Source organism: Lolium perenne, chromosome 4, assembly GCF_019359855.2.
Source record: "Lolium perenne isolate Kyuss_39 chromosome 4, Kyuss_2.0, whole genome shotgun sequence".
Classification (NCBI taxonomy): Eukaryota; Viridiplantae; Streptophyta; class Magnoliopsida; order Poales; family Poaceae; genus Lolium; species Lolium perenne.
In genome coordinates, this window is record NC_067247.2 from 317,237,883 (window position 1) to 317,356,366 (window position 118,484).

Genomic DNA, 118,484 nt, shown 5'->3' on the forward strand with positions numbered 1-118,484 from the left:
ACAAATATTAAATAATGAAATTTTTATTAAAAATAAAAATTTCATTTTATATTTTTATTGGATAGAGTTTTCTTTTCTAAGAATTTTCATTACTCATTTATATTTTTCTGACTTAATTTGGATTTTCTAAATTTATGTGAAGTTGCGATAATTCTTTGGATTTAAATTTAAAATGAAGATAACTAAAATTACCGGTCAATCTACCCACACAGTCCACGATCGGGTGGGGCTAGACCACGTCCACCGCCACGGTGGCGACTACGTGGCACAGCTCACGGTGGCCGGCGGGGCGATCGACAGCGCACGCTGCGTTCCCGGGCTTGCGCGGACGGGGTACACATACCAATCGATTCAGCGCGCCAAGACGAAGCTATTGGTACCCGCGCCGCTCCTAAGTGGTCGCCGGAGCTCGCCTGCCGGCGAGGCCGAACGGCGACGGACACGGGCACACGCGGCTAGGAGGCCATAGGCGATGGTTTGATGCAATAAGAGGCTCAGTAGACGCGTGAGCTCACCGTGAGCACGACGGGTATGCCAGTGAGGTCGATGGAGGACGGAGAAGACGCGGCGGTCGCCATTTCCCTCGCGGTACCGCGGAAGGAAACGGCCAAATTCTCCCTTCTCCGAGCTTCCCTTGACGTGTAGCTGTACGGATGATCGAGGACGACGAGGCGCTCCTCCTGAGCTCAACGGCGGCCTCAGGGGTGGTCAGAATCGCCGGGGCGAGATAGTTGCCGGCGAGCTAGGGTTTCGGGGATTTGGCGGTTTGAGACGAAAGGAGGAAAAATTAAAGCTTCCGCGGCGCTTTATAGGGTCGACGGCGTGTGCTGGCGGTCAGCAACGGCGGCGACGACCGCGGGACGTGGCTCTGGCCATCGCGGTGGCGAGCTCCCGCGCGCCCTGTGGAGGAGACGAAGACGAGTTCGTCGTCTTCGCTCTTATCCAAGCGAAACGGTAAGTGGGCTGTATGGTTGGTGGCTTGGGCTGCGTGGGGCTGAGGCATTTGGGCTGCTGGTGGGCTGCCACGGCCAGGTAAGGTCCTTTTCCCTTTTTCTTTTATTTCTGTTTTCATTTCTTGTTTTGAATTCTGTTTTTAATTCAATTTTGAATGCCTTACTATTTTGCAGGTATTTCTTATTTGAATAATACAAGGATTAGTTCAAGATTCCTCAGTCACTTTGGTGATGTATTAGAAATTAATATGGGTATGATAACATTGGTTTAGTTATTATAATTGGAACTTGAATTTAATTACCCATATGAACATGAATTTGAATATTATCTATGTAAATATTCAAATTGTTTTCCAGTGATAATTTTCTTACTTAATGATGTATAAGGTTTTATTTGGTTTCATCTTGCAAGAAATAATCTCAAGGTAATACTTATTTATGGATTTCAAATAAGAAAGTGATATAGTGACATGATTTTATGTGCTAAATATCTCTAAGGATTTGACCTCCTGTTTGATAGTGTTGTCACTTGATTGTTATTTTATGTGCAGAACTATGTGCTACTGAATTGGAAACTCTACTTAAACTCCTCCCAAGTTTAGTATTAATATTGTGGTTTAGTAATACCTTAGAATACCTAGAGTAGGTACTACTCTCATCATGGTTTGGTTTTGGTTATCAAGATAAGTAATTGATCACCACCATGGTTTTAATCATATAGTTTAGCTAGTGAGGAATTCTAGGATTCTAATTATATTTACTTCTTGGCAAATGGTTTGGAACTCAATTAAGAATTAGGTTTATAGTAGTGATCACCAAGGTGATGCCTAACTAATGTTGGGATATAGATTAGGGTTTTACTTGTGATCACCAAGTAATTCACAAGTTAACTTGAGACATGGATATAGGTTCTATGTGGGTTTCAACTCCATCTTACCTTGGCTAGGATTGCTCTTCCTCCCAATTAACTTTTATTGCTATTCTCAATTTTTATCATTAAAGTAACTATATTAGTTATAGTTCTTTTTTTTATAGTTAACTTTGGTCATATGGGCTAATGATTTCTCACCATATAAAGTATGGAGTTTTACTCTAAAGTTTTCTTAGGTCCTTTTATTGAGGAATAAATGGATTATAGATGTGCTATAGTCCTACTTATGATCACCTAGTGATCCACAAGTTGGGATTGAGATATAAGTCTGGATTTGCTTACTAGTGACCCCCCTATGATTTCATGTGGTGAATAAGATCTACTAGTCATATAAGTGTTAGCATTTGGATTATTTTCCTATTTCTCCAAAGTATGGTCATGGATTAGGCTTGATCCACTTGTTCTTAATATCCTTATCTCAAGTTCTTAGGGTTTATGATCATTACTCAATTTATAATGATCAAGGTTTGGCTTCTAAGTTATCTCTCATTAAATAGGTTTCTCACTTCCATGATCAAGCATTTTCTTGATCAACTAGGGTATAATACTTCTAATTTACCTTCTGGAATGGGACTACTATGGTTGCCTCTAAAGTTTATATCCCAGGAGAATGTCTGAGATATTATGTTAAGGTTCTACTTAATCAATGATGATATAATCATCAAGTGTATGGATAGTTATCTCCCTCATATTCAATTGTTTCCTTAACTACTTAAGTTTAACACCATAGCTTGGGCTTTCTTATAAAGGAATGGTTTATCCTAGAGTTTATGGTGTACTCACAATATCTCAATAGATAGTAAGGGTTAAGTCTCCACCTAGATGCTTAGTTGGATTAGTTGCTACTTTACTTCATCATTTCATAGATATGATCTTACTCCATTTGGCATTGGCTATCTCACCACTCCCAAATGATATGGTTTAACTCCTAATGCTTTAGTTCAATGGTTGTCACTTATTCTTAAATAAGTAAAGCTATGATTAGTATGAATGGTCTCTCTCATTTGGGAAGGACTTCAATATTAAGCTGAGGTTAGGCTCTATAGTGATTGATGTGATCATCAATGTCTATGTTAAATATAAATGGTTTATCTCTCGAGGAATGGTCTTGGATAATATCCTAGGGTTTCTCTTAGAGATGATGATTTGAATACCTGGATGTATATCCAAGGTTTAGCTCAAAGCTTGTCATTGCTTCTCTAAGGATTAACATAGAACTCTCACCACTCTAGGTTTATATAATAATATGTAATAGAGAAGAATATTTATTTCCTAGTTGGAACTCCTTGTCTTGCTTCCAAGATTAGAGTAAAATGAATACCATGAGGTTCATGGTAGGATCATGGATTAGTTTAAGACATGGAAAAGATAAGTGAAGAATGGTTTCTCCATTTTATTGTTACTTGGTTTGCAATTGAATTGGTGTTCCCATGTTATGGCTAGGAATATCATGTTGTGATATTTAATAAGATCAGGTAGTTGATCATTGGGTAAAATGTTGTTGTGTTGATTATTAGTTCCATTTGATCTAACCCCTTAGATCAAATTATCTATACCCAAACAAAGTTTTAACTAAGTCACATTGAGGTTTATAGCGCTTGACTTGATGAGCTACTTCAATTCCACCAAGGTCAAGTGAAACTTGATTCTTGGACTGTTTTACTTTAAAGCGCGAAAATTCCCCAGATTTTCTATGCATGAATGCAATGCACACATCTGTTTTCCTCTAATTTTGTAACCCCATTACCTGGGATATTACAGTCTCTACCCCTTAAACTAAACTTCGTCCTCGAAGTTTGATATCTCTCACGTTTCGGAGTGTGGATCTGACTTGTGCAGACTACATCCTTTCCCAAACTCTTTGGTGATCTCCCTGGATATAATGGAATATATCCATGTCTAGATTCTTCCTGGAATCCATTTGGGTTTGCCTTTGAGCATTAGTTTCTTACTCCAGTTCTATGATTTTACTCTGGAATCTAATAATACCTGTCTCTGAACCATGGCTCTTTACTTCAATTCCATGATTTCTTTCAATATTATAATCTCGTTTCCTTTCTCATTGAGGATTCAATGATCGGGACTTCTTCTTGTCCTGGCAGTCTTAATTGAAGACTAATTGGATAACATTATCCTATTTGATAAAATAGGTCTTTGTTTTCCCTTACTACCAAAACTGCAATAATGGTACTTGGTAAGGTACTAAACATGGAATGGTCGTGATGGTTTATTTTCCTAAGAATGGATTAGACTAATTTAGTCCATCCAATCATGGTTTATAGTTGATACCTATAACTATTTTGGATTACTTAGGTTCCATGAAAGGAATCATTCAAATGGACTTAAGTTTTGGTATAGTCAATCTCTTTTGGTCTTTGGCCTTCTAGGGCTGTATTTGGTCTACGATATTTCCTTCGTTTAACTATATTAACCTTAGTTTACTTGAGCTTCCGTACTTCTGAGTAACTATTACTCACTTTCTCAAGTTATAGTCCACTTCTTACTTCCTCGAGGTATGAACCTCGGCTTCTGGTCTGACTTCCTTCTGAAAGTAGTGTTCAATAATCTTATGAAAATAAGATCGAACTTCCTCTCAGTTCAGACCTTTTGCTTCAATCAAGCTTAAAGTATTGAGTTATTGTATATCTAACTCAATGTTTTCTCTACCCCTTAGAGTTTTCTTATGGTCTTCGACTCCTTTTTTTTCCAACCATTGGATTGATGGTTAGAATATTGATTTAGGTGTAGTTCATGGTCCATATTCTTATAAGTTCTCGCGAAGAATATATGTGGTGTATCCACTCAATTGTGGACATCCAATATGAATCCTTCGACTAAATGATTATAGGTCATTTTTATTTGGCTAACAAAATTTTATTTGTTCACAACTTCTTGGTACAATTAATTAAATCGTGGATTATTTGTAATACCAATTGATACCAGCTGTGGTTATTATCCCAACTGTGGCTATTTGATATCTAAAAATGGATTCTATTATAAGTTTTGATTAATTGGACGAGACATCTTCTACTCTATCTTCCAGTATTGATCCTATACCAATTGTGGTCTTCTGATATCGACTATGGTCTGCTTATATTTGCTATGGTTTCATATATCATCTTCCTTCTGTCAGGGTTTATTTTGCAAGAAAACCACTAGCTGACACTATGATTATAGTATCCTAAGTGATTTCCCATGCATTCCCTCTTCTATACTAACTATGGATCTGCTTGAGCTTCACCATAATCATCATATTTCTCACCTTCATGCTTCTTTCGTACTAAAGTACTCCTCTATTGAGGTAAGCATGAGTTTCTGATTGTACTTCCTTCAGAGTATTGTGGTTACTTCCCACAACTTTGCTTCCTTTTTCTGATGAACCTTCATCTTGTCTTCAGAATTCGTCACTTCCTCACACGAATACCATTACCCTCTAGATCTATAGCATCAAGTAAGAACTTGATATTGCAACATGCATTTGCATATCGAAGTCAAACTTCATGTATGGATCTAGTCAGACAATGAAAATCCAATAAAATCCAAGAAGATTCAGCTTTGTGCTTATAATACACACCATCATAAGCCTGAATATAATAGTTGAGTAAGACATCTCTAAACATCAGGCTCTGATGTGTAGTATATAACACCACATAAGATAGGTTTATATCGTGATACTTAGCACGAATATTTGGTATTCTACTATTTGTCTCAACATTTACCTTAATTGCACAATTGCAATGAGATAAACTTGACACAAAGTGGTTTGGGATGGTTAAGGTTAACCTAATTTTCTTTGGAAGTACTGCTTAACTTTCATTTTATTGGAGACTATCTCACATGATATGTTTAGGTTCTAACATTGCTATACTAAACACATAACTATGGAAATATAGCTCATATACTTCCATATTTTCTTACCATATAACTAGGATTCTGATGTACTTGACACAGTTACCATGGTTTTGGAACACAAATCTTGCACTATTGTTTTGCACTTGGCTTCTTATTGTACTCCTCTGAATCAATTATAAGGTTCTATTCCATCACATAACGATTCTCAGGTGAATCATATATGATTAGCAACTCTACCATGTAAGTAGACAAATTTTATTCTTACCTCCCATGATTAACTCATCATGGTCTATACTACCTCATATAAATTATATTTATCACATGCTACTAGTTGTTTTCACAAGTTGGGTGAATTTTACCTTCCTATTACTTGTCTTGGTATACCAATTCTAGTATGCTATCTTCCTACTTTACTTATCTTTATTACTTGATATCACTCCTAATTCAAGTCTGGATAATTCTTACTTAACCATAACATGTGTTGGTACACATCTTCCAATAGGATATCTTCCTTATGGTTGTATCCTCTCTTTGGACTACCATGTATTGTATACCAACTGGGGTCTACTCATCTATTGTTTAAGGGCTTCATGGTGTACTACATATTTGGGATTATCTAACTAACTTTATTTTATCTTGGTAAGTTAGGTAAGAAATGTTGACTCAAGTGTATCAGGATTATTCTCAAGTGAATATCCATCTCAAGTCATAACAAGTATTTGGTTTACCTAGGACAACTTCCTATAGACACTACCAATACTATAGGTCTCCTTTAAAGGGTTTCAATCCTAGGGTCAAAGCATTTGCTCTGATACCAACTGTGGTGACCCGGCATACCACTGCATGGTGTAGTATGCAAGTCTGATATAACACCAATGAAACACCGTTCCACTCGTATTATATCGCTCAGAGTGGTACAACAGAAACATATGCGGGTCCAAGGCATGTCTATAGAATTACAATAGACTCTGTTACATAAGATCAAAGACAAACCTCCTAATTTACAATGAGGTAAATCTGCAAATAAACTCCAGAAGAACGACTCGTAGTCTAGTCTTATCACGGACTCTATTTGGAGAGTATTTAACTAGCTAAAGAGGCTAAGAATAGATTCTAGCTAAGTAGGAGCTAGGTTTAGGAAACTAGTTCCCTTCTATGGGTAAACTAGGTTTTCTCCTTGTTGGATGTGGTATCTGCCTCCCCTGACAGGGTCCTGTCTCTTGAAGTAGTTGTTGACTCCTCGGCCTTCGAGTTGCACTGTAGATCCTCCTTTAATGCCTCCATATCTAAGCAGGGGATTTAAGAGTGGGATGAGTACGAGCGTACTCAACAAGTTCATTATAGGAAAGAGGTGTTTAATGCACTAGCTACGGCATTAGACCAGAAAGTCTAATACCAATGCAAGTTTTCATAACCATTTCTTCAAAAGGTTGCTTTTATTCAGAAGAACTATGTCCGTCAGCCTTCACCGGTTTACTAGAACTTCATGGAGCTCCTTTCCGGCCGCGTTCGCAGTTCCATATCCCGGAACAGGGAGTGACAGGTCACGGTTCTTTACACTCTGCAGAGGTGTGTTGCTTTACCCATAAGAGATCTTAACCTTGGTGCCAACCGGGCATATTCCCCGTCCACACTTCCTATGGTGTGAGGCCTGGTATAAGGTCTAGCCAATCATGTTCCTCCGCTACCTCGAACACCCACCCGTTGTTGCATGCGCCGACCCTGGGTCCACGTCGGTCCCATTATTCCTGTAGATTTCAAGGTGGACCCCGACCACGACAACGATCGGGCTCTACCATACACTCCTACGCCGGTGGCTGCAACCCATCATAGACCGCAATACCGTGGGGACTTAAGGCTTCCCCAGCCTACCGCTTGTTCTTCGAACGACAAGTGTCTACGGACTGTGCCGTGGGGACTTAAGGCTTCCCCAGCCTACCGCTTGCCGCCGACAGATACAAGTGTCTACGGTAAAGCGCATCCGTTGATGAACGAGAGGTGGAAACACTTTTGACTACTCCGTCCCACTCCGGATCTTATGGTTAACACGGGTATTACGGCACAAGAATCACTGGCGACATTTGTTGTTTAATCCTAGATGGATATAAACCCGTGCAATGGAACCTCCACCATATCAACACAATCCATGGTTCCATTGCCCACCACTTAGTCATATTCATCGTTATGAAAGTAGTGGTTTTGATTTTTATGCAATAGTGATAACCATAATACTTTGCAAGTAATTTGATAGAAATACTCAAATGACATGAGCAAGTGATGAACTTGCCTTTCTTGACTGCAAGATTATGCAGTCAAGGTCTTCGTTACGCAATAACTCCAAATTCTGAAATAGCATCATCGTCCGGTAAGGACGATGTTTAAAAGATTGGCAAGGATGCAATAATGCATAAGTATGAGATGCAATCTCTCTAAGCGTGATCTAACCCCGATGATTTAGGATTAGTGAGTTGTAATGATTAGTTCAGGGTGTGTTGCACTTTTAGAGTGATTCAAAGATTCACAAATAAGGTTTTTATTAAGAATTGGTTGCTTGTTATCATAAACAGGTGCTGTAATAAATAATAATAACTAGAATAACACATAGCATTAACAATTGGTATAATCTTAACATGTAGTGAATAGTGGTTTGTTTTAGCACTATATGGTATGGTTAATGATTAATTATCATATATTTCAAAAGAATAACTTTTGAAGAACATATTCTTTAATAAAGAACAAGTATGATAATTAGATTGAGGGGGTTCTATGGTTGACTATGGTTTCAGTTAATTTTGGGAGTAAGTATTAGATGGATCACAACCTAGTTGGATTCATCAGCTACTAGTCTTGTATTGTTGAATTAAGCCTAAACATCTTAATTATAAATAGTTGCTATCAAGGTGGCATACCTTGTTGGTGATAGTTGGCTAGGGTTTATAGGTCCTTATAAGCAGGGTTGATGATGATTCTTTATTTACTTCAAAAGAATAACTTTTGAAGAACATACTTCTTAGATAATAAGAAGTATAACAATTAAGGTTGTGGTTGTCCTGTTTTAGCTATTGGATTTCTGAGTAAGGAATGATTGGCTCCAAAATAGGATGGTTCATAATTATGAAGTATTTGTAGGGTTCAGTGGACTATGGTTATGTAATGATAAATATTGGGCCTAGATGCTATTGGGGTTCATCACAATGGTGTGATGCTCAGCATGGATGAATAAGGATGATGGTTTTGATAGTAGAAGCTAGGGTTTACATTTGGTTGATCCTACTTGATCAACTAGGTTTAGTGATATGCATATATGGAATACTAAATTGCTAGTGATAGGGTTCTACATTTTATGTGGACATGGGTATGTCTTTTAGTTGCTAATGGTGGCTCTATGATTTGAATTAAAGTACTAGGATCACCTGCTCTAACCTTGGGTTTAGGTTAGAAGCAAATTAGGGTTCACATGTAATAATTGAACTAGGGTTCCTAATTAATTTAGGGTTTTAGGAGTCACATGAAATGATAAGGTTATAATATCATTCCATGTGGAATTTAGGGTTTGCTATTTAGAATTTAATTCTATGATTAATAACTTCATGTTAAAGTTGAAGTTATTAATAACTTTGAAATAAAATTAATATTGGATTTGACATTTTATTATTTTTAAGACAATAAATAATTAGGTAATTATTAAACAGGGTTTTAAATCCTATCAATAAAGATTAAATAAGTTCCTAAATAAAGAAAAGTAGTTTTAATGTTTTCTATATTTATTTTACTGGTTTTTTATTTATTTTATACCTTTTTTCCTAATTATTGAATTTTAATTGAATTTAGAATTAAAATTAAAGGCTTAATTAACAAATATTAAATAATGAAATTTTTATTAAAAATAAAAATTTCATTTTATATTTTTATTGGATAGAGTTTTCTTTTCTAAGAATTTTCATTACTCATTTATATTTTTCTGACTTAATTTGGATTTTCTAAATTTATGTGAAGTTGCAGTAATTTACTGGATTTAAATTTAAAATGAAGATAACTAAAATTACCCGGTCAATCTACCCACACAGTCCCTGACTGGTGGGGCTAGACCACGTCAGCTGCCACGGTGGCGACTACGTGGCACAGCTCACGGTGGCCGGCGGGGCAGTCGACGACGGCGCCGCCGTTCCCGGGCTTGCGCGGACGGGGTACACATACCAATCGATTCAGCGCGCCAAGACGAAGCTATTGGTACCCGCGCCGCTCCTAAGTGGTCGCTGGAGCTCGCCTGCCGGCGAGGCCGAACGGCGACGGACACGGGCACACGCGGCTAGGAGGCCATAGGCGACGGTTTGATGCAATAAGAGGCTCAGTAGACGCGTGAGCTCACCGTGAGCACGACGGGTATGCCAGTGAGGTCGATGGAGGACGGAGAAGACGCGGCGGTCACCATTTCCCTCGCGGTACCGCGGAAGGAAACGGCCAAATTCTCCCTTCTCCGAGCTTCCCTTGACGTGTAGCTGTACCAGATGATCGAGGACGACGAGGCGCTCCTCCTGAGCTCAACGGCGGCCTCAGGGGTGGTCAGAATCGCCGGGGCGAGATAGTTGCCGGCGAGCTAGGGTTTCGGGGATTTGGCGGTTTGAGACGAAAGGAGGAAAAATTAAAGCTTCCGCGGCGCTTTATAGGGTCGACGGCGTGTGCTGGCGGTCAGCAACGGCGGCGACGACCGCGGGACGTGGCTCTGGCCATCGCGGTGGCGAGCTCCCGCGCGCCCTGTGGAGGAGACGAAGACGAGTTCGTCGTCTTCGCTCTTATCCAAGCGAAACGGTAAGTGGGCTGTATGGTTGGTGGCTTGGGCTGCGTGGGGCTGAGGCATTTGGGCTGCTGGTGGGCTGCCACGGCCAGGTAAGGTCCTTTTCCCTTTTTCTTTTATTTCTGTTTTCATTTCTTGTTTTGAATTCTGTTTTTAATTCAATTTTGAATGCCTTACTATTTTGCAGGTATTTCTTATTTGAATAATACAAGGATTAGTTCAAGATTCCTCAGTCACTTTGGTGATGTATTAGAAATTAATATGGGTATGATAACATTGGTTTAGTTATTATAATTGGAACTTGAATTTAATTACCCATATGAACATGAATTTGAATATTATCTATGTAAATATTCAAATTGTTTTCCAGTGATAATTTTCTTACTTAATGATGTATAAGGTTTTATTTGGTTTCATCTTGCAAGAAATAATCTCAAGGTAATACTTATTTATGGATTTCAAATAAGAAAGTGATATAGTGACATGATTTTATGTGCTAAATATCTCTAAGGATTTGACCTCCTGTTTGATAGTGTTGTCACTTGATTGTTATTTTATGTGCAGAACTATGTGCTACTGAATTGGAAACTCTACTTAAACTCCTCCCAAGTTTAGTATTAATATTGTGGTTTAGTAATACCTTAGAATACCTAGAGTAGGTACTACTCTCATCATGGTTTGGTTTTGGTTATCAAGATAAGTAATTGATCACCACCATGGTTTTAATCATATAGTTTAGCTAGTGAGGAATTCTAGGATTCTAATTATATTTACTTACTGGCAAATGGTTTGGAACTCAATTAAGAATTAGGTTTATAGTAGTGATCACCAAGGTGATGCCTAACTAATGTTGGGATATAGATTAGGGTTTTACTTGTGATCACCAAGTAATTCACAAGTTAACTTGAGACATGGATATAGGTTCTATGTGGGTTTCAACTCCATCTTACCTTGGCTAGGATTGCTCTTCCTCCCAATTAACTTTTATTGCTATTCTCAATTTTTATCATTAAAGTAACTATATTAGTTATAGTTCTTTTTTTTATAGTTAACTTTGGTCATATGGGCTAATGATTTCTCACCATATAAAGTATGGAGTTTTACTCTAAAGTTTTCTTAGGTCCTTTTATTGAGGAATAAATGGATTATAGATGTGCTATAGTCCTACTTATGATCACCTAGTGATCCACAAGTTGGGATTGAGATATAAGTCTGGATTTGCTTACTAGTGATCCCCCTATGATTTCATGTGGTGAATAAGATCTACTAGTCATATAAGTGTTAGCATTTGGATTATTTTCCTATTTCTCCAAAGTATGGTCATGGATTAGGCTTGATCCACTTGTTCTTAATATCCTTATCTCAAGTTCTTAGGGTTTATGATCATTACTCAATTTATAATGATCAAGGTTTGGCTTCTAAGTTATCTCTCATTAAATAGGTTTCTCACTTCCATGATCAAGCATTTTCTTGATCAACTAGGGTATAATACTTCTAATTTACCTTCGGAATGGGACTACTATGGTTGCCTCTAAAGTTTATATCCCAGGAGAATGTCTGAGATATTATGTTAAGGTTCTACTTAATCAATGATGATATAATCATCAAGTGTATGGATAGTTATCTCCCTCATATTCAATTGTTTCCTTAACTACTTAAGTTTAACACCATAGCTTGGGCTTTCTTATAAAGGAATGGTTTATCCTAGAGTTTATGGTGTACTCACAATATCTCAATAGATAGTAAGGGTTAAGTCTCCACCTAGATGCTTAGTTGGATTAGTTGCTACTTTACTTCATCATTTCATAGATATGATCTTACTCCATTTGGCATTGGCTATCTCACCACTCCCAAATGATATGGTTTAACTCCTAATGCTTTAGTTCAATGGTTGTCACTTATTCTTAAATAAGTAAAGCTATGATTAGTATGAATGGTCTCTCTCATTTGGGAAGGACTTCAATATTAAGCTGAGGTTAGGCTCTATAGTGATTGATGTGATCATCAATGTCTATGTTAAATATAAATGGTTTATCTCTCGAGGAATGGTCTTGGATAATATCCTAGGGTTTCTCTTAGAGATGATGATTTGAATACCTGGATGTATATCCAAGGTTTAGCTCAAAGCTTGTCATTGCTTCTCTAAGGATTAACATAGAACTCTCACCACTCTAGGTTTATATAATAATATGTAATAGAGAAGAATATTTATTTCCTAGTTGGAACTCCTTGTCTTGCTTCCAAGATTAGAGTAAAATGAATACCATGAGGTTCATGGTAGGATCATGGATTAGTTTAAGACATGGAAAAGATAAGTGAAGAATGGTTTCTCCATTTTATTGTTACTTGGTTTGCAATTGAATTGGTGTTCCCATGTTATGGCTAGGAATATCATGTTGTGATATTTAATAAGATCAGGTAGTTGATCATTGGGTAAAATGTTGTTGTGTTGATTATTAGTTCCATTTGATCTAACCCCTTAGATCAAATTATCTATACCCAAACAAAGTTTTAACTAAGTCACATTGAGGTTTATAGCGCTTGACTTGATGAGCTACTTCAATTCCACCAAGGTCAAGTGAAACTTCAGTTACTGTGACTGTTTTACTTTAAAGCGCGAAAATTCCCCAGATTTTCTATGCATGAATGCAATGCACACATCTGTTTTCCTCTAATTTTGTAACCCCATTACCTGGGATATTACAACCCTTGACCTGAAGGCTAACAGAGTCACAACTGGCCAGAGTTTCACCTGCAGTGTCACCGGGAGATGGGGCTGAATGTCTTAAAGAATGCCCTTTACCTCCTCGGGGTTTTCAATCAATGTCTCAATTGAAGAGGAGAGCAAAGCCCTGAGACGCTGGAGTTGTCCATGGGTAGTGCTGGGTCCTGGCTCTTCCCTGGCCCTGGAAGTAGCTGGTTCGATGGACTCAGGGTCGAACGTCAGCAAGCTTGAGAGGTCATAACCCTGACAGACAAACAAGAACAGCGTCAGTATGCAGCAAAAGAAAAGGGTAGAGCCAAGGGAATGGAGTGTACCTCTCCTAAGACCGGAGGGACAGCCGATGTTGTGGTGATCGGCTTTTCTGTGGGCTTGGCTAGGTTGGTCACCTTGTCAGCCGCGCTCTTTGAAGTTGCTAGATCCAGGGTGGCGGATGGCATCAGTACCTCCTCGACGTCCCCACTAGAGGTGTCATCAGTCTACAAGGGAAGTGGTCAGCCGATGCGAGTAACGATGGGTTGGTATGAAATATGAGCCAGGGGGAATAATTACATTTGAAACCTCCTGGCTTGGTGAAGAAGCTTGCGGTTCTTTGCGAGCTCTCTTGACGCATCGGCTCTTGGTGCGCAGCCCTGTTCTGATGGGAGCTTGGGAGGAAGCAGGTTCAGGGGCTGACCTTTTCTTGGAAGCCGACGATGGCAAGTCTGGCTGGCTCTACGTGGTGGTTTTCCCAGAGTTGCCCGAGCTGGAATTCTCTCGACTGGACTGTGTCTCCTCGCTAGAGTTTTCTTCAGTAGAGGCCTGTGAAAGAAATACAAGCATGTTGCAAAAACCTGGGAAGATAGATGAAATTAACCAAGGCATGGATCAGCTTACGTGCAAACTTTCTTGAGCGGGAATAGGGTTTTGGCGCTTCGAGGTTTTCCTGGCAGCTACTTTCCTTACTGCTTTCCTCGCCTTGATTGAGGCTCGGGGGGGCAGCTGGCCCAGAAGATGTTGTGCTCTTAGGAGCCGATTTTGGCGGAATCGGCTGACTCTGCATCACAACCTTCTTCAAGGGTGGTGAGCTCTTGCAGAAGAGAACCACTGGAGCCGGGGGAAGGAACTTGAAGGAGGAGCCATCCTCATGTACAGGTTCTAGACCATCTTGTTGCTGCAAGGAAACAGAGTCAGGTTACAAGCAATCATTATGAGCCACTGCAAGAAATTTGTGAGTAGTGGTACCTGTTCTGCAGGGATATCATATTCAGCATCAAGTTGTTTCAGCAACGGTCCTAGAGCTCTCCTGAAGGCGTGGGTCTTCCACATTGACCACCAGGTCTCAAAGCCATCGGTTGACGAGATGAAATGGAGGTTGTGAGGGATTGGAATTGCTAGAGCATCAAAGAAGGAGTAACACCTTTGGCCGGTGAGGATATCAGGCAACTCGGCTCTACTTTCTGTCAAGTGGTGAAGGAAGAAGTGTGGAGACACCTGCCCAAGACCAAACTGTCGGGCTACTACGACCGGCTGGTAAGACTCATAACCAGGTTTGATGATCCTATTGGAGGTGCTCATGCCAACTGGAAGGAAGCAGGGACGGATCATAATGGAATATAAGTGCCGAGTGCTAGGGTCATCGGCAAAGTTGTCTAGCCTGAAGGAGACTGGATTTTCAAAATCTCCAGATTCGGTATAAGGAAAGAACAGGGGATTGTCCAGGCCTTGGAAGAAAATCCTGAACCACTCTGATGCTTCCTTAGGGATCAGTTTGCTACCTGGAAGGCTATATAGAGCTTGGCCGTAGCTAGTGCATCGGATCTGCTTCCCATTAGCATCTGGGAAGGTGCAAGTGGCCAAGGGTGGAGAGTTTGGGATCTGGTTTTGGAAGTACAGCTGAGCCCATAGCTGAATAAACCACCAGGGGCCTCCTGTTTTAACTGTCTTTTGGGAGAACAGTTTGACAGACATCAGTTGGAGAGATCGATAGACCTCTCCAAGGAATAGTTTGCCGATGCCAAGCTGAGTGCCTTTGGCAAGCTCGTAGGCCAGGGAAAGGTAATTCTTGGTTGGGGCGAGTGAAGGGCCACAGAATATGAAGTGTTCCAACCAGAAGTTCAGGAAGGCCGTTTGTTCTTTCTCTGTCACAGGGCCTTTGGTTTTCATGTAACGTCTAAGGTAGGCACCCCAGCTTGTACACTCTGTTTTGGAGGAGAGGGTGAAAGGAACCTTTGGCAGCATAAAAGCAGAAGGGCTTGGGGATGCAATGTCTAGACCTGTGATCATGGCCACGTCTAGCAGAGTTGGTGTCATGGGGCCATGGCCAAACATGAAGCAATTCATGTAAGGATTCGTAGCATAGAAAACAAAAAAATTCCTACCGCGAACACGCAATCCAAGCCAAGATGCAATCTAGAAGACGGTAGCAACGAGGGGTTTATCGAGTCTCACCCTTGAAGAGATTCCAAAGCCTACAGGAGTAGGCTCTTATTGCTGCGGTAGACGTTCACTTGCCGCTTGCAAAAGCGCGTAGAAGATCTTGATCACGATCGCTTCCGGCGCCACGAACGGGCAGCACCTCCGTACTCGGTCACACGTTCGGTTTGTTGATGAAGACGACGTCCACCTCCCCGTTCCAGCGGGCAGCGGAAGTAGTAGCTCCTCTTGAATCCGACAGCACGACGGCGTGGTGTCGGTGGTGGTGGAGAAATCCGGCGGAGCTTCGCTTAAGCGTGCGGGATGTGGTGGAGGAGAGAGACCGCTAGGGTTTGGGGAGAGAGGGGGGTTGGGCGCCGGCCCTCTAAGGGGTGCGGCCAAGGCTGAGGCTTGAAGTGGTCAGCCCCCTCTCCTATGCCCCTCATTATATAGGTGGAAGCCCCAAGAGTTCTAGTCCAAGTCTTCGAATAAGACCCCAACACTAAAACCTCCCATATGTGGGAAACCTACTCAAGGAGGGAGTCCTACCCAAGGTGGGACTCCCACCTTTCCTTGAGGTGGGTTGGCCGGCCACCCTAGGGGAGTCCACCTTGGACTCCTCCCCTTTAGGGTTGGCTGGTCATGCAAGGTGGAGTCCCTCCGGGACTCTACTTTCCATGGTGATTTCTTCCGGACTTTTCTAGAACCTTCTAGAACCTGCCATAAATGCACCGGATCATTTCCAAACTTGGAATATGACTTCCTATATATGAATCTTATTCTCCGGACCATTCCGGAACTCCTCGTGATGTCCGGGATCTCATCTGGGACTCCGAACAAATATTCGAACTCCATTCCATATTCAAGTTCTACCATTTCAACATCAAACCTTAAGTGTGTCACCCTACGGTTCGCGAACTATGCGGACATGGTTGAGTACTCACTCCGACCAATAACCAATAGCGGGATCTGGAGATCCATAATGGCTCCCACATATTCAACGATGACTTCAGTGATCGAATGAACCATTCACATACGATACCCATTCCCTTTGTCACGCGATATTTTACTTGTCCGAGGTTTGATCATCGGTATCACTCTATACCTTGTTCAACCTCGTCTCCTGACAAGTACTCTTTACTCGTACCGTGGTATGTGGTCTCTTATGAACTTATTCATATGCTTGCAAGACATTAGACGACATTCCACCGAGAGGGCCCAGAGTATATCTATCCGTCATCGGGATGGACAAATCCCACTGTTGATCCATATGTCTCAACTCATACTTTCCGGATACTTAATCCCACCTTTATAACCACCCATTTACGCAGTGGCGTTTGGTGTAATCAAAGTACCTTTCCGGCATAAGTGATTTACATGATCTCATGGTCATAAGGACTAGGTAACTATGTATCGAAAGCTTATAGCAAATAACTTAATGACGTGATCTTATGCTATGCTTAATTGGGTGTGTCCATTACATCATTCATACAATGAAATAACCTTGTTATTAATAACATCCAATGTTCATGATTATGAAACTAATCATCCATTAAGCAACAAGCTAGTTAAGAGGCATACTAGGGACTCTTTGTTGTCTACATATCACACATGTACTAATGTTTCGGTTAATACAATTATAGCATGATATATAAACATTTATCATAAACATAAAGATATATAATAACCACTTTTATTATTGCCTCTTGGGTATATCTCCTTCAATTCAGTGCATCAGACCAAAAGTAGCCGATGGTTTTCAGAAGGTTCTCGTTCTTCTCAAGGGGAGACAATGATAATGACAAAGCATCGGCTATCCCTATAGTTTCCCATGTGGCATAGTGAGTTTTGGATATTCTACTGTACCTTGCCACCCAACCCTCAGGAGGATTAGGCCAGGCTCGTAGGCAGTCGGCCCAAGAAGTCAGATCTAAATTCTGGTTTACGAAGGGAATTCTATTGGCCTCGCATGAAATTAAATGGGCAGGACTCTCGGAAGAACGGGGACCAAGACAAAGAGAATTTGGGAGAGAAGGATGCGGCAGCAGAATGTCTGAAACCTAATATTAATAACGAAATAGGACATTAATTCAGGTGTTTGCTGTTAATCCTAGCACTTACTCGGATGGCGAGGAGCAGTTAAGGATTACCTTCAGACCGGCGACCGTAGCGTTGGCGTTGGATGATTCCGCCATTGGATTCGCTGCGGAGTTGATTTGGCGCGGTTGCGATCTGAGATTCGTGTGGCCGTGAGTTGGATCTGTTCGAGCGGCGATTTGGGGATCTGAGTTTACTCTCTCAGACGAAGGGTGCAGGTTACCGTTTGAATAGGCAACTGATTTGGCCTTACTTGCGTTTTTATGGTAAAGACCGATGCGATGCCATCGGCTCTTTGAGAGTTGACTGACTTTGACTATCGGCAAGATCAATTGGAAACACTTCTTCATTAATAAAGGGGATTTTTTACAACGAAGAGCCGATTGCTCAAGGAAGGAAGAGCAAAAGAAGAGCCGATTGCTCAAGAACTACTACTAGTCCTATACTAGTAATTCCTATTCTAAGGGCCGTCGCTGGCCTCGTCATCGCCGTCGTAGCTGCCGTCGGCGCTGCTTCCGGCGAGCTCCGCGTCGCTGCTGCCGTAGCCTTCGGCCGGGGCTTCTTCCTCCTCATCATCATCGTCGTCGTCGTCCTCCGACCAAGCGCGGAAGCGCTTGGCCGGCGGGTACTCGTCGGAGGAGGAGTCATCCTCCTCCTCTTCCTCCTCCTCGTCGTAGGAGGTAAAGCTGGCCCAGGAGTAGAGGTCGTCCTCGCTCTCTCCCTCCAATTCCTCGTCGACAAGGAACCGGAGGTCTGCCTCCCCGGCGGTCAGGGACAGGTCGTCATCTGACTCGACGACGGCCAGGGGTAGGTCGTCGTTCACCCTGACGGTGAAGTCCCACTCTTCATCGTCCCAGTGCTCGGGAGCTTCCTTCTCGTATTGCGTCATCAGGTCGTGTTCTGGTATCGGCTCGCTGGAAGAGGAGGACTGGAAAGAGAGACCCGACGAGGCGGAGGAGGAGGAAGAGGAAGACATTGCTACAGAGGAAGGGGGTTTTTTGCCGATGGCTAGTACAGAGCAAGGGGATGAAGAGGCGAACTATTCGGCGCGGTTAAATAAAGGGGATATAGTGGAGATTTAATGCTACAGCGGTTTCCGAGGAAGTGGTGCCAAAAAACTGTCAAATCATGCAATTCCAGAATCTGCTCCGAGGCAGTTTCCCGAGCTTCTGAGGTGAAACTCGAATCGGTATAGGGATATGCCCCCCTTTTCAGTTCTAATTGTTATCACCAGATTTTAACCAAGTCAGGAGGTGGGCCGTGATTGAGATGGGCTTGGAGAATATGCACGGGAAATATTCATGAATCGGCCTCGTGCAGGAATTTGGGCTAGATTGCCCGTGTATCTGTAATTTATAGTAGGTTACATGTCGGTTAGGATTAAAAGATAGAGTTTAGCTCGTACACGGTTGGGATTATTCCCAAGTTAGAGAGTCTACGGACTATAAATATGTATCTAGGGTTATTGAGAAAGGAGAACGATCACGTTCACAACAAACCAATCTAGGCGCATCGCCACCCCTTGTTTCGAGGGTTTCTTCCGGTAGCAAGCGCTATCTTTGCCTAGATCGCATCGTGCGATCTAGGCAGTATCTTGTTTATTCGTTGTTCATGTGTTGCTCGTACTGAAGCCTTTTTGATGGCGAGCAACACCATTATCATAGATATGTTAGGGTTTGCATCGATAGTTACTTGATGTATTCGCTTAGCTTTGCTATCCCTAGATATCTAGCTGTCCTTACACCTATCTTAGGTGTAAGGACAGCACCTTGCTTAGTCTTTATTCAGTAGATTCGATCTGTTACGGTTGTTCCTTGTTCTTCAAGGATTAGTTTAATATCCATATGGTTAGGCCTTGCAAACGGGTTGAAGGATCCAGTAGGGCGTGAGGTATGGTTTGCTGATCCTAGAAGGGATGTTCCGATGATCAACTTCATGTTGGTTTTTAGGCCTTTTCTAGGGTTGATTTCCCGTCATCTTTCGTACCTGCCAGGCTCAATTACGTGTAAGATGTTCCGGTTGTGTGGTGAAAACCCTCGTCGTAGATCGTTTTAGCTTAGTATTGATCAAGCAGGACCACCATGTTATCGTAGATCCAATACGAATCATGGGTGGATCGGCTCCATGAGCCGATTCACAGGATAACCTGAGAGCCGATCGAGACTCGTATTTAATGTTTACGTGTATGCCATGCAGGAAACTAGTCGAAGCAATCCATCACCTTCCTGACCAGGTATAGGTCAGGTGGCACGCCCTTGCACCAGCATCGGACGTGCGTGCCGGAGCATTGCGGGCCGTCGCCCGAGGGACCAGGGCCCACCAGCAGTCCTGGGAGGCTCCCGGCTCTACGTGTTGCCCGTCGCTGCTCGCCGGTGGGTTTTGGTGGTCAATACTAATTACAACATACTGCCACTCCCTAAAGAAAACGGTTGGGCGTCTAAAAAAAAGAAGAAAACCGATGCACCAGAACACATCTTGGCAGGTCAAAAAAAAAAAGAACGCATCTCGTCGAATCAGCCCGACTCGTTCGAGGACATCGAGTGGTAGGGTTCCTCCTACCGCCGCCGCCGCCAGTACCCCACCCCGCAGCAGCTCCTCCGCCGTCGCCACTCCCCTCCGCCCTCCCCTCCCCGCTACCGCTCCTCCGTCGCTCAGCCACAGCCGCTGCCGCTCCTCCGCTGCCTCCCTCGCAGGCGACGTCAAGCTCGACTGTGGTCGTCGATCCATTCCACCGCTCGATCTCGCCGAGCACCTCCGCATGGTCGACGACCAGTTCATGGACTTGGTCAAGCTATCGGAAAACTACAGGTAGGAGACAGGGCTCGGCTGCTGCGGTCACCTACAAGGCCATCCCCAACAGGATCGTCATCGTAGTGCTATGTGCTACGAGTAGATACAGAAGTTTGGTTACAGTTTTGAGCTTATCATTCAGTTTTCAGTTTGGTTACATTATATTGACAACTTTAACTGAACTGAATTGGAAGCCTGTAGTATCTTTCTTGTCTAGGGATTATATCAAATCAGGGGCATTAGGGATATTACACAACTTAACAACCCAAACTTCATAAGCCCAAAAGAAGTGTAATATCAGTTTCTGGGAGCTTTTCTCCACCGGTGCTTATCTCCACCGAAATGCATAAGCTGGCTTCTGCATAAGCAGCAGCCCAAAAGAAGTGGCCCTAATTAGGTGATGGGAGGATAAATGGCGAGGCAATATCACTCTTCGAGAACCACCTTACGAGAACAATATTCGACTAAGTATAATATTACCTGCCACAAGAGTGATATGATCGATCACTACGATTCAAATCCTTTCCACCAAATGTGGCTTTCAGGCCAGATTTACTCGGATTTTGGGTTGCAGCATGGACTCTCTTCTAGATTGTTTGCAATGGTCCAATTGACACAAGGGAAGACTGAATTCCGCTGAATCTTCATGTATGTAAAAGTTCTCGGTGGATCCCATCAGTGGCGGAGCGTGGCCAAAGTAGAGGGGGGGCCAAAAAAAAATCTAACCGCCAAATAAACTCTTTACGCGAATATTTTTAACGGGTTCACACTAATTTTTCTGAAATTTTGTTTGTAACACCAAGTCATGATTTTCAAGCTTGAAAATGCACCTAATTTCTTGATTAACTAAGGAATTTACATATCAAGCAAGAGATGAAAAATAATATTATTTGGCCAAGATCCACCAATGTAAGCAGTGATTTCTTGATTTCCTACGGAATTGGCATACTAAGACTTGTGTTTCTATTTGTAATAGTAGAGGAGCTAACCTGAAGAACTACCGATGGCCAGTAAGAAAAAAACATGAAGGATAAGGTGATGGCCCAAGCCCGCAGGTTAATAAAAAAACATCCTACTGCTATTAAATTGGGCACTGCCCATCAGACCCATCGCGTCACACACCTGCTATTAAATTGCAGAGTTAAATCCATTAGCGGTAACTGAACTTATCACGCAAAGTCAATTTAGTCACTGTACTCAGGAAATACCTAAATACGGTAATTGAATACGTGAAGGAGAGTCACAGATGGTCACTAGCCCAGGCGAGCCTTTGTATGGGGATGTGCCAGACCTAATGTCAGTGTCGCATGAGCCCATACTTCAAAAAAAAAAAGTGTCGCATGAGCCCATGGACGATTAGTATTGAGCGATTGTTAGCGTTTAGACCCTCAAACATCCCAGCATTAAGTGCCCAGGTGTTTCACCGGTATAACCCAACCCTACCGATCGTTCCCAGGTGAAGGTGTCGGGAGGCAGTAACCGCCGCGGCGCCATCACGATCATTGCTGCCCTCGCTAGCGGATTTCATCGACAGCAAGGTGGAGAGCGATTCAGCCGCACGTCCTATCTGCGTGGTCCAAGGCGGCGATGTCACCTCGTCGGCGTCCAGAAGGAGCTCCCGCTCCCGTGTATGGTAAGCTCACATTCGCTGTTAATCTCATCCATGGTTTTTTCTGTAGATCGATTTCGGATACTGTAGCGGGAGGTATTCAGTATGATTTGAGCAGGGGATTTGGGTAGGGTTTGGGAGCGGTTTATGGGTAAGGTTTAACTGAAACAGAGATCTTTTGAAGTGAAATTGTTCACAGAGATCAAATACTGATGATGTTTACAGTGATTTGCAATTGGCTATCATTTACTCAAGATTGCAGTAGGTAAAAGACAGTATTGACTGAACTGTACTTGTTCATGGATTCAGGATCCAGTACTTATATTATGAAATTTGAATTCGCAGGTTGATGTAGTTCATATTTCACAATTGAAATCAATCATGGTGGATTTTTTGAGGGCAATGGTTGCAAGAGGGCTTATGTTGATGGTCACATTATCTACTATGATCTAGGAATTATCAACACCAATTGCTATTGCTGCTGTAGAAGTAGAAGATACTAATTCTTGGAAATGGTTTCTAGAGACCTTAAAGGGAGATCTAGGAATTATCAACACCACCCCTTGGACTATTATGTCAGACAAGCAGAAGGTATAAATGATAATATTTGCTTCATTGTCAATGATGAAAAATTGCTCATTTCTCAGTAACTAATGTATTTTTCTTATATTGCAGGGCCTCATTAATGCCGTCAAAGATGTATTTCCAGAGTCAGAACACAGGATCTGTGTGAGACATATGTGGCAGAATTTCCAACAATTGTTCAAGGGAGATGTCTTGAAGAATCAACTATGGAAGATTGCTAGAAGCAACACAGTTGCACTTTTTGACACGCACATGGAGGAGATGAGAATACTAAATGTTGATGCTCATGCATGGCTGGACAATTTGGATCCCAAAACTTGGGTCAAAGCTTTTCAGAGTGACCTGCCAAAGTGTGACATCCTCCTCAACAACAATTGTGAGGTTTTTAACAAGTATGTCCTTAAATCTAGCACATTTTGTATTTTCTACAATTAGCATGGTGAAAATATTTTGATGTTAACTATGAACTCTGGTTTATGTTGGGCAGATACATCCTAGAAGCTAGAGAACTACCTTTGCTCTCCATGTTTGAAAGGGTTAAATCACAAATAATGACCAGAAACTACACCAAACTGAAAGATGCAGAAAATTGGTGTGGTCCTATCTGTCCAAAGATAAGAAAAAAGGTGGAGAAGAACATTGAGCTATCAAATAATGTGTATGCTGATCCAGCTGGAGATGGACTGTTTGCCGTCGGAGAACTGGTTTCATCTCATCCAGTGTAATATGTAGTTGATTTGGAGCAGAAAACATGTTCTTGCATGAGGTGGCAGAAGACAGGGATCCCTTGTGCACATGTCATATCATGCTTAAGGCATGATGACATTGATCCCATAACACTAGTTGACAACTGCTATTCAGTGGAGATGCACAAAAAGGCTTATGGAAACATAGTGTCCCCATGCTTAGATAGGATCATTCTTCCCATTTTTTACTTCTCTATGTTGGAACTACCGTACCTATCCATATTTATGAACTAAACCTGCAAATAACTCTAATATCACTTGTAGGACCAAACACCTATTTGTAACACTAGTACTGACACCCAACCAGACCTACTTGTCAACCAGTTGATTGACCAGGTTAGTAAAAGATCCTTTTTTATGTCAATCATAATCTATGCTAGTTCTAATTCAATGCATTATTCACTGCATTTGTTGTCAGTCATAATCTTTTAATTTGTACAATGCAATTGCAGAGGCCAGTGCATAGGAACATTGAAGTGAGGCCTACTCCTAATTCATCTTTCATATCAGCTGCACAAAACTTGCTCGACCAAAGAGCACCTACACAGTCTACTAGTACCACAATTAGGCAAGGAGAGCTGGCTCAGATGCTTCTACAAATGCAACAAGAAAAAGCCAAGGCAAATGAAGATAGAAAAATAGCTATACTTGAAGCAAAGTATGCAGCAGAGGTAAAGAAAGCAGAGGAGGCTGCTGAGAAGAAACTGGAGCAGGAAAAAAGAAAGGCAGAACAAGTTCATGCCAAAGCTAGAGAGGCTGCAGAGAAAAGGGAGAAGAGAAGGCAAGATGCTGAGCTGACCAAGAAGGCTAGAGAAGAGACTAGGAAGTTTACAGCAGAAGTAAGAAAAGAATTAGCTGAGAAAAAAAAAAGTTGTGGAGAAAAAAATGGAAGCAAAGAAGCTTGCAGCTCAACAAAAGGAGGCCTAGAGACAAACACATAGAACTGCTGAAATATATTTCCATAGAGCACAGAGAGATATTCATGTTCCAGATGATCAGGTTACATTTGTCCCTCGGCAAGCCAAAAAGGTCAACATGTTTGATGAGTTCAGAGCTCCCACGAAAAATGTGTAGTGTTAAGCTTCATGGAAGACTATGTAATGCGGGGTCAAAAGAGTGGATTTTAGTTTGACATCATTTGTTCTTATTTATCACAGTGGAATTTAGATTGAGTTGTCTGTATTTTGCACTTGTAACATGTGCCAGCGGGGAAGCTCAATCTATTGTAAATGACTGCTTTGCCCTAAGTATTTTGCAATGATAACGCTTCTGAAGTCTCTGTAATTTCAAGCAATGCTCCAGTTTACTGTTTGACCTGATTGTGAGTTATTCATGTGATTGGCCTGACTTAGTTTTTTCATGTGATTGAACTGACTGTGAGTTGTTCATGTGATGCCAAACAAGCTCAGTTTTACATCTATTCCTAGCCAAACAAGCTTAATTTTTTCAAATTAAATACACACATCCATTTCACAAACAACACAGGTGTGATCAAATAGCGAAACAAGCTTAATCTTTACATCCATCCAACCACTACATTAGCTAACAGCACACTACTTTGATCAAAGAGTTAAATCCATCATCAACGTCAGTTCACTTCTTCACACACAGCACAACACTTGTAGCAGAACTATTACAGTCTTCAGTACAAGCAACACTTGTGTCGCATCCAACAGCAGCATCTGCTCATGCCCTTGGAATTTGTTGCCGCTTATGCCCACGCGCTGAACGCAATCTGGTACGCCGCCGGCCTGGGCGAGGACCTGCCGCTTCCGTTCAGTGGCGTGTCATGGGTGGATCAGTGCGACATTGCCGTCGAGATGAAGCCGACGTCGGAGAGGCTGCTGTCTCTGGAGTGGTGCGGCGACGCGAGCTGCACGACGCCGGAGACCTTCCTGGGAGGGCTCGGGCTGTGGAGTGGCATGATCAGCAGTGCGCCAGCGCCGCCCACCATCACCATGGGTCCTCGGCCGCCATCTGAACGGACCATCATGTTGAGTACACGCAATCGGGGCGGCGAATACGCCGAAACGGACGGGCCGCCGGTGGAGCTTGCTCTGGACATGGTGGTGAAACGGCGCCGCTCCTTTTGGCAGCTCGCGACCTGTGGTGGAGCTCGTGCAGTAAGGTCGTCGAACTAGGGTCGAGCAGGGGATTGGAGGGGAGGGGAAATCTCAGTCAACGATCTGGTGGCTCGGCCCTGGTCAAGTAGCCGACGAATCTTTTGCACATAACCCCCTACCACATCCAGTTGTTTCTCCAACTTTGTTAAGTTACCTGACACTGGGACCCATATACGGCCATGTCAGCAAATACAATGCCCTATTTTGAGCGGTGACCTCCTGTGACACCCCAACACGTATTCGATGACCATAAACTGGTATTCTCTAAGTACGGTGACTGAATTGATTTTGCATGACAAGTTTAGTTACTAATGATGGATTTAACTCTTAAATTGCACCCTCCGTATTGAGTGGCTGTTCTCTTTCTCCTTCTGCCCTGTGCTTGATTGCAGCCGTAACAAATAAAAGCTTGTCGAGGAAACAAAACAACCGATGCAGATTAAGCCTAGTTGCGTTTATTGGGGGGGGGGGGGCGCGGGGCTGTAGCCCACTTTCGCCTCCAAGGCGCTCCGCCCATGGATCCCATGTATATAGCACTTGTACATTAAGAAGTGCCACTTGATAACAACCAAAAAAAAAGTAATGCGTGGTACCTTTGCAAATGTGTCATCCTTATCGAGGCCAACCTTGCGAAATCGCAACTGGCATGGAGACTTATTGTTTTTTTCTCATCGTGGCGAGACTTTATATGGCCAATTAGCAAAGTGGCTTCTAACTTGTATCTACGATGTAGAGTTGCAAACATATTTTCCAACTAGTTGCGCTAGATCACAAGTGTAAATTTTTGATTAGGGTGGGTGCGGTTTTTGTAATATGATCTCAATAGCTATGTAGAAATTTTTGATTGTGGTCATCTCTGAAGCATTTGGAGGACCAAGACCTATTTACAAAGGTCTGTACACTAATGGAGAAGGTGGCGATCAAGGGATATTTTTATTTCACGTAGATGGCAACATAGCCAAGTGCCTTAGGTGTTCTACAAGTTTATGTACTCGCATCGTGCTGCATATTTTTTTTTTTGCTTTCTTCCTGTTATGCAACTATGTGATCCTAGCTATGAAAATTTTGGGTGCAAACTCTTGTGGCTCATATCGTTTTGAACATAACTTTAATAAAGCTTAACATTATCAGAAAAAATAATATATGGCCATCATGTTTTAAATCTTGACTTCATGAATGAAGTACAAGTTGCACTTTGTCTTTCTAATCCTTGATATTTGAAACATGATCTCTAAAATCCCAAACAGCCACGATCTCTCGGATAAGTCAATATTCAAAGATAATGAGTCTTTTGATTCTATTCCGAGACACGATAGTTAGCTAAGATTAGTTAATACTACCTCCATCCCAAGGCTTAAGGCCTATATTTTTCAGAAAGTCAAACTATGTTAAGTTTGACTAAGTTTTTATCAAAAAAATATTAACATGAAAAGTACAAAATCAATATAATTAGATACATAATGAAATATATTTCATATGGTATCTACAAAATATCATATTTATTCATAAATTCTTATAAAAATTTGGTCAAACTTTACTTCGTTTAACTTTGCAAAAAAATATAGGCCTTAAGCCTTGGGATGGAGGTAGTATTCCGAAGAGATTTTCCGCTGGAATTTCTAATAAAAGATCATAATTGTCACTTTCCAATCCATATGTAGACTTTCCTATCCCACCTATCTTTTAGAAGAAAAAATTCTTCTTACCTCGACTCTTCCAATGAGGCGAGGACGACGCGATTTATTTTTTTACTTTTTGTTTTCTAGTTGGTGTTTTCATTCTCTCTCTCTCTCTCTCTTCTATTTTTCTATTTTTGTATTTATTTTTATTCTTTATCTTTATCTTTATCTTTCTTTTATTTTGTTTTTTATACTTTTCATTTTTTAACTTTGTTTCTTTGAAAATAATCTTCATGGTTTTCAAAAAAAATCGTTGACCAAACGGAATGCTCGTAGCGTTCAGAAAAATGCTCACAGGGTTTGAGAAAATTATCACGAGTTCGACATGCATGGGATGTTCCATACCGCAACCCTGAAAATATCATATATTCAATAAGCTTAGAAAACAAAAAAAAAACTTAAAAAACTGAATGTATTTGAAAGCTCAAAAAAAACAAGGGAAACCTTCATAAAGGGAACTTTGGCGCACTCTCCTCACGACAAGTGTCACGTCCTACTTCCCAGTCCGTCGTGGCTTTGCTCAGTCTCGATTTCTCCTTCATCGGTCTCTGATGTGAGTCTACATGCTCGCCAAGTGTTGCAATGAAAAAGAAAGTGGGATTAGAATGCGAGAGAGGGGGCGTGGGCCCATGAGGGGTGGGAGTGGGAGGTCCAATTTTCCCTTTTATTTTTGGATTCAAAATTTCAGAATAAAATATCTTGAGAACCGCTTTTCCAAATTACGAATCGTTGCTTTTTTGTGCTTTTCATCACCTCTTTTCGAGATCTTCCAAACTACATCTCATGTTGATAGAATTCACGATACTTTTTTTTTTGTAATTTGAAAACTACTACGTACAAATGTACTTGTGATTAGTATGTAAGTATACTCGCGTTTTCAGTGAGGTGTACTTTGGTTTTAGTGTATTATGTGGGAATGAAGATGAGGAAGAGTGACACGGGAGGGTGGAAGATGCAGTTTTCCCTTTATTTTTCAATCACAATTTCCAAAATAAAATATCTTGAGAATTATTCATCGAAATTATAAACCGTTTTTACTTTTTAGCTACTCACATCAAGATCTTCAAAACTACATCTTATGTTGATAGGTTTCTAGAAAAAATTCTACTTCCATAACTATTACGGATTTTCATTAAGGTGTAATTTAGTTTTGTACCTCGGTTTCTATGTTTTTGTACTTGTGAGTTTGCTAGTTGATGTTGTACTTTAGACTTCCATTTTAGCCTACTTTGTACCCTTTTTTTACTTTATACTTGAAGTACACTCGTACGTTGTACCTTGATTAGTGTTTTGTGTATTGTACTTCCTAAAAGAGTCGTACTTCCATACTTCGGTATTATACTTTGAAATTTTGGTAGTATTATTTGTACATTATTTTTCATTAAACTTATTACTCCTTTTCGTAGTTCATATTGTGTAGTTTTATTTTTAATTTATACTACTAACGAAGGGAAAACAGAGAAAACAGAGAACATACACACACATCAAAGTATCTATTTCGCTCATTGTGTTGGCCCACTCGCTCTCAAATATGCTAACTATGATTCCTCGTTGGCCGCCCGCTCTCAAAATGCTAGGTACGCTTGCTCGCGGGCTGGCTATGTGTAGTACGGAGCGGGAAGCTTGTTGCGTGCATGACCTTCTGGGAGGTTGGTTTGGCGCGAGTGGCACCTGAATATATTGAATATATTGAAAAGAGTGAATTTTCTCTACTACTTAAAAAGATTAAACATATTTCTTATTCTGCCAATATGTCAAACTCCTTCGTCGTTCTCTTTTGTCGCATTTCCTCGCGCGTTGTCGCGGCCGAATGGGCCAAGCCCAACAAATCCTCCATCTTCTTTCCTCTCACAAACCACGGAACCAGCGCCACCGCCGCTTCCTAGGGTTAGGCTCTGCCGCCGTCGCCGCCCATCCACCGTCGCCGCCATGCCAGCCAGGCAGCCAGCCGAGCCGTAGCAGTAGACTGGACCAAGTCGACTCCACTATAGCCAAAGCGCCCTCCGCCCTCGTCTGCCTCCCTCACATCCCATCTCGCGCCCCCCCACCCGCGAGCCTACTGCTCCGCCGGTGACGCTATGCCTCTAGCGCCCTCCACCTCCTCCTCTAGGTCGGCGGGATGTCTACTCCCCTCCTCCAAGCAGGCTGCCTGTCCCGCTTATCGCCTCTCCGCCCAGGCGCCCGAGTCCCAGATCGAGGTCGACCTCGTCTCCGCCGTCCGTTCGCCACGCCTCAGCCCTCAAGTATTCCCTAACCGTTTTATTCTCCTTCACGTGTATGTGCTACTGGTGTGCTGATGTGTCCTGTGTGTATGTGCGACTGTGCGTTGGTGTGGTGCTACCTGCAGACTGTTGTAGATGAATCAATCTATTAGGATTTGGGCTGCTGCTTGCTAGCCCCGCTCGTGTATGTGCTACTAGGTTGCTGGTGCTAAGGTTGTAGTAACTACTGACGTGCTAGGCTAATGAACATTGATCCATTAGTTGATTTGCTAGGTTGCTAGGTTGCTAGGTTGCTGCTGGTACTGATTAATTAATGAAGTTAGCTTAGTTGATTTGCTAAACCTAATATTTGATTGCAATTTGTAGATATTGTCAATAAATGGACATTGATCCAGCTGGTATTCTTGCAATTGTAGCAAAATTATAACATATTATATAGTTTGTTCTCTGTTTGTACGCTTACCAGCTCCCGTTTTTACAATTTTACCCTACACGCTTAAGCGACGCTTAAGCTCGCCTAAGCTGTAGTTCCTCTAGGCTGAGCCTCACCGCTCGCTTAGGCGCTCCGCGCTTTTTTGAACCTTGTTCATGTATAAGGTGTGGAATAGTTCTGACTTGGTGCAGTGATTAATTCTTCGTGTGCAGGAACTTGGAGAGATGATACCGGTGGACTCTACCTGCAAGGTGAGTGGCTTGATCCTTGATTAATCATCTTCTTAAATTTATATGGTTATCAAATGTTTGTCCTATATTAATTGGTGATTTGTGTAGTTGGTGAAGTAGAAGACTTTGTTGTCGGTAAAACAACTTAACCAAATGTAGCTGAGTCAGGCTGGAGTAGACATGTTTTAAGAAAATATATTTCTTGTAAAAAAATTGTCACAATATATCTATTTTATTGTAATTTCACATCCCAATTATGCCATTAATTATAAAAAAATGCTATTAGTAGTTATATCGTTGTGCCTTACGGCAGTATGGATGTTCTACGATTATTTTGTAGTAGATGTCTACACTTACACCGTTTAGCTAATTACTGTTCTATTCCGTTTCAAGCAGAAACAAGTTGCTCTATTATTTCAGTGTCAGCTAGCTGTTTTTTCCTTTCAATTCCTGCTATTCTTGCTTAACTAACAACCCTAAACTGCAGGTACCTATATTCTTCAGACGACTTGATACGGTTTATGAAAAATGACCCTCTCGAAGCGCAACTATGTGCTCAGTTGATCGCCGTCATGCTCGATAGTGCATTCTCTGTTAAAGGTAGGCCAGCAAACAAGATTGTAGTTGTGTTCATTTACCTGAATTTTTACAGTATGTGGGAAGCTGCCACCGTATTCCCACTTTATTCATCATCTATGGCCACATGTCTGCTTATACTATGAATAGTTTCATAATCATAGATATGCTTCTCATAAAAAAATCTTCATGGATGTTCCTTCCATTTTTTAAGTATAAGTAATTTGAAAAGGATATTCCTTCCTACTATAGAAGTTATTTCTATGTGCCACTGATACATTTGTACCACAGCTAATCTATGAAGATCAATTAGTAGCGAAGCTGAATCTTGTTTGGATGCACCGGATTACTGCAGTTCAGTTTTGTCATGCATCAACTAGCCAAAACAGCGTTTCAGGTACTCACACCATCTTGGTGTGCTCAATCATGTAGTTCAGTTCAGTTTAGGAAAGCTCAATTTTATCACTACACAGGAGCAGTATCAGCTTAAGTTATTTAGGTGTATACATGGTAGGTTTGCTTGTTTTCCTTTTACAAAATCAACTTAATTGAGGCTAGGATTGTCCATGACCAGATGTGTGCAATGCTCGAGAAGTAACCAATAGACTAAAATCATTTTCATGGGATTTTGCAGTTTTACGAAAGCATGGTGTATAGAAATACCAAACTACATTTACTTAATACTTTAATAGCATGTTTATGTTTCTCTTAAACTGAGAAGCTGACATATATGTGAGCAGTGGACACCACTCTATGCCCAAGTAACTATTTCTTCTCGTCAGGTGTCACATGTTCGATGAAATGCCCAATAGCAGTGGTATATATTCATGAAGTTGCATATGATGGCATCAAACATGCATGGGACTAACTTCTTTCACCCGGTTAGGACAAACTAATACCTAGGCACACTTAAGTCATGAATTGAGTTAGTTTTGGCAGAGTGTATGTGCTCCTGAGTCTCGACAGAATTATACAGATACTTAGATCAACAAGGACATTCACGATCTGCCTGTCTCACCACGATGACATGATGTGGTCTCCATGGTGAGTACTGATAATATGTTACTTCGATTAGAAAAGGGGCTCAATCTTTATTTACAAAAAATTAGTGGTTGTACTAACATTTGTATAATAGATGGTGCCACTAGGAATATACCATTCTAAAAAATTATCCTTTTTCTTTGCGGTTAATTTTCTAAGAACATTCGACCGCGGTTGTAAAGTAATTTGATCTGGGTGGGAGCCAAAAGATATTTCCTTCGATGATTGACAGTTTGATGTGAACAAGGATAATTAAGTTGAAATATCACAGCGTCTCGAACCTGTTAATTTATATTATATTCCAAAGTGATTTTAATCTCCGACTGCACTAACTGATATTAGAAGGGTCTTTGATGTCGAGCTAAAAGCGTTGTGGTGATTATATGAGTGTTTTTTTCCGGTTAGCATGCGTGGCATATTCTTCTTCTATTTTCAGTACTTATTACCATCAGGGGATTTTCCGTGTGTGTTTTATATATTATATTTACTTATTTCTATACATGTGAGTAAATTGTATGCAGAAGGCGTGGGGGGAGTAGAACTAGGACCTCCGTCCAGCGGCGACGAGGAGTGCAGCTTGCCGGCGAAGCGCTCACAGCTGGACATCCACAGCGCTGCCCAGGCTGCGGCAACCGCGATTAAAGTTGAGGTGAGTTTTATTACCTTGTCCTTTTCCCCATTCTTTGCGGTTTTCATGGCACTATCGTCTTGCTTTTGGATTCCATGGGGCTCATGCGATTGTGGTGTGTGCATTATTTTTCTTGGGTCTTTGTTGTTGCTGGATGGTGGCGATCAGTTAAAAGGTGGACGTGAGCTCCTGCTTCCTTTCTTGATGGTTATTCACTCAGGTAGGTTCTATCCTTAATTCTCTTCAAATATATTTCTTCTTGGCAGTGAGTCGTTTCAATTCACAGTATTGCGCAACAGACTATTGGAACTTATTTTCTTTTGCCTTCCACTCTGGTTACTCTGACTGGGGCATCATAAGTTCCTGATATTTTTCATCAATCTACACCGCACCTCTCAGTTTTTATCTTCACTTTAAGATACTATTTCCTATAGAGTATACAGTGCAGTTCTATCGCTTAATTTAACTATGTTTTCTAAATGGTTTACCATTTCGACACTCAAGTACATGGTTCACATTTTCTCTGAAGACCATTTGATTTTGGAGAATCATGTCTTTGCTGCATCATACTATTGAGTTCTAAATTATGTATGCGCTGTTTTTTTGCCAGATTTTATAATGTGGATGAATAAACGACCTGAGATGAATACTTTTTTTGGTTGACTTAGCTTTTGTGAACTCCTTTTATTTCTTACATTGCTAGGTGAATATGTTTTTTGTTTCTCAATAATGCTTTGCTATACTGATATATTCTTGATCAACAGTAAAAGTGATACTCGGATAAACATCCAGATTATTCAGTTTGGTCATTCTGGTCATAGATTTTTGGTATTTGCATGATCTGAATGTTCAAACTTGCTACACCTGGAAATGTTAGCATTAATATGTAATTAATTCGAGCTTTTGTTCTACCTCTCAATTTTATAATTTGGTATCCATTTTCAACTACGAGCTGTAAAACCAATAACTTATTAGCAAATTTGGACTGCTCCTTGATAATTATTTACAACAAAGAAAGAAAATTATCATGTGTGTACTTAAATTTATTACAGTCAAATAAGAGAAGGTTAGCAATGATTTTTTAGACAACAAATCACCAAAGATTTAAATTTGTTCATTCATACAAGTTATAGCAATGTATTTGCATTCCCTCTGTAGAACAAGGTTCTACTGGAAATGCTTTAGATATAGGTAGTCAATGCAAACTGGAGTATGATGGTGACTAGCTAGAATACCCAAGAACACTTCATCAACATCAGTGTGCATTTGATTAACTCATATGCATAAGACCATATAAACATATCCATATGAGAGTGAGTCTGAACTCACAGAAGCTTAGCAACTCTCCTTCTATGCTTAGCAACTCACATATTATTACATTAAAGCGGTTACTACCTTCTGCTGCTCTTGGTTTTCAAAATATTTGCAATGATACTTCCCTCTTTTATGATTCATTCATTTCGATCAAGTGATTAGGTTTTAAGTTGCGTGATGTGGTTGATGTGGATGCATGATTAAATGAAACTCTCAGGCTGCCCAAAAAAAAGAGAAGGGTCTCCTCCATTTTTGAGAGGTAAATAATGGATCTTAATTAATTTTTTGGTATCGTTATTCTAATTTGTTGTTGTGAAATTCTGTTATTTTCATGACAGATTCCATCTGAGGCTATGATGGCGTCATCCATCAGGCGTCAAACCGCAACTTTTTCTTGCCCGAGAAAATGCAGAGCCACTGGTGTAAAATCGAGGGATGGTGTTGGTGCATGCCGAGGACGCTGGTGTCGCCTCTGTTTTTCTGGCATATGCTTGTGTCAATGTGAAGCATCTCATATTTCTATTCTTCTTATTTCTAATATGATACGGAGTAGAATCATTTTAGGGTATGAGAGGCAGACATTGCTCGGACTTGGTAGGGCAAACATCTTCTAGATGTACTCCTAGATCTTTTCTCCAAGTGATGTACAACTTTATTATTATTTTCCTTAAACAAATGATAGTAATCATGTGGGGTACTCCCTTTTAATTCATCCCTATATTGTTTTATTTTCATGAGTGATCACTTGTGGCTCATATTTATTTTGTTTATATGACTAATGTAATAGTCCTTTTGGGTGTGAGATCTAATTCATGTTCTTGCACAATGAAACACCACCAAATTATTGTCTTATGTACAACAGTAAACAAAAATACACCATTCTGACATGCCGACCTTGGATGTCGTCGTTTGCTTCTGAATAATTTGCTTTTTTACACAAAATTTGATTTTGAATATGGTGTAAAATTCCCTAGAGAACGCCATCTAGAAAATTCTGGTTGGATGCATGTAGAGAAAAGGAAGATATGGGTAGTCTACACATTGCAAGACCATATATTGGTCAAGAATGCCTGCATGGACTTACTTTCAATTTCAGGGTTCCTCAAGTACCGCTTCTGTAGTCATCCACTATAGCTACATAATAAGCTAATTTTTTTACCATGGTACTCTATCAGTTTTTGTTGGTCTGAAGAATACATATAAAACATAAAAGTTTTCTTATAATTATTATTTCTTTCCCAATTTTTGTCAGAAAGAGACACAAAAGACAGTGAAACTCCAAAAGGGGTCAAAGCAAGCAAAGAATGAAAAAGATGGCACAGTGCAATACCTTTTTTCACACATCCTCACTCCCGAGTCTATCCATTGTCCGAGCATAGGAAGTTTAGCAGCAGGAATAGCAAAGCTAGAGAGCATAAGTGTTGTTTCAAGTGGTACATAAAATATCATTATATTGTCGTAGCCACAGTTCTAAAAATCGTCCGAGATGCCGATTTATCGGCCGATTTATCGTGAATCGGGTGGTAACCGATAAGATTTTGACATATCGGCCAGTTTATCGCTCCACCGATATTTCGGCCGATTTTCTGTATGAGTGCCGATATTTCGCCCGATTTTCGCTCTCATGGCCGATATTTCAGCTGATTGTCAGAGAAATTTCAATGACATTTGGTATGGCAGCCGATATTTTCATCCAATGGTTTTGTAGAATTGTGCATTAGCTCAAATTTTCCATTATTATTGATTCAAATGCAAGGAATCAAGGTAGTACTTATGTGCAATGCTTAAATATTTTTTTGCATAGCATATTATAGAAAATTTAGTGTCAAAAATTAGGATTTACAAAAAAATAAGCCGATAAATGGCCGACCGATAAAATCGATTAATCGGCCGATAAACGATTAATCTTCATTTTAAGGACGACCGATAAGTTAAGATTAACGATTTCTTGAACATTGGTCGTAGCCAAGATTATCATCATCATGTATTTGAGTATTCTAAGATACCCTTCACAAGTTCACATGCCTTTCTTATAATATTACAAAGAGTAACATCAGTCGGATTCATGCGTGAAAGGTAAATTTAATTCTTCCTCTCATCATCATAATAAATACTCTCCACCTCTTATGAGGATACATCGCTGCCTAAAAAAATTAGCACACGCACCATCGGCTTGCCGACGGTGTTTTTACACTAGAAAATATTGTAGATTTTCTAAGCCCCTTTTTATATTTTTGACATAGAAGGCTTTTCAGGATTGTCTTTAGATATTTATGAATATAAAAGTGTTGTTTGGACTAATTAGAAAAGACGTATTCCTTCAGTTATACATGTGTTTGCAGCATCCATGTTTGTGAGACAATAATACATCCAAATGGAGAAGTTGTTGAATTGAAAGTTATGATGGCCAAGAACACAAGACTTACTGCGGAAGAGTAACAAGAAGACCTAGAACTTAGAATCAACGTAGATGCACAACAATGTTGTCTTACTATTACTTTCGGTATTATCATGATGTAGTATACTATGATATTCTTGATTTGATTTGAATTTTCTAGCAAGTTACGAATTATATATGTGGATTGAGAAATAAAATTTGAGTACCCGTGGCAAAGCACGGACATTTGTACTATTTGTTAAAAAGATAAAACAACCTGTTATTGGACTGGACTAGTGCAACCCGCCAAGAATTAAATGTAGACATATTGGGAGCATCCCGGTTCGTCCTCACTACCCACCGCACGGACGCAAACGATCCTCAAATTAAACGGACCGCGAAGGTTTGTTCTACCCTGAAACCCCAAACATCGCTGGGTGCAGCAATAACTCACACAAATGGATTGAGCGAGTTGGCCCAGCCTAGTTGCACACGCTACTGACAGGTTTTATGGGTTTCGTTGGTTTTTCATGTATTCATTTTTTTGACCGATTTTGCGTGGTTTTCGGTGGTTTATGCGATTCTGCTTCTTTTTCTGGTTCCGAAATTTGTTCATATTTGATGTTTTTCTGATTTAAAAAAAATAATTAAAAATTGTTCCTATTAAAAATGTTAAAATTCGAAAATTATTTGTATTTAAAAATTATTCAAATTCGAATATTGTTAAAAAAAACTGTACATGTTATTGGGCTACAATTTAGAGCGGCCCATAAACGAAAGCATGTGTGATAGGAGCCTGGAAGAAGGAGTTCAAGTCGGAAACCCTTCTCCGTTCTCGCCCTGCCCTGCTTCCCTTTTGAGCCGACACGCCCCCGCTCGCCCCTCGGAACCGACCCCAAACCAAACCCTACGGAGCGAGCAGCGGCGCAGCAATGGCGCCCGGCACCGCCAACCTGGTGCTGAAGCCGGCGTGCGACGCCTGCGGCAAGGCCTCCGACCTCTACGGCACGGCCTGCCGCCACGCCACCGTCTGCAGCTCCTGCGGCAAGGCCATGGCGCAGGCCCGCACGCGCTGCGCCGTCTGCGCCGCCCCCGTCACCAACCTCATCCGGGTACTGCCTGCCTGCCCCTCCCGCGGCGCCCCCTATCTACTTAGGTTCTTAGTTCCGTGACCAATGCCGCCGCCGCCGCCGCCACCTCGTTTGGCAGTTTTCGGTTCGTTTCCCCGTGATTGATTTCTTGTTTCGGCGGCGCGCGCAGGAGTACAATGTTCGGGTGGATACCACCTCGGAGAAGGCCCTCTCGATAGGCAAGTTCACCACCGGCGTGCCGCCCTTCTCGAAGAAGAAGATTGCGGGGAACCACTGGTCTCTTCGTAAGGACGGCCCTGAAGGACGACATCTTACTGCTACTATGCGGGTACTAGTTCCTGACCATGGATGCGTGATCAATCATTACTTTCTACGGTCCAACCTCATATGCTGCCACGATGTAAAACCCTTTTGTTTGGTGCTAATCCAACACGCAACAAGGAAGCTGTGTCGAAATTTCTGGAATACTCTGTTGCGAGCAAACTTCCCCAATATAACTGTACCTGTTGGCAATCATACATTTGCAGTCTGCTACTAGTAAATAAATACCTATATGAAACAAGTGGAGTTCATTTTGTTCATCTAATGGCAAATGTATACCTGCTAGACAGACCCTTCCTTCGATCCTGATAACTTGGCTATCATCTTGTTCCTGTTCCTGTAATCCTGTTAACCCCTGTGTCGCACATGTTTGACGAAACAGGAGAAATACAACAACAGGAAGCCATGGATATTGGAAGATGAAACAGGGGAACACCAGTACCAAAGCCAGCTCGAGGCATCACAGTCTGCAACCTCTACATACTATTTGCTCATGATGCACGGCAAGGAGTTCCATGCTGTTCCTGCTGGTTCCTGGTACTCACAGTTTGCTTCTCTCCTTCTTTCCCCCCGTTTCATATCTACAATAATCACCACAAAAACGTTAGTTACCTGCAAGAGTAAGAGGTATTTCCCTACCAAGGGATACCTGCTTGCAAGTTTCAAAATTCTGTATTAATAATTATGTGCTTCAAGGCCTCCAGTAGAAACTGATCTCTTTGTTACAATCTCCTGTGTCTTCTCAGGTATAACTTTAGTAAAATCGCACAGTACAAACAGCTGACTTTGGAAGAAGCTGAAGAGAAGATGAAGAAAAGGAGAAGCAGCGCAACTGGGTATGAACGATGGATGATGAAGTCAGCTACACATGGACCTGCTGCCTTTGGTTCCGATTTCAAGAACCTTGATGAAGCAAATGACAAGGTCGAATCCAAGAAAGAAAATACGAACAAGGATGGGAATCACCCTGATAAAGGCGAGGAGGAGAGAGAAGAGAGGGCTCCAAGGAGAAATGCCCATGGGCTTACCACTAAGGGCGTGGATGATGATGATGAGGAAGGTGGAATAGAAGACTTTGATTTTGATGCTGAAATTGAGATAGGTATGCTGATCAATTACTATTGATATCTGCTAACATTTGACAATTCTTAAATCTGCCCCCCTTTATGCAATAATATAGGACATGCTGATTATTATTGGTATTCACCCCACAGCGGATTGTGTTCAACTAGTTACCACTGCACCCTGTTATTCCAAAACCAATTTCCAAGCTCCAAAAAAAATGTGAAAGCATTCATGGATGTAAAATTCATGGTATGTCATGTGCATGATACTTTTAAAGATGTTACATAATTCATAAAGTGCTTTTTGAACATGGAGTGCAGCGTCAACAAGTTGCACATACTTTCCGTGCTCATTCATAGTTAAACACGGCAAAGAAATATACTTACTTACACATATGCACAGTCCTCAATAGTCTTTGCTGGAACCTGCTCTTTATCAGGTGATGATTGGGAGCATGAAGAGGCCTTCAGTGATGATGATGAGACTCCTTATGTTGACCCAGAGGAAAGACCTGATTTAGCCGATACTGAAAACCCTGCTCCACCAGAAATTAAGCAGGTAGAAAGAAGTGCACATGCTTGTGCTCACATTATCAGTTAAATGCTAGGCCTGCTGCAAAATGCTGCAAGTATACTATTTACTAAATCTACAGACGGTACTGCCTTCACCAGAATTGTTGATAAATACATTTCTGATTGCAATGCTCTGTAGGATGATGACGAGGATGAACAAGGAGTGGGTAGCCTGAGCAAGTCCGGCAAGGAACTAAAAAAGCTGCTCCGTCGTGCGGATGGACAAAGTGAATCCGATGATGATGACCAAGAAGATACTGATGTAATGATCACCACTCCTCTTAAAACTTGTGTATGATTTAAAGTTCATGAGTTGCAGGTGCACAAGCAGTTTTGTTGACTTGCTTTCATGTTTACTCTTATTCAGCAGGAAGATGAGCCACCATCTCCAGTACTTGCTCCAAAACTGAAAGATGAATGCAAATGTGAACCACAGGAAAACAACCCAGCTAAACTAACAGCAACTGGACTTGCTATTTGCACTCCACATGCACCTAGCTCCAATCAGAAAAGGAGATCAGGGGGTGATGATTCAAAAACATCTAATGGCCCAGCGCTGAAGAAGCCAAAGAAAGAACTTGTATGTCATGTGAAATTTAATATTTAATCATATAATTGTAACATTGCATGAAATTCTTTCTCTGATCGTCCTAAATGTGCTACAGGAAACTAAGACATTGGCTGTCAAGGAGGAGCCACTCTCTTCATTGCAACCTATTTCAAAGGCATTTGCTTCAGCAGGAAGTGTGACCAACACATCTACAGTAACAGAGGAGGAAGTCAGGAGAGTACTTATTGCGACTGCTCCTGTGGCACTACAAGATTTTGCCTCCAGATTTAAGCCTAGACTCAGAACTCCAGAGGTAAAGCATGCTGGCTTTGTGATGCATTTTCCTCTGAAATATTGTGTTCTAAATAACTGTATGGTTTTTTGCTTTTCATACTATTACTTCATACCATGGATTCATCTTAGTACCGACTTGTATGTCTTTCAGTGCAAAACACTTTGAGGATATATTGTTATATGTGCCCTATCAATGCATGCACGTTATCTTAATGTCTTGTTATCCTCGTACTGCAGGACAAGAAGCATTTTTTTGAAATTGTGAAGAAAATTACCAAAGTGGATAAGACTAAAGGCAGCAGCTACATTTACCTCCGGGAGGAGTACAAATAAACAGACAGTTAACACACCTGTATATGCCAATATACCCTTCTAGCATTGCATGCGTTACTTGTGAAAACTGATGTAGAATACGCTCGGTGTAACTGGTTGCCCTTACTTGCCTGCTTATTCTTTTCATGCCCAGCTTGTAACCCCAAAAGAGATTCGTGCTGGTTGACTTGGTCTTGAAATTTCAATTTTGACCATTCATAGCTTACATATGGTCTGTAACTACAATTTTGTGATGATAGTAGCATTCCTTTTATTACGAGATATATAATATTTGACGAATTGTCCAAGGAGGATACTGTTGAATCTTGAAGTTCTATTAGATATGAATGTGCAGCCACGATTTATCATGAAAGATATATTGTTGGACTATATATATTGGTCGATCAGTCTGAATGCATTGCGATAAAAAAAGAGTTACTTCTACAGTCCTGCATTGGATAGTGGTAGCGTACAAGATATAGTTCATGATCATGTTTTTCTCCAGTATTATTACAAATATCGATTATATTATTGTAGTACATCATTTTTTATACTGGATTGAGCGAGTGCCCCTGGGTCAGAATAATGAACCGATGGAAAGAGCTCATAGGCTAGATGATGAATTTGTGATTTAAACGCAAAGGCGATATTTGGAGAACTCATGGTGAACCAAAATGCAAATTCTTTGCTTGACTTGTCGCACGTCGCAAGATCCGCACGTTGGCCAATCTTGCTCTTCAGGTATGGCCGCATGACCCCATTTGCAAGCTTTGCCATATCCACCCCAAGACGGTACACCATGTTTGCCATGATTGTTCCTTCACCACGCGTGTGAGGGATTTAGTCCTTGCAGACTGCGACCTCCTAGTTATCAGACCCTATGAGACCGGGTCTATTTGCGTGGCAAGATAGACCCTATTTATCAGTTGACACATGTCGACTCGGATCTTAAAGCGCAACTGTCTTCTTCTTCCCCAAACCATTTTTCCTTTCGGGATCTCATCTCCCCAGACAGATCGACCGCATAGGCCTGCGCAAAAAAAGACGGGAGGGCCAGAGATATCAAGCTTGATGCCTCCCGCACTTAATGGATTTTAGAAAAGGTGTTGCCAATGGGGACAAAAGTTGCAGACCTGCAGCGGCTGAGGATTGCCAATGGAATAAGCTCATAGTGGCTTTGAATCGACCCGATTTTGTCTAAATTTTTCGTAGGGACAATGGTTCCTGATGCCATGCTTTGGTTCCAGGAGAAGAACATTCGTGGGAGTTGATGTAGCAACAGCAGGAAAGCCAAGGACAGCACAGTGGCATCAATCGAGTGAATCAGTAGCCCACACGGATGTGTCGTTGATCTGAGGAGCTTGCCGATGACATGGTTCGAAACTGTAGGCCACGGGGAAGAAGAAGACAACTGCGCTTTGAGATCTGTGTCGATGCGTGTTAACTGATAAACAGGGTCTATCTTCACAGGCAAATAGACCCGGTCTCATAGGATTTTTGGACGACAGACAGAGATCCTCATCAAGGGCGAGATCGAGCAGAGGGCTCTTTCATTCACATATGACCATGGAGGCCAGGGTCCAGGGGTAGTGCCTTGTGGACTTTTCTTTTTGGGTGAGCTTCGGCTGCACCTTTTTCTTGTTTTCTAACCTCACAAGAGATAATAAGTGAGCCTACCTCATTTAATTAGGGAAGTGGACGTGCGAAGTAGTAAGACTACTCATAGTGGGAGTAACTTCACTAGTAACTAAGTGTCCAACTCATCAAATTTGCTTATGTGGCAGTGAGTTAATAAGGAGAGAGGAGGATGGAGTAACATAGCTAGTTACTGTAACATCACACTTCTCAAGATACAATGAGTCTATAAGCTAATTAATGAAGACATATATGATACTACTTTGATGTTACTAACCACTATGAAGGTAGTAACATAGAGTAGTAACATGTGCATGTTACTACTCTATGTTACTTCCCACTATGACTAGCCTAACATAGTAGGAACAATGTCATCGAAAATTGAATTCGGCTCCCCAGTGAACAGAAATCTAATTGTTATAAAATTATAAGAAAATTTTGGCATATACATCTCGACAATCTATATACATTCGTACAGTTTCACGAAAACTATTGTAAAAAAGCTAAAAAAATGTTTCAAAAAAGCATTATTCTTACCACCAAATTTTGCCTTTTTACACAGTCAAACGGTAAGTCCATTTTGAATAGAAATACTTTGTATAGCACTTAAAGATGTCCATGTGAATTTTTTGTTTGATATTTTTTCAATATTTTAAAATATATCAAAAATGCGTATTATAAAATAAAGGGACCCAAGAGCCAAAATGTCACTCCCCAATGTCATCTTGTCAACTACAAATCAATGTCAGTTAGAGCATCTTGAATCGCATCACCCGATCCGTCTTCGAAAAGAATTTGGGGCGCACTAGACGTTTGACCTCCCCCAGCCGCGTACCCCCAAAGTCCTTTTCTATCTAGTGCAGCCTAATAAGGTGGCCGGCACCCTGAACGCGTCCCCGCTACACAAGGGACGCTGCGGGGACACCGGGAAGAAGGAAACCCGCGCCGCGAGTGGCGGGCCTGATTCGTCAGCGACACAGAGGCATGCAGCGCTGCAGCTTTGCCTTAATGGCAACTGTTTCCAAAGCGGTGCAGGCGAGACGTCCCTTCGATGCTGCGCCATCTCCACACATCGCCTCCGTTCGCATTCCAGCGCTTGTTCGCGCGCCTTATCCACCACTTCCTGCGCTTTCTCCCCATCTCTTCCCGCCCCACCACCGGCTATAAACGGCCGCCCCCTCTCTCCATCGCTACCACACATTCACAACCCTAGTCGCCATCCTACTTTCTCTACACGTGTTCCATGGCGGGTTCTTCAACTGGCTGAGGCCTCGGTCGAGGATGCCACTTGTTGTCGCCGGAAGAAGAGGACTTCTCCAGCAATAAAAACTTTGAGTTCGTTCTCTTCATCAACGACGAACCTTTTGGCAAGAAGAAGCTCACGGACGCGTTCGCCGAATTTCTCGATGGCTGGGAGCCGGCCTCGGTGAACCTGCGGGAAGGAGGCTGCAACTTCTGCCGGTGGACGGTGGAGGTCTTATTCGATGGGAATGCAAGATCTACCTCCACACCGGCTGGAAGAAGTTCACCCGCGGCCATGACATCGAGGTCAGCTGCATGGTAAACTTCTTCTACGAAGACGATGACAAGATGAGCCTCAAGGTGTTTGACAAAGAGTCTTAATGTATCCACTACCACGGCGACTCATCAGGCGATGATACCGACGACGATGGTGAAGAAGAAGACTGGGACCACCCTCTAGTCTAGGTTTTATATCCTACCTTGGTGTTTTCTAAGGTTTTTTTTATGTTCTTCTTCGTCCGTTTCAAAGTTTTTTTCATGTAAAAGCGACGAATCATATTAGTTGGATGTCGAGTTTAGAGAACGCGATTGGAGAGGGACGTTCCTAAGCACGGCACCAAAGTGCGGCGTCCCCTAGACACTCGATTCAACGCTTAATCTGGACATACTTTAGAGGACTTGAGTGGAGACATCACAAAAGTACAAAGGTGCTTCAGAATGCAACGCCGTTCCTGAACTCAAATGCTGACGGACCACAAACGGCTGCTCAGCCTTCCTCCCCTCCGAACCGCCCCAAATCAAACCCTACGTAGCGAGCAGCGGCGCAGCAATGGCTCCGGCCGGCACCGCCAACCTGGTGCTGAGGCCGGCGTGCGACGCCTGCGGCACGGCGTCCGGTCTCTACGGCACGGCCTGCCGCCACGCCACCGTCTGCAGCTCCTGCGGCAAGGCCATGGCGCGCGCCCGCACGCTCTGCGCCGTCTGCGCCGCCCCCGTCACCAACCTCATCCGGGTAACTACAGCCTGCCCCTCCCGCGACGGCCCCCTAGGTTTTCAGTTGCCGCCGCCGCCGCCGCAGCCAGCGCGCGCGCTCGGCGGTTTTGGGTTTCGTTGCCCGTGGCTGATTTGTTGTTCCGACGGCACACGCAGGAGTACAATGTGCGGGTGGATACCACCGCGGAGAAGGCCGTCTCGATAGGCAAGTTCACCACCGGCTTACCGCCCTTCTCGGAGAAGAAGATTGCGGGGAACCACTGGTCTCTTCGTAAGGATGGCCCCGAAGGACGTCGACAGCTTACTGCCAGTACGCGGGTACTGGTTCCAAATCATGAATGTGATCATCATTACTGTTTATGGTCCAACCTGATATGCTGTCGAATTTTGGGTGCTAATCCAACACGCAATAAGGAAGCTGTGTCGAAATTTCTGCAATACTTGCTGTTGTGAGCTAACTTCCCCAATATAGCTGTAGCAGTTGGCGACCAACTGATCATATACATTAGAACTGAGCTACAAGATACCTATATCGCGCAAGTGGAGTTTATTTTGCTCATCTGATGGCAAATGTACCTGCAAGGAGAGCCTTCTGCCGTTAATTGTTACTTTAGCCCTACAATGCTCTGTTCGTGTAATCCTGTTAATCGTCTGTCGCACATGTTCAACAAAGCAGGAGAAATGCTACAGCAGAAAGCCATGGATATTGGAAGATGGAACGGGGGAACATCGGTACCAAAGCCAACTAGAGGCATCACAGTCTGCTACCCCTACATATTATTTGCTGATGATGCACGGCAAGGAGTTCCATGCTGTTCCTGTTGGTTCCTGGTACTCAAGAGTTTGCTTCTCTCCTTATTTTCCCCCATTTCATATCAACAATAGTCACCACGAAAACGTAGATACCTGCAAGAGATAAGTTTCAAGAGGTATTTCCCTGCCAAGAGATTCGCTTGCAAGTTTCGAAAATCGGTATTAGTAATTATGTGCTTGAAGGCCTCAAGAAAGTGATCTCTTAGTTACAGTCTCTTTTGTCTTCTCAGGTATAACTTCAGTAAAATCGCACAGTACAAACAGCTGACTTTGGAAGAAGCTGAAGAGAAGATGAAAAGAAGGAGAGGCAGCACAACTGGGTATGGACCATGGATGATGAAGTTGGCTACACATGGACCTGGTGCCTTTGGTTCCGATTTCAAGAACCTTGATGAAGCAAATGACAAGGTCCAATCCAAGAAAGAAAATACGAACAAGGATGGGTATCACCCTGACAAAGGGGAGGAGGACGAAGAAGCCAGAGCTCCAAGGAGAAATGCCCATGGGCTTTCTACTAAGGGCGTGGATGATGAGGAGGAGGAAGATGAGATAGAAGACTTTGATTTTGATGCTGAAATTGAGATAGGTATGCTGATCAAATACAATCGATATCTGTTAACATTTGAGAATTCTTAAATATAGGACATGCTGATTATTATTGTTGGTATTCGAAAGAGCTGTTCGTTCATCCCACAGCGGATTGTGACCAACTAGTTACCAGTGCACCCTGTTATCCGGAAACCAATTTCCAAGCTCCAAAAAAATGTGAAAGTATTCATGAATATAAAAGTCGTGGTATATCATGTGCATGATACTTTAAAAAATGCTATAGAATTCGTGAAGTGCTTTTTGAACATGGAATGCAGTGTCAACAAGTTGCACATACTTTCCGTTCTCATTCCTAGTTAATCACGGCAAAGAAATATACTTGCTTATACATATGCACACTCCTCAATAGTCTTAGCTGGAACCTGCTCTTTATCAGGTGATGATTGGGAGCATGAAGAGGCCTTCAGTGATGATGATGAGACTCCTTATGTTGACCCAGAGGTAATACCTGATTTATCTGATACTGAAAACCCTGCTCCACAAGAAATTAAGCAGGTAGAAAGAAGTGCACATGCTTGTGCTCACATTATCAGTTAATATGCTAGGCCTGCTGCAAAATGCTGCAAGTATACTTACTAAATCTACAGGTGGTGTTACCTTCATCAGAATTGTTGATAAATACATCTTTGATTGCAATGCTCTGCTCTGTAGGATGATGACGAGGATGAACAAGGAGTGGGTGGCCTGAGCAAGTCCGGTAATGAACTTATAAAACTTCTCCGTCGTGCTGATGGACAAAGTGAATCTGATGACGATGACCAAGAAGACACTAATGTAGTGAACACCACTCCTCTTAAAACTTGTGTATGATTTAAAGTTCATGAGTTGCAGGTGCACAAGAAGTTTCGTTGATTTGCTTTCATGTTTACTGTTATTCAGCAGGAAGATGAGTCGCCATCTCCAGTACTTGCTCCAAAACTGAAAGATGAATGCAAATGTGAACCACAGGAAAACAACCCTGCTAAACTAACAACAACTGGACTTGCTATTTACACTCCAGATGCACCTAGCTCCAATCGGAAAAGGGGATCAGTGGGTGATGATTCAAAAACATCTAATGGTGCAGCGCTGAAGAAGCCAAAGATTGAATGTCACATCCCGAAATTTTTTAAATTTTGGAATGTAAAATAAAAATAAATTTAATGCTTGATTGTTTGAACTTGATTGAAAATTCACAAAGAATAAAAACTTTTTAAAGTTATTTACTAATTAATTTCAAAATAGTGTTTTCAAAAAAAACTTTGGTTTCAAAGTATTCAAAATCAAATATATCTTTGTTTCAAGGTTTTCAAAATCCTTAATGCATTCTTATTTGAGAAAACAAAACGTTAGAAAACTCTATTTGCAAAATATTGCCAAAGTTGCCATTTAGGCCAAGTGCAAATAATTATTATTTTATTTTTCACAAATAGATTTTAAACAGGTTCCTTGTTGTCCTAAAACACTATTTTTACTTTTACAAATTTTTATAAACATGTTTGGTATGTGTATGTTGAAACTATTCACATATAGGCATAATGGCATAGTAGTAATTAAATGATATAAAATAAAAATTTATAAAATTTAAATTCTTTTATTATCCTATACTGAGCAATATAATTTTACAAACTCGTAGAATTTCGTTTCACTCAAATCGGAATTACGAAACTCATTTTATAAAAGAAACAAGTAATAGAGAAAAGAAAAAGAAAAAGAAAAAAAAAACAAAACGGGCCGGCCACCCGGCCGACCGGCCAGCCAGGCCCAGCCGGACCGACCCCCAGCCACCATCGATCAGATCGATCGATCTGATGCCGTAATATGTAAAACTTACCTTCACTTAAACTCTAATATCTCTATCTATACAACTCCGATTTCAGATCCATTTGTTTCTACGCGTTTCTAACTTCGAGACCCACCTTTTTCCACCGACCTATGATCTATATAAACTCTTCACCAGACCGCAGTTTCGTTTTCCCTTTCCTCTTCTCGAAATCCTACATCAACGAAATCTTAACTCGTTGATTTGATCACCAAAACTACCTCGAATCACCTTGGGCTCTACACGAAAGTTGTAGATCTCGTCGAGATCTTTCGATCCCGACCAATGTCATCTCTTTTCATCCACCATACACGGATAATTTCGCATCGCAAGGTGTCAGACCTGACAAAGGGAATCTTCAATTAGTTCGTGCTCGTTCCACGAAATCCAAATTCCTTTGGTGAGTATGTAGATCTGATCATCCTCTACAACTTTCATGTTGAAAGTTTTTCGATTGACGTACCGATTTATCGCTCATCTACAGATCTATTTCGAGTCAACCGGAGCCAAATCGAGTTTCAAAACGATCTCGAATCGTCATGACCTCAACACGGAAGTTGTTCCTCTCGTCAAGATCTTTCAATTGCCGCAAGTTTCACCTTGTTTCGTTTACCGAGCAAGAAGAAAATCGTGTTGCAAGATTCAGATCTTATAAGGTATAACCCAGATCTTGTCAAACACATTAATCCGTTGTGAAAAGTAATTTGTGCGTTATATAGATCTATTAATTCTATACAACTTTGATGTAGAAAGTTTTTCCATCTGAGCAAATTTTTCTGTCAACTTTATGACATCAGCATAGTCAACTCAGTCTGGTCAAAGTCAAACTACAGTCAGCAGTACGGTCAGCGGTACGGTCAGCAGTACAGTCAGCGGTACAGTCAGTAGTACAGTCAGCAGTCAACTGTACAGTCAGCAGTCAACTATACAGTACAGTCAGCGTCTCAGTCAAACTCGGTCAAACTAATTTTAAATGTAAATTTTAAATATCAGATTATGTGTCTAACTTAGAAATTCATTATAAAATCATCCAGAGGTCCAAAATTTACAAACTTTATATCGTTGGAAAGCTTATAACATGTAGAATCCAAATATGCAAGAATACTGTATATGTTATTTATTAGTTTTCGAATCATAATTCAAATGATTTAATCAATCCTTTTCACTATAAAAATTATATCAAATAATCTACTAGTCCAAATTTAACAAATTTGTACTTTCTGGAATCCTCAGATCATGTACTTCAACTTGGTATAGGAGTTGTACAACTTTGACACGTGCACAAACTTGCTTTAGTAAAATCTATACAAATCAGTAATTTGACGATAATTCAAATTCTATAAATTATTTTTGAATAATTCCAATTGGTCTAATCTTGTACTACTGTAACCTATCCAGAGAAGTCAAGTTCATATTTTTACAACCCATAATGCTTGCTGTAGCTAATTAATATGGTTGTATATGTAAAGTAAATACTCGATTAATGGTTTTCTAAATCAAATTAAATGTCCAGAATACTTTATTAACATTGCACATATCAGAGAGCACCTAATACAACATATACACACTACCTCTCTTGTGAAATAAATTGGTGCATAGCATGCATGCATGTCTATGATTGTTCATATCGAATGTTGTTTGATTTTGTTGTTGTTGTTGTTGTTGAATGGTGTGTTTATGTTGTGCTATATTTTATATTATAGTTCGTACGGAGAGGCACGTATTTTGATTAAGAGAAGTGAACGCGCTACGACTACCAAAAAGGCAAGTGACACTCAAATCCTACTTATTTTAATTATGCATTAGTGTTTTGAAACTAGCATGCATGGTAGGATTTTGTTTTCAAAGTAAAGTATTATGCTATGCTTAGCAAACCCTAGTAGTGTGTAGCCACTCCTGAACCTATTGCTAGGATACTGTATTTCTGCTCTGCAACATCAAATGCCAAATGTTGTTTCATTGTTTCGATTGTGATGGTTTGAAAAGTGAAAATTAACAACCCTTAATGAATCACCTGGGTGGATTGTTTGAGTGGTGGGCGGCTGCTCAGGGCTCCGATCCCTGGGGATGGACCAGTGGACGGGTGGGTGCCTGAGAGTGCGCGGTTGAATAGGGATTGCCACCCAGGATTAAAGAGATTATTATGTCGCCCTTGTTTTAGATAGCTTCCAGTGCAACCACAATACATTATGGGCTCTGTCTTAGCTAAGTACTTAGTGGGAAACCTCGCCTAGGGTACCGCCAGTGGGTGGAGTTTCAGGGTACGGGCGTATCCGGTAGGTAGAGGGGCTACTAAAGAAAGGCTTCGTGGTGACCTTGTTCTGGCCTTAATGAAGATGAAGAATTTTGGCAAAAAGGCTTGGTTGCGAATTGTGGGTAAAGAGCGCAACCTCTCGAGAGTTAAACCTAAGATCTTAGCCGTGTCCTCGGTTATGGACAATTTGAGCTTCTAGGCAGGGAATGTACGGAGGAATCTCATCATCTTTTATGAATGTATTTAAAATTTTGTATCAACCTTTGAAAACTCATGGGAGATGTAACCATGTGATTATTCTAAAACCCATGGAGGATTTATCCATGGTGTGATTTCATAATGTCATTCAGAGATTTTCAAAATGTTTTGTTTTAAATAAAATGTAGGATAAAATTGGCTTTATGCAAATTTGCCTAAACTCCACTTGCCAAATATCATGTAGATAGTCATGCCCAAAACATCCACCATATAAGTGTCATTTGCCAGTACATCATTGTACTGACCTCCATTCGTGGGGCTGCATATTCAAACGTGCAGGATTTTCTGAGAAGAAGTACGTGGTAGGATCTCGAGTCTACATTCCAACATGACTGCCTGTGGCACATGAAGAAGATGAAGGCTCATTGATGATTTACTTTCCGCTGTGTTTATTCTGAGCTAGTCCATGTGACTATGCAATTTGTAAGGTTTTACTTTACCCTCTGGATCAACGATGTAGTAATTTGATACTATTGCAATGATTACTATATTTTGTAATGTGTGTGCTATCAGTGATCCCGGGAATAGCACTATACACAGGTATCTTGCCTTTATTAAAAAGGTAGGGTGCTACATTGAACCTGTATGTCTTCTCTTCTATTTTCATGCTGAACATGTGAAGTTTAAGGTTTATAATCCTATAACTGTATCATCACATTAAATTCTTTCTCGGATTTTCTAAATGTGGTACAGGAATATAAGACATTGGGTATCAAGGAGCAGCCTGTTTTAAACATATTTCCTCTAGATGGATTTGACACAAACACATCTACAGTAACAGAGGAGGAAATCACAAGAGTACTTATTGCGTTTGCTCCTGTGGCAATGCAAGATTTTGTCTCCAGATTTAGGCCTAGACTCAGAACTCCAGAGGTAAAGCATACTGGCTTTGCAATGCGTTTTGCTCTGAAATATTGTGTTCTTAATAACTGTATTTTTTTTTTTTTTTTTTTGCTTTTCATACTAGTTCATAGTATGGAGTCATCTTAGTACCGACTTGTATGTCTTTCAGTGCATGCACTTTGCCGACATATTGTTATATGTGCCCTGTCAATGCATGCACATAATTTTGATATCTTGTTATCCTCGTACTGCAGGACAAGAAACATTTTTCTGAAATCGTGACGAAAATAACAAGAGTGGGTAAGACCAATGGCAGCAGCTACATTTACCTTCGAGAGGCATTTGCTACAGCAGGAAGTGACACAAACACATCTACAGTAACAGAGGAGGAAATCAGGAGAGTACTTCTTGTGATTGCTCCTGTGGCACTGCAAGATTTTGCCTCCAGATTTAATCTCAGACTCAGAACTCCAGAGGTAAAGCATACTAGCTTTATGATTCGTTTTGCTCTGAGATATCGTGTTCTTAATAACTGCATTTTTTTTTTTTGCTTTTCATACTACATACCTTTGGATTCATCTTATTACCAGACTTGTATGTCTTTCAGTGCATGCACAGGATTTTGATGTCTTGTTATCCATGTACTGCAGGACAGGCAACATTTTTCTGAAATTGTGAAGAAAATTGCAAAAGTGGATAAGATCAAAGGCAGCAGTTATATTTGCCTTCGAGAGGCATTTGCTTCGGCAGGAAGTGACACTAACACATCCACAGTAACAGAGGAGGAAATCAGGAGAGTACTTATTGAGACTGCTCCTGTGGCAATACATGATTTTGTCTCCAGATTTAGGCCTAGACTCAGAACTCCAGAGGTAAAGCATACTGGCTTTGTGATGCGTTTTGCTCTGAAATATTGTGTTCTTAATAACTGCATGGTCTTTTGCTTTTCATACTACTTCATACCTTGGATTCATCTTATTACCGACTTGTATCTCTTTCAGTGCATGCACCCTGCCGTATGTGCCCTATGCATGCACATGATTTTGATGCCTTGTTTTGTTATCCATGTACTGCAGGACAAGCAACATTTTTTAAAAATTGTGAAGAAATTTGCCAAAATGCTGCAAGTATACTATTTACTAAATCTACAGACAGTACTGCCTTCACCAGAATCGTTGATAAATACATTTCTGATTGCAATGCTCTGTAGGATGATGATGAGGATGAACAAGGAGTGGGTAGCCTGAGCAAGTCCGGTAAGGAACTAAAAAAGCTGCTCCGTCCTGCGGATGGACAAAGTGAATCCGATGACGATGACCAAGAAGATACTGATGTAATGATCACCATTCCTCTTAAAACTTGTGTATGATTTAAAGTTCATGAGTTGCAGGTGCACAAGCAGTTTTGTTGACTTGCTTTCATGTCTACTCTTATTCAGCAGGAAGATGAGGCACCATCTCCAGTACTTGCTCCAAAACTGAAAGATGAATGCAAATGTGAACCACAGGAAAACAACCCTGCTAAACTAACAGCAACTGGACTTGCTATTTGCACTCCACATGTACCTAGCTCCAATCAGAAAAGAAGATCAGGGGGTGATGATTCAAAAACATCTAATTGCCCAGCGCTGAAGAATCCAAAGAAAGAACTTGTATGTCATGTGAAATTTAATATTTAATCATATAATTGTAACATTGCATGAAATTCATTTTCTGATCGTCCTAAATGTGCTACAGGAAACTAAGACATTGGGTGTCAAGGAGGAGCCACTCTCTTCATTGCAACCTATTTCAAAAGCATTTGCTTCAGCAGGAAGTGTGACCAACACATCTACAGTAACAGAGGAGGAAGTGAGGAGAGTACTTTGCGACTGCTCCTGTGGCACTACAAGATTTTGCCTCAAGATTTAAGCCTAGAGTCAGAACTCCAGAGGTAAAGCCTACTGGCTTTGTGATGCGTTTTGCTCTGAAATATTGTGTTCTTAATAACTGCATGGTCTTTTGCTTTTCATACTACTTCACACCTTGGATTCATCTTATTACCGACTTGTATCTCTTTCAGTGCATGCACCCTGCCGTATGTGCCCTATGCATGCACATGATTTTGATGTCTTGTTTTGTTATCCATGTACTGCAGGACAAGCAACATTTTTTTAAAATTGTGAAGAAATTTGCCAAACTGGATAAGACCAAAGGCATCAGTTACATTTGCCTTCGAGAGGCATTTGCTTCGGCAGGAAGTGACACTAACACATCTACAATAACAGAGGAGGAAATCAGGAGAGTACTTATTGCGATTGCTCCTGTAGCACCGCGAGATTTTGTCTCCAGATTTAGGCCTAGACTCAGAACTCCAGAGGTAAAGCATACTGGCTTCATACCTTGGATTCATCTTATTGCCGACTTGTATGTCTTTCAGTGCATCCGCCCTGCTGTATATTGTTATATCTGCCCTATGCATGCACAGGATTTTGATGTCTTGTTATCCATGTACTGCAGGAGAAGCAACATTTTACTGAAATTTTGAAGAAAATTGCCAAAGTGGATAGGACCAAAGGCAGCAGTTACATTTGCCTTCGAGAGGAGTACAAATAAACAGACAGTTAACGTACCTGTATATGCCATTATATACCCTTCTAAACTTGACTGCATTACTTGTGAAAACTGATGTAGAGTACGTCGGTGTAACTGGTTGCCTATTCTTTTCATGCCAGCTTCTAATAACCACAAAGGAGTTTCGTTCTGGACTGCTGGTTGATCTGGTCTTGAAAATTGAATTTTGACCATTCAAAGCTTATATATGATTCGTAACTACAATTTGATGACATTAACATTCCTTTATCACGAAGATATAATGTTTGACAAATTGGTCAAGGACTCTTGAAGTTCTTTTAGATATGAATATGAAGCAACGGTTTATCACGGAAGATATATTGTTGGACTGTATATTTTTCGATCAGTCTTAAATGCATGATGATAAGAAAACATTTCTACACTAGTTCATGATTATGTCATTCTCCAGCATTATTACAAATTTTTTTGAAGCAAGGAGTATTATTACAAATATGGATACATTATAGCCGTACATTATTTTTATACTGGATGGAGCGAGAGCCCTAGCGGCCCAGCCCATAGACCAGATGATGAATTGTGATGATAAACGCAAAGGCGATATTACTAAGTATCGTTACGTAGAGACCGACCTTCCCAGAGGGAAGTCGGCTCACGTTCGTTTGACACGTGGCATCTGCTGCGCGGTCCCGCGCCGCCGCGCGTACAGCGATTCCCTCCGTAGGTACAGCCACGAATGCCTCCCCACGATGTGCGTCTCGTGTACACGCATGCACGAGAATCAAACAAAAACGAAATATGGCTGGCCCTTGCATGTATCGATCAGTACTTGCCCCGTGTACTGGTTCAGTTCTACCAACTATGCATGCATCTACACAGGTTCAGTTCTACCAACGGGCAGGTATAGTCGTCTTGACACGAGTAAATCTGATCATGACACGAACGAAGTACAAGTCTGATCGCGCACATATAGGTAGGTCTGATCGCGTACATGGGTAGATCTGATCGTGCACACGGGCAGGTCTGATCAGATGGCGCACGAACGAGTACAAGTACAATCGCGCACACGGACAAGTACAGTCGCGCACACGAGTAAGTACAGTGGCGCACATGAACTAGTACACGTACAGTCATGCACACGGGTAAATCTGATCGCATACACGGGTATGTCTGATCGCACACACGAGTAAATCTGATACGCACATAATCTGATCTGATCGCGAACACGAACGAGTACATGTACAGTCGTCCACATAAGACATGTACAGTCGCTCACACGAACGAGTACAGATACACTCACACGAGTAAAGGAAAAAATGCACCAAAAATATTCAAAATAGAAGTACTTATCGGTTCATGCACGGGTACAGTTAGATACACAACACGAGTACAAACATAATAGTATAGGAAGTACGAAAAAAAAAGTATCTCAAAACCTATCAACATGAAATCTAGTTTAAAGATCTCGACGAGAGGATCTCAAAAGTTGAAACGGTTCGTCATTTGAACTTACCTCGAGATATTTCATTTTGAAAAAACGAATCTATGAAAAAAAAGGAAAATCTGACGCAACCCAGCTCTTCTCTCTCCTCCTTCATCCCCACCTTGCTTCCCCTTGCAACACGTGGCGAGCAGGGAGACTACTTCCCAGAGATTTTCTGGCACCACATCGCGCCACTTGTCGCATGCGGAGCAAGTTCTATTCCCTTCGCGAAGGTCGGCATTTTTTTAACGATTTCGGATATTACTGCATGTAACCTTTTTATTTTGAGGGTAATGCATGTAACCCTGTTCATAAGCACGTACAGATTGACTCTTATATTTTTGTACCCTGCCTTCAGTGGCGGAGCTTGAAAGAAATAGTTGAGCGGGCCAACTAAAAGAGATCACATTTTTTTTACTACCTAAGAATTTTGGGGGAAAATAGTGTGAAAACTATCAAATAGCTAAGGCTGGTGCCAACGCGGGCGGGAGCGCGGGCGCTAGCGGCGGCGACGGGGCGAGAGAGGGGCGAGAGGCAAGCGGCAGGCGACGGCGCGGGCACCCGGCGGTAGCGCCCGCTACCGCCCGGCTACCGCCTGCGTTGGGGCGAGAGTGAGGCGAGAGAGTGGCGGTAGCGAGGCGGCAGCGTTGGCGGCGCGGGGCGAGAGAGGGGCGGGTGAGAGGGCGGGCGAGAGCGGGCGGTAGGCGGGCGAGATGCGGGCGAGAGGCGGGCGAGAGAGGGGCGGTAGTGTGTAACGGCTAGCTGAGGTGGCGCAATCTGATTCGTCCACCTCAGCTAGCCGTTGGGGTTCAAAAAATCCTGAAAAAATACCAAAACCCCCTATAAATACCCTCATATGGTTTCACTCATTCCACACCTCACTTCATCAGCTCCACTCTCCATTTCCACTCCTCTCAACGCCATGTCTTCGTCTAGCAGTGGTTCGAGCGACGGAATGGGGGGTGATATGATCGAGCAGTTCCAGGAGGAGTACGAGGAGGAGATGCTCAACGAGGAGGTGGTGCCAAGACGTCGACGCCGCCAAGAGTTCATCAGGCGTGATCGTCTGGGTGCCCGGCTCTTCGAGGACTACTTCGCCGACGACTGCAACTATCCTCCGAGCTACTTTCGGCGAAGGTATCGGATGAGGCGATCCCTTTTTCTGCGCATTGTGGATAGATTGGGTGAATACTCTCCGTATTTCACCCAAAGAGTTGATGCTCTCAACCGTGCTGGTTTTTCTCCCCTACAAAAGTGTACTGCGGCTTTGCGTCTGTTAGCTTATGGAGCCGCTGCAGATACGATAGATGAGTGGCTTAAGTTAGCTAGACAAACTTCATCAGATTGTCTAGATAGATTCTGTGAAGGCATCATTGACTGTTACGGGGAGACGTTTTGCCGTCGCCCAACTGTGGAGGATACTCAGCGTATGTTAGCGAAAGCCGAGGAGCGTGGCTTTCCGGGCATGTTAGGGAGCATCGATTGCATGCAATGGCAGTGGAGGAACTGCCCAGTGGCTCATGCTGGTCAATTCACAAGGGGAGACATCAAACATCCTACCATAATCTTAGAAGCCGTGGCGTCGTATGATCGTTGGATCTGGCATGCCTTTTTTGGAGTGGCCGGGTCCAACAACGACATCAATGTACTCAACAAGTCGCCGTTGTTTACTGATGTGCTTAGGGGAGAAGCACCCGTAGTGAACTTCACGGTGAATGGACACGAGTACCACTATGGTTACTACCTTGCCGACGGCTTCTACCCCTCCTGGCCGGTGTTCATGAAAGGTGTTACTCTTCCACAAAGTGAAAAGCATCGAGTGTTCACTGCTGCTCAATCAGCTTGGCGCAAAGATGTCGAGTGTGCCTTTGGAGTGCTGAAGGCTAGGTTCAACATTCTAGCAGTTCCGGGACGCTCCTACTCGAGGCGTACTCTTGGGTTGATCATGCGTGCATGTGTCATTTTGCACAACATGATCATCGACGATGAGCGTGGTACAAATTTGGACAACATCTATGAGACAGTTGCTTCAAATGTCGACCCTGCAATACACCACCATGCACCACCAAGCCTAGCAGCCAGGATTCAGATGGACACCGAAATGAGTGAGTCACCGATGTATACACAGCTCCAGCATGATTTGATTGAGCATGTGTGGGCTAATTCCTAGATTATGTAATTTTTTCAAATTTTTATGTAATCTTTTCAAATTTTTATGTAATTTTTTCTATGATGTAATCGGTAACAATTTTAGTTCAATAAAATAATTTTCTTGCATTATTTATGTTGTTGTAATCTGAAAAAGAAATGCTGATGTCCAGGAGAGATAAAAGCTGACGTGGAGGAAAGAGAAGTAAAGCTGGCACTATAGCCTGTGCATTGGCACCGTGGGGTGAGAGTGGAGTGAGAGTGAGGGAAAAAGCTGAGGTGGCGGGTGAGAGTGTAGTGGTGCATTGGCACCAGCCTAAGAATTTGGATAAATAAATAAAATTATACGTATAACCAACATACATGATATTTTAAACTGACTAACAAATTTTCTTAGATGGAACTGGCTAACAAGAAAGCTGCCTAGCTAGCAACGACATTTATCTGAGAAAAATCAACGAAGATCCAGTATTTCAGAAAGAAAATCCAAGAAACAGTTGGAGCAACGTGCTGTGTCAAGCTATTTTTTATTGGGCTTTTCTATTGCTCTTTCTTCCTACTCACAAGAGCTGTTGGTGCTCGCTGCGAGGCTTCTAGCCTGCTTCATCCCCAGCTGGCTTTGCCGGTCGATTGGGCCACCGATGCTCTGTATACATAATTTTTACATAAACCCTGGGCGGGCCACTGCCAAGTTCGGCCCCTAAGTAGCTCCGCCAGTGCCTGCCTTTGTCTGCACTTGTCCTGGATGATTTGAATCAGGGAAATCAATATCCAACGACAGGGAGCCCAATAGCACCCTCAATAGCAATTTGGAGGCCTGGCGGCAAAATTTGGCTCATACCGGGGCACCCGATAAAGCGATGGCGCTGTTTCGAGTCCAATAAAATCGCCGGCAACCCTGTGTTGGTCCCTTCGCGCGGGGTGCCGATCGGGCGCGCCGGCGCCTCGCGCCATGTAGGAAACCGCCCACGGGCCCACCCATTAGTGAGGCAAGGCGCCGATTGCGGTTTTAAAGATGCGTAATGGCAATTGTCACCGGAAACTGAGGCAGCGAGGAGGATAGACGCCTTACGAATGCCCACTCGACGGCGGCCCAACTCCCCGCGTGGCATATGCGGGCCGGTGCATCTACTTTAAACCCCCCGTCGGCACCACCATCTCTGCCCAACCCTAGCCACCGCCGTCTCCGCCCAACCCTAGCCACTGCCGCTCGAGTCCATTACCGGCAGAACAAACACACCGCTCGAATCCATGGTGCACAACTACGAGGCCGGCGGAAGCAACGCTGGTGGCGAGCGCTCCCACCAGTTCACACTCGATGAGGCACTGCTCTACCGGCACCACATCCCGGTGCCGATGGAGTACCGCCTGCCGCACGACTGGCAACTGTCCACTGGCGGCTACACGGTGCCGCTGGCTCCTCCGGATGGACCATAGTTGTGCTCGCTCATCAAGGAGTGGAGAGCGTAGATGATGCCAGAGCAGCGACGCTCCCGGAGTGGGCACCGACGAGCCCAGAGTGGCGCCGCGTGTTCCAGCAGGAGTGCGACGTCGAGGTCGCCAGGTCCACTGGCCCTGACACCGGGCGGTTCAACCGCACAGGCCGCCGGAGCTGGTAGTTCGGTCACGACGTCCACAGAACGCTCACGTCGTACGACTACCGCCAGTAGAGGCACGGAAACCTACCTCGCTGGCCGCTGTACTTCCCGCAAGCACAGCGCATGGCGGCACCGCCTGCGCGCGCACCGACACGGGCACGCGGGCGCCTCGAACTACGCCGCCCCAAGGAGGAAGACATGCACCCGTCGTCGCCGTCAGCGAAAAAGTGGTGGGAAATGGAGCTATAGGCGTAGGTACCATGGCCCCGACGACCTGGAGGACGCGCTGGGTAGCACAAGCTCGTTAGACGCTCCATCGACTAGGACTACCGGCATGTGCGGGAGGCGAAGCTCTGGTCCGCCAAGGACTCCGGCAACTTCGCTTACCTCGCCGCAGCAACTCCTTCTCCACCACCGGCACCAAAAGAGGGGGATGACTAGGAGTTCTCTGACGATGACAGCGGCGGCGACAGTGCAGAAAGCGGCGACAACAACGCCTTCAGCTGCCGTTAGTTCAATTTTTGTATTCGCCGAAATATGCCGTCATTTGTTTTTTTCGAATTTCACTTCTGTTAGGGTCTCTATTTGAGGTGCGGCGGTGTAGGAAACCTTCCCTAAATAGAGGAAGGCGTGCCTGCGGCCCCGGTAGGGCACTGCCGGTGCCTACATGGGGCCGTCGGTGAAGATGCTCTTAGCCAACAATTCGGTTGGCATTGAAAATTTGTAATATGGAAATCAGCACATCAAATTCTGAATTCAACTCCATTCTGCTGCTGTGATTTTCTACATAGAAACAAAGAAATAATACGTGGGCAAAATAAATGAATTCAGCCACATTAATACTGTTTACACCACAAAATAACTTCCTAGACTGTTCACTCTCTTGACTCTCGAGTCTCGACTCTCGAGCATGGTTGACCACTTGACCTAAACCGGGCAAGGAGAAGCACCCAATTCTGAAAATCCTAGTTGCATCGAAGCATAATAAGATATATATAGTATCTATAAGGTTTATCCCCACTAAATACATTTAATGTTTGCAAGCTGAAGTTTGGTGCAACCACATCACCTCGATTGTTCTCATCCATCGGATTTCAAATGTGTGGTCTCTGTTAGCCTCTATTGCTAAAAGATGCAACCCACGCTATCTCCTTTGTGTTAAGACCACGTCATCTCTATATTAGCAGACAATTTGCTCAAGCCGGTGTGTATTCAGTAACCAACCCACTGAAGATTTACTTAACCACGCGTCGAGGTTCCCTTCATATTCATCCCATCTACTTAACCGAGATCAGGGCCGAGCATCAGCTGCTGCGCTAGATCTTTTTCCCATTCCACGCTCTCCTCCAGCACCTATATGCGTCTGCGCACGCTCCCTGTCCCACGGGTGAGTGTGGTCTACCAGCTAGCATATGAGGGCGCTGATCGTCAGAAGGATTGCTATGGCCGTGTATAGCGGCTAAGCAAGTTCCGTGGCCTTCACCCAGTCTTGGTGTTGTTGCCGCCGTACGCCAGCCTGAACCCATGCAGGAGCAGAGGAGCTGCGACATGAAGCCCAGGTGGTGACAGCCTCAAGATCGAAGGGAGAAGAATACATGCCAAAGGGAGAAGGTGAAGGCACAGCAACTGAGATGAATATAACTCCATGAACCAGTGTCGCGGCGACTATCAATCTGGTGAGAGGTCCGATCCCTCGGCCCCTGTCATTTGCTTAACTTGCATCAATCTCCCCATCCTCTGCGATTTTAGTAAAAGAAAAAGATAGTCTGTCAATGAATCGTGACTAAAAGTGCTAGATTGGGAGTGTCGCAACACATAGCTGCATGATCAGAACATTATTTATTTATTTTTATTCCATATGGAATGCCAACATAAAGTTTGCCAAAATGGCAGGCTAGCTTACTTTCCCAAGAACAGCCAATAAGTAGCATGCTTCTGAAAATAGATTGTAATAGTTTCTCTAATCGCGGTTGTTATTTCCCATTTGCAGATTAGTGGGGAAAAGTTTGAAACGCGAAAATAGTAACGTGATGTGATTCATTAAAAAGTTGTGGAATGAAAGTGACAAGAAGCAGATCAAATCAAGAGCTTTGAGTATCGGACTTTTGCCTTCCTCACGTACTGTTCTGTAAAAAAAATACTACGGATATATGTGACTGGGAAAAGGTTAGGCAAAATGTATGCCACAGATAGTTTTCCAATCATACTTCAAGGTGTGGATCCCATTCTATAATCATGTGAATCACTTCAAATAGATAACCGCTGGAGTGAGTCAAAATTATTCGTAGCGATGATATATTTGCATGACTGTGTATCTGTAGAATATAGTGCTACCACTTTCCGCCGCAACGCACGGGGAGTAGTTATAATATAACATGTTATTACAACCATTCTACTTCTCTATTGGTTGTAGTAACATCTTTTTTTTCCAAACGATCTATTGGATCGGATTTCATTACCCAAGGATAACAAAAATAGAGGTTTAAAACATGCCTCGGCATGTTTCACAGCACCACAACACCACTACTGAAACTATTACAGAAAAAACCGCCGCGTAATGCTAGCGAAGTTCAGAAAGAGGAGTTTCATATCACAGGGCCAAACAAAACAACACAAACAACCGACATAGGTAAAAGCTTTATCTTAAAGTGACATGAACTGACAAGGACCACCATGAAACATCTTGATATCTTGCCAGCATCCACTGGGAGGAAGGGGAGGAGAACGGAGGAAATCATTCCTGTTCTTCCAGCTCCATATCATTAGCTGCAACCTCCACATTGGTATCCCTGATCTGAAGAGGACGCTGTGTTTGTCCAGAGCCACCAGGAGCAGTAGGAGAACCCAGATTTGTTGCACTAGCAAGCCGCAGCGCCCGCGTGTAAGTCCTCAGCATCCTTCTCTCCATGTAGACCTACCCAGTATTTCATAAAGACAGTAGAGTAGCTGATTAGCTCCAAAGGACTATTGATCAACTTATGCTCAAAGCAGGCACGATTTCTAAGTTTCCAAATGGCCCAGTAAATTGCAGCCAACCCCGCAATCTGCGTGTTTCCAGGTAAGAATTGGGGGAACCACCAGAAAAATTGAGTGAAGGATCCAGTTCTGGATTGAGCACCAATCATTCTACCCACAATGCTCCAAACAAATTTGGCAGCTGGACAGGAAAAGAACAGACGAGGAACAGATTCAACACCATTACAAAATTGACAAGTGGCACTCCCTTGCCAATTCCTCTTTAACAGATTATCTTTTGTACCAATGGCATTGTACGAGATCATCCACAGCCAAATTTTGATTTCTAAAGGAATTTACTTTTCTAGAGATGTTTAAAGGTTCTGCCCAAACCTGCACCACAAAGATGATTATAAGCAGATTTGACTGTGGACTTCCCTCCTTTTGTCATTTCTAGACAGGTTTATCCTGTTCAGCTGCGAGGACAGTTTGAGACATTATTTGGTGTAGACCATGGATTTGACAAGCAAGGTCAAGAGTCATCCATCTTCTGAAGGAAAAATTCCAATGCATATCAGCAGCCTCAGCCACAGACACATTTTGCTCAATACATATATCATATATCCCTGGGAATCTATCTTTCAAAGGAATCTGGTCACACCAAGAATCACACCAAAAGCTTGTGTCTCTTCCATCCCCCACCTTCATCCTTCTGCCACACAAATAAATCATTTTAACATGTAACATATCAGTCCACAGGTGAATCCCCAGGTTTCTTTTTTGTATAAAACACTCCACCATGTCTCATATACTTTTGCCTCATAAAATTCTGCAAGGGCCTGTACCGTTCTCCAATTTCTACCACCACTTACACATCAAACTGACATTGAATTTGTGCAAATTCTTAATACCCAGACCATCCTTTTTCTTGGATTTACAAATCCAATTCCATCTCACAAAATGATACTTCCTCTTATCAGCACTCCCAGACCAAAAGAAAGATCTGATGGGCTTATCCATTTGTTCTATATTAGATTTATGAAGCAATCTCATAGACATCTGGTACACAGCAACACTTGACAGGCAAGCATTAATCTTAACCACCCTCCCACCAATAGACATAGTATTTCCCATCCAGCCACCCATTTTTTTCTTTGTTTTCTCCCCTAGAAAGCTCATTTCAGTAGTATTTCTTGCACATACTGGAGTGCCTAGATATTTAATAGGCCAACTCCCTTGCTGACAATTAAACAAGGAGGCAAAATTATGTGCTTTAGCATCATCCTCTAGAATCATCATAACCTCACTCTTCTCAAAATTAATTTTCAACCCAGATATGGACTAAAAAATATACAGAATTAGTTTCAAGTTCAAAACTTGTTCCTCACTATCTTGAATGAGGAGGATAGTGTCATCAGCATACTGGAGTATAGCAATACCATTTTCCACTAAGTTACTAGCCAAACCCGTGATTAAACCATTTTTCTGTGCCAAAGACACCATCTTGGAGAGGCTATTTGCAGCCATATTTAAAAGGAAAGGGGCAAAGGGGTCACCTTGCCTGACACCCTTGTAACTAGCAAAGTAAGGGCCAATTTTATCATTCACTTTCACACTCAGAGTGCCAGTAGTCACTACATTCTTCATCCAAATCAGCCAGCTGGCACTGAAACCCTTCTAGGAGCAACAATCAAACAGGAAGTTCCAATTAACTTTATCATATGTTTTTTCAAAGTCATTTTTTAACACCACACCCTGCTGTTTCCAAAATTTACTCTCTCTTAGGACTTCGTGGAGCAGCATAACTCCATCTGTAATGTATCTCCCTTTGATGAAAGCAGTTTGACACTGAGCCAACAATTTTTCCATAACTGGAGCAGCCCTGACAGTGAGTGTTTTGGTGAAGATTTTAAACAGAACTTGCAGCAAATAGATGGGTCTAAACTTTTGAATTCTGTTAGCATCATTCCCTTTTGGAATCAGAATAATAATCCCATAATTAATTCTAGCCAGGTCAATCTTATGTTCATACAAATCATCAAACACAACCATTATATCAAACTTGACTAACTCCCAGCATGCTTGGTAGAATTTAATGGGAATCCCATCAGGACCAGCTGCCTTATTTTTTTCCATCTGGTCTACAACATTTTTGACTTCTTCCATTGCAAATCTTCTGCCTAGATTTTCTCTATGAGAGTCATTCAACTTCTCATCAATGCTCCAAACATTTTCATCTAATCTAACACCTCTGTTCTCCACAGGGCCAAAAAGGTTTCTGTAAAAATCTGTAGTATGATGTAGCAAATCTTCATCACCTTGTATCAGAGACTCTTCATTTTTCAGAGAGAAAATAGTTGATTTTCTTTTACAACCATTAGCTAGTCAAATAAGCTGTATTGCAGTCCCCTTGCAGCAAGCAATTATCTCTTGCTCTTTGTCTCCAGAACTTTTCCTCTTTGTCAAGAATATCAAGTAATTCTTGTTGTAATTCTTGCTATAACAGAAGCAGAGGAGACTGCTCCTCCATACTTTCCAGCTCAGCCAAAATTTTCGAAATATCACCTTTTCTCTTTTTATTTTTCCCTCTCAAGTTACAGCCCCAGCCTTTCAAACTGTTCTTCACATTCTTCAATTTTTTCTGCAATCTATCAAGACTGGTATTTGCCCTAACCCTCTGATGCCAAGCCCTATCAACCCTAGCAAGGAAATCTTCTTCTTTTATCCAACTTTTTTCAAATCTGAAAACATTTTTCTTCTTGGGTTTGTAGTAACATCTTATATAATGAGATGGAGAGAGTATAAGATAAGAACAATGTCATCTTGTCCAAACTCCAAATCAATGACAGTTAGCACAGAGACATCACAGAAATGCTTCAGAATGAAACGATCATTTCTGAACATCAACATTAGGAACAAAATAGCTACAGCATCATATACTTGAGTAACAACATAGGATATAACCTGCTAAGATTTATCACCGCTCTCAGTAAATTGGCATGCTTCAAAATGGAATGGTCATTCCAGAACATCAATATTGAAAATTTGCAATATGGAACATCATATTCTTGAGTAACAACGGCGGATATAACCTTCTAGTGAGCCCGCTATAAGAGTTTATTTAGCTGCTTCCACCAAGATTAATCACCGCTTTCACTAAATTGGCAAACCTTATTCATGGACCATGTTTTCCGTAAGACACATCAACGTTTAGGACATGAGATCTTCAAAACTGTTTAATGGTTTGGTTTCCTAGTCTAATTCAAGTATTCAACTTACGGCACCAGCCATCAGCAGACTGAAAAAAGAGTTTCTATGATTTTACGTCAGATTTGAATTCAAGCAAAAAGAGTTTTTACATCCACAAGAGGCATAACATGTCTTCTAAAAGTGCTGACCAAGTCTGACTTTTCATAGTGTTCCTAACCAAGTAAATACAATCTTCAGTGGAAATCACAAAGTTCTGGCAGCTCAACTCATATCGTTGCATGCACCTAAGTCACAAATTATTGCTCTGATGTTCCAAACTATGCCCACACCAGAGAGACCGCAAAGGAATGCGCTTTTTAGATAGCACAGTGGCTTACATGTGTCTTGTGTTCTAAACTGCTTGCACCAACCCAGCAACTATCTACTGCGGAATATATTGGATGGAAAAAAGTGATGGTCGCCATCTCAGTACAAAAAGAAATGAAAGGGATCTGCGAACATGGAAAGCTTAAAGTCACCACAAAAGTGGGGCACGCCTGTTTAGGAGGAAATGGTCATCAATCATCAAACATTAGAAGAAAGCAGACAGCTCTCACAAGCCTAGCAGAACGCTACATGGAAAGCATGTCCAAAAGCAAGATGCTTCCCAATCTACCAGCACAAAAAGAGCTTCTCATTCCACAATATTCAGTGGTCTTGCAAGTATCATGTGTTATATTCCTAGTCATATCACTTACGAAACTATGACTCGTGTATGCGATGAATGGAGATGGTTCTTCTTAAACTTGAATAGAAGGTGCAACTGCTTTATCCATCAAGATTTTGAATACAACATAAGAGTAAATGGTTAGGCTGGGAATTTCTGTACATGAAGTGACCAGACTAGGATTATGATCAATGCGGTGCTGTTATCAAATATGAACTGAAACTGGCACAGTTTCCTACCAATATCTCAATGAATTGAATAGATAGATCAGGGTGGTGTACAAGAAGAAACAGGCAAAGGAATAGAGAACTACCTATGTTTTTCATCTAACCAACAAACTAAACTCACCGGCCTTTTTTGCGGGATCTCAAAGGGAAACCCCCAGGAGGCGATGGCGAGAACTCAACTGGGAGATGTGGTGGTTCACCCTCACCAGAGAGCATTTCAAGCACCTCCTCGCTTGATGGGCGCCGAGCTGGCGACCTCTGGATACAGAGGAGTGCAACAGTAATGCATAGCAGCGCCTGGTCACGGTTAACATCCAGGAGCGCAGAGTCCACAAGATCAAGCAAGCGGCCAACGTGAGCAAGATGTCTTGCCCACGAAATGAGGCTCGCCTTCTCAAACTCTGACATGGGTGAGGCTGTCACCTGGAGCGGGCGGCGTCCAGAGATCAGAACTAGCAACAGAACACCGAAGCTGTAAATGTCGCACTTCTCCGATAGCGGCCCGCCGCCGCCGTACTCAGGAGCCACATAGCAGACGGTGCCGCGCATGCTCGGTGTGCTGCTCACAGCTCCGCCACTCTTGGGCACAAATTCTGTACTAGCCCAATCCCTGCTACTCCTCCTCACACCGTCAATCCACCAATCAATGCCGCCACTGCCATTGCCATTGCCATTGTTGCTCCTCCGGCTCCAGCTTTTCATCATCCTCCACCTCGACTGCCCCTTCTCCTCAGCATCGCAATCCCTCTCCCACCACTGCATGCCAGCGATCGCACCAGCATCGCTCTTCGACTTAGCGAGCGCCCGCCGCTTCTGCTTCTTGGTGAGCTCCTCGGCGTACTCCTCGCGCCACCACTCCCGCGCCCTGCGCTTCGGCTTCCTCTTCTCCGCTGAGGCTGTTGTATTGGTGGTTGTGGAAGCTCCCGCAATCCAATCAGTCTTGGGTCTCTCCTTCTTGATCTCGGACCTTATCCATTCCATCACATAGTCCTTCACACCACTGCCGCTGCCGCTGCCGTTATCCTGACGCCACCACCAGTCACTAGTCCTAGCTGCTCCGGACGCTGCAGCACCTCCAGCATTGCAGCTTCGTCCAGTAAACCCACTGCCAACGCTAGTCTTGTCACACCCGGAAGCCGACGCGGCCTCTGCAAGCGAGGCCGTGGCGAGCCCCTCATCATCCTCGGCCGACTTGGTGGCACCATCATTCACTGCAACGGTAGTGGTGCTCTCGGCAGCGACTGATACATCATCGTGGCCTGGAATTCCAATGACGACCCCACTGTCCCCAAGCGCACCCCCGCTATGTAGCTCACCGTTTTCTTCTTCTTCAGACTTGATCCGCGCGAGCCCGAAATCGGAGAGGCGAGCGCGGAGGTGGGCATCGAGCAGCACGTTGCTGGGCTTGACGTCGCCGTGGACGACCGGCGGGTGCGCGACGAAATGGAGGTAGTGGAGCGCGGCGGCGACGTCCCGGGCGACGGCGAGGCGGCGCGGCCAGCGGGCGACGAGGTCGGGGCAGGTCCTCGCCCCCAGCAGCGCGTCCTGCAGGGAGCCGTTGGGCATGAGGTGGTAGACGAGCATCATCCGGCGGCGGCGGGGGTGGGCCGAGGCGGAGAGGGAGTAGGCGAAGGGGAGGAGGATGTGGGGCGTGGCGACGGAGAGGTGGGAGGCGAGGGCGAGCTCGTTGTGGAACTCGCGCTCGCCCTGGAGCGACCCCGCGGCGTCCATGGCCTTGACGGCCACGGGCTGGCCCGAAATGGGTAGCGCGCCGCGGAAGACCGGGCCGAACCCGCCCTGCCCCAGCTTGCTCCCCGCCGCGAAGTTGCTTGTGGCGCGCCGCAGCTGCTGGTAGGAGAGCCTACGTAGGGCCGGCGCGGGGTGCGTGGTTGGGGCCGCCGGGGCACGCTTCCGGCCCCGCCGCAGCCAGACGAAGAGCGCGAAGGCGACCAGGATAAGCGCCGCCGCGCCGGCCGAGGCCGTGGCGGAGGCTACCGCGGAGGGCGGGAGGTGGTGGCGGGCGTGGGATGGGAGGTGGGAGAAGACGGCGGATGCCGGAGGCGGGGAGGCATCGGGCGGCGGGGGCTGGCGCGAGGGCATGAGCGGAGGACAAGCGCGGCAGTGGAGTGGAGGGGAGGGGAGTGAGCCGAAAAGTGAGTTGGCTTTTCGCCATTTCTGAGATGCGAGCGTGTATGTATCATCTATCAACTCTAATCTAATCTGCGGCAGTTGCAGTGAGGAAGGAGGATCCAATGCCGCTGGCATGTGGGGCCAAGAGAAGGCACGTGCCGATCTGGAGATATGGAAGGCGTGGGCAGTTGTGACTTGTGAGATTATGGAGGGGAGAAAGGGTAGGGGTCAAACTGCCCTACGTCAAAGGGTCAACGTAGGCCTGGCCACACGATGTGGTCAAGAGCGATCAAGATTTGCTGCGGCGGTTAGATTAGGGCATCTCCAACTAGAGCACGTAAACACTAACCACTTAACCACATTGTGACCTTGTTATCACCAGAATTTGACCGAGTCAGAGGTGGGCCGTGATCAAGATGAAGTTAAAGAATTTATACATGGAAGAAATACGTGAATCGGCCTTATGTACCAAGTTGGGCGAATTGCCCGTGTATCTGTAACATATTAGGATACGTGTCGGTTAGTTAGAGTTTTACCCGTGCACGGTTAGGTGCACGCCTAAATTAGAAAGTCCCCTGGACTATAAATATGTATCTAGGGTTTATGGAAGAAACAACAACCAACGTTCAACCAACAAATCAATCTCGGCGCATCGCCAACTCGTTCGTCTCGAGGGTTTCTACCGGTAAGCAACATGCTGCCTAGATCGCATCTTGCGATCTAGGCAGCACAAGCTCCACGTTGTTCATGCGCTGCTCGTACTGAAGCCTTGTTGATGGCGAGCAGTGTAGTTGTCATAGATGTGTTAGGGTTAGCATAGTTCTTCGCGTAACATGCTATCGTAGTGCAACCCTTGCATGTCTAGCCGCCCTCACACCTATCTTAGGTGTGGGGGCGGCACCCCGCTTGATCGTTATTTAGTAGATCTGATCCGTTGCGATTGCTCCTTGTTCTACAAGGATTAGTTTAATATCTGCAATAGTTAGGCCTTACAAAGGGGTGGAGGATCCAGCGGCACGTAGGGTGTCGTTCGCTGGCCCTAAACAGGATGTTCCGGGGATCAACCTTGTGTTGGTTTTTAGGCCTTGTTTAGGATCGGCTTACGATCACCGTGCGTGGCCGCGAGGCCCAACCGTGAGTAGGATGATCCGATTATGCGGTGAAAACCCTAAATCGTCGTAGATCTTATTAGCTTTATCTTGATCAAGCAGGACCACCATATATTCGTGCACCTCGTACGAATCATGGGTGGATCGGCTCCCTGAGCCGATTCACAGGATAACCTGAGAGCCGATCGAGGCTCGTATTTAATGTTTACGTGTATGCCATGCAGGAAACTAAGCGAGGCATCTCCATCACCTCCACGACCAGGTATAGGTCGGGTGGCACGCCTGCATCGGCATCGGACGTGTGACCGGAACGCTTTGCGGGCCGTCGCTCGGAGGGACCTCGGCCCGGCCGCGGCTCTAGGTTGTTCCGGCTCTACGGTGTTGCCCGTCGCTGCCCGCCGGTGGGTTTACGACGACAACACATTACGGCACGCCCGGTGGGACAAGCTTCTACATCAACCACATCGCCATCTACATCCGAGATGGCGGACGGCACGCCGCGATCACGTACGAGGATCGACGGACGAGCTCAAGAAGAAGTATGACGAGATCAAAGTCATCCTCGAAGCCGACCTCATCGGCTCTTTCCACGAACCCGTTCACATGGCATCGAGGTGGAAGGGGTTCTCGCCTAATGGTGCCTTTGGATGGGATAGACCTCTCTGCCCCGTCGGAAGAACGCACCGGGTCCTGCGGCGGAGATCAACTACTTGGTGGCTCACTCGCTACACCGCCACTGCGAGAACCTGGTCAACACGTTGGAGCGTGTCGCTCTTCGTGTGATCCAGAGATCATGAGGCACCAGTACTCGCCGTCGGGACCAGCTCTCGGGACGCATCAAGGAGAGTTGCCACTCCAGTCCCGTCCACCGCTGCCATATGCGTTGGCGGCACCAGAGTGTCGGCTACACCGGCATTCGTCGTCTACAAGATCGGTGGTGACCCTAGTGACTACCAGCTCTTGCCCGAGGCGCCTAAGGAGATCCCTCACGGGTACACGTGCACGTATGTGCCGGATTGTGGTAATCGGGCACTCACAAACCAGGCCACCGCATCGGGGACTTCGGGAAAACGGGGAGGGACGTCGGCGACGAGCTTGAGAAGCGAGACGTGGCTAACTAAGTACGCCACCCCGACGAACCTCGAGGAGCTCAGCTCCTGCAGTTGGCTCGAGAGCTGGAAAAGCAAACATGGCTGGCTAAGTACGCCACCGGCGAATCTTGAGAACTCGACTCTGCGGCCAAGACGGTGGATCGGATCAGTACCATGCGAGAGACCGGTTCGGCATGGTGCCGAAAGAAGGGCCATCGGCTATTCCAAGCCGTACCCCGACGACTACGAGATGATCCCGCTACCACCTAAATATCGGCTCCCGACTTCTCCAAATTCGGTGGATCGGATGGTTCCAGCTCCATCGAGCACGTGGGCCGATATTTGGCGCAACTAGGACCGGCCGGTGTCGGATCAACTACGCGTGAGGCTCTTCTCACGGTCCCTCACGGGATCGGCTTTCGGATGGTACACCTCTTTGCCACCGAGACTCCATCCGGACTTGGAAGCGATTGGAAGAGCAGTTCCATATGCGGTACCATTCGGAGGCTTCCGAGTGCGGCATTGCCGATCTAGCACAACTACGTCGAAGCGCGGAGAAGCTGTGACGAGAATACATCCAGCGCTTCAGGAATCTTAGGAACCGATGTTAGTCGGTTCGTATAACTGAAAAGAAGCGATCGAGTTGGCGTAGCAGGCCTTGCAACACAGCTCAAGGACATGGCCTCCCAAGCAGATTATCCCTCACCGGCGCACATGGTTCAGAAACTATCGGCATATGAACAGCGCCACCCGGACTGTACCAAGACAAGTTCAAGCGTGCGGTAGTCTGGTCGATGCGAGAGGAAGACGAAGTTCTGCGGGAGACCAAGAGGTAGCGATGGTGAATGGACTCGGGGAGGAACCCCCGTATCCTGCAAATGGGTAAAGCCACCAGGCCCGCCCAGGGGATTTGATTTTGACGTGACCAACACTGAGCAAATCTTCGACCTCCTGCTCAAGGAGAAACAGTTGACGATTCCGGAAGGTCTCAAATTCCCCACGGTGCAAGAGCTGAACGGAAAGCCATACTGCAAATGGCACAACTTGCTCTCCCATGCCACCAACGACTGCAGGGTATGGCGTCAGCACATCCAAGCGGCGATAGAAAAAGGGCGTCTAATTTTCAACCAATACGCCATGAAGGTCGACACCCAGCCCTTCCCCACCGTTAACATGGTAGAGTGCACTTACCCTGAATGTTGCCAGCCAGGATCCTCGTTCAGCATCAACATGGTAGGACCTGGGAACCACTCTGGCAAAGATGGAGACGAGGGCAGCTGCTCTCATAGCAAGGACACAGAAGAGGCCGCTCCACGCGATCGGCTCCGTCATGATGGCAAGCGCTACGTCACAGAGGGAGAAGTGAAGAACATGAGATATCAAAGACCCCTCTCTGATCACCTCCTCAACAAGTATGTGAGTCAGTATGACCAACGCCGACGATCCAGCGATGATGATGAGAGAGATCGTCTGGCTAGAGAAGCCGAGAAGACATCGTCGGCACGATCACGATGAGGAGGAGCACGAGCGCTGTGCCACGGAAAAATCAAGGGAGCAAGACGACAACGACAGAGCTTGGGACTGCCCCTTCTTGAGACAACTTTCTGGGATTCAGGAATGAGCCGATTGCCCACAATCGGCAATTGCCCAGAATGCAACAAGAAGAAGAAGGAGGCAGCCAACGTGTCTGTGTTCAAGCGCTTAGGGCCTCTCCCGCCACAAAGCAAACGCGCTGAGTCCCCTCGCTGGGCAGATCTCGAGGATTCAGAAGACGAGGGACAAGAAGAGGAAGAAGACAGGTACCACCGGCCAAGGTGGTGGCCTGATGGACTCAGCCGTTCACAAAAGCGCAGGGTTCAGCGATTGCGCGGCCTGGAGGAAGCCGAAAGGTTATACTTGCATACGTTAAGAAAGGCACGACCTGATCTGGCTGCGAAAGTTCAGCGAACCCTGGACGAAGGGGGTCGTCCACGGAAAATGGAGTGGCGCCCCAAGCAAAGGAAAGCCGATGATGAAACATCGGCTGGCACAAACATGGTGTTCATCCTCCCTTCGGAGTTCAGTGCTCCAGGATTAGACGAGGCACCTGTTGCACAACTTGACTGCGGCCCGAGGCCGGTTATCTTTGAGAAGCCACGAGAAAGAAGCTACAGACATCTGAAGGCCTTGTATTTGCGAGGTTATATCGATGGGAGGCCTGTAAATAAGATGCTGGTGGACACCGGAGCGGCAGTCAACATCATGCCGTACTCTATGCTACGTCGGCTGGGACGCTCTAGCTCAGATCTAATCAAGACCAACGTGACATTGAGCGATTTCAACGGCTGGCATGAATGCATGGGAAGCAGCAGGCCAAGAACCCCTCTCAGGTATCAATTTGGACGACTGCGAGCGCATCGACGTGACGAAGGGGAGGGTTAAGCTGGTTTTATCCACTGGCCTGACCATGTAGCTGAAGCAACGCAATGAGCAAACGCGGCGAGGCTGATCCTTGTGATCGGCCCCAAAAATTGTGAAGGAGCATTACAGAACCTTCAGCCAGCGCTCCAATCAATATGGAGGCCGATTCCAGCAATCGGCCAAAATTATCCTAATCACATGTTCTGCCTGTATGCAACGTCAATCTACTGGGCAGCGGCCACATCGGCAGATGAAAGTCAGCACGAATCCTCGCGGAGCCGACGTGCAAGTGCAATGCCCTAGCTAACCATAAAAGCCGATATCTGCAGTCACCTGGCAGATTCGGCTCGGGGGGCATATAGTCAGATAGACATGCATGTGAAGCAAACATGTGTACAATGAAACATTAGGGGCCGATTAGAGAGAAATCGGCCAGTAAATTTTTTTTTTTCGATTTTCACCAAGGGGATCTCCACCAAGTCTAGCTCAGCTATCGAGGATTTCCAACCTTTGATACTAGTTTAGCCGTGTTGACAGAAGGGATATATCGGCTTTCTAAAGGAGAAAGGTGATCGGCTTTGGCGCATCTTCTCTGACATTCTCGCCTCGAGTAAGGCTCGGGGGGCAGCAGGCCTGGTGGATACTCTGTTTAAGAGCCGATGGGGGTACCATCGGCTGGTCTTTCATCGCCACCTTCTTCACAAATGATGAGTATTAAAGAAGACCATTAGGTTTGGTTGGAAGAATTCAAAGACCTCCCTGAAGGATCTATATTGTCCACCAGATTTCAGGATCATCGGTTGAAGAATGGAAGGGCGAATTTTTAAAGGACTGATGCATTGCTATCGGCTCATTACGCATTGGCAAAGGGGACAAATCGGCAAGGTCAGTAGAAGAGGAAATCGGCTAAATTGAACTCAAAGGAAATCGGCAAGATCAAATTGGGGAAAATTTCTTCATTGATAGATTTCTTACATAAAGAGCTGATTGCTCTCAAAAGGAGGTACTAGGGGATACATTGCCCCATCTACTACTACTGGTCCTATGCTAGAGGTCCTATCTACGGGCCGTCGCTGCCCTCGTCGTCGCCGTCGTCGCCGCTGTCGGCGCTGCTCCCGGCGGGCTCGTCGTCGCTCCAATGGCCGCCGACCGGGCCTTCATCGTCCTCGTCCTCTTCGTCAGCGTCGTCGTCGTCACTGTCGAAGTCGCTGAGGTTCCCCGGCTGACAAGGGATTAACTTGTCAATGCCTATGGATTGTAGGCTAGGGTTTAGTTAGAAGTAGAGGGTAAGTAGATCTCGAAGGTTTCAGCCGAAAAGTACTCGACGATTGTGAAAACTAGGGTTTGCAGACAATGATTCGGTTGATTCTTTGTCCCTCGACTCCCCCTTATATATGAGGTGAAGCCGAGGGATTCGTGCCATACAAGTTTACAGAGTCCGGGACGGTTTCTAACTCATCCCGCCAGATTACAAACAACACTTCCTATTACAACTCTATCTTTCCTTAGTAAATCTTGGACTCCCGAATCTTCTTATTCTTCGGGTATTGGGCCTCCAGTAAACCCCGGGTACCATCTTCGGCAGGCCCATTTGGGATGCCTATGTCAGTAGCCCCCGAGATTTTGCTTGAATCGTAGAGTCAGGGAAAATCTCCATTGTTTATTTTTACTCGAAAGCTTTAACCTTTTATATTTCTTCACATAAAATTCTATATTGTACAGGGATATCGGTAATTGGGGCTAGTTCATACGACGGATCAGGTACTAGTTAACTGCTCTAGTGGCAATCCGCAAAAACCTACTTCAAAATCACGTCCCCGGACATGATCTCGGGATACTGGTGTAAACGTCGACAGGTGCCGCTTAAGGTCTTACCATTCTGTCGAGTCCCAGTCAAATTTATCGGGTACCTAACGCGTCCGTTAGGATTTTTCTTCGTATCTGGTGATACGGATAAAAGTGTAGCGCAGTCTTTGGCGATGCCACGCCCAGCAGAACGGATCTGGGGTCTTACCTTCGCAAATTTGCGGCATTCAGAAATTGATCGCAACTTCGGCGTTACGAGAATATATTGTCGAGTGCTTTTCCGCTGTTGGAATGGCACATTTTATCGAGTCATATATGACTTATATTGTTCTCCCGATGGGAGTATATGTAGAGTTAATTATAACTCGAAATATACTCTCTTGTTTTTCTATTTTTGTTAATTTCATCGGGCACGCGAACAGCGTTCCCGATGGGAGTAGCCCCCGAGGCTACAACCAAGAACTTGTGCTTGGTTGTAGGCTCAACATTTTAGTCCACCTTGTCGCTATATTTTCATTACTTCCCAATATGATCTCTTTCTTCTTCTCTCTTTTTTTTATCTCTCGGGTGCGCGAACAGCGTTCTCGATGGGAGTAGCCCCCGAGGCTACAGCCAAGGACTTGTGCTTGGTTGTAGGCTCCCGCAATTTCTATATTTATCATACTCGAAAATTTACTTTTTTCTGAAGTAGCCCCCGAGCATTTGGGCAAAAACTTGTATTTGACCAAAGGTTCCCGAGGTATTGAATAATTCTTTCTGTCGCCATTTTTCTTGTCGACATACTTCCCTTAATCAAATTTACTTCATCCTCCTCGAATAGTCGTGATTTTTCTGCCCTGTGGGTCCATTGCTTCGACTACGTTGACACGTCGTGCAAGTAGTGGACACACGTCCTCCGCTTTTCCTGGCGCACGTACGGTAACGCCTATTTCAGTAAAAATACTCTTTTGCCCTTGTGTCTAGAAGATCCATCCTCACCACACGATTTCTTCATCCAACGGCACACTGCTTCACCCGAATCTTATATAAACCCTTCTTCAACCTTCGTTCATCCCCTCGCTTGCGCCGCTCACCTGTTCCTCTTCGCAAAACTTCCCCTGCGCCCAACTCTCTCCAATCTTCCGTACGCACATACATTGCTCTGCCCACTGCCGTTGATGCCACCGCGCACGCGTCTGACTCGCCACAGCACGCCGGAATCCAAGATGGCCGCCGAGGATCTTGAGTGGGAGAGATCCAAAATCTCCAATCAAGACATCAACACGCTGAAGAGGCTCGGCCTCATGACGAAGGAGAACGCCATCCGCTTTCCTAGCGAAGAAAGCTACCCCAAGCCTCCAATGGAGTATCGGGTTAGTTTTGTTGATCATCTGATCCGCGGCCTTTCAACCCCAATCCACGATTTCCTCCGCGGCCTTCTTTTTGTTTATGGGATTCAACTGCACCAGTTGACTCCCAATTCCATCCTTCACATTTCTATTTTTATCACACTTTGCGAATGCTTCCTCGGAATCACTCCCAATTGGGCTACGTGGAAGCGCATTTTCTGCCTCCGCCGTAATGGCTCCCACAACGTCACTTATAACATAGGTGGCGTTGTTATCTGTGTTCGGACTGATGTCGATTATTTCGACGTCAAGTTTCCTGATTCTGTCCAAGGATGGCGCAAAAAGTGGCTCTACATCCACGAAGAAAGCGCCAATTCTGTGGAGCACAACATAGTTCCTTTCGACGGAAGTGCCAAGATTCAGCGTCGCCGTTCCTGGGATGCCGAAGCTTCTGAAGAAGAGAAAAAAGCGACGAGGCGCTCATGGCTCGTATCCGTCATCTTCAAAACACTCGAGGCAAAGAGCTATCTGGTGTTCAAATTACGCCTACTTCCTTAGGATTAGAGTGCAGCCTCTTCGGGCTCGCAAAAATCCCCTTTGGACGTATTCGGTGAAAATGACGCCAACAGAATCTCCGGTGATCTTTACGTAAAGGACTTGGAAAAATTGGTTCGAAGAATTTCTCGATTAGGCAAGAAGGATCCTATTCCCTCCTCTGTCGAGTGGAACCATACGGTGCTTCCAATCCTCTTCCCGAGGTATTTTGTCTTCTCGAAGTTTTATCTTGTTTTGAACTGTTCCTCGTATCTTATTTGCGGTGGTATCTCACTTATTCTCTTTTGTCACTATTTCTTTGTAGAATCATCCTACTATGGCCTCCCTTCCTCCTCTTCCTGAGGATGGAGAGGTCGAAGAAAGAGCCGTTGTCGATGATGTCAACCAGGAGACCCCCTCTTTTGTGAATGAACCCATGATTCTCGAAAATCTGCGGGATCTACTGAGAAGGATGCTGCCTCTGAAGATACAACATCAGCGCAATCTCCTCCTCCTGCTGTTTCTCCGAAGAGCAAAAGGAAAAGGAGCAATGCCGAAGATTCCGGGACCTCGAAACCCGAAGAAACTGCTCCTGCACCTCAAAAAGCAACTTATGATCCATACATCGAGAGTATCATCAGCTCGTAGGTTCCTTGCTCTTTTCCTTTTCTATTTGAAGAATTTTATTTTGCCTTGCTTTTTATGCTGCCACTATTTTGTCGCAGTGATGATGAAGAAACACCAACTTTAGATGTGGCTGCTCGAACGAGCACGTCACATACTTTAGTTATTTCAGAAAAACCAGTTGAAGGGGAGGAATCGTCGCCTCCTCAACAAAATGTTAATACATCTACTCCTCCTTCGAGCCCCGTGCCCCTTCACCAAAAAGGGCACGGGTTGAAAAGATTGTTGATCCTGCCCCTCGGTTGGGCGGTTCGTCGACTCTGCTCTTAGATGATGTAAGTTTGTCGGCATCTATATTTTCCTTATTTTGTTTTTTCACACCTTTTCTCTTTTTCATGCCGATGTTTCTTTTGATGTACTTACCTTTGAACAGCCAATGATCAAAGAGCTTCTTCGGATCGGGTCCCAATTTGTTGGGTACCGTGAATATGCCGCCAGAGCCGAAGGTAACGACTTTTATACTTGCTATTTTTCTTTGACTTTCTATTCCTGTTGCTTGTCGCTATTTTTTGATCTTTCTTTTCTTTCTTTTTCATATCTCGACAGAAAAACTTTCAGAGGCTAACGAACGCGCCGACGCACTGGCTCAAAAACTTGAGCAAAGTGAGGCGGCTCGCAAGAAAGCCGAACTCGCTGCTAGCAAAGCCAAGGTCGAAGCTGATGAAGCTAAGGCGAAAGCTGCTGGTGTCGAGGAACTGCAGAAGAAACTTGAGAATGCGACAGCTGCCTTGGATGAGCACAAAGCTGCACAAGCTTCTCGTGACGAAGGAATCCTCAAGCGTTTGAAGTCGCAAAGTCGACGTACTCTGAGTAATATTATCAATCCCTTTTATTTTACTGCACTTCCTGTTTCTTGGTTGTTGGTGATGTCTTGTCTCGTGTGGCAGCCCAAACAAACCAGGATTTTGATCTGGATAATCCTGTCAATGACCCTCTCCTTGATGCACTTTCTCTTCTGGAGTTCCATGGGCGCGAAATTCGTGAAGGCGTGGCCAATGCCAGTGCAAGTTTGTCGGCGTTGTTCCCCTACTTCTTCCCAAAGAAAGAGGAACCTTCGACTTTCCTTGCCCTTGCCAAGCTTTTCAATTCGTCGGAAGACACGGGATTGAAGATGCGTCGGAGAATATGAAGGTTCTTTGTCGAAATCTTGTTGCCCTGGTTGCTGACAGCCAACAGACGCTTGATTGGATGAAGGTTGGCGACACCAGCCAGATAGAACATTCGAGATGGAGGTCGCTGATCAAGGCAGCCAAGCCCAACACGAAGAAGATCTTGGCGTATCTGGGGATCAAGCCAGCTTCGACTCCTAGCTCCTCGAGGCCGGAGGTCTAGTTGCATGCCTCTGTTTTTCTTTCTGTTTCTTTTGCTTCTGTCGCCAAAGTAGTCATTTGGCGACACGTACTTTCTTAACTCCACTGTAATGCCCTTGTAATTATTCCAGAGATTAATGAAGACTTCTATCTTTGCTTGTTATTTGATGTTGTCTTGTTTATTTTTGATTGATATTTGATAACTATACTCCATCTTCTGCTCCTTCCAATGTTTCGCCTTCTTCTTCCCGCGCGAGGAAAGCTTTTGGTGATACCGCTCCGTCGACGATACCTTGTCGCAAGAAGCTGGATGAACTTCGGCAACAACTTCGATGCGAAGAAGCAAACACTTGTGATGATGGAGCAATCTCGTAAGTCATCTGAAGCCGAGAAAATTGCTCTTCAACAAGCTCGCGAGGCCGTAGCTGCTAAGGAAATTGCTGCTTCCGAGGCTGAAAAGGCGACTATTCGAGAAAATTTCATGCTCGAATTAATGAATGAAGCCAGTGCAGATATGTCGGGTATGCCTGTTTCATCCGCTGATATCCTTTATCTCGCATACTATTGTTTCTTTGAAGGTTTCCGCTTTTTGTTTTGATAGGTGCCTTTACCGATGCTGCCGCCGAGGAAGAAAGGGTGAATGCTAGGACAACCCTCCTTGTTAATCTCTCCTTGGACCATGGTTCTTTGTTTTGGGCTACCCCGGAAAGGACCCGCCAAATTGTCAGATTTCAAGATCGCGCTTCTCAAACTCGCGATTTCCTCGACTTCTGTACCAAGACCTTGTCCATGGTTTACAACTCCATGTTTCCTCGCAACGTCCAACCAAAAACTCTTCCTGAATTGATGGAAAGGTTCAAGGATGCTCGCAGTATCCATGATTTTGTCAAAGCTCAACTAGTAGCTGGCGCCAGATTTGCTCTTATCATGCTCCAAATCTGCCACTCGAAGCTTGACCTTACCCAGGTTGTCGAGAAGGTTCACCAAAAAGTAAAACGGCGGAGGGTTGGTGTTGACAGGATTAACACGAAGGTTACGCCTATAGCCGAAGAAATGATTGAGGACCTGCTTCGGATGGATGCCGACTTTTTTGCCGATGGCCATTATGCCGATTTTCTTGGTGCTGCTCCTGAGGAAAACAGAGTTACTCTTGATGACATATTGAATCAAGACTAGTTAGTTTCTTCTTGTAGATATTTCTTCTTTGTAATCCATGACTATATTGTAAAGCAATCATTATATTTCTCTGTTTGTTTAGCCCCCGAGTGTTTCGGTGACTCTTTACTATATTTGTATACTTGCGAGGTTTTGAACCAAGGCATTTATATATTTAAGGCGAATATGAGCCCCCAAGCTTTTTATTGAGCACTATTTTGTATTTTTGTTGACTCGCGAGGTATTTGAATACCAAGGCAAGTTTTTTCTTTTGTCGATGAACTATATTGATATTCGTCGGAGCGAAGACTTTGGTCATGTCGATAAAGAAGAAAAGTTATATTGTCACTATCTTTATTATATTGCAGCACCGCGAGCCCGCCTCATTAAAAACCTTCTCCGGCCCCACTCGGTGCCCCGAAAAAGGAAAAGAGTGCGTCTGAAAACTCGCGGGCGTTTCAGTACATTGAAGCTTTACAAAGACTATATTTTTGACTTCTAGGCGTAAAAACGCCTAAGTTGCGCCACGTTCCAGGGGTTTGGCTCCTCCACCCCTGTCTTCTTGTCCTTTATTCTGTATGCTCCTCCTCCAATTACTTCCGTGACAATGTACGGGCCAAGCCATGGTGACTCGAGTTTTTCATGACTTTTTTGCGTGAGCCGAAGAACTAGGTCTCCCACCTGAAAAGATCTTGGCCGCAAACGTCGACTGTGGTAATTCTTCAAGTCCTGTTGATATTTGGTGACCCGAGATAATACTTCATCTCGAGCTTCATCAAGTGCGTCGACGTCGTCTTCTAGCATTCTTCTCGACGTTTCTTCATCATATTCAGCGACACGTGGAGAGTTGTGCTCTATCTCGATTGGTAGTACTGCCTCTGCTCCATGAACCAGGAAAAACGGAGTTTCCTGCGTTGCTGTGTTTGGTGTTGTTCGGATGCTCCACAACACGCTTGGTAGTTCTTCTGGCCAGGTATGTCGAGCTTTTTCCAGTGGTCCTAACAAGCGCTTCTTGATACCATTGCAGATGATGCCATTGGCTTTCTCGACTTGCCCATTGGTTTGAGGATGTGCAACTGACGCAAAGTTCAGCTTAATACCCACCTCTTCGCAATAATCTTTGAATTCATGGGATGTGAAGTTCTTTGCCGTTATGCTGTGACGATGCTGTGGGGCACTCCAAATCTGAAGACGAGGCCTTTTACGAATTTTACTGCGGATGCTCCATCTGGTGAATTTATCGGCTTCGCTTCTATCCACTTTGTAAACTTATCGACAGCTACTAGCATGTACTCCTTTCCTCCTGGCCAAGATTTGTGTAACTTACCCACCATATCAAGTCCCCATTGAGCAAAGGGCCATGACAATGGTATTGGTGCTAGCTCTGCTGCTGGAGAGTGGGGTTTTGCGGCAAACCTTTGACACGCGTCGCAAGTTCTTACTATGTCCTTGGCGTCCTCGATTGCTGTCAACCAGTAGAATCCTGCCCGAAAAACCTTGGCTGCAATAGCTCGACTACTTGCGTGGTGGCCACATATTCCTTCGTGTACATCCTTCAGAATTATTCTTCCTTCTTCGGGTGTGACGCACCTTTGCAAGACGCCCGAAATACTTCGTTTATACAATTCTCCCTTGACCACCGTGAAAGCTTTGGAGCGTCGAATTACTCGCCTTGCTTCAACTGGATCGTCAGGTATTTCTTTCCGAAGGATATATGATATGTACGGCTGCATCCACGGTATCTGTATCATCATGACCAAGTCCTGATCTTCTTCGTCCTCTTGCTTTTCTTTGGCAGCCCCCGAGGGTTTCTTCTCCTTCTTTTTTGACTTTGTTGGCTTAGTGGATCTCTCTGTTATCTCTTCCCAGAATACACCTGGCGGGACTGGAAGGCACTGTGACCCGATGTTTGCAAGAACGTCGGCTTCGTCGTTGCTCAACCTGCTAATATGATTTACTTCGCATCCATCGAATAACTTCTCAAGCTCATTGTATACCTCCTTGTATGCCATCATGCTATCATTGACTGCATCACATTGGTTCATAACTTGCTGAGCCACCAACTGTGAGTCGCCAAAGATTTTTAATCGAGTTGCTCCGCAGGCTTTTGCCATCTTCATCCCGTGTATGAGAGCCTCATATTCTGCTTCATTGTTAGATGCGTTAAGGAACGTCATCCGGAGGATGTACTTCAATTTGTCGCCTTCGGGTGATATGAGTACTACTCTGCGCCAGCTCCTTCTAGTCTCTTGGACCCATCAAAGTTCATGGTCCAAGTTCTCGATAAATCTGGAGGTCTGTATTTTGCAACTCCATCCATTCTCGCGATGAAGTCCGGCAAGATTTGCGACTTTATTGCTTTTCTTTTTTCATACGTGATGTCCCGAGGGGAAAGTTCTATTCCCCAAAGGGAGACACGACCCGTAGCTTCTGGGTTATTCAGTATATTTGATAAGGGAGCTTCATTGACCACTATGATCGGGTGTGCCGAAAAATAGTGGCGCAATTTTCGTGCTGTCGTGAACACTCCATATGCTAGTTTTTGGTACTGAGGGTACCTTTGTTTTGAAGGTGACAAGACTTCGCTCACGAAGTATACTGGCCGCTGCACTCCATGGATTTTAACTTCTTCTTCTCTTTAGACAACTAATAAAGTGCTAACCACTTGGGGCGTGGCTGCAATATATAGCAGGAGAGGTTCCTTTTCCTTTGGAGCCACCAGGATTGGTGGTGTCGAGATTTTTCGCTTCAGATCCTCGAAAGCTACGTCGGCCTCTTCGTTCCACCGGAATTTATCTCCTTGTTTTATCGGCGCATAAAATGGTAACGCTTTTTCTCCTAACCTCGGCTACGAACCTGCTCAAAGCTGCGACTCGCTTGATTAGCTGCTGTATTTCTTTCAACTTTGTTGGCTTTCTCATTGTTACTATGGCTTGTATTTTGTCGGGATTTGCTTCAATCCCTCTTGCCGAAACTAGAAACCCCGAAGTTCTCCTATTTGGGACGCCAAAAGAACACTTCGTCGGGTTCAGTTTGAGGCAGAATTTGTCGAGGTTGTCAAAAGTTTCTTTGAGATCCTCGATCAACGTTGTCCCCTTTTTTGATGTTATGACGACATCATCGATGTATACTTGCACGTTTTTCCCGATCTGTGTTGCTAAGCACTTCTGCATCATCCTCTGATATGTTGCTCCCGCATTTTTTAGACCAAAGGGCATTGTCTTGTAGCAAAACACGCCGTAAGGTGTAATAAACGCTGTCTTGGCTTCATCATCTTCTTTTAATCTGATCTGGTTATAACCAGAGTATGCATCCAAGAAGGAAAGACGTTCGCAACCTGCCGTGGAGTCGATAATTTGATCGATACTTGGGAGTGGAAAGTGATCCATATGACAATGTTTATTGAGACACGTAAAGTCGACGCACATGCGAAGGACTGTCGTGTTTTCTTCGGCACCATCACCGGGTTAGCTACCCATGTGGCTTCGTAGATATTTCTCTCGATAAAACCAGCTTCTTCGAGTCGATTTATTTCTGAAAGCATGGCTTTGCGGTTTGGTTCCAAAAACGCCGCAAAGGTTGTCCGATTGGTTTCATTGTTGGATCCAAATTTAGGTGGTGCTCGGCAAGTTCCCTGGGTACTCCTGGCATGTCAGCTGGACACCATGCAAAGATTTTCCAGCTTCTCACGGAGGAACTTGACGAGCGCTTTCCTATGCGATATCCATATCGTTTGCGATAGATGTCGTCTTTTTTGGATCTGTCGGGTGAATCTGCACCTCCTTAGAATTTTTCTCTGTGTTGAAAGTTGATTCTTTATTTGGCCTTCCAACGTCGCAAAAGACGTCGTAATCAGTCATGCTTTTTGACGCCAAGTACTCGGCTTGCATCCCGAAAGTTTACGCCAACTTTGTGAAAATCCTTGTCGCACTTATCGGCTAAGGCAAAGCTTCCCTTGACTGTGATTGGTCCTTTTGGTCCGGGCAACCTCCACAACAGGTATGTATAGTGTGGTACTGCCATAAATCGAGCATATGCTGGTCGTCCCAACAGAGCATGATATTGTGATGGAAAATCGACAACCTCGAACTCGAGCCTTTCGATTCTATAATTTTCTCGGGTCCCAAAGCCGAACGTCAAGATTGATCTTTCCCAATGGATAACTTGGTTTCTCCGGTGTGATGCCGTGGAACCTTGTGTCCGTTGGTTTTAAGTTTGCTAAGGATATGTTCATCTTCCTCAATGTATACGCATACATGAGGTTCAAGCTGCCGCCGCCGTCTATGAACACTCGAGAGACATCAAATCCTGCGATAGCTGGCTTTGGCAGAATAAGTGCCGATCGCCCCGGTCGAGGAACTTGCTGCGGATGATCTGCTATTGTGAAGCCGATATCTTGTCCTCGACCAATTAAGGTACTCAACTGTTGGTGGAGGCATTTTCTCTGCCATAAACACTGTCGTGAGATTACTTTTTGAGCTCTATTGGACGGCCTTCCCTTCGAATCATCAACACTGCTCCGTTGGAGTTAGGATCAACATAGGGTGGTGGTGCAGTGCTGCCGCTATTCTTAGCTGGTGTCGATTGTCCTCTGTAATCGCGGGAGGTGGCGGTAGATGAACCTCGCTCCTAGGCTCCCGAGGGTTTCTCTGTGCTGCTCGAGCGTGAGCATTTTCTGCGTATCTGAACATTGCCTGAAAATTTCGACAGTCTTTCTGCAGTGCCCCGACCGTCTTTTCCCGTTGTCGTCGAGGAAGAAGTGCATCCGGCACGGTCCGTTCAGCATTTCCTCGGGGGACACGAAAGGTCTTGGAAACCTCGGCCCACTATTTTGCCTCGTTGCGTGAATCATCCCTATTATCACCTCGCTGTTCACCGCTTCTCTCGGTAATCATCTCTGTTGCCTCCTGTATTTGTCCGAAAACCCGCCGAAATTTGTCCTGGAGCGTCGTAGTTTTGGTACGTCCGAGGAAATCTTCGCCTCGGTTGATAGTTTCGACCACGGTCCTCCTCCGGCGACTGTGTCGTTTGTTGTGGACAGCGTCTTCTCCATCTGCCCATTTATTTGCTATCTCCATCAACGCGGATACCGTCCTTGGATTGGTCCTTCCCAAATCCTCGACAAAGTCTCCACGCGACTCTGCGACAAACGCATCTATTGCTCTCTCGTCGATATGTTTTCTCGCCGAGTTTTTGATGATATTCCACCTCTGGATGTACTTTCTCATTGGCTCATCCGGCTTTTGTCGACACGCTCTCAACTCCTCTAACGATGCGGGTTTTTTGCACGTGGATGCGAAGTTCTTGACGAACACGTCCTCGAAACTTTCCCAGCTGTCGATGGATCCCGGAGCGAGTTTCTTTATCCATGATCGTGCGGCACCACTCAGGTGCACCTGGATGCTTTGCATGGCTGTTGCCCTAGTTCCTCTGTCGCCTTCACCGTCTCCGGATAGTCGACTAGCCAATCCTCCGGATCTTGAAGGCCGTCGAATTTCTTGAAATTATCGGGTAACTTGAATCCCGAGGGGACTCGCGTTTTCGGACTCTCCTCGTGAAGCATGGTAAGCCGCACATATCTTCGTCGTTAAGTTCGGGGATTGCCGATGATCCCTTCTCGCTTTGCCGCGCTCTCGTCGACTCTTGCTTGTGCCGCCGTGTCTCTTGCTCCACTTGGCCCTTCAGGTGCTGCCGCTGTTCTTGCGGGTCGCGGACTATTTTGCCTTGCCACTCCTTCGGGAGGCGTTGATATAAACGCTGTCCCCATAGCTCCAACTCCTGCTACCGCCATATTGTACAGTGTTTCCCTTGGGTCACCCGGAGGTGGTTTAGATGCAAGGATAAAAGCATGTGTCGCCATATACCCAGCCTACGGTGTCTTAGGGATGATGTTTCCTCTTGTATCTATCGACATAAAGGACATGTCGAGGTTTTGAACCAAGTGTTCTCTTTACGCCTCGGGTATGTGTTGCAGCCTTGATCTTGCTCGTTCCGCGCCTCCCGATGGCTATCACCCGTAGTTCTAGATTGTCGACTTAGATCTGCCCTTCTCCCGCCGGATGCGTAAGCTGCCTCCTTTCTCCTGTTCAACTCAGGCGTCTGTTTTTCCAATTCCCTGGCAGCTCGTGCGAGCCTATATTGATATGCTTGCAATTCTTCCGGTGTGGCTGTGGTAGCCATTGGTTACGTGCCGTTCATAGCTCTCGCAGCTCGTCCCACGCTGCTTGTGAAAGTTGAACTCTATCTCGCGGCTCGGCCCGACGTATTTGTTGCCCAAGCCTTGTCGCAGATTGGAGGGATCGACGTATGGATTTCCCAACCGTCGAAAGCCTCAGATGTCTCCTCTTGACCTTCAATGGCGTAAATCTGATGATACCTTGTACTCAGATCTATGTTGGGTTTGGTGACATCATCGTTGAGATTGATGAAGACCTTGCCCACTGTGAGAGATTTGTCGATGAAGTCATGACTGTCGACATCGCTTGAGCCATCGCTTATATACGAGTCCGCAGATGACTCAAACGATATGTCGTTGAAGATCTTGGTGAGTTTCTCTCTTGCTCTGATACTGACGTAGCGTGTCGCCGAGGTTTCTTCTTCTCCTGACTCGTTTGACGATGCATAGCTTGAAAAATCGGAATCGGCCACTGATGATCCCGACGAAATCGGAATTTCGACACGATACGATCCTTCCTTCTCGACGCGAAAGTGGAACCTTCCGAACGTCATCTCCATGGGCTCCGCCAGATACGCATATGCATCCAAACGGGAGGGTGGGTGAGGAACAAAATCGACAAGACCAGTAGCGATCTGTTTACCTCGATCCATTGTGTTGCTTGCGGTTGACGATGTCGAAGATCTTGAGCGTGCCATCGAGATCAGCTCCTTACGCCTCTAATTCCCACAGACGGCGCCAATTGACAAGGGATTAACTTGTCAATGCCTATGGATTGTAGGCTAGGGTTTAGTTAGAAGTAGAGGGTAAGTAGATCTCGAAGGTTTCAGCCGAAAAGTACTCGACGATTGTGAAAACTAGGGTTTGCAGACAATGATTCGGTTGATTCTTTGTCCCTCGACTCCCCCTTATATATGAGGTGAAGCCGAGGGATTCGTGCCATACAAGTTTACAGAGTCCGGGACGGTTTCTAACTCATCCCGCCAGATTACAAACAACACTTCCTATTACAACTCTATCTTTCCTTAGTAAATCTTGGACTCCCGAATCTTCTTATTCTTCGGGTATTGGGCCTCCAGTAAACCCCGGGTACCATCTTCGGCAGGCCCATTTGGGATGCCTATGTCACCGGCCAGGGGCAGAACCGCTTGGCCGGCGGCTCGTCGGAGGAGGTGTCGTCCTCCTCCTCCTCCTCTTCTTCCTCCTCCACCTCCTCGGAAGAGGTGAGGTCGCAGGAGAAGCGGTCGTCGTCGCTCTCCTCCTCCGTTTCACCGCTGGCGAGGAAGCGGAGGTCGCTCTCCCCGTCGGTCAGGGACTTGTCATCCTCCGACCAGATGGAGAAGTCATGGCTAGACTCCTCCCCGGCCTCAATGGAGCGGCGGGTGTTGGCTGCGTGGACCTCTGCCGGGTTCGGCTCCGGCGTCGGCTCGCGAGAGGAAGAGGACGGGATGGAGAGATCCGATGAAGCAGAGGAGGAAGAAGGCATGGTGGCACAGGAGGGCTTTTGGAGTGCTAGTGCGAAGAAGATACGGAAATAAACTGTGCGGAGCGGTTAAATAAAGGGGATATAGTGGAAATTCAATGCCACATCAGTTTCCGAGGAAGTGGTGCCTAAAAAAAAAACTGCCAGGTCACGCGGAGAAGTTGAGAAGGCAAGGCATCATGATGACGGATACTGCGACGGTTCTGCCACGACATGACCCGACGAGGAAAAGCAGAGTGATTTTGGAATTACCAATTCCAAAACCAGGGGGGCATGTGTTATCACCAGAATTTGACCGAGTCAGAGGTGGGCCGTGATCAAGATGAAGTTAAAGAATTTATACATGGAAGAAATACGTGAATCGGCCTTATGTACCAAGTTGGGCGAATTGCCCGTGTATCTGTAACATATTAGGATACGTGTCGGTTAGTTAGAGTTTTACCCGTGCACGGTTAGGTGCACGCCTAAATTAGAAAGTCCCCTGGACTATAAATATGTATCTAGGGTTTATGGAAGAAACAACAACCAACGTTCAACCAACAAATCAATCTCGGCGCATCGCCAACTCCTTCGTCTCGAGGGTTTCTACCGGTAAGCAACATGCTGCCTAGATCGCATCTTGCGATCTAGGCAGCACAAGCTCCACGTTGTTCATGCGCTGCTCGTACTGAAGCCTTGTTGATGGCGAGCAGTGTAGTTATCATAGATGTGTTAGGGTTAGCATAGTTCTTCGCGTAACATGCTATCGTAGTGCAACCCTTGCATGTCTAGCCGCCCTCACACCTATCTTAGGTGTGGGGGCGGCACCCCGCTTGATCGTTATTTAGTAGATCTGATCCGTTGCGATTGCTCCTTGTTCTACAAGGATTAGTTTAATATCTGCAATAGTTAGGCCTTACAAAGGGGTGGAGGATCCAGCGACACGTAGGGTGTCGTTCGCTGGCCCTAAACAGGATGTTCCCGGGATCAACCTTGTGTTGGTTTTTAGGCCTTGTTTAGGATCAGCTTACGATCACCGTGCGTGGCCGCGAGGCCCAACCGTGAGTAGGATGATCCGATTATGCGGTGAAAACCCTAAATCGTCGTAGATCTCATTAGCTTTATCTTGATCAAGCAGGACCACCATATATTCGTGCACCTCGTACGAATCATGGGTGGATCGGCTCCCTGAGCCGATTCACAGGATAACCTGAGAGCCGATCGAGGCTCGTATTTAATGTTTACATGTATGCCATGCAGGAAACTAAGCGAGGCATCTCCATCACCTCCCTGACCAGGTATAGGTCAGGTGGCACGCCCTTGCATCAGCATCGGACGTGTGACCAGAACGCTTTGCGGGCCGTCGCTCGGAGGGACCTCAGCCAGCCGCAGCTCTAGGTTGTTCCCGGCTCTACGGTGTTGCCCGTCGCTGCCCGCCGGTGGGTTTCTGACGACAACAGACCTTACCTCTCACCTCCTCACCTATCACAAAGGCTCACGTCACCGTTCACAAGTTTTGGCACGTTTATGTAGTCCGAAACATAAACTTGTCAACATGTCAGGCGGAGTGGTGAGGTGAACCTACTCCTCAAAGGAAATTTTAAATGGTTGAGCATGTTCGACGAATTTGGAAAATTTCGCTTAAAAATTCAGACACGAAATTGACGATTTACGACTGATGAAACTCGAAACTGATTATGGGAAGTGATTTGTATCATCTACACGTATCTTTTTGTGTACAGCTTATTTTGATTCGGAGTATGTTTGTGTTGATTTGAAGAGGGGGTGTGTAGTAAGCGAGAGTGAGCGTAACCAAGAGCACGTGCATCCGTTGCATCGGTGGAGCCAAGGAGGCACGAGAACTGGACATGCCCGCTAGGAACGCCCGTTCCTCCAGAGCATGTCCCAGGGGTGCTTTGAGAACCGGTTTATGCAAGAACGCGAGTGAGCCCAGGCAACCAAATGGGCCGAACATTGTTGGGCCGTTGCGAGCCAAGGGGCGCCCATGCTACCTAATGCGCCCATAGTGACCGGGCTGTTTGCGGAGACACAAACTCAAATATGCGTCTCGGATGCGTCTATGCGGACGCTCGCGGTCGCGCCGCGTGACCATTCGCATCTGGGCGGATGTTTCATCGAGCCCGCCTCGCAGCGACTCTAGCTCGATGCGTTTTCTTAGCGGCCCCAGTACTGGCGATGAGGTGTCGCTTCGGCACTTGGCGCCACGTTAATGGCGTTTTCTCGCCTACCGAGCGGTGGCCGCCCACCTCTGCGAACAAAGTTAATGGCGATGTCACGCGTGCCGCGCCCCTTGGCTGCCTCCGGCGTATATAAGAGGGGCGCGCGCTCGACTGCCTCATCTCATCTCCTCGAAATAAACCCTAGCCGTTGCACAACCTTCACCGTAGCGCCACTCCCTACAAGCCCACGAGGGAATCAACGGCTGGTCCTGGTGGCCAGCGAGGCGGTCGTGTTCGCGGGCGCGATCGCCGCAGCCAGGGCCGTAGTTCTGGAGCAGCATCACCCTGCCGCTCGTCGTCGCCTGCGCCGTCGTCGTCTTTGTAGGAGGTGAGGTGCTTCGAGTTTATCCTACGCATGGACGAGGACCCACTCGGCATCAAGCGGCTACCAGACAAGTTCACCGAGTTCGACGACGGCGTCGAGCCGGCCGAGTTGTAGTCACGGGAGGCCAGATGCGGCTTCTGCCGGTGTCCTGTCGAGGTCTTGTTCGACGGGCAGGGCACGATGTACCTGCACACCGGGTAAGACAAGTTCGCCACGCCCACAACCTCGAGGTCGGCTACCTGCTCACCTTCCTCTACTAAGGTGACGACGAGATGATCGTCATGGTGTTCGATAAGACATCCTGCCTCATACACTACCTCACGGACGAGTCCGGCGAGGACACTAACATCTAGTGCTGTTTGAGTGTTCTTTTTTTTATAGCGAAGATGGCCACCAGCCAATTAAAGCCACTTGTGTAGGTTTATGGATGTTCTTCCTCCTCATGTAAGAACATAGGCACACACAATTCAGCTAGATTTTCTAGCTTGAGCGATTTGGTGTCCGAGAGTGTTCTTTCTTGACAGCGAAGAACAAAACCCTTGAGTCCAACACTAGTTAGCTTTTCTTATTTTACAATTTTAAAACCATGTTCCAAACTATGTAGTAGTTTGTGTAATGTTTCTATTTATTGTTAAATGAAAAAGGAAAAAAAATAGGTAAAAATATTTATGCGTCGGTCCGCTGGGAACACCCAGAAGACGCGCGGTAAAAAACAACTGTTTTCGTGTCTGCGGGGCGACGCAAACAGACGCGCCCGTGACCCCGTTAAAGATGCTCTTAGCTATATCAACGGCCAACCGTCTCAGAAAGAAACTATCCTCTTCTTCTTTCTACAGAAAGACCTAGGTTTTTACACAACCCCTCGTGTTGGGGACAATGCATGGCACAGGAACCGTGCTCTGTAGGATACAGGGGTCTCATCTTAATTGGTCTCAACATTTTCGAAAATGCACATCTAAACCTTAGCTCATATGCTCCTACTCGAATATTTTTTTCTTTTGCAAAAAGTAGCAAACAAAATCCAAAATGTTTGATTTTATGACGAACATGATAATGTGTTCTACCTGCGAGCAACATTGTGGTGAGAAATGACACGTTTGGTGATCTATGCAAAAATAATAAAATTTGCTATTGTTTGGAGCATTTGGTTTTGTCGTTTGTAACAACCAGATTTGTCTTTTTTCTTCACATATTAATAAATATATCTTTTCTTGTTCACGTCCCCTGTACAAAATTGCTTTTTTTTCTGAAATTTTTATTAGAGCAGGAGCATATAAGCGATGGAGCAGGAAAACCTTATGCCAACATTTCCTCTCTTCCTAGTAAGAGCATGTACAATAAGGCTTAATCAGTTGGCTACAAGAATTAAAATAATATAGTTTTGTCTAGTTGGAGGAGAGAGAGGAGGAGAGAGAAGAGGAGTGAGCTCTAATGCAAGAGCCAGTTCTAGCATGTGCTCCTAGGCACTTTGTAAGAGTGAATGGTGGGTCATATATTGATAAAGTAGTACAATTTTATATCACACTATTGTACATGTTAGCTCTATGTTGACTATAGATGATATGACAATTGGCTTATACTCCCTCCGATTCAAGGAATAAGGCGTCCTCGTTTTACGTGCTTTTTGTTTGACCAAGAATTGCTTCAAATATATGAATATTATTTGTATGAAATTAACATCATTAGAAAGTGCTTTTCAATACGAATCCAACGATAGTAACTACATATAATATAATCAAGATTTTGTTGCTCAATTTTTACGGTCAAAGTTCGTCTTAGAATACGCGTGCGCCTTATTACTTGGGTCGGAGGTAGTAGTTAACAACTGACTATACTATTAAACTTGCTCTAAGATATGTCTGCCATCCTTTCTAGCCAAAAAGTTGAATAAACCGAAAGTTCTTTCTGTCCATGAACTATGGTCCTTTTTGGGAACATTGAATCTTAGTCTTTTCGTCTTAAATATAGTACTGTTGTGTGCTACAACAAATTACACTCGCTTTTGGGCCAGCACGTGAGTATGGTTGCTTCACCTTTTGTGGAAGTGGCTTTTCGTTAGCCGGTAAAGAATTATAGTGCGCTTTGTTCGGTTAGGAAGATAATCCTGCATAGCTTTTTCTGGAGTAGAACAAAGGTATTCGGAGGATATCGTGAAGATGGACAATAATGAGACCTTTTGAAACTTCGGCATAAAATGAACCGGGTTTAAAAGTATTTCACAAAATGGCGTTTTTGTCTATTTTCATAAGAATATTGTTCAAACTCAGCTGTTCAGGTTTAGCAACTTAGGTAAGTCTTGTTCCGTTATCTATAATGCCATACCTTTCTTGCTAAACTTTTTTCTCTTGTAACATCACGCAAACAATAGTACACATCATGTAGTGAAGAATGGGATGGTGGAACTTTGAGTTTGAAATAGTTATTAACTGTATCACTATAGATTAGAACGTCTCATCCACTGAAAATAATATTATGTTTTTTTTGCGGGTAAAAAGGGAACTTTATTAAACAGGCGGGTTTACAATACGATCATGATCAAGCACCTGAAGAACTACTTCAGGTCCCGATTATAACCAAGTTGCAGTGCGGCGTTCTACCCTTGCCAAGTTTGCAAGGATATGGCCAACCCTAATATTATGCTTTAATGAGGCATAAAGGGATGTGAAGCACATAATTTTTATAATCCTAATCCCACGGATAGAAGCTGTGTGGCAAAGCCATCCTAGTAATATGGATTTGTCACGCCACTAATATCACGTTAGTATTATTTGGTACCCGTGGCAGGTCTCTAGCACGCCACATGTATTTTTGATATACTTGTGACGTGCCAGAAACACGTCACATGTACCAAATGGTCTAGTGACGTGTGTGCTAATAAGCCACGTCACAACTATTTTTTCAATTAAAAGGAAATTCTTGCTTCTATGCAAGTCGACAACAAAGAAAATTACAAGAAACACAGCCGAAATACATTATTAACCCAGGCAACAAGCTTTCATCTTGGTTAATCAAATTTATTACCAAAGAACATACAAATTTGGTTCAAACAACAACAATAAGCAACTATACTCTTGGTTAATAAACAAACAACAGAGCACCACAGTTGGGCACACCGCCCAACTACACTAGATGATGTCAATGACAAAGAGAATGCTCAAGATCAGGTGTGTGATGGTCGTAGCAGCGATGATCATGGCTTGTCCTACTTGTAGATCGTCTTCTTCTATATGGAACGCCCTCCACGTCACTTTGTTAAAGATTAGGCGGTCAGGCTCATCGGTGGTGTATAGAATGGTGCTCATCAAACCCGTCAAAGAAGAGTGTTCTCGAACACACAGTCCAGTGAAGCCATAATTGGGTATGTGAATCTTCGAAACCACCTTCTTAGGTAATTTGTGGGATACCAAAATAGTAATAATGAAGTTGGATGAGACCAATACAATTGTAATGTATGAAGAGAAGAAACTAGGATAGGATAGAAGAAGTAACTTGAAAAGAATATACCATGTTGTGTTTGGCAAGACTTGCTTTTTTCAAACGGGTCACAAATGGTACCCGATGAAGGAATCGGGGGCGTTAAGATCTCTAAGAGGCGAATGTGCTCATAGTTGCTTAGGGCATCTCCAACCGCGCGACCCAAACGGACGGCGCTGGGCCGTCCGGTTTGGGCCGTTTGGCTGGCCGAGCGGACACGCGGACAGCGGCCCGCGTCCGCGTGTCCGTTTGGGTCGCGCACTGCGCCCAACGCGCGGACGCATCGCATAACCGGAGAAACACGAAAACAAAAAAAAGAGGCAAATTTAAACGAAATTTCATTGAACATATGCCCTATTTTGGGCAAATTTGTACATAGCCCTATTTTGGGCACATAAACTAACAAAAGAAGCCCCTATATGGGCTTTTAAATTTAAACTAAAAACCCTCTATTAGCGTTTGGTCGGCGGCGCGGTGCGCCGCCTAGCCCCTGTGGGCGTCGTCGGCGACATCGTCGTCGTGGACGACGTCCCCGGACGGCGAGGCGCTGTTGTGGCTCGACCGCGCCGGGGACTCCGGCCACGGAGACCACAGGGCCTCCTCTCAGGGCGAGTGGGGGTCCGGAGCCACCCGAGGCTGCGGCGGCGCACGGAGCAGCGCCTCCTCCCTGAGGCGCTGCTGCCTCTCCTGCCAGGCACGGCGCCTGGCCTCCTTACGCCGCCGCTGCTCCGTGCGGCGCTCCTCGTCGGCGCGGCGCCTGGCCTCCTCCCGCCGCGCCGCCTCCTCCTCCTCCCGTCGCGCCTGGCGGGCCTGGGCGTAGAGCTCCCAGCCCTCCGCCTCCTCGACCTCCCGCCGGGCCGCCTCCTCCATCTCGGAGGTGCGAATGGCCGCATGGAGGTGCGGCCATTTCGCCTCCTCCTCTGCCGCTGATGGCGTGTAACTCACACGTTCGTTGGGAACCCCAAGAGGAAGGTATGATGCGCACAGCAGCAAGTTTTCCCTCAGAAAGAAACCAAGGTTTATCGAACCAGGAGGAGCCAAGAAGCACGTTGAAGGTTGATGGCGGCGGGATGTAGTGCGGCGCAACACCAGGGATTCCGGCGCCAACGTGGAACCTGCACAACACAACCAAAGTACTTTGCCCCAACGAAACAGTGAGGTTGTCAATCTCACCGGCTTGCTGTAACAAAGGATTAACCGTATTGTGTGGAAGATGATTGTTTGCAGAAAATAGTAGAACAGTATTGCAGTAGATTGTATTTCAGTATAGAGAATTGGACCGGGGTCCACAGTTCACTAGAGGTGTCTCTCCCATAAGATAAACAGCATGTTGGGTGAACAAATTACAGTTGGGCAATTGACAAATAAAGAGAGCATGACCATGCACATACATATTATGATGAGTATTGTGAGATTTAATTGGGCATTACGATAAAGTACATAGACCGCTATCCAGCATGCATCTATGCCTAAAAAGTCCACCTTCAGGTTATCATCCGAACCCCCTCCAGTATTAAGTTGCTAACAACAGACAATTGCATTAAGTATTGCGCGTAATGTAATCAGTAACTACATCCTTGAACATAGCACCAATGTTTTATCCCTAGTGGCAACAGCACATCCACAACCTTAGAACTTTCTGTCACTGTCCCAGATATCAATGGAGGCATGAACCCACTATCGAGCATAAATACTCCCTCTTGGAGTTACAAGCATCTACTTGGCCAGAGCATCTACTAGTAACGGAGAGCATGCAAGATCATAAACAACACATAGACATAACTTTGATAATCAACATAACAAGTATTCTCTATTCATCGGATCCCAACAAACGCAACATATAGAATTACAGATAGATGATCTTGATCATGTTAGGCAGCTCACAAGATCCGACAATGAAGCACAATGTGGAGAAGACAACCATCTAGCTACTGCTATGGACCCATAGTCCAGGGGTAGACTACTCACTCATCACTCCGGAGGCGACCATGGCGGCGTAGAGTCCTCCGGGAGATGATTCCCCTCTCCGGCAGGGTGCCGGAGGCGATCTCCTGAATCCCCCGAGATGGGATCGGCGACGGCGGGGTCTCTGGAAGGTTTTCCGTATCGTGGCTCTCGGTACTGGGGGTTTCGCGACGGAGGCTTTAAGTAGGCGGAAGGGCAGGTCAGGGGGCCACACGAGGGCCCCACACTACAGGTCGGCGCGGCCAAGGGGCAGGCCGCGCCGCCCTAGGGTGTGGGCGCCTCGTGGCCCCACTTCGTCTCCTCTTCGGTCTTCTGGAAGCTTCGTGGCAAAATAGGACCCTGGGCGTTGATTTCGTCCAATTCCGAGAATATTTCGTTACTAGGATTTCTGAAACCAAAAACAGCAGAAAACAGCAACTGGCACTTCGGCATCTTGTTAATAGGTTAGTTCCAGAAAATGCACGAATATGACATAAAGTGTGCATAAAACATGTAGATAATATCAATAATGTGGCATGGAACATAAGAAATTATCGATACGTCGAAGACGTATCAGCATCCTCAAGCTTAGTTTTGCTCGTCCCGAGCATGTAAAACGATAACAAAGATAATTTCTGGAGTGACATGCCATCATAACCTTGATCATACTATTTGTAAAGCATATGTAGTGAATGCAGCGATCAAAACAATGTAAATGACATGAGTAAACATGTGAATCATATAGCAAAGACTTTTCATGAATAGTACTTCAAGACAAGCATCAATAAGTCTTGCATAAGAGTTAACTCATAAAGCAATAATTCAAAGTAAAGGCATTGAAGCAACACAAAGGAAGATTAAGTTTCAGCGGTTGCTTTCAACTTGTAACATGTATATCTCATGGATAATTTTCAACATAGAGTAATATAATAAGTGCAATATGCAAATATGTAGGAATCAATGCACAGTTCACACAAGTGTTTGCTTCTTGAGGTGGAGAGAAATAGGTGAACTGACTCAACATTGAAAGTAAAAGAATGGTCCTCCATAGAGGAAAAGCATCGATTGCTATATTTGTGCTAGAGCTTTGATTTTGAAAACATGAAACAATTTTGTCAACGGTAGTAATAAAGCATATGTATCATGTAAATTATATCTTACAAGTTGCAAGCCTCATGCATAGTATACTAATAGTGCCCGCACCTTGTCCTAATTAGCTTGGACTACCGGATCATCACAATGCACATGTTTTAACCAAGTGTCACAAAGGGGTACCTCTATGCCGCCTGTACAAAGGTCTAAGGAGAAAGCTCGCATTGGATTTCTCGCTATTGATTATTCTCAACTTAGACATCCATACCGGGACAACATAGACAACAGATAATGGACTCCTCTTTTATGCATAAGCATGTAACAACAATTAATAATTTTCTCATATGAGATTGAGGATATTGTCCAAAACTGAAACTTCCACCATGGATCATGGCTTTAGTTAGCGGCCCAATGTTCTTCTCTAACAATATGCATGCTTAACCATAAGGTGGTAGATCGCTCTTACTTCAGACAAGACGAACATGCATAGCAACTCACATGAAATTCAACAAAGAGTAGTTGATGGCGTCCCCAGTGAACATGGTTATCGCACAACAAGCAACTTAATAAGAGATAAAGTGCATAAGTACATATTCAATACCACAATAGTTTTTAAGCTATTTGTCCCATGAGCTATATATTGCAAAGGTGAATGATGGAATTTTAAAGGTAGCACTCAAGCAATTTACTTTGGAATGGCGGAAAATACCATGTAGTAGGTAGGTATGGTGAACACAAATGGCATAGTGGTTGGCTCAAGTATTTTGGATGCATGAGAGGTATTCCCTCTCGATACAAGGTTTAGGCTAGCAAGGCTTATTTGAAACAAACACAAGGATGAACCGGTGCAGCAAAACTCACATAAAAGACATATTGTAAACATTATAAGACTCTACACCATCTTCCTTGTTGTTCAAACTCAATACTAGAAATTATCTAGACCTTAGAGAGACCAAAAATGCAAACCAAATTTTAGCATGCTCTATGTATTTCTTCATTAATAGGTGCAAAGCATATGATGCAAGAGCTTAAACATGAGCATAACAATTGCCAAGTATCACATTACCCAAGACATTATAGCAAATTACTACATGTATCATTTTCCAATTCCAACCATATAACAATTTAACGAAGAAGAAACTTCGCCATGAATACTATGAGTAGAGCCTAAGGACATACTAGTCCATATGCTACAGCGGAGCGTGTCTCTCACCCATAAAGTGAATGCTAGGATCCATTTTATTCAAACAAAACAAAAAACAAAAACAAACCGACGCTCCAAGCAAAGCACATAAGATGTGATGGAATAAAAATATAGTTTCAGGGGAGGAACCTGATAATGTTGTCGATGAAGAAGGGGATGCCTTGGGCATCCCCAAGCTTAAACGCTTGAGTCTTCTTAGAATATGCAGGGGTGAACCACCAGGGCATCCCCAAGCTTAGAGCTTTCACTCTCCTTGATCATGTTGCATCATACTCCTCTCTTGATCCTTGAAAACTTCCTCCACACCAAACTTAGAACAACTCATTAGAGGGTTAGCGACAATAAAAATTAACATGTTCAGAGGTGACACAATCATTCTTAACACTTCTGGACATTGCATAAAGCTACTGGACATTAATGGATCAAAGAAATTCATCCAACATAGCAAAAGAGGCAATGCGAAATAAAAGGCAGAATCTGTCAAAAACAGAACAATTCGTATTGACGAATTTTATCGAGGCACCAGACTTGCTCAAATGAAAATGCTCAAATTGAATGAAAGTTGCGTACATATCTGAGGATCACTCACGTAAATTGGCATAATTTTCTGAGTTACCTACAGAGAAAACAGCCCAGATTCGTGACAGCAAAGAAATCTGTTTCTGCGCAGTAATCCAAATCTAGTATGAACTTTTCTATCAACGACTTTACTTGGCACAGCAAGACACTAAACTAAGATAAGGAGAGGTTGCTACAGTAGTAAACAACTTCCAAGACACAAAATAAAAATAAAGTACTGTAGGTAAAAATATGGGTTGTCTCCCATAAGCGCTTTTCTTTAACGCCTTTCAGCTAGGCGCAGAAAGTGTGTATCAAGTATTATCAAGAGACGAAGTATCAACATCATAATTTGTTCTAATAATAGAATCAAAAGGTAACTTCATTCTCTTTCTAGGGAAGTGTTCCATACCTTTCTTGAGAGGAAATTGATATTTTATATTACCTTCTTTCATATCAATGATAGCACCAACAGTTCGAAGAAAAGGTCTTCCCAATATAATTGGACAAGATGCATTGCATTCAATATCCAAGACAACAAAATCAACGGGGACAAGGTTATTGTTAACGGTAATGCGAACATTATCAACTTTCCCCAAAGGTTTCTTTGTAGAATGATCAGCAAGATTAACATCCAAATAACAATTTTTCAGCGGTGGCAAGTCAAGCATATTATAGATTTTCTTAGGCATAACAGAAATACTTGCACCAAGGTCACATAAAGCATTACAATCAAAATCTTTAACCTTCATCTTAATGATGGGCTCCCAACCATCCTCTAGCTTTTTAGGAATAGAGGCTTCGCGCTCTAGTTTCTCTTCTCTAGCTTTTATGAGAGCATTTGTAATATGTTGCGTGAAAGCCAAATTTATAGCACTAGCATTAGGACTTTTAGCAAGTTTTTGTAAGAACTTTATAACTTCAGAGATGTGGCAATCATCAAAATTCAAACCATTATAATCTAAAGCAATGGGATCATCATCCCCAATGTTGGAAAAATTTCAGCAGTTTTATCGCAGGCAGTTTCAACAGTTTTAGCAATTTCAGGCAGTTTCTCGCGCTTTGCATTAGAAGTGGAAACATTGCTAACACCAATTCTTTTATTATTAATAGTAGGAGGTGCAGCAACATGTGTAGCATTAGCATTACTAGTCGTGGTAATAGTCCAAACTTTAGCTACATTCTTCTCTTTAGCTAGTTTTTCATTTTCTTCTCTATCCCACCTAGCACGCAGTTCAGCCATCAATCTTATATTCTCATTAATTCTAACTTGAATGGAATTTGCTGTAGTAACAATTTTATTTTCAATATCCCTATTAGGCATAACTTTCGATTTCAAAAGATCTACATCAACAGCAAGACTATCGACTTTAGAAGCAAGTATATCAATTTTCCCAAGCTTTTCTTCAACAGATTTGTTAAAAGCAGTTTGTGTACTAATAAATTCTTTAAGCATGGCTTCAAGTCCAGGGGGTGTGTTCCTATTATTGTTGTAAGAATTCCCATAAGAATTACCATAGCCGTTGCCATTATTATAAGGATATGGCCTATAGTTGTTACTAGAATTATTCCGGTAAGCATTGTTGTTCAAATTATTATTTTTAATGAAGTTTACATCAACATGTTCTTCTTGGGCAACCAATGAAGCTAACGGAACATTATTAGGATCAACATTTGTCCTATCATTCACAAGCATAGACATAATAGCATCAATCTTATCACTCAAGGAAGAGGTTTCTTCGACAGAATTTACCTTCTTACCTTGTGGAGCTCTTTCCGTGTGCCATTCAGAGTAGTTGATCATCATATTATCAAGAAGCTTTGTTGCTTCACCAAGAGTGATGAACATAAAGGTACCTCCAGCAGCTGAATCCAATAAATTCCGCGAAGAAAAATTTAGTCCTGCATAGAAGGTTTGGATGATCATCCAAGTAGTCAGTCCATGGGTTGGGCAATTTTTAACCAGAGATTTCATTCTTTCCCAAGCTTGAGCAACATGTTCAGTATCTAATTGTTTAAAATTCATTATGCTACTCCTCAAAGATATAATTTTAGCAGGGGGATAATATCTACCAATAAAAGCATCCTTGCATTTAGTCCATGAATCAATACTATTCTTAGGCAGAGATAGCAACCAATCTTTAGCTCTTCCTCTTAATGAGAAAGGGAACAATTTTAATTTTATAATGTCACCATCTACATCTTTATATTTTTGCATTTCACATAGTTCAACAAAATTATTAAGATGGGCAGCAGCATCATCAGAACTAACACCAGAAAATTGCTCTCGCATAACAAGATTTAGTAAAGCAGGTTTAATTTCAAAGAATTCTGCTGTAGTAGCAGGTGGAGCAATATGTGTGCATAAGAAATCATTATTATTTGTGGTTGTGAAGTCACACAACTTAGTATTTTCAGGGTTGGCCATTTTAGCAGTAATAAATAAAGCAAACTAGATAAAGTAAATGCAAGTAACTAATTTTTTTGTGTTTTTGATATAGTAAACAAGATAGCAAATAAAGTAAAACTAGCAACTAATTTTTTTGTATTTTGATTTAGTGCAGCAAACAAAGTAGTAAATAAAACTAAGCAAGACAAAAACAAAGTAAAGAGATTGGGATGTGGAGACTCCCCTTGCAGCGTGTCTTGATCTCCCCGGCAACGGCGCCAGAAAAAGAGCTTGATGGCGTGTAACTCACACGTTCGTTGGGAACCCCAAGAGGAAGGTATGATGCGCACAGCAGCAAGTTTTCCCTCAGAAAGAAACCAAGGTTTATCGAACCAGGAGGAGCCAAGAAGCACGTTGAAGGTTGATGGCGGCGGGATGTAGTGCGGCGCAACACCAGGGATTCTGGCGCCAACGTGGAACCTGCACAACACAACCAAAGTACTTTGCCCCAACGAAACAGTGAGGTTGTCAATCTCACCGGCTTGCTGTAACAAAGGATTAACCGTATTGTGTGGAAGATGATTGTTTGCAGAAAACAGTAGAACAGTATTGCAGTAGATTGTATTTCAGTATAGAGAATTGGACCGGGGTCCACAGTTCACTAGAGGTGTCTCTCCCATAAGATAAACAGCATGTTGGGTGAACAAATTACAGTTGGGCAATTGACAAATAAAGAGAGCATGACCATGCACATACATATTATGATGAGTATTGTGAGATTTAATTGGGCATTACGACAAAGTACATAGACCGCTATCCAGCATGCATCTATGCCTAAAAAGTCCACCTTCAGGTTATCATCCGAACCCCTCCAGTATTAAGTTGCTAACAACAGACAATTGCATTAAGTATTGCGCGTAATGTAATCAGTAACTACATCCTTGAACATAGCACCAATGTTTTATCCCTAGTTGCAAAATCACATCCACAACCTTAGAACTTTCTGTCACTGTCACAGATATCAATGGAGGCATGAACCCACTATCGAGCATAAATACTCCCTCTTGGAGTTACAAGCATCTACTTGGCCAGAGCATCTACTAGTAACGGAGAGCATGCAAGATCATAAACAACACATAGACATAACTTTGATAATCAACATAACAAGTATTCTCTATTCATCGGATCCCAACAAACGCAACATATAGAATTACAGATAGATGATCTTGATCATGTTAGGCAGCTCACAAGATCCGACAATGAAGCATAATGTGGAGAAGACAACCATCTAGCTACTGCTATGGACCCATAGTCCAGGGGTAGACTACTCACTCATCACTCCGGAGGCGACCATGGCGGCGTAGAGTCCTCCGGGAGATGATTCCCCTCTCCGGCAGGGTGCCGGAGGCGATCTCCTGAATCCCCCGAGATGGGATCGGCGACGGCGGGGTCTCTGGAAGGTTTTCCGTATCGTGGCTCTCGGTACTGGGGGTTTCGCGACGGAGGCTTTAAGTAGGCGGAAGGGCAGGTCAGGGGGCCACACGAGGGCCCCACACTACAGGTCGGCGCGGCCAAGGGGCAGGCCGCGCCGCCCTAGGGTGTGGGCTCCTCGTGGCCCCACTTCGTCTCCTCTTCGGTCTTCTGGAAGCTTCGTGGCAAAATAGGACCCTGGGCGTTGATTTCGTCCAATTCCGAGAATATTTCGTTACTAGGATTTCTGAAACCAAAAACAGCAGAAAACAAAGAATCGGCACTTCGGCATCTTGTTAATAGGTTAGTTCCAGAAAATGCACGAATACGACATAAAGTGTGCATAAAACATGTAGATAACATCAATAATGTGGCATGGAACATAAGAAATTATCGATACGTCGGAGACGTATCAGCCGCCAAGATCATCAGCGTGGCACGGAGGTCCGGGTCCTCCTCCGAGGACTCGGGCTTCGGCTCGAGCAGGAGAGGCGGCGGTTGCGGCAATGCCGCACCGCCGCGGGCGGCCTCTCCGATGTGGAGATTGCCTCGGTTTCTTCCGGCAGCCCGCAGCGCCGGCGGGCGACGGCGGCTGCTGCTTGCCTCGTCGTCGTTGGCGGAAGCGAACCGTCGCTTGGCCATGGCGGCGGTTTCGCTGCGGGGAGTGGAGTGGGGACTGGAGTGGAGGGTCAGATCCCCTCCAGTCCCCATTTAATAGACTCCCTGGTCACCGACAGGTGGGCCCCAGGGAGACGAGGCGACCAGCGCCCGGACGCGAGCGGACGGCGCGTGCCATCGGCGGCCACGCAAACCTTGCCCAGATTTGAGCCGGGTTTGCGTCGTTCCGGACGCTGCGGTCGTCCGCTTTTGCGGTGCGTTCCCGCGCTGGGCCGCGTTTTTGTCCGGCTCGACCCAAACGGACGCGCGGGCGCGGTTTGGGTCGCGCGGTTGGAGATGCCCTTAGGTTGCAGCTTGGGGAGACAATGGCATCATCGTATGGGACGTCATCCCACCACTGAGATAGACAATAGTAATCATCGTGACTTGTCCTCTCAAATAAAAAGCATACCATTTCTCCTCCGATGAGACGATTCTGAATTGCTTCCAACCTTCACCTCCCATGCAGGTCAATGTCTCTTCTTTCTCCACGGCAATGACATATATACCCCCAAGCATCTGAAAGCGCACACTCTCTCCGACTACTTCATCGAATTTTAACTTAACATTTCCATAAACAAAATAATAGTGAGCAAAGGGGAATGCACTTCAAATAATGAATATAAAGTAGAATGAAAAATATTAGTATATAATCTTCAAGCTCGTCACACATGGCAAGCGAGAGGCGCACTCACTCTTGCATGTTCGGCACGTCGCCATGTCTCCTATGAACAACATTAATAATCATCGAAATCAAGTAACAACAATACACATGCATGTGATCAGAGAATCATAGTACGCTTAAACTAAATTCCACATGTTAATTAAACATAGAACATAGATAAACTACATAACGAAAAGTTGCATATTAAAGATAGAACATTCTAAAAACACATCTGAAGATAGAACCTATAGCTAATCCTCAAAGTCCTAGTCAATCTTAGTCCTGCGATGCGAGCGCCTTCCAGTCAATGCCTCCATATAATCGTTGTCCCGTAATCGAAGTCGTTGTCCTCAAAGTCGAACTCGCAGTCACTAAAAAAGTCCTCCTATTGGACCACACCATAGGGACCTGCCTCCTGGTCGTGTTGACCCGCCCCGGAGCCCTCAAAGAACTGGTGGCTGGATGCCATCACTGATCCTTGCAGTAATGCTGCACCATTGCACCAAGAGGTCCCCCCGGCGCTCGAATGCCAACCGCCTCTCGGCAAGGCGGTATTGCTTCTCCTCATCCTTGGTGGCGAACCTAATATCCATGGCCGCGAGGAGGTGCACAATCTCCCGGTCACCGAGCGAGTTGAGTTGCGCCTTTTTACCTAAGTGCTAAATTGCCTCCTAGTTGCAGGCACGTTCTGCCAGCTCGTGGACCCTCCGCGTGCAAGCCAAGATACCGATTCTTCTCACCAGAAGGGTGATCGTGGCTCCCCGCGTGGGCACCTTGGTATTTTTTTATGGATACCACGACAATGCCTCTGATCTACTATATGTTACGATCAAGAAATAACCAATAACAAATATAAACTAATTAGTGTTGTAGTTTTAGTTTAAATTTGAACTAACAAATTGACTAACAATTTCTAAAACTACAAACTTTTGTGCACTAACAAATTTCTAAAACTACAAAATATTCTACAATTAATAAATATTGCAATCTAAAAACAAACAACTAACAATTTGCATCTAATAATCTACACTAACAGTTTATACAATAACAAATTTACAATTAATATATAAGTAAAAATTTAAAAAGTGGAGGCTTAGAGCTCACAGCAATCGGCGGGTGGGCGACCTCAAACTGGCAGCGAGTTGTGGAGGGGAGGCGCATCAAAGAGTGACGTGGCAGCCAAGTGAGCGAGGGCATCACGAGTGTGTGGGCATGGCGGCTCTATGAGGGGTAGGGAGGAAGCATTGGCGGCGCTGGGGGTATTCCCCTGTATGCAGGTGAATACCAACGATTTTGAGCAACCTCTTTTTACTACTACTCATATGGCCCATAGCCCATACAACAGCCCATCCAACCCAATTCTGGTCGCTCTCGCACGAACCCACGAACGCAGCTTCTGCTCGCTCTCGCGGTCTCGCTGTCTCACACGAACATGAACAGTCGCACAGGCAGGCGGCGGCAACCGTAGGCAACCCGATGCGAAGCAGAGCAGGCTAGCAGGCGAGCGACGGCGAGCGGCGGAGCAACGGCGAGCGACAGCAAAGAAGGCTACATCCTGCAGGGGACCACGACGACGCAACATCAACGGCTAGGACACAGGACTCCAAGTGCTCTTCTCCCGTTCTTCACTTCACCTCTAATTCCCCTGATCCCCTATCCCCCTCAGATTTTGCAATTCACATGACCTGTCTTGCAGTATCATATTAGCTCTTTGCAAGTTTGTAAGTTGTAAATATCCAAACTAATTGACTAAACCCTATAAACATCTAACCTATACCAGCATATATAGTGGTTGTTTTTGTTCTCATATTGCTTCGAGAATTATTATTTTTGGCAATGAATACCCTGTCAATAAACCCTGGCGCCGTCACTGGGAGGAAGAGGCGGAAAATTACGTGTTAAGATATTAATGTTCTTGTGGTGCGTGCTATAAAGTAAGATTCCATGTAGGTAAATACTATACATCGCAGGCCGACGGGAAGCAAAACATCGGACTGATCGGACGCCACCCATTCCCATTACATCGTATGGCCCTGCATCGATGCTTCCCACGATTTTTTTGGCCCATAACATCGCACCTTGCCGCACCTCCTGCCCCCAAAATTTCTATTGCTAGCTTAAACCCCAGATTGCTCCCCAAAATTGTGGCTGCATCTCTCCAAATCGATCTGCTGGCATTGCATCTGCTCTCTCCGTCGCGCCGCCAATCATCTCCCCACCGCCGCAACCCCAGCAGAGACCTGCGCCTCAACGGGATCCGGGCCCTGCGCTGTTACGCATGCCGCACAGTCGCGGGGAGTTGTCGCTTGGGACTCCCTGACCGCCGCCGGCCGGCGGTCTAGACTCGGAGGCGGCATAGCCGGGCTGACCAAGCTACGCTCCACATGAAGCAGTGGATCGAAAGGTTGCTTCCCTGAACGACTACTCGAACCGGGTAGGTAACTGCAGCTGACCTAGGTTCCCAATCTTGGTTTCAATTCTTTGTAAAGTAACATTAGCTGGTTAACTTTCATCACATAAGTACACAACCAGACGATCGATCTGTTGAGATAGCAACATCTGAAATCTCTAATATTGATATAGTGTATATAAAATTTGTGTGCTTCCAATACAAATGATTTTGTGTTAAGACAACATTGATCTCCTGCTACGGGTATATGAATTTTCTTTGCTTCTAATATAGATGATTTACGTTGACATAGCAATAATCTCTTGTTTGAAAATATCCATGCTTCATATGTACAATATATGTTTTTCTTTGGTCTACGTAGTTTGCTACCTACGACCATGCTTCTTCCTTTTTGATTTTTATTATAGTCATTTTTGGTACCATTGTAATTCTGGTATTGCCCTCATGCTGCTAGTTATGTTTCAGGCTTTGAAGCTTCTACATTACTAGTTGCTAGTTACGTCCAGGCATAAAATTGATGCTTCTACATCAATTATGTGCTTCGTTCTGAAAGTTTGCATGAATAGAATCATGCTTCTACCTTTTTTTTGCATTTGTTGTTTAAATTAACAATAACATTGCATTTTGAACATCGTCCATGCTTCCTTCATTTCTTATATATCTTGCCCATGATTCAATTCAACACATTGTAGATTACCTTTTTTCAATGGTTGCTAGGTATTGGCTGGCTACTACGGCATTAGCGATGGGCATGTCGAGGCGAGATTATATTGGTCAATGTCTCCCGTTTGAAGGACCACCGCTAGGACGAGCAGACTGGTGTGCTTCTGCAAGTACCTCGGTGCCCTTCACCAACGGGTGTAGGCACTCCAGGAGGCAGTGAGGTTTACAAGTTGTGGCATGTGGTTGTTGTTACAGGTTAGTGACGAGCCTCCTATGTTCCCAGTAAACACTCATGTGCCATGGCCATGAGATGTGGAAGGCGGGCATTGTGGCAGACGGCACAAACCTTGTATCCTTGCACATATTGTCTGTTCAGTTGCGTTTCCATGACATGTATGCTTTCATTTTGAACATGCTCCCCAACCATTATATATTGTTGATCAAGCTGGTTGCATCATCACACAGTCGGCGGCAACTATTATTATACTTCCATTTTCAAATTTCTCTGCTTTTACATTGTACTCATTACATGCTGCATTACCGCAAACTTGGTGCTTCTGTTTGTCCATGCTTCCAACTAATTTGGATTGATCGTGACTCTTTTTCTGTCATTTTACTTTGCAGATCACATGTCCATACAATGTATGACACCGAGCCAGATTCTATGGTGAAAGACTGTTTTGCAGTGTGGTAGTACACCTGGGCATGAACTTGTACTACATGTGTGTTGGTCTTCTATAATTCTGGTGTTGTTGGTCATTTGTTGAAGCAAGAAATGAAGGAAGCATCTTTCAGCTTTTGGTGTTGAAGCATTGAGTGATAAGCCATGAAGCTTTATCTAATTTTGTATGAAACACTAAATGTAGTATACCAAATACAATTCTTAGTTCTGTAATTTTGTTTTCGGTCATTTTTTGAAGCAAGAAATGAAGGAAGCATGCTTCATCCATTTTCAGTTTTTGGTGTTGAAGCATTGAGCAATAAGCCATGAAGCTTGATCCAATTTTCGATGAAGCATCAAATGTAGTAAACCAATTTTTTTTACTTATTAGATGCACATACAGATTCGTTCCAAGGATGTCTAATTATGATGATAATGAAAATGATTTTATTATTGCTCCAAACAAAGCCATATTGTTTGAAGCAGGTTTGGTTGATGCATGGAAGCTATAGTAGGATGTTAGTGAAACAAAACTTCTATTAAATCAAAGGATTTTTATTCATTGTGGAAGCATTTTATCCTACCTATGAAAATAAAATTGAGTTAAGTTACATTAGAAGCAAATTTTATTTTATTTAGATAAACACATGTAACAAGAAACAAAATTTGCTTCCTAAAAGATCTGAAATTAGTTTCCAAATATACAAGATATATAAATAAAATCAGAGTAGTGAAGGGGAATCCCACGTCATTAGCGCCGTAGTTACCATAATAGATTGCTCTAGTTAATGCCGATTCTGGCGTGACTAGCAAATCGCTACATGCAAACCGCACCCTGGCCCACTCTACTTTCTGGATCATCGGAGGGGCGAAGCACAAGAAATCGTACGTTGGAAAAGGAGTCCGATGGGAAGCTATCTACCGGCATCCGATCCCTAGCGCTCCCCATGTATGCCATACCAATGCCAACTTACATGACTTACGTTGTACCACAAGAATCACAATGTTAAGGTCGTGCAATATAGGGTCTACCGGCACACATGCTGAAAAAAATGGCACGTATGTTTGTTGATGATGTGTAGTCCTACATCTCTAGGAGTCCCTCCTACAACGCGCTTCTTTACTATTATCACATATCCTGATACACTTGACATCCAAAGTCCAACTTGAAATGTTACTGTAACATAACTCGTCTTCATCACAAGCTCAATCGTCTGTGATATGATATTTTTAGATATTGAGGCCATAATTATTGTTTTGGTTTGACTTCTTCGCAATTAAGTTATTTTCTTCTGGTACAACTACAACTCATCATCATGTTTTCAGTGATAAGTATGTGGTGCCAATGATTAGACAAGTACAAGAACATGGATCGGATGGATGGATTCGACCACCATATGAATGGATCAAAGCTATAGCTGGTACAAGGTTCGACTTTGACGCATGTTCTTCATCTAGACTTATCGTGGATGTTCTTTATGATCTGCATGACTCAGTTATTTCTTAACACTGCCATGATATAAATCAATGTGAACAAAATTTCATGCATGCATGTATGAGACGTATTTTATCTGCTAAATTTTTTTCATGCACTCGCTATTTTTTTTTCTCATACGTACGGATGCTTTCTCGTACATACAGGAACAAAGACATGGGGGGCGAGCAGGGGCTGCACCCCTATGCTTATGATTTTCATAGAAAGATTAGCCATACTAGCTCCTTGTTTAAGCTAATTTATCTAGCTTAGAGCATCTCTAACAGATCCCCTATTTTTCCCTATTTTTCTGCTCCGTAAAACGCAAGTAGAGGACCCTGTATTCACTTTCCACCGACCGAAAACTCGTCCGAGCTAGCAGCCCCGTATCCCCACCCGGAAAACAGAATCCTACGGAAGATTCTATTTTACAGGGTGGGATATGGGGTCTGCTAGCTCGGACGAGTTTCCAACCCCTCAAAACAGGGTTTTAGACAACTATTTCAGACAACTATTTCTGATCAAACATAGCACATCCAAAACATGTGATGCATAATTCATAGTTTTTACATCACAACGCGATCATAGCCAATGTTCAAGCCACCACCAACACCATCAATGCGATCAACCATCAACGAGTCCATCGCCAGCGCTGCCACCACTCGCCGGAGACTCGCCTTGATGAGTCGACGCACCAACAACACTTGCAGCACGAGCTTGACATGCAAGCATCTTCCTCGCCATGATGTCCGCCTTGGTCTCCTTCCACCATGCCAGCTGATCCTCGTCCATGTCCTTGGTGCGCATCATCATGATCTCCCTCTAATCAGCCAAGAGCTCTTTCATCGCCTTGGCTTCTTTGAGTGCGATCATCCTCGATTCAAGTTCTACCAATTGAAAGGACGAGATGTCGCCTAGAGGGGGGTGAATAGGCGTTTTAAAAACTCTTACGGATTTGGCTTGTACGAATGCGGAATTAAACTATGTTTATTCTAAAAGCACAAACCCTAAATATGCTAGGCCCAACTAAGTGCAACAACAACAACTAGAGATAAGCAAGATAGGCACAAGATATATATATATATATATATATATATATATATATATATATATATATATATATATATATATATATATGAACAACAAGTGATAGCAAGATATAATAGATACTTTAAGCTCGATGGCTATCACAAGGAAAGTAAGCTCGGGCATAGAAATAACCGAGGCACGCGGAGACGAGGATGTATTCCCGTGTTTCATTCCTTTGCAAGAAGGTACGTCACGTTTGGAGAGGTGGAGGTCCCACGAAGGATTCCCCAACGCCACGAAGGCTCACCCTATTCTCCGAGCCAAACCCACGAAGGATAATGGCCCTTTTCTTATGGTTAGCTTTTCCTCCACTCCGGAGATGGCAAGCTCCAAAGCACTTCACAAGCTCCACGAAAGAGAAGCCCGGGCCTCTTCACAATCTTCCTTGAAGAGATCACCGGAGCACCAACCGCCAAGCCAACTAGGAGATCTCCCTCCAAGAGTAACAAGCTCACGGTCTCTCACTCGAACTAATCGTGGTGGAGAGCTCAACACTATGCAATGATGCAAAGCAAGAACACTAGAGGTGTTCAAATCCTTCACACTCAAATCCCACCAAAGCAACAAATGCTAGGATAAGATTAGAGAGGAAGAACAAAGAGGAAATCAACAAATGACTCCAAGATCTATATCCAAAGGGTTCCCTTCACTTAGAGGAGAAATGGATTAGTGGGGATTGTAGATCTAGATCTCGTCTCTTAGATCCCTCAAGAATGAGCAAGAATCATGGGGGAATCAAGAGATAGGGCAGGTTCTTCAAAGTCAACAATGCAGGAGAGAGAGTGTAAGAACTTACTCAGCCCAAGGTGGAAGAAGGGCTATTTATAGCCCAAGGGAAAATATAACCGTTGGGGAGAACAACGGGCAGAAAAACGACCCAGCCGGTCAGCCAGCCGGTTCACCGGGCGTGGCGCCGGACCGGCCGGTGGGACACCCGGTCCTGCCGGGTCTCAGACCGGGCTATCTGGCGGCTGTCGGGCGAGGTGCCGGGCCAGAACCGGGAGGCTTCAGGGCTCACAGTATATGTGCCCGAATGTCACCGGAGCAGGAGCCGGCGTGTGCCGGGATGTCCGGTCCATAGGCCGGCCCCGGGCCACCGGGCGATGGTTCCAGGCTCCCTGGAATGTGCCCGGATGACACCGGTCCTAGGGTCGGTCGGCGCCGGGCCAGCTGGTGAGACAGCCGGCACTGCCGGGCGTGGAACCGGAAAATGCAGGACCCCTGAAGACCTTTTCTTTTTTCCCTTTAAACAGAAAATGCCCCCGAACTCCGATTGACATGAAACCAATTTTGTTGAAAATATGGAGACTCATCACAGGATATTTTTAGATATTCTAGAGAGGTAGTCTCCCACCGACAAGAAACGGTGAAGACGTCCAAACTCGAAAACGGAATAGAAGATGTTTGCGGATTCCATTTTCGATGAACTTGGACTTGTTGTAAAGCTAGCAACAAGCTCAAGAACCTCACACAGAGAAACACCAAGAAGTAATAGGGATATGCAAAGTATGCAAAGGGTTGAGCTCCCTAAGACGATGTGATCAAGTTACCCAACCGAAAGCCCCTCTTGATAGTGCGGCTATCTATCCTATAACCCGGTCTCCCAACAACTACCTTGAGACCGGTAAAAGGAAAACCTAGCAAAGCCATACCTTTTCCTTGCACATCCCGCTTGACCTTGATGATAACTCTTCAAGCTCCACTCAAGCCGGAATGCATCACTTGATCATTGTTGCTTCATGTTTGGAGATCTCAAGATTCAAGCGATGCAAAAATGGTGCAACAAAATTCGAGGGAGGGGGAGAGGAGGGGTTAAGTTCGCGAGATTAGACGGAAGGCCAATGTGATGGCACACACACTATTGTACATGTTTCGAAGTATGCATTGGGTCCGTGTGTTGTCTTGTATGTTTTAGTTCCTTCTAACGCTTTCGAGTGTATTATATGTGATTGTAATGATAACGAGCTCCCCAATCGTTGCATTGCTCGGCTCCAAGCCCCAATCCTCTCTCGTCGTCTTTTTTTCTCATTTGGTAGCACCGAATTTGCATCGAGCCTGACCTTGTTCAGGTTTCTCTATAACGCAGTTCAGTAGAAGAAATAATGGGTTGTAATAGGAGGAGACCCTGCAGAGCCACCACACGAGGCCATGGCGACGTCGACCGCTTGTTCAGCCAAGACGGAAGAGACCCTGCAGAGCCACCACACGAGGCCATGGCGTCGCGGAGCTGGGGCGAAGGTAGGCTGCTGTGAGCTGGATTGCTCGCCGGAGAGGAGGCTGGCGGCGGCGGAGGGAGTGGTAGCGGCAGGGGGAGTAGGGTTTGGAAGCCGAACTCCCCTCCGTGGCCTGTTTTAATACAGGGCGGCCTGTTGAGTTTCTCGGGCCCCCGAACTCATTTTATGGGCCAGGTCGCGAGTTCGAGCTCCGTTCTTGGTCTCTTTCAGCCTGAACCCGTATTTTCGCCGGAATTTTTTGGTTTGGGCCTGTTTTTCACTGTTAGAGTTGCTCTAATGGTTACATTTTGAAGATACAACAACATGGAACATCTCAATAGGCCCCTTTGTTTTGATGTAACACTTGGTCCCACCTGTCAGCGTCCATCTTCCCAATTTCGTACCTTAAGAATGTCGTTACCTCCACCCTTGAGCCGATCGAGCTCATCGATCACTGGGGCACCCTGACGCGTCAAAACTACTAAATAAAAAGCGTGCACGGACCCGACCATGCAGAAGCAAGCGTGATCGCAGCCATCTCCACCAATCGCACGTTGCTGCACGCGGAAAACTCGCCCCCAAATGGAGCGTTAGCGAACATCAATCAATAGAATTTGGATCGAGGATCCTACGATCTTTTACGTTCCCCAGCCTGTTCACCATCCGGGCGATCGATAGGGAGGAGAAATGGGGTTCATATCGGGGATCTTCATGGGACTCATCGCTGGCGTCGCCCTCATCTTCGGCTTGGCGCACGCCATGAATCGCCGGGCCGCCAAACGCAGCACCAAGGCAAGTGCACCTACACGTACTATAGATTGATTGATCCGTGCAGTCTTGCGACGTTTGGACCCTCCGTTGATCTGTTGAAATCCTATCGTAGATATGTTTAGGTTGGAGCCTCCGTTGAATCGCTGGAAAATTTCAGGCTTAAGAACATTTTCTCAGGATTAGTTGTTGATTATTTTTGCCTGTAAAATGCTTTCCTGCATATGAGGTTTCAACTTTGGGGGATGAAATCTGTGTCAAGTCTACGTTTCTGACGGCCACGCGGTAGAGTAGATTCATTCTGGGAATTCCATTTAGTTCACTCTTTTTGATTTTTTTTCCAAACGACCTCACTGGGTCGGATTTCATTACACAAGGATAACGAAACAGAGAGTTCACTCTTTTTGATACTGCTGATAAAATGGGTTTTATACATTAAAGTGTAGTTTTGTGTGTGCGGATTAGTTTCTGATAAGTCTATGAATAAAATTCGTTTTGAAACAGGCTGCCGATATCAATGTACTTGGATCTCTCAACCGTGAAGATTTGAAGAAAATATGTGGAGACAATATCCCTCAGTGGATCTCATTCCCGGAATATGACCAGGTGAAGTACTACTTACTTTGGTCTTTTGATGCTCCTGATGAATCATAACATCCAAAATATGGACAAGCACAATAGGCATTTGTACTCAGTGTCTCTCAAAACGGAAAATAATGCCAAGAAGTTGACCTTTGTAGTTCATACAAGAAAAATATCATATCCTCAACTTTTATACATATTCAATACATCAGGAAAAATCACCTCAATATCATTATAATTATAATTAGACAAAAAATACCATCCAATAGGAGGATGACATGTGGTCCCAAGATGATAACCTTGACACACTGGATGGTACTTTCCAACTGAGTTGTTTTTGCTATGGTACCAACTACCAAGGACTGTTTTCCTTGCAAGATATACTCACCTGATGTTTTTTCTTGAATTCGTACCTTAGCAATTTGATTTTCTTCTTCAGGTTAAATGGCTCAACAGAAAGTTAAGCAAGCTCTGGCCCTTTGTTGAGGAGGTACATACAAGTAACTTCTCATTGTTCATTCAGAAAACTGTTGGCAAGATCTCCATAGAGTTACATTCAAGCACTAAAACTACTTACGTTTTTGCTGTTAACATTTCTTCTGATATGCAGTTGCATTTGGTTACAGGCAGCAACCATGGTCATCAGGGATTCTGTCGAGCCTATACTCGACGATTATCGACCGGCAGGAATATCCTCGCTGAAGTTCAGCAGACTCTCACTTGGAACTGTTCCACCCAAAATTGAAGGTTGCAGAAATGAAGTGGTCTCAGTTCTACAGTATTAAACTAGAAGATAAGGATCTTCTCCTAAAGGCTTCTGAAGATGTCTGGTCTTGTATTTTCCAGGCATTCGGGTTCAGAGCTTCAAGAAAGGGCAAATCACAATGGACGTTGACTTCAAGTGGGGTGGGGATCCGAATATCATCCTTGCAGTTGAAACTCTAGTTGCTTCACTCCCAATTCAGGTCAGCCTGACGAAATTGGCCTGCTTAATTTTTCTGTAGTTTTTCACTTTTCATCAGGTGCAAGTAGCACAAGAAATTCAAATTACACTGGATAAACAACCCTAATTTATTTTTACTCCGCATGGATACAGTTCAAGAACCTTCAGGTGTTCACCATCATCCGTGTTGTCTTCCAATTGTCTGAGGAGATACCTTGCATCTCTGCTGTTGTCGTTGCTCTTCTGGCAGAGGTGCGCTTCTTAGCTTCTCCAGTCATGAATCTACCAACATTATTGCTTTCTCCGTGGATTAGTTTGTTGACGACGTAAACGGTTTTCTTTGCATCACTTGCAGCCAAAACCAAGAATCGATTACATACTGAAGGCAGTCGGCGGAAGCCTGACGGCGATGCCTGGACTTTCAGACATGATCGACGTATGCGACGAGTTTCTTTCTCCCATTATCTGTTTCTACACATGATAAGTAGTAGGCCATTTCTCCCTTTTGTAGGATACGGTGGCATCACTGATCACTGACATGCTCCAGTGGCCACACAGAATAGTCATCCCGATAGGGGGAGTTGATGTCGACATAAGGTTCCATTAATTTTACAGTTCTCATCCAGGAGTTGTATATATAGGATCTGTGAAATTAGAGTGCCAGGATGACAATGGTATTTTGACATGTATCCGTGCAGTGATCTGGAGCTAAAGCCGCAGGGGAGGGTGACGGTGACGGTGGTGCGAGCGGAGTCGCTCAAGAACAAGGAGCTGATCGGCAAGTCCGACCCCTACGTGGTGCTCTTCATACGGCCCATGTTCAAGGAGAAGACCAGGGTGATCGACGACAACCTGAACCCAGAGTGGAACGAGACGTTCGAGCTCATCGCCGAGGACAAGGAGACGCAGCACATCATCCTGGAGGTGTTCGACGAGGACAGTCTGAAGCAGGACAAAAGGCTGGGCATCGCCAAGCTGCCCCTGAGCGACCTGGGAATCGAGACCGTGCAGGAGATCAACCTGCAGCTGCTCTCGTCCCTGGACACCACCAAGGTCAAGGACAAGAAGGACAGAGGCGTGCTCACCATCAAGGCAAGCTCATCCATCCGCTCCACTTGCCACATTGTTTCGGAACGACCAAGAACTCGATCGAGCTTTGTGTAATTCGTATATGCAGGTGTTGTACCACCCGTACACCAAGAAGGAGGCCCTGGAGGCGCTGGAGCTGGAGAAGAAGACGATGGAGGAGCGGCGGAAGACGAGGGAGGGAACGGGGGCCGTGAGCGGGGCCGCCGACGCAGCGGGCGGCGTGGCGTCCACGGTCACCAACGTGGCCGGCACGGGCGTCGCGGCGGGAGCAGCCGTGGCGGGATCGGGCGTCGCCGTGGCTGGGTCAGGCGTCGGGCTGGTGGGCACGGGAATAGGCGCGTTCGGCAACAGCATCACGAAGGCCGGCAAGTTCGTCGGCCGGACAGTTACCGGGCCATTCAGCAGCGCCAGGCGCAGTGCCAGCAACGTTCCGACGATCGACGAGTAATTCATCCAACCGTGAGCTTATTTAGCAGAGTTACCATTGCTTAGTAAAACTAGCACTCATTTTTACCGTTTCATTTTTGTCAAAATACATACACATGATTGTATTTGTGTTTAATTTTGTCTTCAGTATTAAGGGTATCTCTGAGGCACCATCAAATATTAGTCCTCTGGGCGGGTGGGAATGGTGGGGAGAGGGTCTCCCGGCAAATGTGCACCTTACTTGGAACTGCTATCTTCTCCGTGGAAATTTTCGACACACAAATTAATTCAACAATAATACAAACTTTTAAATAACATAGTAAAAGCAAAACTCGAATTAAAAATCACATGTGAAAATCCTAAAGTGAGATATGTTGCCCACCAGACCACCACAACGCATGAACATGAAACTATTGATTTTCTTGATGTATACACATGTGCTCAAGCATTATCTCAGAGTTGTTGATGAACACCTGGATCACAAATTTGCTATTTTTTTTTAGAATATCTTTGAACTCGACCGTGGAGACCAGAGGACCCACGATCACGGTAATGCTCCACAATCATGTCCTACATGATGACATTAGAAGTCATGACCTCCCACAATTGATGTTTGTCCCATGTTCTGTTCGACGAGCATGGAGCATTCCAAATGCACACTCCACATCCTTCCTCACACATTCTTCTTGTTTCGTAAACGGAAATTTTTCGTTGCCTTGTGGGTTGGGATTATGTTCACAAATGTCGTCCACTGACGATATATAACAACAAGGTAGCACCCTTTTCATATTGGTGACCAATGGTATTAAAAAAGCACTCTGCAGCACAATGATATCATTGTTAGACAGTGGCGAAGGTCAACGGAAAGAACGAAGGCGGAGAGAACTTAAAAGAATAATGCAAATATAAGATTGCGCCAAAATATTTATGCCATATATGATTCTCACATAATCACTTAGCACAATACAAACATAATCATATTTGAATACAAGTAGAACCTAAAAACATATCAATAATGATGTTTAATTGACATATAGAAGTCCTAGGCAATAGCAAAGCTCTAACTTTCTTTTTTGGAAAATCTTCGGAAATTTTATCGATCACGACTTTTCTAATCTCGCTCGCTCGATGCAGCACATCATCAAGTCATTAGGAAGCCATCACAGACATCATGTTGCACAATTCGGTCTTGAAGATCTTTGTCATTGAGAAACCCCTTTCAATTTTTGTCGTTGCCACCGCTAAAAATAATGCCAACTCAATGAGACGATAAACCACAAGAAAATGTGATGTGCTTTTCGAATAACAAGATAAGCTCTAAGTTCTCGGCTTATGAATAATGCATAGTTCAATATTATCTTGTATATGTCTATGCTAGACCTAATCTCTGTTTTTAGTTTGAAATCGGTTTTGACCAGTGTTAAGTAAAACAAGTATATCTATTTCATACGAAGTCCCTTTTTGAAATATGAACACTCAAGTTATTTAGAAAAACATGTGCATCTGATTTTGTTTTGAAAAAAATCTAGGTATGGCGGCTTTCCTACCTTGCCATACTGGGAACTCCACCCATGTTGCTTGCGATTGTCATGTCAAAGAATACATGAATGTATGTGCTTGATTAAATTTCGTGACTGACATGGGTATGCCTAATTGGCATGTCACGTATATACCCCTGATTCATGCTTTTAGGTATCTAAAGAGTTGAAGGCCCACGAACCCAAAGGTTTGGAGGCCCGCGGATCGAGGAAGTAGAGTCAATATAGAAAAACTTGTAGCAATATATGAAAAGGCCCAATATGGCCCGATATTTGTATACTTGAACTATATGAAAGCCTCGGCTTCACCTCATATATATAAGGGTGAAGCTGAGGCTGAGAAAATGATCGATCATTATTAAACCCTAGCGACTGTTTCTTTTTTAATTAGACCCCTTTGTTCGTCTGACCACGTTCGAGTTCTACCCTCTAATTCCATGAAACTTCAAGTCTACAATCCGTATGCATTTACGAGTTGATACCTCATTAGGGACAATATCCACCTTCATGTGCTACCCTTGCATAACTACATCTATCAAGATAATAAAACAAATCTAACACAATCTATAAACATAACTCCAGTTCAGGAAATAATGCAACTTCCACTTTTTTGCTAAGTTGACTTTTGTAATTTTTTCACTAAACTGTATCTACGTTACATAGAAAAAAATTGTACATAAGGAAAATCTCATACGACTTACTATTAGCAATGTTTTTGTCTACGCATCAACCCGGTACGTACCCAACACCGTACCCTCCAAGCTATCTAGGTAGGTCGACATGGTGCAAGTAGAAGATCCACTAGAAGCCTCTCCTATATCGAACCCCTTCCTGAAGGCAAGATACCACTTCTGCTCCGGTGCTCCTCCCCTGGAAAAAATATGGGCACGTAAAATACAATAATGGTGGAGATCTTTCCATAGATGTTTGTAAGAGGGCTCACGATCCTAATTTTGAGTGTAGGTCCACCGTCCGTACAGCCATGTACAGGCCGTATGGTCCACCGTTGTGTTGTACCTCGTTTTATACGTATCTACGGTCACGTGCGTGTGCCGAAATAAAAAAAATGCTATAAAGATCTTGCTTATGTGATCTCTTCTTTTTCCTTGCGCGACGTATACATATCGTATCAATATAGACAAGTATACATGGGCTAGACATGAATTTCGGCGGATCCAACATAGGAAAAAATATCAACTATGACCCTTCAACTTAGTTTAGGGGGGAGCACCGGAGTAGCCCTCGCAAGATACAAGTTAGAAAGCAATGGCGTGAAGCAAAAGGAAGACATCAAAACCAACTCCCAGGAATAGGCACACGACTATCAATCATGCTCTACAAGAATTGAAGCATCGATGAAAGGTGCCACTAACCTCCAAAACCTATAAAATTATTGGCAATATCTCGCTCCACGGTGGAATAGAGCTTCTATCAATAGATAAATGTACTCACTGACATTATTACTATGGTTTGCCGACAAGCGCCTTGAGCCGCTCCGCTCTAGGTTTGAAACTAAAATCATGTGGGTTTTGCGACTTAAGCGCCTTGACGCAATCCACTCTAGACTTAAATATGTTCTCATCTAGCATGGCTTTACACCATTTTATTATTGACATGAACCAGGTGTTAGGTCGCGATTTTTTAATCCAATCATCTGAATAGAGGTGTCATTGCGGATCTATCTCCCTTCTTTGTTTTTATATTGCTATCTTGTCATCTTGTAGATGAAACGGAGAGGCCCGCGAAAGTAAGTGAACAACCGATGTGTCACACCTGACGC

General features: G+C 44.2%; 5 protein-coding genes and 3 long non-coding RNA genes across 9 annotated transcripts; 7 read left to right on the plus strand and 1 right to left on the minus strand.

The window, feature by feature from the left end:
- Positions 1-33,913: 33,913 nt before the first annotated feature.
- LOC127296216 (uncharacterized) lies at positions 33,914-34,432 on the plus strand. The gene is made up of 2 exons (XR_007848329.1): positions 33,914-33,979; positions 34,059-34,432. It is a non-coding gene; the product is annotated as an uncharacterized lncRNA (long non-coding RNA).
- A 2,519-nt stretch (positions 34,433-36,951) lies between these two features.
- On the plus strand, positions 36,952-40,675 carry LOC127296217 (transcription initiation factor IIF subunit alpha-like). The gene is made up of 9 exons (XM_071819332.1): positions 36,952-37,209; positions 37,358-37,516; positions 37,892-38,046; positions 38,256-38,611; positions 39,014-39,132; positions 39,286-39,408; positions 39,517-39,726; positions 39,812-40,009; positions 40,228-40,675. The coding sequence occupies exons 1-9, from the start codon at positions 37,030-37,032 to the stop codon at positions 40,321-40,323; spliced, it is 1,596 nt and encodes a 531-aa protein (XP_071675433.1). The 5' UTR covers positions 36,952-37,029; the 3' UTR covers positions 40,324-40,675.
- A 3,259-nt stretch (positions 40,676-43,934) lies between these two features.
- LOC127296218 (transcription initiation factor IIF subunit alpha) lies at positions 43,935-53,492 on the plus strand. The gene is given in 11 exon segments (XM_071819331.1): positions 43,935-44,191; positions 44,329-44,490; positions 44,849-45,003; positions 45,216-45,571; positions 45,971-46,089; positions 51,961-52,083; positions 52,192-52,401; positions 52,487-52,614; positions 52,616-52,682; positions 52,887-53,108; positions 53,249-53,492. Coding segments are annotated over 11 exon segments (1,821 nt in total). The 5' UTR covers positions 43,935-44,008; the 3' UTR covers positions 53,345-53,492.
- On the plus strand, positions 47,544-50,405 carry LOC127296219 (uncharacterized). 2 transcript variants are annotated; one of them, XR_011743820.1, is made up of 3 exons: positions 47,544-47,795; positions 47,880-48,051; positions 48,193-48,477. It is a non-coding gene; the product is annotated as an uncharacterized lncRNA (long non-coding RNA). The 2 variants fall into 2 exon arrangements; XR_007848330.2 differs by lacking the exon at positions 48,193-48,477 and adding an exon at positions 49,099-50,405 and having other exon boundaries at positions 47,545-47,795.
- Positions 53,493-55,758: 2,266 nt separating the features above from the next.
- Positions 55,759-56,973, plus strand: LOC127347825 (uncharacterized). Its single transcript, XM_051373973.1, has 2 exons — positions 55,759-55,940; positions 56,487-56,973. The coding sequence occupies exons 1-2, from the start codon at positions 55,759-55,761 to the stop codon at positions 56,971-56,973; spliced, it is 669 nt and encodes a 222-aa protein (XP_051229933.1).
- An 8,505-nt stretch (positions 56,974-65,478) lies between these two features.
- LOC127296220 (receptor-like serine/threonine-protein kinase At2g45590) lies at positions 65,479-67,827 on the minus strand. Its single transcript, XM_051326254.1, has one exon. It carries the CDS (start codon positions 67,745-67,747, stop codon positions 65,765-65,767), a length of 1,983 nt encoding a protein of 660 aa, XP_051182214.1. The 5' UTR covers positions 67,748-67,827; the 3' UTR covers positions 65,479-65,764.
- A 9,151-nt stretch (positions 67,828-76,978) lies between these two features.
- On the plus strand, positions 76,979-77,436 carry LOC127347826 (uncharacterized). The gene is made up of 3 exons (XR_011756884.1): positions 76,979-77,004; positions 77,103-77,175; positions 77,276-77,436. It is a non-coding gene; the product is annotated as an uncharacterized lncRNA (long non-coding RNA).
- Positions 77,437-111,885: 34,449 nt separating this feature from the next.
- LOC127349051 (calcium-dependent lipid-binding protein) lies at positions 111,886-115,320 on the plus strand. The gene is made up of 10 exons (XM_051374858.2): positions 111,886-112,150; positions 112,631-112,732; positions 113,148-113,198; positions 113,335-113,455; positions 113,555-113,673; positions 113,805-113,903; positions 114,007-114,087; positions 114,163-114,248; positions 114,350-114,743; positions 114,829-115,320. Exons 1-10 carry the CDS (start codon positions 112,046-112,048, stop codon positions 115,186-115,188), a joined length of 1,518 nt encoding a protein of 505 aa, XP_051230818.1. The 5' UTR covers positions 111,886-112,045; the 3' UTR covers positions 115,189-115,320.
- The last annotated feature ends 3,164 nt before the right edge of the window (positions 115,321-118,484 follow it).

Bases quoted from the DNA above. Each gene is read 5' to 3' on its own strand.
- LOC127296220 (XM_051326254.1), bottom strand. From the start codon at position 67,747: ATGCCCTCGCGCCAGCCCCCGCCGCCCGATGCCTCCCCGCCTCCGGCA.
- LOC127296217 (XM_071819332.1), top strand. From the start codon at position 37,030: ATGGCGCCCGGCACCGCCAACCTGGTGCTGAAGCCGGCGTGCGACGCC. The intron at 39,133-39,285 runs GTAGAAAGAAGT...AATGCTCTGTAG, and splicing joins CTCCACCAGAAATTAAGCAG to GATGATGACGAGGATGAACA. The intron at 40,010-40,227 runs GTAAAGCATGCT...CTCGTACTGCAG, and splicing joins CTAGACTCAGAACTCCAGAG to GACAAGAAGCATTTTTTTGA.
- LOC127347825 (XM_051373973.1), top strand. From the start codon at position 55,759: ATGGGGGGTGATATGATCGAGCAGTTCCAGGAGGAGTACGAGGAGGAG. The intron at 55,941-56,486 runs GTATCGGATGAG...TGATGTGCTTAG, and splicing joins CCGAGCTACTTTCGGCGAAG to GGGAGAAGCACCCGTAGTGA.
- LOC127349051 (XM_051374858.2), top strand. From the start codon at position 112,046: ATGGGGTTCATATCGGGGATCTTCATGGGACTCATCGCTGGCGTCGCC. The intron at 114,249-114,349 runs GTTCCATTAATT...GTATCCGTGCAG, and splicing joins GGAGTTGATGTCGACATAAG to TGATCTGGAGCTAAAGCCGC. The intron at 114,744-114,828 runs GCAAGCTCATCC...TCGTATATGCAG, and splicing joins GAGGCGTGCTCACCATCAAG to GTGTTGTACCACCCGTACAC.